This window comes from Myotis yumanensis, unplaced genomic scaffold (genome assembly GCF_028538775.1).
Source record: "Myotis yumanensis isolate MYYU_CA2020_CCGP unplaced genomic scaffold, mMyoYum1.0.hap1 SCAF_8, whole genome shotgun sequence".
NCBI lineage: Eukaryota > Metazoa > Chordata > Mammalia > Chiroptera > Vespertilionidae > Myotis > Myotis yumanensis.
Window position 1 is genome coordinate 50,429,900 of NW_027223759.1, and position 144,179 is coordinate 50,574,078.

The 144,179-nt window shown below is 37.0% G+C and overlaps 1 protein-coding gene across 4 annotated transcripts; it reads left to right on the forward strand.

Moving 5' to 3' along the window:
* Positions 1 to 1,779: 1,779 nt before the first annotated feature.
* Positions 1,780 to 109,692, forward strand: LOC139015274 (sodium channel protein type 3 subunit alpha). 4 transcript variants are annotated; one of them, XM_070422845.1, is made up of 28 exons: positions 1,780 to 1,976; positions 20,941 to 21,116; positions 32,949 to 33,262; positions 37,765 to 37,883; positions 39,770 to 39,859; positions 43,820 to 43,948; positions 44,439 to 44,530; positions 45,503 to 45,775; positions 45,974 to 46,037; positions 48,307 to 48,448; positions 49,128 to 49,334; positions 56,146 to 56,436; positions 62,953 to 63,249; positions 64,306 to 64,438; positions 65,793 to 66,031; positions 71,572 to 71,745; positions 72,712 to 73,068; positions 75,065 to 75,532; positions 85,763 to 85,883; positions 87,258 to 87,412; positions 88,394 to 88,567; positions 97,779 to 97,901; positions 100,469 to 100,741; positions 101,611 to 101,664; positions 102,658 to 102,795; positions 104,038 to 104,142; positions 105,695 to 105,965; positions 106,477 to 109,692. In XM_070422845.1, the coding sequence occupies exons 3-28, from the start codon at positions 32,999 to 33,001 to the stop codon at positions 107,670 to 107,672; spliced, it is 5,949 nt and encodes a 1,982-aa protein (XP_070278946.1). In that variant the 5' UTR covers positions 1,780 to 1,976; positions 20,941 to 21,116; positions 32,949 to 32,998; the 3' UTR covers positions 107,673 to 109,692. The 4 variants fall into 4 exon arrangements, with proteins under 4 accessions (XP_070278946.1, XP_070278941.1, XP_070278942.1 ...); XM_070422840.1 differs by lacking the exons at positions 1,780 to 1,976; positions 20,941 to 21,116; positions 32,949 to 33,262; positions 37,765 to 37,883 and having other exon boundaries at positions 39,775 to 39,859; XM_070422841.1 differs by lacking the exons at positions 1,780 to 1,976; positions 20,941 to 21,116; positions 32,949 to 33,262; positions 37,765 to 37,883 and having other exon boundaries at positions 39,775 to 39,859; positions 62,953 to 63,153.
* The last annotated feature ends 34,487 nt before the right edge of the window (positions 109,693 to 144,179 follow it).

Sequence of the window (144,179 nt, forward strand, 5' to 3'; positions counted from 1 at the left end):
AATGGATGGGGTGTTTGGGGCTGAACAGGAATGTGGGCACACTGGCAGATGTTTGTGTGGAGGAATGATGATGCCTGAGGATCACACAGGATTTTACACCTCATTGGGTGCCCACATACAAAAGTCCAGATATGTAAATGTTCCTGGACTTACCTGGTAGATGAGTCCACATGAGAAGAGATGAAAGAGGAAAACCATGCATTAGTTTAGTGTAAACCCAAAATCACAGGGGAAAGCCTCAAGTGACTCAATCTACCCAGAACTGACTACATTTATTTTTCTGCATTAGGCAAAATGGGGATGGAAATGGAAAACTAAGTAATTAACACTCCTTTAGCACATGGCTTCAAAATATCATTATATTTGTCTCTCTTTATTATACATCCCCTTGGTGATAGAAACTGTGTGTTTTTATCTTTGTCTCTTTGAAGCTAATACAGTGCCTGACATCAATTTAAGGTGCTCCATCAATATGAATGCATTTCATTAATCTACATATATAAAAGGCTAATATGCAAATTGTCCCCTCAAGAATTCAACCAGGAGACCTGGAGTTTGATTGCTCGCTCTGATGTGCGCTGACCACCAGGGGGAAGCGCGGATTGGAGAAAGGCTCTGGCCGGCAGCCGGAAGGCCCTGATAGGCCCTGATTGCCCACCAGGCCTAGGGAACCTACCTGTGCATGAATTTCATGCACCGGGCCTCTAGTTAACAATAAGCTAATAAATTATAGTTGTTTGCTAAGTAAATATGAAAAGTCAAATGAAAGGAAAGCACTTGATTAGCTGAGAAATGTCTTTTTAATAAACTGACAAAAAATCATTTCCATTTTGCTTATGTATTGTGTGCTTCAATATTCTCATAAATATTTTCTGAAGTATTTTAAAGATATAGATATATTACATAACTGCTGAGTTGTCTCATGTAACATAAATTTCAACTGTTCCTTGTATCAATATACACACCAAGGTAATCCACAGATCTAAAGCAACTAGGCCCCACTGAAGTTTACAATACTTTTCTACATTCAGATGTTATTTCTTGTAAATGTTTTACCAAAAAGTAATTCAAAAAGACTACCAGTGAAAGTGCATGATACTGTTCTTTTTTTTTTTTATCCTCATTCAAGGATATGGTTTTATTGATTTTTAGAGAAAGAGAGGAACGTCGATGTGAGAAACATATGCTCCTTGACTGGGGATTGAACCCACAACCTACATATGTGCCCTGACCAGGAATTGAACTCACAACCTTTTGTTGCATGGGGCTGTGCTTCAACCAACTGAGAACCTGGCCAGGGCTACGCTGTTCTTTATGGAGTCAGATTACTTACTTAGAATTCATTCTATGACAAGCAAAAGTTTTCAGGCCACAAGAGTCATGATTTTGCAAAACTTTACATGTAGAGTATATGGAAATCTAAAAAACTAATTTTCAAACAGATATTTGTAGGACCTTTTGTTGTTGTTGTTGTTTATTGTGCTACTTTATGGCTGAATCAACTTTTTAAATTTATGAATATTTGAAAACATATTATGAGGTGCAAATAATTGAGTATGCAAAAGAGTCTCTTTGTACATACTCATATGTTGTTTTACTTTACGATAAAGAATAATGGGGTTGTTTTTCCTTTTATTCAATTCTATGTGTCTACCAGTAGATGGCGGTACCACGCTGGTTTCTGTCAGCCTTTTCTTTTTTTTTTTTTTTTTCCCTCAAAGCTGTTTTCTGATATATGTTGGGTACCATAGAGTGAATCTCAGAACAGGAAGCGGAGGCATTGCAGAGAGGATTCTGGAAAGGTCCCTTTGTGTTCTTGTCCACAGAGAGAGCAAAGAAAAAAAAAACATTGTAATTAATTTGTAAACCTCTGTGGCCAAAAATGTGAACAACTGCAAAAGAAGGCACACTGCACTCTAACCATCTTGGATGCGGGGCTTTGTTATGCTGTGATCCCTAAGGCTCTCTTTCATCAGGTAAGCTGGCAAAACCTTTCATTATCTGCACCATAGAATCTGCTACCACATCATTTTTCTCATTTTAAAATCATCTTCATACTATTTTAACCTAATATTGTTTGAATGTAAATTACAGAAACCAAAGACATCATTTGATGTGTAAACTGCTTACTATTCCTTTCTCTCTCAATAGAAACAGAGCCTCTGTCTAGAAATGGTGACTTATGGTACAGACTAGGCATCACTGGTCCTGTGGTTCAGAAACATGCAGATGTTTGATTCACTGTATTCAGAGACAGTATTTTTTATTACACGAAGCTAACCTAATGGATTTTATGGCTGTACATCTCTGTTTAAATATCTAGTGTGTCTAGTATTTTTAAACATAAGTGTACAGTGAAACTGGAACTATCACTGTGCCTTAGTCTTTCATTTAACAGCTTTAAAGGGGCCGTGAGTATAGGGAGTGACAATAAGATAGAGGTGTTTGGCTGTTTGAAACACATTCTCTTTTTTTCTAAAAATCTATTCTCACTGATGGAAGAAGATCACCAACACTAACCGTTAAAAAAGATATTTAACTTTATAATAATAAAATCATCTCTCTATGCTCCATAATGTGCAATTTCTTTTATGTTTTGATATGTTTATTTCTATATTAGTTACCTTTTAAATTTATTGACTTAAAGGGTATTATATCTTCTTGATGCATTGTCTCATAAGCTTGAAACATTTCAGGTTTTTTTTCCTGTATAGATTTAATAATTGGTTATTATTATTACTGTTATTAATTACCAGGGAGAGCTGCATGAGCCAAAAAAATAATTATTTATTTTATCTATATTTTTTATAGTTTTCTCTAAAATATTGTATAGAGTAACTACAAATGCATCATTCAATTAGCTATCACATACTTAGAATAAGAAATTATTGGCAGAAAATCTATAGGTAGTAATTGAAAGAAGGGGCTTAGAAATCGTAAAGTTGTTGTTTTTTAATATAGCAGGTGGTGTAGTGTAGCATATGAGGACAAAGATGAAGCATAAGTGACTGTAGGGATTTGCATGGAAATATTTCATCACTGTCACTTGAGTAGTAAGTGCCCTGTGTGAAATAAAGACCTCTGATTTCAACCTGGCTTCCCAGTCAGTAATGGTCAAGAGGGCCTAAAAATAGAACTCAAGGCCTCTGCTCTAAAAGCAACGGTCATTTTCAATGATGTAGCAAAAACACTGATTTTTCACTTAATGTTTTAAAATGAGTAACAATAATACTCTTCCTTAAAAAATTACAAACTAGTGGATGCCTCTGAGAAAGCCCTGGGTCTTGTATATTTCAGAACTTCTACCATAGGATATAAACAAAACTGCCTCTATGAAAAGGCTTCCCAGAAATGGATGTTAATTGACTCGTGTGTACTGTACGTGCAGCGCCTCTCTACAGGTGACCAAATGTAACTTTGTTCTGTGTAAACACAAGAGCTGGTCTTGATGGAACTGTTTTACATTTATGAATGGATGTTTACATTTGGCCCTGAGTGTTAGCAGTTTGGGGGGTTTAGTTTCAATAATCTCTTAGTTATTTGTCTATCTATGAAGTCACAATGTAAAGAGGTGACGTAGACAAAGTTAGTCACAAAATGTTTTGATTAAATGTATATCACATAAGCTTGTATATCTTATTCTTTAGAAAAAGCTAATAGTAACTGCATAATACTGTAATTTATTGACGCAGTAGAGAAAATAGGTTGAGTACTGAGATGGAAGTCTTAGGTTTTGGTTCAAGTTCTGCCCCTAAGGAGATTTGTCACCTCAGAAAATTTGACACCAAGTGTCACTGAAGCATGTTTTCCTTGCCTGTAAAAGATGGGAATTTGAATCAAGGATATATAAGATATATAAGGACACTTTTCAGTTTTAAAATTCTATGATTCTAATTTATCTGGATTTTCACCAATTGATTTCTCAGCTTAACTGGTACATCTTTGACTCTTACTGTGTTGTATATCACCACTAATGGTGGGCTAAACATGGGGATAGAGAAGTCGAGGGAGAGAGATGTTTTAAAGGTCCTTGGCCTGTTCCTTCTGTGGTGCCAACACCTAGGAAGCAATGTGGAGAAGTGGTTAAGAGCTAGGGCTGGCAGATTGAATCCTAGCTCCACTATTACTTGACAAAGTATTTAAACTTTCTGAATCTTTATTACATCTTCTATCAAATAGGCATGACTATGCCTCTGATGCAGGAATGTGTAAACAAAATAATGTCTGTTCAGTGCTTATTCTGTATCCGGAGACATGATTAAGTGCCCACTCTCTTGCCGTCCAACCCCCACCAAACAGAACAGGTTTTCTTGTTATTATCGGTGATGATGGTATAATATCTTCCACCACAACAGGAAGATATTATACCATCTGCCAAGGAATTCTGCAGTTGAAAAGTGAATAATTCTCATCTTGGAAGAGTGCCCTTGCTAAAACAACAGCAAGATATGTTCCCTGTAATGATGTCAATTAGTGCTAACATTGTGGACATTTCCTGGAGAGTTTATAGAACTCTCATGATATCTTCTGGAAGAATGTTCTTGCCCAATGGTATACATAGACTCCACTTAAAAGGGTTTATTTTTTCTTCTTTTTAACAAAATGGGGGCAAGGGACTTTATTTCACTTGTGCCTTAATAGTATAGACCGATTAGGCAAAAGTCTGAAGATTCACAAAGAAAATCTAGGTTTCACTAAGAATCACATTTAAATGCCAAATAATTTCTATGATCATCAAATTATAGAGCTTAAATCCCCCAAATAAGTGCATGTGTTGGCTATGCGATCAACTCACACCCTCTCTACTGCTTAAATCCTATTAATGGTAAAAGAGAAGGTGGAAGGGCCCACTGTGCCTGATGAAATTGTTGACATACTGCAAATCCCTGTTTCCCTCCAAAGGTTTTCTCTGTGTCCAGCTTTGTGCTCTTGACAGCTGTGTGCTCCTGGGATCTTCGGGAGCTAGAGCTGGGATGTCCTCTTAGCACCCCAGGCCTCCCAGGTCTTCCCTTCAACCACCCTGGGCCTCTTTAAACTGACTCAAGTAACGGCGCTGTCAGTTTCATCTTCATGGCAGACTTAATGGGCTCGTGATTAGACAGATCTGAGATGGCGGAAAGTTTGGAAGGCTTAAAGAATGAGGGTGAGGTTTCTCAAATAGACAATGCTTTGCTTGGAATTTGTTGCTAGTTCATTTTTCCTGATACTAGGTCACTCCTAGCCCTTGTGATTCCTTAATTTTAGGGTTGAAGTTAACGGAAAGCACTCATAACTATAAGCATATTAAGACAAATGTGTTTTTTCCCCCCACCAAAGAAGGAACATGTGACTAGATGGTGAAATTTCTTTGCATGGGTAACTGGGCAGGTTACTTTTTTCTCACTACCATTCATGTATAGAAACATTGTGAACTACCTGAAGGTTGGAAAGTAATGTTTCATTTGTCATCTAAAAATATATTATTCAATCTTCCTAATATTGATGGATGTTTCACCAGTTTTTCCAAATGATGGGAATGAATTACCCACCTACCCCTGAAATATAATTCAGGATATTAACAGTATACTTCTGTACTTTAAAGACCTAGTTTTTAAATTTAGATTCATTTTAATTGTAAATCATCTTTGCTTCCACTTGAACTTTGCCCGTTAACAATTTTAATGGCAATCGTTAGAGAATCTGTATCTGAACTACTACTTCGTGAGGTAGATTGTTCTTGGGAATACTTATAAAGTTTGAGAAGGACAAAAGCCAATTCTATTGTTGCTTTAGGTTGCAAGTTCACACATTTATCTTCGATTGGGAAACTGCCTTTTAGTTCGGCTTTACCTAATATTTTTCACTCTGGGATAAAGTTAACCCATTCTTTGGATACATTTTAATAGGACATATCAAGTGTACTAGTAGATACATATTTCAGAGCAGAATATTGTTAATTGTGGTCTACTTGATAAAACAGTAATAAATAAAATTTTGCTCTCTTGCTAAGTAAGCAAAGACATGCATTGTCCTCTCAACTGCCTGAGTGGCACCAGCTCTTTAGGATCTGAAATCTGAATCTACACCCAGACACATAACTCTTTACAATTTATATAAATACCCACTCAACTGGCTACCGTGCGTTTTAATGTGCCAAGCAAGTGATTGATTTTTTTATAGTCTACCTCTTTTCTCCAGAATGTCAAGCGATAAAAGATCGATGGAAAGTATTTTAGAGAAGTTTCTGCCCAAGATAATATGAACAGAGAGCAACTGCAAAGTAACTTATAAGCAGTGCACATAAACATATGCTAGGTGGTGGTTGTATAAGGGAATTCTCAGGGGTTGTTTTAGTTCAGAGGAATCTTTTGAAAGTCTGGAGTTATTTCTGTAATAAGTGAATTAGGTTTTCATCCTTTGGAGACTGCCTGTGGGGAGCTCTGCATGTGATTAAGCTCTGTGCTGGAGCAAAGTGAAGGAAGTGACGGGCCTTGAATTATTAAGCAGCGGTTTAATATTGTTTTATTCAATGGGTGAATTTAAAGATGGGAAGTCACTCTTTAAATAACTCTGGCCATTTTCTGCCAAGAAGCTCACTTTTGGGAATTTTAATATCCTGATATTCAGAATATACTTCATTCTTACTTGAGTTGTACAGAACACTTTGTCCGTTTCCTTTCCCAAGAATTCAGGCTGGAATAATTCACTGACTCCCAGTTCTCATTGCTAAGTGACATTGTGCTTCTGCACAAGAACCTCAAATATTCTTGCATAGGGTTAATGAGACATATTATGGGTTTAAGCCTGTATTTGTGAACCTGTCACCTGTTGGTTAGTTTCTCTGTCTCCTTGGTGTGTTTGCTTGTGACATTTATATTTGTTCTCTTTGTAAGTTATTTTTGTTCTACAAAGTATTCTGGGCATTTTCTTTTCAAGGAACTTACTATATTGTGATTGGAAATGACCCTAAGAATAAATTTTCCAGGAAAACAACTCAAATTTCTACATGAGCAGAGAAGATAGGAAAAATAAGTGAAGCCAGTCAAAGTGGGACTAAGGAACTCAACAGCCCTTGCTAAGAGGAGGAGCTCCTTAGGGCCAGAGAGATGTCAAATCAAACCCTTTCTCCAAAGAAGCTTAAACTTCGGATTTTCATTAGGAATCTCCCTCTTGTTAATTGTTGTCATCTATTTCAAATTACTTACAACACTGGATAAATCCAACATTTCCAATCCAACCAGTACTTTTACCAATGAGGGAAAATAAACCTCATGAAAAGGAAATGGCTTAACAATTTTTAGAGGCATAGCCACTGGGACTAAAGATTTTTTTTTCTATTACTCCAGGCTCCCCCAGCTGCCCACCATTTGTCCATCTCTTTCATTTCAAGTCCTTGAATATTCTACATACTTCTTTTTCCCCCACTGATATTTACATCTCCAAACTTCAGGGGATGTTCCCTAAAGGAATAGTTACCCACACCTTTGATTGCTTTTAATGCTTCCCTTGCTGTGGGTATCTTGTTACTGATATGTTAGTTGGTGCAATATATAATATTCTCCCTTCTGCCCTATTCTGAAACCATTGAAATTTGTCTTTAAAGCTTAAAATTTAGGCCAAAACCGGTTTGGCTCAGTGGATAGAGCGTCGGCCTGCGGACTGAAAGGTCCCAGGTTCGATTCCGGTCAAGGGCATGTACCTGGGTTGCGGGCACATCCCCACTGGGAGGTGTGCAGGAGGCAGCTGATCGATGTTTCTCTCTCATCGATGTTTCTAACTCTCTATCTCTCTCCCTTCCTCTCTGTAAAAAATCAATAAAATATTTTAAAAAAAAAGCTTAAAATTTAGAGAAAACATATGTCCTTTAGCTGTGAAATGGTATAACTTTTACTAATAGGATATTTACATGTCCTTGAATCCCACAGGATCTCCAAATCCTAAAATATCTTTAATCATACCCAATAATGATTACAACTCAAGTAAATCCATTCTTAAATATTAGTTTTCAACAACTGTATAGGGCTTTACTATCAATCTTTATATATTTATGGCAGTAATTGAATTATATTATTACATTAGCATTGGAAGAACAGACAAAAGTATAATTCACAATCACATTGCATTCTATTTCTTTTTTTAAATTTTATCTTCATTATTGAAAGTATTACAGATGTCCCCTTTTACCCCGTATTAACCCCTCCAGTTTGTCCATGCCCCCCACACCCGCAAGGCCTTCATCGCACTATTGTCTGTGCCCATGGGTTATGTGTATATGCATATAAGTTCTTTGGTTAATATGTCCCCCCTCCACCTTTCCTCTGAGATTCCTCAGTCTGTTCCATGCTTCTATGCCTCTACATTTTCTTTCATTGTATAAAAAATTGGTAGTATTAGATAAAAATATATATCAAATACATATATCTGGAATGAGAAATTCTTGGACAGTAAGTGGAAAAACAATAAAAAGCAAAATGAGAGTAAAAAAAAATTAGATTTTTAAAACCTCAATAAAAGTGACAGGAGGAACAAATAGACATGCAAACATTCTGAGAGAAGAAGAAAGAGCTAAACCATGATAAGTTTATTCAGTGAGCGGCCCACAGCTCTGGCTGCATGTTGCTATTGCCTGCAAAGCTAAAAAAGAGCAATGCTTGGCTCCACCTTTCACCAATTGAATTAGATCCTCTGGGCTGGTTTGTGTATCAGTGTTTGTTTAAAAGCTCTGCAAGTATAGTTCAAACATGCAGCCAGGTTTGAGAACCAAGTGACTAGAGCAGCGGTTCTCAACCTGTGGGTCGAGACTCCTTTGGGAATCGAACGAACCTTTCACAGGGGTCGCCTAAGACCATCGGAAAACACATATATAATTACATATTGTTTTTGTGATTAATCACTATGCTTTAATTATGTTCAATTTGTAACAATGAAAATACATCCTGCATATCAGATATTTACATTATGGTTTATAACAGTAGCAAAATTACAATTATGAAGTAGCAACAAAAATAATTTTATGGTTGGGGGTCACCACAACATGAGGAACTGTATTAAAGGGTCGCGGCATTAGGAAGGTTGAGACCCACTGGACTAGAGGAAGGCAGAAAAAAATAAGAGAACTTAATGGGACCTTATCTAGAGAAGTGAAAATTGGCTGAGAAATGACGTCCAAAGTAATTTCTTTATATGCTAATGAGTGAGCCCATGTTAACTAAAGAGACTATGCAAATACTTAAGAAAATAAAAAATACATTCATGTCCATTTCTTTCTTGTTTGAACAAGCTGGTGTTTATTCTATATGTGTGAGCAGTTTTATATTTCAAATTGTTAATTCCCTACCCTTAACTCTATCTGAAAGTTGATTCAGCTGCTTATGATACATTTTGCAAACTAACAATACAAACAATTGTGCACACTTGGAAATAAGCATCCACAAACTTCAATTTGTAAAATCAGAGATACGCCCTTTTTTCATTCTGTGCCTTATGAATTGCTTCTTTGAAACTTGTTCTCAATAATCAAATAAGAGTGTCTATTGAAAAATAATCTTTGGCTGTCCAGGTCAGCCAGCTGGAAACAAAACATTGATTTCTAATTTTCAAAACTGCAATTGTGGAATATTCAGAGAAAAGGCAGCTCTGTAAACCAACACATTTTAAAAAGCCAAAATGCATTTAAAATGTATTTTCAGAAAGTGGTATTTCTCAAAAAAAAAAAAAAAAGAAATGAATTAATCTAGTGGAATTAATAATAAATTTCATTTCTTAAAAGGAATTCCTTTACCAAGGTGACTCAGCTTTTTCAACTCTTTAAGGAGACATTCACTGGGTTAACACCCCAGTTGTTTCCATGTTGGTTTCCCCACAGTCCTTCCCACAGCTGAGGATGACACAGTGGTAGCCTTTAATAAAATAATCTTCTTTGTCCTTCAGAGCAGATTATATCCTAAAGTCTTTCCTCTAGAGAAATATCCTTTAATATTTCCACTTAACTATGCTTTCTTCACGACCTCTACCATTCTGTCCACCTGGTCAGTAAAATGATCACTGTGTAAAAAGACCTATTAAATCTCAGGATGAGAATATCCACATTCTGAAGCTGGAGGCTGGCACATCTGTGGTAAACATTAGCAATGCAATGGTATGTCTGAGGCTAGATTCATGACGGATGTCTGTGAAGCAGTGCTTGGATTCTCAAAGTGGGATTGCATTATTTACTTACATCTTACCTTTTTACACACAGCACTTAGGTAGTCTGCAATGAAAATATAAGTAACAAACCAGTAAAATATTAATAAGAATGCTTTTTGACATTCTTTTGACAGAGAAGGTATGCTTTTTTGAAGAAGGGTCACCTTAAATTATTCAGTCAATGTAGAGAACAGAAATTTATTGTGCTATAACCATTCCCTCCACCAACATGGTGACAACTGTGAGAACTGACTTGATTCTTAGGGGAAAAGCATTCCAACTTGTTATTCAAAGCATTTAGTACATTTTGAAAAGGAAAAGAGTGATGCCTGGGAGTAAATAAAAAGTGGCAGAGCACATCCGAACCATGATGCAGATCTCTATACAAATTAACACGAGAGTTAAGATGCACCACCAAAGCCACAATAATGACCTCTCTCTTAGACATTTGTTAGACATGTTGTTTACTTGGTGCCTTAAAATTACCCTGAATCACTGTAAGACACATTTCTTTAAAATACCCATCAAATGCAGTCTAGTGGTGCCACGTGTCAGACAACAGTCTGTGAGATCAAATGAATCACAAAATAATACATGTTTTTCCCACCAATCCATATCCCTCCGAAAAGCTAAATTTGAGGAATTTTATGCATGACAATATACTTTCTACTTATTTACTTAATTTCTTCCTGAGTAAAAAATTTGAAGACTAAGTATTGAAGACAAAAAAGGGAACTTGATGTGGGAACTATTTGTACTTTCCAATTTAATTTTAGTTTTTGTAAACCTAGAACTGCTCTAAAAAGAAAGTCTTTTAATTGTATTTAAAGATGGGACACTTAGTCATAAAAACTTAAGACACTTGTCAAACGGTACCAGGAATGTGAACAGAGCCAGCTTGCCCTGAGGAGACCCAACAGGGACAAGTCCAATACATCTTTGTCAGTCCAGGCCTCGGCTTGAAGACCACCATTTGCAGAGCTCAACTCTGCATGAGGGTATGCTTGCTAATGCCAAATGAATGCAAGGCAGCCACTCCTGAGGGATTAGAGATACTTTCAATCTTGGGATGTGCCCCAAAGCCTATACCTCACACCCATTTTTTTTTTTAGAGCACACCTAAAAAAAGAGATCTCATTGAGTGCATAAAATTGCATACCAGAACCCTATCCATATGGACAGGAACATTTCTAGTAGAAAAAGGATAAACCAAAACAACCAAAATACATACATACATACATACATAAATGTGGGACACTTAAAAAATGAGTGGATCGAATGTCCTTGTGTTGGACAGGCAATTTTACCAAAATCCTGAATTATCCATGTCCCTGAGGAGATATTTTAGGTGGCACACCTGGAACACTGTAGGAACGTCAGAAGTTCCAGTTCCGTCTTCTCTAGCATCTCCTCCCTTCAGCTCTTCTTATGCTTCTCCTCATGACTGTGTCCTCCCCAGCAGGGTCTTATTTGCTAGTCCTCAGTCCTGGGAAGCACGGGAAAGACAAGCGCGGTCTTGGCTCTCATTAGCAGTTTGGTTGCTGCCATCCCTGTCTTGGGGAAAAATTACATCATGTGATTTCCTTTTACCTATAGCATCCGGCCCTCCTTTAGCCTTCGAAGAATTGATCTCTGAACAGGGCCCCTCCTGCCTTTACATGCGGAGACCTCCCCCCTTGCATTCCTGCTGCAGTAGTGGCATGCTGGGCGCCTAGATCAGGGCAATGCACACAGAGCCTTGCTCCAAGGTTGGTGCCAATGATGCGCTCAGCTGCTGAAGGAAAACACAGACCCTCTGGGTACTGAATTCCAGTCCCAGAAATAGATATTTTCATCTATTCTTTCCTTTAAAAGGTCCTATTTCGGGGGGGGGGGGGGGGAGATTAACCAGCTGACTTGTCATCTTTCACTGAAAACTAGACAAAGTTTTGTCAGTGTTTTTCTTTTTAACTGCTATTTGGATAGAATTTCCCAGGTGAGAAGGTTTCTCATACTATAATTTCATGCAGAAATCGTGCATCAGAATTGAATATCTAGAGTTAGAAAGAATTCGAGGAATCGTTCTTTTCAGTAACCAATTTTCCAGCTATGCTCTATTCAAGGCATTCCTATTGACTCATCATAAACATGGTTTACATTTAAAACTAGCAAGTCCCTAGTGCACTACCTCTAGTATAGGAAGACAGCCTCTGGTAGGTATAGCACAGCCTAGCTCAGTCACATGATTAGTCAGTATTCAAGTACCCTTGTTGTTCAGAGCATAAGGTTATTGCCCTGCCTCAAGTAATTCCCATAAGGGATCAATGTTGGAGTCTACCTCATACAGAGAGCTAGAGCCTGGGCACTGGACTAGAGTTTGAGAGATAAAGGACACACTACAAAAGAACTAGTCAATTTCCCTCCTCACTTTTACAAATGCGGACACTGATCATCAGAGAGGTGCTGAGTGTTCAATATGTCACAGCAAGTGTGGGCAAAGACAAATCTAACATACATTTTACCTGAAGTGCAAGTCTCATTCCTTTTCTTCTGTTTTTCTTCCTTTCTTCCCTATATTTTCACTGAAACTTGTTTCAAAAAAGATGGGGCAGGGGATGTTACACTGTCACCACCTCACAGTAATCTGATACCCCAGCACTATCACCATCTCCTGTGGGGCGTGCTCGGTAGAGAAGGCCCCTCAGGGGCTGGGTTCTGGCTGGTGAAGAATCATGTGAGGGCTGAACATCTGCCCCACCTGAAGCCACCTGTGTTCCAGTTGCGTTTACCACTAGCCCTGATGTGAAGGCAGTGAATACAGCCACTCAGCTCCGGGCTAGATCCCACTCAATTCTTCGTATTTTAAACCCCAAAGGAGTGCAGGAAACTTGTCAAGTAAGCACCACCATCTTGAAGTAGCAAGTTGTACCTCAAGCTCCCTGTTCTCAAGTTCCCTCAGGTTGCCAAGCGAAAAAGGCGATCGACTCAACACTCGGTTGTGTAAACAGTGCGCTGTCATTTTGATTACAGTCAGTAAACAGTCTGTGGTTGCCTGGAAAGAAATTGCCTAAAGCACAAGCACCAGCAAGCAGTAGGAGAAACACGGCCCAGGGCAACTCAGAGGGCTATTATGGCTGAAGCAAAACGGATGTGAGGGTAGGAATGCAGATCAAGAATTGATTATTGGGCTGAGAATGCTGTTTGCTTTCTATTTGTCATGATGCCAACTTATTTCAAAATAGAAAGCTTCCTATAAGTCTGTTGTATTCTGGCTTAAATGCCCTTTCTGCTCCATATGCTCATGCATGCATGCACACAGATGTTTGCTCATGGACAAAGTAGCATTTTCACTGTAGTGTTTCTTTGTCCAAAATCCTATTACTTAAGGACAAGAACAATAACCTGACCAAATAATATCGAGAATCAATCAATCTAGAGAGTGCTGCAGTGTTTTCTAAGAGCATTTCAGACTAGGGGATCACCTCCTTCCTTAATTCATGAATTTGTTTATGGGTTTGATCCCTTGGAGGAGGGTGAAGGAGTAGGAGAAAGGTGTAGAGTAGACCAGCACTCTTCAATAGAAATATGAGGCCAACATAGGTACTTAAAATTTCTAGATGCCAACTTGAAAAAAAGACAAAAGAAACGACATGCCCAAAACATTATCATTTCAAAATTTGGCAATAGCAACATTTCAAGCTTTCAGCTACTGCACATGCCGATAGCTGCCAGGTTGAACTGTGCTGTTGTAGAATTCATTTTAACTAGTTGTATTCAAGAGATACTTAATAATGCCTGCTTACTTCTAGGCTTATAGTCTACCCAGGAGAGACAGAAAATGAATAATCAACATAAATAAGCAAATTATCCTATATAATAAAGAGTTAATATGAAAATGGTCGTCACACCCTCACTCCTCACACTGAAACGGATCAGACACTCAACACAGGGAGAAAGGAATGGGGACCAGCCAGGCATAAATGAGCTCGCAAGAGAGGAATGGGGACCAGCGAGGCTGCCACCCGGGAGAGGGACCACCATGGTCCTGGGTGCCAGCAGCTGGGGCTGCGGTCCGGGGGAGGGACAAGCCACCCACCCCACAGTCCTGGGCGCCTGCGGCTGTGGCCTGGGTGAAGCCGCCCACCCACGGTCCCCTGCGGCTGCAGCTGCGGCCAGCCCGGGCGAAGCCGGCCCAGGTCCTGGATGCCTGTGGCCAGCCAGAGAGAGGGAAGCCTGGGTCCTGGGTGCCTGCGACAGGCCAGAGAAGAGAGTCCTGGGTCCCAGGTGTGGGGTGAGGCAGAGGCAGTTAGGGGCAATCAGGACAGCAGGGGAGCAATTAGGGGCTATCAGGCCAGTAGGGGAGCAGTTAAGTGTGATCAGGCAGGCAGAGGTGGTTAGGGGCAATCAGTAAGGCAGGCAGGGAGCGGTTAGGAGCCAGCGGTCCCAGATTGCGAGGGGCAGTTGGACATCTCCCAAGGGGTTCCGGATTGGAGAGGGTGCAGGCCGGGCTAAGGGACCACACCCCCCCTGCACAAATTTCATGCACTTGGCCTCTAGTATACTACATAATAAGGTGATAAGTGCTTTGGAAACAATAGAGTAGGATAAGCAGCTGAAAGAAAAGCACAGCATGTGTCTTTGAGAAGATAAACTTTTGCCAAGACTTGAAAGAGGTCAGGGAGTTAGGCATTCAGCTGTCTAGAGGAAGAGTGTTCCTGAGAGCTGGAACAGTGTATGTGTATTTGGCTAGTGCAGAGTACAGCCAGAAGCCAATTGGGCTAGAGAGGAGTGAGAGAGGTGGGGAGCAGGAAGAGATGAATTTAGCTAGGGAACTGGAAGGCTGTATCATAAAGCCTTATAGGCAATTGGAAGGAGTTTGGCCTTTTCACTGGGTAGCCTCTGGGCTTCTGAGCAGCAAAAGAACATGATTTGATTTCTGTTTTCCCCAAATCACTCTAACTACTGGGTGAAATGAGGCTATATGGGAGTCAGGCTGGAAGGGAGACAGTGACGAAGCTATTGCATGCTTCTGTGAAATACTGCCATAAATCATTCCAAAGTTCCAGGTTTGGAGGAATTATACTACAGGACATTAAATAAATGAACAAATGAGGCAGGAGAAGCTATGATTGTCATCTTTGAGAATTCATAAAAATGAGAGCAATATACCCAGCTGGTGTGGCTGGGTGGTTGAGCATTAATCTCTGACCAAGAAGTTGAGTTTTGATTCCCGGTCAGGGCACATGATGAGGATGAGGGCTCGATCCTGAGTGGGGGTCACGTAGGAGGCAGCCAATTGATGATTCTCTCTCACTGATGTTTCTATCTCACTCTGCCTCCTCTCTGAAATCAATAAAATAATATATATGCTAGAGGCCCGGTGCATGAAAATTCATGCACTGGAGGGGGGTCCCTCAGCCTGGCCTGCCTCCTCTCACAGTCCGGGAGCCCTCAGAGGCAGGAGGCAACCCAGTGATCAGGGGAAGGCGATGCCCCCATCACACCTCTGCTGCTGCCACTGCCGGCAGTGCAATCCTCGGCCAGCCCTGGTTACCTGCGCCTCAGGTGGCCCTGGGTTGCTGGCCATCTGAGGCTTGGCTGCTCTTTGGGCCAGCCCTGGGCAGCTGGGGGGCTGAGGGGACTGGGGGACTCTGGAGGCAGGTGCTGAGGAGACTGGGCACCACCATCTTGTGGCTGTGGGTGCTGTCATCTTTGAGGGCATGGCAGTCAATTAGCATATTCCCTCCTTATTGGCTGTGGGTGCTGCCATCTTTGCAATGGTGTGAGGGTCAATTAGCATATTCTCTCTTTATTAGGTAATATATATATATTGTTAAAATGAGAGCAATATGACTACCACATATGTTTCTAACTTCAGAAAACCTTTAATTCTGAACTCAATAAGCCAGTCATTGTCAAAGTGTGGTCCCGGGCCAGTGGCAACAGCAGCATCTGTGTGCTTGTAGAAATGCAGAATTTGGGACCTCTCCCATATCTGCAGAATCAGCAACTCTGGGGTGAGACCTGACAAGCAGTGTTTTAACAAAAAGTCCTCCAGGTGATTCTGATGTTCAGTTTTAGGGACCACTGCTTAAAAATGCGAATGGTGAAACTAGATGACCTGAAAGATTGATTTCAATGTTAAAACACTGGGCTTTCAAGTTCAAATTTTAACATTTATATTCCTTATAGAATTAAGATATGAGAAAAATGATTTATGTATAAGAAGCATAGACTCCTGCTTAAGAACAAATAAAATCTTTTAAATCACATATTTAGAGAATTTTGATTTTTAGTCATTATATCCTACCTTTTTAAATAAAAAACTAGAGGCCTGGTGCACAAAATTCATGCATGGTAGGGTCCCTAGTGGCTGCTGGCTGTGACCTTCCTTCATTCCACACCGCCCCCTGGTAGTCAGCGCATGTCATAGTGAGTGATCAAACTCCCAGTTGGTAGAACTCCTGAGGGGACACTTTGCATATTAGGCTTTTATGTATATAGATAATATAAAGTGGTGCATTATTTTTAAAAAATTAATGCACAGTAGGAAGTCGAAGAGAAAGGAAATGTAGAAAAGTGTAGATGATAAACCCATTAAAGACTGTGGTTCATGAAGTTACTCTTCCAGAATGTACATTTTGCTCAGAGACTCCGGGGTGCAACATTTTTAGAGTGAAGGCAGGAATGAATTTTATACAATGCAAAGAAAGGAGTCCCAGATTTTCAGTTAACATGAACACCATGAAGCCTTTGGAGGATTAAACTGATTCAGGAGAACATCTGGAGCACCCGGAGCAGTGGACGGACGGTTTGGTTCCTAGACAAACTTGCAGTGTTTCAATGCATAACATCTTGGTGGTTTAGCCATTTGAAGTTATCTCCTTGATAAGGGCCTCAATCCAGATGAGCAGCTGGTAAGGTAAGACTATTTCAGACATTGCAACACCAACCGGCATTCCCACCCAGATGGAAGGCTGCCTTTTCCCCAGGGGCAACGCTGTGGGGACCTGCTGGGAAAGTCTGGGAGTTCCTCGGCCACAGCTGTGGATCTGCTGCAGCCCTTGCACAGAGCCGAGTCCCCCGGGGTTTTACAGCCGAGTGCATGACAGAAATGGTTTTGAACTGGAAAATTCTGAAGCAGGTACATCATGCTATCAACATAAAAAAAGATAAAATGGAATGAAAGGGAAAGAAAATAGCATAAATGGCCCCAAATAGTTAAAGGATAAACTAGAAAGACAAAATGATGGTTAAAAACAATGGAGCTGGAGTAAGACAAAAATTTAAGACCCTCTAGGGCAGTGGTTCTCAACCTTCTGGCCCTTTAAATACAGTTCCTCATGTTGTGACCCAACCATAAAATTATTTTCGTTGCAACTTCATAACTGTAATGTTGCTACTGTTATGAGTCGTAACGTAAATATCTGATATGCAGGATGGTCTTAGGCGACCCCTGTGAAAGGGTCGTTTGACTGCCAAAGGGATCGAGACCCACAGGTTGAGAACGGCTGGAACATTTGAAAGGATAAACTGTCAGGATAAAATAAAGTAACACAAAATATAAAGTTACATTCATCTCTTAAAAGTTCAATTGTTGATATTAGTATTACAGTTAGCAGCATCAATAGTAAAAATAAAAATGGGTGAAGAAAAATAAACTTAAAACATTTTGTCCAAGGTTCTCTAGTGACACCCACCCTTTTCAGAGCAGCCTCTGTCATGCTCTTTGAGCTGTCACTTCCTCACTTGTGGCATGAACTTCCCCATGATTTCCGAATGCTGAAATTCCCGGAAGGTAATTTTAGAGGCTCCCTCTCCATTTTGGGGGAATTCTCTAATTCCAACGCTTGTATTAGATAATCTGAAAGTAAAGTTTCTGAACCATTTTATCTCACCACTTTTTAAATGGGATTGACTGAGTTTGATTTTAACCATCAGGAAAAGATTTATTAGATTAAACCTTGTATGTTGTTTTTTTTTTGGTAAAATTAAATTTAAGACATCTGTTAAGCAATGTTATGTAGTGTCCCTAATGCTATGTCCTAAGCAAAATTTCTTTCTTCAGTTTAGTTCTCAGAGAAAGTATGTCTTTTTATATACAGCCTTTAGGAATTGTTTGTTTGTTTGTTTTAATTGTGATGCTTTTTAAAAACATGTTTTTATTGATTTGTAGAGAGAGGAAGGTAAAGGGATAGAGAGATGGAAACATCAATGAGAGAATATGATCATTGATTGGCTGCCTCCTGCACGCCCCTACTGGGGATTGAGCCCCCAACCCAGGCATGTGCCCTCACCAGGAATGGAGCCTGTGGCTTCTTGGTTCCTGGGTTGTTGCTTAACCACTGAGCCACATAAGCAGGGCAGGAATCATTTTTGTTTTGTTTTTCTAAAATAGAAGAGAAAATATAATAAAAACAAAAGCCTTGTGATCTGGCGCGCTTCCACTTGTTCTTACTTACTGGGAACATTAGAGCTGAATCCCAGCCTTGATTGTACAAAGCACCCATCTCATATTTCCAGGAATCTCTACTCTTTTCCTTCAGAGCAGTCTTCTCAAATTGTAACCCATGTGCCACCTGCACCAGATTCACTGAGGAAGTTTTGTTTAAAATGCAAATTCTTGGGTCTTGCCCCACACCAACTTTCTTGGAGTCTCCAGAGATTGAACCCAAAAATCTGATTTTTTAACAAATAGCCCAAGTGTAGCTCAGAACTGCTTTTAAGAATCCCGATTGTTAACTCAAGACATGCAGTTTTATATGATGGTTAATCTGTAAGCCATGGGCTGCTTTTAAAGAGCTAGAAATCTTACTGAGACATATGCAACTTGAAATAGGAGGCCTAAAGTGGATCATGAGGCCATACACAGAACTCACAGCTATTTCCCATGGATTCTTGGAATTGGAAAAAAAAAATTTCTCCCAATTGGAGCCCAGGCCATAAGCTATATTTTTCTGATCTGCGAATCAGTGATTTTCAATGAGCTCACTGATGCTCAGTTTTAGGGACCGCTGCCTGAAAACGAGAATGGTGAAACTAGATGACGTGAAAGATTCATTTCAATGTTGAAACACTGGGCTTCCAAGTGTTTTCATTGTCGGAATAAGTGTGAGGACACAGGCAGAGGAGAACAAGAGCTGGGATGCTTTCTCCAACTGTACTCTCCTGCTCTCCCTTCTCTTAGTCCCTCTTTGATGTTCAGCCTTCCTTACCTCATCCCCCTCCATGTCCCCGTATTTTGGTTATTTAACATTATGCTCATTACATATGTCAGGCTGGAGACCAAGCTATTTAAAACCCAGTTACTTGTGTGTTGTGAAGAGAAGGGAAGTAACATTTACTAACCTGTGGCTGTAAAGGAGAGGGAACTAACATTTATTGAAAGGCTATACATTTATTTAATAATTTAATGCTTTATACTCTAATGCATGGGTCTGTTTGATGGGTATTATTAGAATTATTATCATTTTATAGAAAATGATAACTATAATACTATTGTTACTATTATTTTCACCTCCAATATTATTAAAACCTCCAGCTTTTATGGAAAACTTACTTTATACCAGATACTATGCAAGTATCTTTACATATGCATGTATAATCTCATTTAATTCTAACACCAGCCCTATTTTGCTGGGTATTATAATCCCCATTAACAGGTGGGAAACTAAAATGTAGATTGGTTAGGTAACATGTTCAATGTCACGCAGCTAGTGAATGGCAGAGCCAGGTCTGTGTTACTACAAAGTGAAAGTTAAGGGAGGAGAGGCAGGCCCAGATCTTAAAGGCACTTGCACACTTTGCTACACTGACTATAAATCACTGATGGACAGATTTTTAATAGTGGTAGGATACATGTTTTAGAAAAATCACTCTGATGACAGATTCAAGAAATGATTGGTGGCTTAGGAGTGAGTTCTCATCAGGAGTCAAAGATTTTTTAAAAAATATGTATAAAATAAAAAAAAGTGAGATTTAATGTAATTTTTTTTTCCATAGTAAATTATAAAAGAAAATTTATTGGTGAGAATCCATAACCAGTTAGGGTTATGGGCATTGTATAAGTGAATTAAATAATATTGTTTTACACATCAATTGCTGATTTTAAAATTACTTATATTCTCCTTTGAAATAGTCACCAGTTTAACTGGGCTGAGCCATTGCCAATGGTTATATCTGATAGGAATATAACTTCAGATGGTTATACTGAAATGAATATTACGCCTCGGTTTAGTATGCTGGTTTTTTCACCTTTGCTTGTACAAAGCTTACTCTTAGAAGCCACTGAAGACAGTTTATTGGTCTTACTTTACTCATATTATCATATAGGGTTTTAGGTAGAGAAGAAGAGGAGCTGAAAAGGAACTAAAACACTATAACCGCATACTTCACTGGTCTGCTTCTTTGGTCTTTCTGGCATTTGAAGAAAAGAAACCAAGGGGAAGTAAAGAGGGGAGATGGGGGGGGCGGGTGCGGGGAAGTAGGAAGTGACGAACAGGAGGATACTCTGGACTCCAGCGTGCCTTCAGAAAGAGTTCCTGCATCAGGGCCAGAGGAAGAAGGAGAGCCCACCGACCCAGAACTCTGGCGCTGGTTCCTGGCCCCATCCTTCCTTGAGCAGCCCAGGGTGCACTGCTTACAAGGGTCAAACAACCTGCTTGGCCTCAGTCCTACTTTCTCAATCTAGGGCTATGAGTAAACAAAGTATGAAAGCCCAGAGCCAGAGCACGCAATTCAGTCCGAATGCCCAAGATGCTGGACTAACTTCACCTGTGCTCCTTTTCTACACAGATCCTGGAACAAGAAAGCTGACACCAAGCCTCATCAGAGTTCCTCGGAGACAAGATATCTGTCAAGGAGTATTGGCAGAGTGGCTTACTGGGGTACAAACGCAGAATCTCTTCTAGGGATAGTACACGACAAATGAGATAATTCCCAGAAGTGGCCTGGAGCTCTTCCGGAAACAGGTACTGTGAAGGCGCTTAACTACCGGTGGGTATAAATTTGTGTTTGTGGAAAGTAAACTAAAATCTCTATTAGCGAACAAGGACAGTTAGAGCAGAGCAAAAAAGCAAGCGTAGAGAGGGACATGGCAGAGATGATCTCAGGGAATGGAACGAAGCCAAAGGCTCCTGATGGGAGAAAGAGACAAATCTAACTTTTTACTTTGTTTTCTTTTTAAGAAAGACATCATCCTGTATACTTAGTAAATAACCCAAGATTGTACTTACTTGCATTTTATTATATTTATTTGGCAACTGGATCCATAGCTCACCATTTTGCATGGAGTGAAAGATATCCAAATATATGGTTAGTATTTGGTTGTAAGCTGGCTTCTGAACTGGCCAAGTTTTTGAACCAACAAGGAGTATTATTTGTTTGGTGTATCAGCTGCTGCTCACTCGAAAAGCTGTCTAAAATGGTCTTAGTCAAGAAGAATGTTTATTGAATGTAACAAGCAGTGCAGAGGTGGTTTGGGTCCAAGAGCTGAATGACCCATCCAGAGCCCATGGGTAGAGCTGTCTCTGTGATCTGCCGCCCTCAGTGTGTCAGCTTTGCCCTCAGAATGTCATCCCTTCTGATTGTAAGTTGGAGTAATGCCACGTATCATATCCCAGAGAATTCCGTCTCCGTGGTCTCTTTCTTAGCAGTGAAGAAGCCTTTCACAGACACCCGCATGGTGGACTTCTCACCTTTTGTTGGCCAGAATTGGACCACATGCCTATTCCTTAACCAATAATTAGCACAGAGCTTGGAGGAGGTATCTGAAGTGGAATGAATATTGGGGAGTTGAACAGACAATTTCATTTTGCAAACATACAGGAGAAAAAATCAGAACCAGTAGTTCTGACTTGTCTATAATTATGTTGGCTTAATTGTTGTTACTAGTTAGCAGTTGTCTCTCTAAGCTCGTAGCTGTCTGGTAAGAACAAAGTCACGAGGAACTTCATCTCCTGGAAGCTAATTATTTCCGAGGTAAAAATTGTTCAGAAGATGGAGATGAGCTCATGATTTCATACAGCTATTTCTTTCCAGGGGCATGACACTGAGTCCAGGTAGAGAAAAGCAGATGTAGATTCACTTATTAAACACCGCTGCCACAGCCGCCCCCATGGGCTGCCAGCACCGGCGCCACTCTCACCCGCTGCTGACCCGGAGCGATTGGGGCTGGCTCCATCAGTGGGTGCAAGCAGAAGCTGATGCCCCAATCGCCCCTCAGGAGCAGGGGCAGGTGGAGAAGCCCTCAGGGGCGATCATGGCCAGCAGCTTCTGCTCGCAATGACTGCTCCGAGTGATCAGGACCTGCGTTGGGCGCCAGCAGTGGGAGCGAGTGCCAGGCGGGACTGCAGCCCCTGGGAGCAAAGAACTTTGAGTAACCACCAGAGGCTCATTCCATGACAACAACTGGCACCCTGCCTTAGTCTGGTGCCCCTGCTCACCTGCTCCATCATCCCGCTGCAGCCAATGCCCACCATGTTCCGTGCATGTCCTCTAGTGGTCAGCGCACATCATAGCGACCGGTTGTTCGGTTGTTCTGTTGTTCAGTCTATTTGCATATTAGGGTTTTATATAGAGAGATTAGCAAGTCAATAAATAATATTTATGTCTGGACAGACATATGTTTAGCTACTAGGAAAAGAACAAGGGTAGTGAAAGTCTAGATTGAATTTGAATTTGGCCATGGAATAGTGCTTTCTTTGCTATACTTACTTTCTCAATAGTTTATTCAGACTAGGATGAATGCTGAATTCTTTGACACCACACTGACAATAAGAGGTACATGATATAGGAGAAAGTGGCCTAGGCTTTTAATTTACCTCTAGATAACTCCAATGTGCTGAACATACATATGAACATGAATATATTAGAAGTGGATTTTATTTTTGTTATTAATTCATTCATGTTTGTTTTATCTTCTATATTAAAACAAAGATGAGGATTATATTGCTATATTTCTTAGGTTGCACCACCCCATTCATAACATGGGGCTCTATACATAGCAACCACCCAATAAAGTAGCTGACTTATCCTAATTCAATATCAGAAAAGATAAACTAAACATATCATTTTGTAGGCTATTTCCTGAACCAACTGGGTTTAAATCCTGGCTCCTTGACTTATTACTTTTGTGACATTGATAAGTTATCTAACCTACCTGCATCTCTATTTTTTGATCTGTAAAATGAGAATAATAATACCAACCTCATAAGTTTATAAGGGTGATTAAGTAAGTTAATATTCATAAATTATATAACAGAATGTCTGAGACATAGTAATTATTCAATGGTTTTATCTATAATTATTTAATCTTCAAAGCCACCTCGTTAGCTAGGTACACCAACCCGGCATTATTTCAAAACTTTTGAAATATTAAAAATAATATTAAATTTTGCTTTGGAAGAATGATCAATGGTTATCATAATGTGCTGAGTGCTCTCTGTATGCCTGCAATAATATATGATGCTCTTGGCCACATGCTGCCTGAGAACATATGCTAAATACTAATACCTGATAATCATGAACCCAAAATGAAAATTACTTTTGAAAAAATTAATAACTTTTTTCTATAGGAGGGTGATTAATTAGTTCATCCTTTTAGATTATGTCCTTCCTATAATAGTCTCTTTTGTTGATACCAAGAAAACACAGCATCCTTGCCCCAGTAATTGACCGAGACTTTTCCTGACAACTCACCCTCTCTCCATCAAGAACACTAGATATTTTTCCCTAATCTTTCAAGTTGTATGACACAGAGCAACTTTCCATTCTTGAAGATGGCAAATTTACAGCCTGTGACATAAATCTGTTTCCATGGCAACAGACCAGAAGTAATTGATTTTGTCTGTAACATAATCATCAAAACCGAGAGAGAGAGAGAGAGAGAGAGAGAGAGAGAGAGAGAGAGAGACTGTTGATACTATCAGGTTATAGGACAATACAATTCATCAAACTGACATTATGGAAAATTCAGCAAGATGAGAACTCATGGTCAATATAACCAATAATAAATAAATAAATAAATAAACTTTCATTTTTGCCCCAGTAATGCCACAGACTATCCAAATGTTTACTGTGCCATTTTGTTTTGTTTTTCCAGATTCTGATTCATTAACAAATATGACTTCATATAGTTTCAGAAGCTTATGTTAGCATCATAGCATACAGATATGTGAGCCTGGAAAACAGAATTGAACTATACATAACTATTTTTCTGTAGTTATTCATATACAGCTTAGATCTTTACAATCAAATCACACAATTGTAAGATTCAAGATAAAAGTGTCAAGTATAATAGTAAAAGTCAGTCAAGAATAGAACGTGTGGAAAATATTTTACCTCAGAGCAATAATTTTTATTTGTCAGTAGACATTTCAGTGAAGATTACTTAGCTTCTCTGTGCCTGCACCTCATTTACTTTAAAGTCAGGGAGTTGGACTAACTATCAAATCCAGTGTATGCCTCTTCATTAGCATCTCGGAAATTCCTCCTTTGGCATCCATATAACTGCTCTGACTTCCTTGTCTAATATCCTGTGTTCCCTCTCCTTAAAAATTGGTAGTCACAGGAGTCCTGCCTCTTCATCTTTCCAATTTTTATCCTAGACAATGTAATGTATATTCTTAACTTCAGTTTCAACCATTGATTCTTAATCAATATTTTCCCAGCCCAGATGGCTTTCCTGAGTCTCAGACCCCTATTTTAATTAGACACCCAGTTGTCTCACAGGCATCTCAAGTTAAATAAATCCTAAACAGAATTTATTATCATGCCCTACAAACCTCCACTTCTCTGTTGGGTTAATGACAATCTGGGAATGAGCTTGTAGTTCTTCCTCCTCCCTCTCTCAGATCAAGTCATCACAAAATCTCAATGGTTTTCTCTCTCCTTCTTGTGCCTTGAAAACAGTTCCCTGGTCGTGGTTTGTTTTCTCTCTGACTTATTGATGACCTACTATCTTCTAGGCACTGTGCTCACCCTCTAGGTGCATTTTGTCATTTATATACATTAACTCTAAAGTATGCGCTATTAATATCTCCAGATAACGCAGATAGTGTGCAGATAGGCAACCTAAAGAGTAAAGGATAAAAACAGTTGTCCGAGATCACACCACTAAAGCGCAGCAGAACCAGGGCTTGAATACCGTTCTGATCGCCAAGGCTCTGTCCTTAGAGATTTGGTCAAAATTTCTTGCCCTATTCTTTAGAATACTGGTGTCCATCGGCTTCCTTCCTGGGCAGCTGTTCTCAAAAGGTGGTTTGCAGGCAACTGGGGCGGGGGTGAGGGATGGTTCCTGAATCCCTTTTGGGGGGACTATGAGGTCCAACTTATTTTCTTAATAATACCAAGATGCATGTGCCTTTTCCCACTGCTTTGGTATTTGCGCTTTATTGCCAAAGTCCTGGGGTTAAAACTGCTAAAGGCTTAGCAAGAATCAAGGCAGCAGCATTGAACTGAAGTAGTCCACGTGCCAGTTCATGTAAGAACATCTTTGATGAAGCAGTAAATATTACTAATTTTATTAATAACATCGAGCCAAAGAACACATAGTTTTAATATTCTGTATAATGAAATGGGAAGAATACAGAAAGCATTTCTGCTGCATACAGAAGCACATGATTGCCTCAAGGAAAAGCATTTGTCTGATTGTGAGTCAGGAGCTGAATGAGCCACTCCTATCTTTTCATGGAACACCATTTTCACTGAAAGAAGAGCTGACAAACTATGGTTATTCAGACTCAGGTATGAGGCAGATATTTTCTCAGAAAATGAACAAAGAATAAGCCTTTCACTTCAGGAAAAGCAAATGACAGCATTTATTGACAGTGAAAACTGGAGCTTTCAAATGGAAATTGGAATTTTGGAAAACTTTTACTTGCCCCCAGGAGCTTGACAGCCTCCCAATGCATTATCACTTTTCTCATGAGTTCAGTGATATTAACAAATGTGAGTTTTTGAATGTTATATAATGAAATTTGTCAAAATATAGAAAATATGCATAATAATGTGCCAATATTTTCTAAATTACTCATGCATGATGGGATAAAATCCATGCAAAGGGCAAAATCAATTAAAGTTCATTAATATAGTTTCAGGTTCTATTTTTTATTAATTGTATTTTTTCTATATTAAGGTATTACATATGTGTCCTTATCCCCCCATTGCCCTCCACCCCCTGCTCGTGCCCTCACCCCACCCCCCTAGTGTCTGTGTCCATTGGTTAGGCTTATATGCATGCATACAAGTCCTTTGGTTGATCTCTCCTCCTCCCCTCCACCCTCTCCTGCCTTCCCTCTGAGGTTTGATTGTCTGATAGATGCCTCTCTGTCTCTGTTTTTGTTTTTGTTCATCAGTTTGTGTTGTTCGTTATAATCCACAAATGAGTGATATTTACCTTTCTCCAACTGACTTATTTTGCTTAGCATAATAAGTCAGTTGCAGTTGCAGATAATAGGAATTCCTTCCTTTTTTATAACAGCATAGTATTCCATTGTGTAGATGTACCACAGTTTTCTAATCCACTCATCTGCTGATGGGCACTTAGGCTGTTTCCAAATCTTAGCTATTGCAAATTGTAATATATCCTTTCTGATTGGTGTTTCTAGTTTCTTGGGATATATTCTTAGAAGTGGAATCACTGGGTCAAATGGGAGTTCCATTTTTAGTTTTTTGAGGAAACTCCATACTGTTCTCCACAGTGGCTGCACCAGTCTGCATTCCCACCAGCAGTGCATGAGGGTTCCTTTTTCTCCGCATCCTCTCCAGCACTTGTCATTTGCTGATTTGTTGATGATAGCCATTCTGACAGGTGTGAGATGGTACCTCATTGTTGTTTTAATTTGCATCTCTCAGATGATTAGTGACTTTGAGCATGTTTTCATAAGTCTCTTGGCCTTCTGTATGTCCTCTTTTGAAAAGTATCTATTTAGATCCGTTGCCCATTTTTTAATTGGGTTGTTTATCTTCCTTGTTAAGTTGTATGAGTTCCCTGTAAATGTTGGAGATTAAACCCTTATCAGAGATAACATTGGCAAATATGTTCTCCCACGCAGTGGGCTTTCTTGTTGTTTTGTTGATGATTTCTTTTGCTGTGCAGAAGCTTTTTATTTTGATGTAGTCCCATTTGTTTATCTTCTCTTTAGTTTCCATTGCCTTAGAAGCTGTATTGGTGAAGAAATTGCTTCGGCATATGTCTGAGATTTTGCTGCCTGTGGATTCCTCTAATATTTTTATGCTTTCCCGTCTTACGTTTAAGTCTTTTATCCATTTTGAGTTTATTTTTGTGTATGGTGTAATTTGGTGGTGTACTTTCTTTTTTTTGCATGTATCTGTCCAGGTTCTATTTTGAAACTAATTTAAAAACTGCCATTTGTTGTTTTAGTGTTTATCCAAAAAGAATATCACAATTTTCTGAAAAAGCAATTAACTTAAAATTCTCCTTTTCCAGATACATATATATGGGAATTTATATGTGAGAATTTTCTTAATTTGCAATAGATTGAACTCAAAAAACAGATATAAGAATCTAGCTGTAGCCCTACCTGGTTTGGCTCAGTGGATAGAGTGTTGGCCTGTGGACTGAAGGATCCCAGGTTCCATTCCGGTCAAGGGCACATGCCTGGGTTGCAGGCTCGGTCCCTAGTGCAGGGCCTGCAGGAGGCAGCCGATAAATGATCCTGTCTCATCACTGATGTTTTCATCTCTCTCTGCCTTCCTCTCTGAAATAAATAAGAATATATTTTTTAAAAAAGAATCTAGCTGTGTTTCATCAAGCCAGACAATGAGGAGATTTAACCAAATGTAAAACAAATTCATTCTCACTCAATTCTTTTCATTTGGGCTAATATAGTTATTGTCACTAAACATTTGTTTTACTAGTATATGTAAACATACAATAGTTTACTATTAAGTTAATTAATTTAAATTTTTCTTTTAATTTTGAATGTGGTAAACATGGGGAGATAAGTCCCCCCATAAACAAAAGCTCTTTGAGGTCACTGATGATTTTAAGAGTATAAAGGGATCCTGAAACCAAAGTTTTGAAACCCTTTGTTCTAAGGTTACTTCCTACTTGTCTACACTTCAAAATGCCACCATCTTTCTAATCTTTAAATTGATCATGTCAGTCCCCATCCCTGGCTTACCTTAGTATTCTGTACAAGACCTTTAGTAATCTATGTCCTGCCTAACTTTCTAGTCCTTCCTCTTTCTACTCCCTTTTGGGCAGGTTAGTTTCCACGCATAATAAACTCCTTATAGTACCTCCCAGACTCTCCATGCTCTTTGTTATTTCTAGATCCCTGTACATGCTGTCTCCCTGCTTAGATGTCTCTACAGATAGGTCTTTCTACTAGCCCTCCCCCAACTACCACCACCACATCTAATTGGTCAAATCCCAAATAGTCTACAAAACCTACCTCAGGGAAACTTGCATGAACCACACCCCTCCCTCCCTTCCTTCCCTTGGCAGAAGAAATTGTTCCCTTTTATGGGGCCAGCTACATATAATTGCATTATAATCATTTGCATAAATATCTGTCTCTCCCAAGAGATGGTCAGCTCCCTAAAGGCAGGGACCACAGGTGTGTACTCCAAGCACAGTACTGATACATGATAGTCTCCCAATAAGTATTTCCTGAATTATCCTAATTCCCTTCCAGGTTTGAAATTCTGTGGTCCATCCCTATAACAGGATAATTTGAACCACAATCTTTTTGTTGATTAACAGAGGGATGCTTTTGCTTGACTCACACACATTCACACATAGAGATACAAGTGTTAATCTAAGAGATCATTTCAGATCTTTTTTATTCTTATCTTTTTTTGTCCTTGCAAGGACAGTTCTGGAGAAAATTTGGCATATTAAATTTGATGTATTTTAATAAATTATAATGCACATATATTCATTAATAATCTATATTCCACACCAAGACATCAGCAGGAATTAATTTTTAAAAGTCTGCTCTATTAGAAATATAAAATTATGTAAGAGTTTTGTATAATAAGATCACAAGGAACAAAAGAGAAGAAAAATTTTAAAGTGGGATTAAAATTAAAATAGAACTTCCAAAGAACTAGGAGAGGTTTCTAAACAGCAAAGCTGCAGGTGGGGCCACCGGAAACTCTACTCCCTGTAATCTTTAATGTCTCAGCCTATCCAAATAGTTCCCCTTGCAGAGGAAAAGCTGAGTTGGGGACTGGCCTGGCTTCTCAGGATATAAGAGATAAGATTATAGGAATTTTAAAAAGACTTCATTACTTTCTTTCTACCAAGACTCAAATTCTTTATTCTAGTCTTGATAAGTGAACATGAAGGTACAGAACTATTTATTTTTAAATAAATATTCATGATTTTGTGATGGTCGTTGTTCTATGATATTTCAAAGAAATCAGGATCATCTCCAAAGATTATTGAAAGATTTCCACATTAAATGCTTTTAGCCTAATTTCATTTTAAAACTTAGCAACCAGGAGAGTCCAATTAAATGAGTATAATTAGTTATTTCTTTGTGGCAAAGTGCTGCCACATACATGATAAGGCACTTCAATGGCACTGGGGTTGAGGAAGGTTAAATGACACAGGCAAACGGTTAGTGACAGACTCAGTGCTAACCCAGCTCTCCCATTCCGATTGCTACATGTTTTCCATTCCATTGTGAATAAAGAAACCAAAATCATTGCTCAAATACAAAAGCAACCTTTATTTTCCCCTAAGAAAGCAACCATGTTTTATAGAAACTTCTTAAGACAGGTTTGCCATGCTGTTCCATTTTCATTGAACACTTGAGAAGAAACTTACCCACTCAGTTCATGACAGGCGATGAGAGAATCACGCATCTCTGGGTATTTAAGACTTATAGTTAAGGGCAAACTCCTTCCATACTCGAAAGTATAAAGGCTGTGATTATTCCACACAGCCTCGAGCTGGATCAATTATGTGCCCATCAAAACTGACATGATATAGAAGAAAACACTGATTCTGTTGTAAATTAATAGTTGACTGTTTTTGAGTAAAACAGAATAACTATCCTCAAACCTTCTGATTTACATTCACATCCCACTTAATGAAGTACAAAAAAAAAAAAATAAAGCTTTACCATGCCTCAAATCAGAAGGTCTTTTTTAGAACTAGTGGGGAAATGACACAATTTTTGACAAATCTAATACTTTATAACTTATCCTTCATAGTGGCAGAGCATATAAGAGAATATAATAATGTCATGTTATAAATACAAATTCCATGGGAAAAAACAGCTATTAAAATCATTTTTTGTCATTAGAACAGACTCGGGAACCAGTAATCCAGATTTAAACTCAAAAATGATATAAACCTATACATTTTTTCTTATGTTCTTATAAGATCCAGGGTTTCTCACTATCTATAAATTCAGTATATGCAACAAACTGCTAAGAATTAGAAAGCCACTGAGGGATAAACGACTATGGAGACTAGACCAGTTCGGGGACAAGGGCTGGGTGGGCGGATGGGGGCAGGGAAAATGTGACAGACGACTTTGATCACTACTTTGAGGCCATGGTTTTAGATCATTCTACAAGATGACTGATGCACTCATATTTTGTTGTCATTGTCTCTGTTTTCTATCTTGACTTTTAAAATGTGATTTTTTTTTGGCACAATGCAAAATAACTATTAATGTACGTTTCAAAATTTATGTCTCTGATTTCCTGTATTTTGGACAGTTGTGTCACATTTCCAGCAGACACAATGCTTCCTCCTTCCCCAGGAAACTGAGCAAGGCGACTCCACATGTCTGCCTTCTCTCCTTCCCTCTCCCAGCCAGGTGGCAGGCATGTGTGAATGCCCCCCCCTCCACCCTGTGCTCTTCACTTTCCAGCCCATTCCTGGAGCTCTGTGGTCAGCTGTGGTTCCAGCAAATCAAGTCCTTACTTAAATGAGAGTGACTTGAATCATAAAAATGCTTGAAACCGCAACAGGAGTAATGGCTGGAGAGACTGAGGATAAGTAGATTATGATCGCTGACACTAAAATAGTGTTACTAATTCCAGAAACTGTTCTAAACACTTCATGTAAATTCATTCATTTATTCCTTACAATAACCTGGGAGGTCAGTTCTCTTATTCCTTTTTATGGATGAAGGCTGAAGCACTGAGGGGTTACATTTTACAAAGTCATGTATCTCACAAGTGGTAGAGCCAGGATTTAGAACAAAGGGTTCTAGCTCCATATTCCATGCTTTTTAATTTTTTTAAATTGATTTCAGAGAGGACGGGAAAGGGAGAGAGAGATGTAAACATCAATTATGAGAGAGAATCATTGATCAACTGCCTCCTGCATGCTCCACACTGGGGATCAAGCCCACAACCGGGCATGTGTTCAGACAGGGAATCAAATCATGACCTCCTGGTTCATAGGTCGATGCTCAACCATTGAGCCATGCCAGCCAGGCCATATTCCATGCTTTTAACCACTATACCAAATGAAAGATTCAGGAAGCATCTGAAAATTGTCTTAGAATAGTTAAAGAGCAGCAGATTAGAAAATGAAATAAACATACAGGGTTGGACAAAAGTAGGATCACAGTTCTGAGTACGAAAAACGCAGTGTTATTATTTATTAATTAGAGGCCCGGTGCACAAAAATTTGTGCACTGGGGGGGGGGGGGGGGGGGGGTGGAGGTTGTCCCTCAGCCTGGCCTGTGTCCTCTTGCAGCCTGGGAGCCCTCGGGGGATGTCCACCTGCCAGCTTAGGCCTGTTCCCTGGAGGATAGGACCTAAGCTGGCAGTCAGACACCTTAGCGCTGCCGAGAAGGCGGGAGAGGCTCCAGCCACACTGCTGTGTTTGCAGCCCTCAGCCTGGCTTATGGCTGAGCAGAGCTCCCCCTGTGGGAGCACACTGACCACCAGGGGGCAGCTCCTGCATTGAGCATCTGCCCCCTGGTGGTCGTTCCAGGTTGTAATGCCGTTAGGGTCAATTTGCATATTACCCTTTTATTATATAGTATTACTAGAGGCCAAATGTATGAAATTTGTGCACTCAGGTGGGTCCCTCAGCCCGGCCTGCACCCTCTTGCAGTCCAAGACCCCTCGGGGGATGTCTGCCTGCTGGCTTAGGCCCAATACCCCCCAAGGGGCAGCTCCTGTGTTGAGCATCTGCCCCCTGATGGTCACATCATAGCGACCAGTTGTTCCACCATTTGGTCAATTTGCATAAAGGGGTTTTATTATATAGGATTGTATTCTTTTCCATAAGAACAACTGTAAACCTACCTTCCCCCCCTTCCCCTGCCGTATTCTGCATTGCCTCAGAAGATGCCCCAGAAGGATCCAAAAGAAAAAGCTAAAAGGAAACAAAGTCTTGACTTCCCTGTACTTGCTGTTGGTCAGACCTTCCCTGGAGAACCAGTGATCAAGGATGCTGATGACTAGAACAAGGGTTGGGTTACACAAAACTTCTTTCCTATCCTGAGATTCTATGAGTCAGTCTATAATATTGTCTTTTCTTCAATATGTCTTTATTTGGAGAGTAAGATCTGCTAAAAGGAGAGGTGAGAGAAATATGAGTCCTTAAGAATTTTATTAACAAGCATTACTTTTTACCAAAAGTATACTATATTTTGGCTCAGAACAGTTTCGATAGACTTCTAAAGTTGGCTGATTAAAAATTTTAGATTGAATTATGATGTGTCCAAGTTAAAATTTGTAGTGCGGTACTTTTAAAAAATTACTAGAAGGAACATTAAATAACATCTTGGATGATTTTCTTAATCCCTCTCATTCATTTGCTTCCCTAACTCTCACTCATTTTTGTTTGTTTACAGGCAATTCTTATGCAAGAAGCTACACGTGATTAAATGTGCAGGATGAAAAGATGGCACAGGCACTGCTGGTACCCCCGGGACCTGAGAGCTTCCGCCTTTTCACTAGAGATTCCCTTGCTGCTATCGAAAAACGTGCTGCAGAAGAGAAAGCCAAGAACCCCAAGAGAGAACAAGACAATGATGATGAGAACAAACCAAAGCCAAATGGTGACTTGGAAGCTGGAAAAAACCTTCCATTTATTTATGGAGACATCCCTCCTGGGATGGTGTCAGAGCCCCTGGAGGACCTGGACCCGTACTACATCAGTAAGAAAGTGAGTGCTGATTCTATGCTTCTGAAAGTTCAGTTATGCTTCCAAAGTTAAGTCTTTTATTAAACACTCAACATTAGTAGACTTTTCTCAGGCTCATATACATGCCGCACCACATACTGTTCAAATTTGATTCTGTAAGAAGCAGAAATGCTCATAAGAAATGAAGTCAAGATTTGGCTCCAGTGGAGAGAAGTCAAGAGATGGACCATGTCTGCAATGTCCCAGCAATTGAGATAGAATTAAATTGGCATTAGCAAAGCAAAGTATCTGTTATTGTCAACCTACTTAAGCAGATGGCACACTAGTACTTATCACCCGGGGATCTTGTTAAATACAGATTCTGATTCTATAGACCTGGGGTGGGGCCAGAGATCCCACATTTCTAAGGTGCCACCGAGTGAGACTCATGCGGCTCGTACATGGGACACATTTTGAGCAGCAAGCTTTAGAACGCTTTATTTAAAGCCACCACACAAAATTAAATACTTAAACAATTCTTTTCTTCTTCCTTTTAAACTAGTTTCATAGAAGGTGGCAATGAGAATATATTCCTAGATTCCTAAAAGTAATTTATTCCAGCATGTTTCTATAGAAATTTTGAAATTTAGTTGCTGGATTATTACACACGATGATGAGAGTAAGACATCCCCCAAGGAACCAGAAGACAGTTCTCCTATGAAAAGAATATATTTGCAAAGATACCTTCAAGAGATGGGGTATCACTTACTTTGACATGATTCAATGCATTTGCAACTTAAAGACAGGAAGTATCTTTAAGCAAGGGAAATGGTAAGATAAATAAGGGAGGGGGGAGAATACTAGAGATTGACATTAGCATTTTCTAAGGGAGACAGATATTTAGTAGTATCCTGAAAGCATTTTTCTCCTCAAATGAAGGCCATTTCATTGTAGGGAAGGTACAGTGGGTTACCTAACAGAGATGTTAAGCATTCTGAATCATTTGATTAAGAAGATTTTTTAAGGCTCCAACCTCAGCAAAAAAAAAAAAAAACTTCTTATAATTTGTCTTCCCATAGATCTGCTTAAAAGGAAAGATTGTGCTAGCTATGCTATTGCAATTATTTCAGTCCATGTGAAAGTAATATATCTCATTGTAAATAAACGGGTTGGCATTATGATTTCGTATGTTAGGCTTTAAAACTTGGTTAATGTGAGTCTGCCGCTTGGAAACGGAATTGTTCTCTGTGTGCGAACAAAGTCAGCTTTATTGCCTCCTGTCTGAGAACCAGATTTGGACCTTGATTTGTTCATAGTGGCCATGACCCATCTTGAGAGACATCTAGTCTGTTTTCTCATCACTGTTGGCTGCACTGCTTTCCTTTTTAAATATCTATAAAGATGAAGTTCGAGGTGCTATTGAAGAAAAAGTAGTTTATGATCTCTTAAGGTGAAAGTAATGTAAGAAGTTAATGGAGAAGTTCTGGAATTTTAAGATATGCTATGAAACTTACGTTAATTAGTAAATAATGCAGGTGAAAGGCTTTTTAAAGTTGTAAAACATTATGTAACTGTTTGCTGCCATTAAAGATATATTTATACACCTAATCTAACCAAGTGAGCACCATCACAATGTCTTTAATGGCATTTACGTGGACAAGGAAATAACTTAAGGACAGTGACAGTGATAATAATAATAGCTAACATTTGTTGTGCACATACTTTGTCAGGCACTGTGAGTAGAACTCAAACGTAACTCATTTGATAGTGAAAGAGCCAGTGGGGTAGGTCCTACGTTAGTGTCATTTTACAGATGGAAAGAGAAGCGCAGAGCAGTTAAGTAACTTACCCAAGATCTCACATGATAAGTGTTGAATTCAAGATTTGAACCCAGGCAGTGAGGCTCCAGGCTGGAGCTCTTAACCATTAAGCAGAACTCTACATGTTGTTTATTAATGTAACACAAGAAAATGTTTTAAAATTGGTTGTATAGTTTTTTTTAATTCTCTGATTAATGTGAACCTTCCTACTCAGAGATGGAAAGCTTATTCTTGCGCCAAGTAGTCAAAATGTTAGTAAAGCTAATTAACATGTGTGTTTACCTGGAAAAACAGAAGCACTCAGCATTCCAGAGTGGACGAGGACCAGTTTAACATACCTCCACTTACAACAATCGTCACCTAGTAGGAATGGGCTATTATTGTATTTTTAAAGTCACCTCAATGCTTATCATTACTTGAAGACCAGCTTTTGGAATTGACACTATTCACTCCTCCTCCAATTATCTGTCATCTTCTCAAGTCTTTTCAGTTTTCACATCTTTCAGTAACATCAGAGGCCACATTTCAAATGTCTTTCTTGTCTCCTATACAGGATGCTAGTATCTCACTTCTCAGAAATCAAGGTTTATTTTGTGATAGGTGTTGTTTTGCAGAAATAAACTGGCCTTTTTACACATACTTTTTGTTCTGAAGGCCTGCTTTGTTCTAGAACCTGCAAATTCAATGAAGACGCCCTTGGCATGTCTGCTTTAATCCCATTAGTGTCACACAAGTGAATCTCGCAGGAGGAGTGTAGGAGTCCATGTGTAAATGAACAGTTTGCTTTCATCGCTTTGCCTTTGGATATTTTTTCAAAACAAAATCTCCTCCTAATGTTACAAGTGGCAATTGCTTTTCAGGGAAATTGTTTCAAAAAAGCATAATCAAATGCATCTTGAATTATGGTGGACTTTATATGTTATTGCTGTCATCGACTGCTTAAATGGATCCAGACTATTTGACTATAATATTAGATGATCTAATCCTGTGAATTCAAGAAAATCTTTTAATGCATTTGTGCTTCAAGGGCAGTCTTCCCATGTCCACAGTTCCTTCTGGATAATCTCAATGCTAATACAGAACAACTTACTTGCTCTCTTCATAGAATTGTTCACATTTATAGAATGCCATTCAGAAAAAAAATATGGTTGGTTAGGTAATGGTTGGCTCCATGGTCTTAAATACAAAATGGCAATGTATAGAGAAATGGTGTTCTCTGCCCTTTATACTCACAATATGTTTCTGACTACCTATTCAAATGAGGCGTGTTGTCAGTGAACATGATTATATAGGATATAGATGTTGGTTAAAGGGTAAAAACATATTATTAAGTAAATGGGTATATATATGTCCTAAGGGTAAATGGCATGTTAAAGGTATACCCACATTTAATTAAACAAGTATTTATTTACAAATAGCACTATTAAATACTGTGAAAAGTGTGGAGGAAAAGAAGATTGCATACTTTTTATGCTTAGTGGTTTATAACGTCTGACCTAGCCCTCAGTGGAATGAACCCTACATGTAAATTACTACTTAACTATAATTACAAGCAACATGTCAAAGTGTGCAAATTAACATACAAAGATTTCACTGGTGAAGAAAACAATTAGGGAGTGATCAGAAGACATCGCAATTTATTTGGAAAGACATGATGGAAGAGGTGACTGATAACTGAGGACATTCACAAAGATTTTCAAACCTGGCTGAATTTTAGAATCATCTGAGGAAATTTTTAAACATGTCTGTGCCCATCCTTCAGCATATTGGCAATTTTAAAGTCACCCCAGGAGATTCTAATATGAGACAAGACTAAGAACTTTGATAAAATAGTGGGGCATTGTAGGTGGGATCTTATTGCCAAGTCTGCTATGGACATGAAATGGGAGGGAGTTTGCGGAGATGACGTATCAGGGTCCTCTTTCCTCTAGGATCCTGTGACATCCTTTTTCAGAGTCAGAGGGAGAAGCTGACAGGTTGTGAGTGGGATTGACAAGTGAGTTGAATTGGCTGAAGCAGAGTTGCCTTGAAGGAAAAAAATAAAAGATGATCTTAGAGGTTCTCAACCTGTGGGTCGCCAGAGAGATGTGGTAGGTAATCTCTGGTAGCGTAGCTTCAATGCTAAATTGATGATTAGAGGTTTCAGATTATAGGCTTTTAGCTATAAATTCCCTTCAAAATGATATATTTTACCCTAATTTTCAATGTAGTTGTCTCTTCTGTTACCAGCAGATCTATGGAATCATCAAAACCAGGTTTTGACATTTTAAAGTAGGACAACTACCACAGGGAAAATAAAGAGTCCTCATAAACATTGGAGGTAGATGACTTGATGTAATTAAAATATTTATAAAAGATTATTTTAATAGCAACATGTACAGAATAAACTGAAAAGTTCCCAAAGCTGTGACAGATGGGAAGCTTTAAATAGAATTGGAGTCTGCTAAGTTACCTTATAACTCGGTAAACATTTTGTGTTGGATATTAATTTGTATCATAAAGTTAGAACCTTAGAGACAGATTAGATAATGTTAAGTCATATTTTTATTTGTAGCTGTAAGTTATTTTAGGGGACAGACATTTACCATGTTTTTTTGTTATGCTATACCAACTGGTTTAAACAAACAAGTTTGAAGAAATCAGGTAAAAAGTTCTCATGTGTGTAAGCTCTTCAAATAAGCCACATGTCTAATCTATTATTTTTTCTCATATTTTCTTTTTCAGACTTTTATAGTATTGAATAAAGGGAAGGCAATTTTCCGATTCAGTGCCACCTCTGCCTTGTATATTTTAACTCCACTAAACCCTGTTAGAAAAATTGCTATTAAGATTTTGGTACATTCATATCCTTTTCATGTGAATTGTCTAAATGATACTTCTAGTGGTTAATTTTTTACATTGTTCTTTAATCTGTTGTTCTCATTAATTTTCTGCTACTTAAAAGAGTATAGAATGACTGTTCTATTTATAGAATATTATATTATAGAATGACTACTGTATTATATAATGATTATTGTATTATAGATGACTTCTATTTATAGAATATTATATTATAGAATGACTAGTGAATTATAGAATGATAATAGAGGTAAAATTGCAACTATCATAGCGGATGTGTAAATGAATTACATTGTGCAGTAGAAACAACAGCAAAGCTTCTTCACACTTTTATTAACCTCAATTAGACCATATATAACCATTGCTAAAGAAACACAGTCTATTGTATTATAACCTATTTTACTAAATGTTCAAACTTCTTTTGCCTTAATTGGCTCTGTATCTTTACCATCTGGGTCTGGCTGTCCCTGCTCCTTCCTTTTTTTTTTTTTTTTTTAAATGTTTTGTATGGATTTTAGAGAGAGAGGGACAGAGAGAGGGGAAACATCAATGAGAGAGAAACATCTATTGGCTACCTCCTGCAAGCCCCCTACTGGGGATTGAGCCTGAAACCTGGAATGTGCCCTGACCAGGAATTGAACCAGGGACAATGCTGGTTGGGCTTCCCTCTCCTCCCCTCCCCTCCCCTCCCCTTTCCTCCCCTCCCCTCTCCTCCCCTCCCCTCCCCTCCCTTCCCTTCCATTCTGATTGATACATATTTTTAAATCATTGAACTTAGTTACAATGATAGTCAAAAAGTATGTGTAGCCCTAGCTGGTTTGGCTCAGGGGATAGAACATCAGCCTGTGGAATGAAGGGTCCCAGGTTTGATTCCAATCAAGGGTACATGCTGGGTTGTGGGCTTGATCCCCAGTAGGGGGCATGCAGGGGGCAGCCAATCAATGATTTTCTCTCATCATTGATGTTTCTATCTCCTCTCCCTCTCCCTTCTTCTCTGAAATCAATAAAAATATGTTTTTAAAAAAGTATGTGTAAAATGACAGAAAAGTGGATTTCAATAAAATTTTCAAGCAAATAATGATAAAATAGAAATGTGCTCTTCTGAGGCAGTTTCAAGAATAGGCATTTCATATAGGCAGATTCAAAGTAGATTTATATAAAATCAGAGAGACAAAAGACTGGTTACCCTAGAGATAGGACAAATAGAACTGGTAACCTTTTGAGGTACATTTAAATTCTCTCATTCTATGATATAATATTGGAAAGTATTTATATTAAAAAATAAAGATTCACTTAAAAATAATCATAAGCTTCCTTAGAGTGAAATCTGGATTGAGATCTTAAGAGAAATTATCACACTAATTTCCAGGAAGCTCTCAAAATAGTGTTTATCTGTTTAGTCACTATAAGACTACTAGCGTACCTCATTACAGTAGAATTCTCAGTCAATGTAATCCTTGACTGTACTGGCCTATCCATTTTTAGGGTTTTTATATTTATTAACATTTTGTCTGTCAGTGGATATTTTTAATTATATCTGAACTACAACTTTTACACTTGTGTTATACTGTAAACTCACTAAATAAGAGTCATTTCCTCTTACAGTGCAATTTCACATAACTGACTGGAATGCAGATTTCCCACTTACTTCAAATGGAGATCTCTTTCTATAAAATTCAGTTTTGTGAGGAAATGATATAAAATTTACAAAAGGGTGGACCAAGAATATACAACAGGCTTTGAAGTTTCTTATTATTTTTTTCATTGTTTTAAAACTAATAATAAGTAAGTTTAATTTCACAGGTAAATTGTGTTTGTGATAGTTGCCTGATTTGGATCATTTGTAAAGGCTCATGATAATATACTAGCATTGACTCCTTAACTAACCTACTTTATTCAGCATGCTTATCATGTGCACTATTTTGACCAACTGTGTATTTATGACCTTGAGTAACCCTCCAGACTGGACAAAGAATGTAGAGTAAGTAGGAATGACTTCTTGCAATTAGAAATGCACACTCACATCCTCTAGCAATTTCCTTATGGTTATGGTCTGACTGATGGAAGTCAGGCTAAACACTTCTAAGAAAAAAAAAATATTTCTGTAATATGAAAGAAGATAAGGGAAGTTTTGAGGGGAGTTTTTCTTCAATTAGGTATTTTTTCCCCAACAAACGGAAGATAGTATCTGTTTAAGAAAGATTATAAATAGCACATAATAGCTAGTGAACAAAACCAATCATTTCATATAAGTTAATACTCAATCATATTTATGTATTTTAGATAAAATACAATGACCATTTGAAAGATTTGAGGGATAAAATAATTACATTCTAGTCTATTACTATAGGTGTTTAGCTCTATATTATTATATTGGGCATTTGATTATATGTTATATTTAGGAAAGTTACATTTAGATAACTAAGTTACTTAGATACTCGGATATATTGTTTACTTTAGCATGTGTGCTAAAACATCAGAAATGTGTTTCATAAAAGAAATAAAATGCCTCCACAAAAGTATGCTCAAAAAATAAAAGGGCTTAAGGGTAAAAGATGATAAAGGAAAGGTCACTCAAAACTTATGAAACTGTAATTATTACACTAATGAAAACAATAACAATCCCAATGAAAAGATACTGGCCCAGTTAACTCTCTATGGACATCTGTACCTAAAATCACAGCCAGCAACTACTTTGCAGACTCAGACCCTGGGTCCTGTCCTTTTTCCCTTGAGATGGAGACCCTGAGGACATTTGAAAGATATTATCAAAATAAAACATTTGATTCAATATTGTAGGAGGCACAGTAGCTCTTGGGCATGTTAAATGAGACCCTGCTTGCACTAAATAAGGCACTTCTGACAATTTTCCGCTTTAGTATTAAGTTCTTTTATTGCTCAGGATGTTCTATTTAAGTGTGGGGAAAAGATGCCCCTGATTGTTTCAAAACATCAATAGGCTAGGGAACATTGTGCATTAAATAACACAATTTCTGCACTGGAACAACATTATCCCCACAGACGTGGTTATAAATCACATATGAGGTTATTCATGATAAAGAAACATGTTTTGTTTTTCAGTGATGCATAAGGTGTTTAGGTTATATAAGCTATTTATGTATGGTATAATACAATAATTAGGTATTTGGTTTAGTAAAGAAAAATTAGTATAATATTTTTATTGTTATAGTTTTAAAATAATTTCCAATAGGAGATGGGTTATTATAATGAAAACTGTAGTTTTATTTCTAACTATTTTTATAGATTTCCATGAAGATTTATTGTACCATCCTAAGCCATCATTTGCCAGTGGTTTAACACATTAAAGAGTTTTTGTAGTAGCTTGGAAATGCTCCCTAGAAATTATTTTAGTAAGTAGAAAATCCAGTTTTTATATTTGAAGCAGGCCATTTAACAACATTCTCAGTTACCACTTATGATATGGAGGTTAACAAATGAACGTATATCTATACAACTATTCTGTATGTACTTTTCCCACCAGAAGTTATTCAAGCATTTAAACATGGTTACATGACACCTGAATATTATCACCTGAATATGCAGGTCTCTCTTTTAAAGTCATTTTTAGAGTTGACTATATCCATTATGAAAAAAAGCTTAGCCTTACAATTGTTTTTGAATTACATCTTTCATTTGGAAAAGTTTATACAGGTTTCCTGATCAATTATATCTAGCAAAAAAAACAAGCAAAATATTAGCGGTTACAGAAAAGAACACCTCCAAACCCTAGAATCCAATGAAAAGAGAAGACAACTCAGTTCTGACATGAAAACAGAAGTCGTCAGAGCAGAAACAGTCCCTGTCCAAAGAGGACAAAGAGGTGGCATGCACAGATATGGCCTGAGGACCACACTGTACAGTGAGGGTCATATGATGTAAAACAAGGCACTTTAATAGACATATAGACATAATTACTGGGGGTGGGGGAAGCAACCTGGACAGAATCAACAGGATGAGTAGGAGCCTAGTGGGCACAGAGCCAAGAAAGATCAAGGTTTCCTTGATTCTCACTTACCTGTTCAATCTAGTTTGGTAATAGGTACTTCTCAACACCTGTTCTGTGCAATCTGTCTCCTATGTTAAGCTCTAGGACTCTTCCTTCCATAGCTATCAACACTCACCATATACTCCAAGTATCCCAACAAAATTTTGACTTAACTTTTCTTTTTTAAAAATATATTTTTATTGATTTGGAAAGGAGAGGGAGAGAAACATCAATGATGAGAGAGAATCATTGATTGGCTGCCTCCTGAACACCCCACACTGGGGATGCGCCCTGACTGGGAATTAAACTGTGACCTCCTGGTTCAAAGGTCGATGCTCAACCACTAAGCCATGTCGGTCGGGCAAAATTTTTTACTTAAAAAAAAAAAAGGAATAGAAGTAGGGAATTTAATCTTACTTCTAGTAATTGTAGATTACTCAGAATTGTGTAAGTATAGGCCATAAGGCACTAACCATTAGTATGATAAATAGAACATACACGTGAATTGTCTCTTATGGCCTTTTACAAGGCCGGCTTTCTCTCCAAACAGTAATATCTTGATGATTATGTGTAATACACAAATAATCAAACTAAAACACAAGTAAACATAATCTTGACATTGCAAATTATACCTCTTCCTAATAAAGTCAACTACTTCATAATAAGTAAAGGTAGCAATTAAATATATTCCTTTTCAAATCAACTGAATTGGTTAAAAAAGGAGGAAAAATTTTAGATGTGGAGATTTCTGCACACATTTTCTTCTGATTTCTTTGTTCCTCATATAAGAAAATTTCAACAGGAAACAGTGCAAAATAACGCTCATTTTTTCACATTTAAATTCTAGTAGGCTTGAAAATATAATGATTTTTAATAAGAGTAAATCAAATATTTGTGACTTGGGTGAAATAATCTGAGGAATAAACTTAAATTGCACTTTAAAAAAGAACACAATGTTGACAAGCAAGCATTTCAATTACTTTTGGAAGAAATAGAAATAAGTTATATTGTCAACACTCAAAGAAGAAAGGGCTAGAAATTCACTATGTAAACAGGAAATGGAAAAGTCTTTCACCATTTTAGGAGCTGAAATTTGAATCTGAGCATGTTTACGTGATTTGGCCCAATTCCATAGAGATAGTAGCTGGTGCAAGGTTAGATTCGGGAATTTTATCTCTGAAATTTGGTAATTGTATACACTTACATACTAATGAATTAAAAAGTTTCTTATGATAATATTTCTACAAAACATATGTGAAGAGAGAGAGAAGCAGTTGTATAACTCTATGCCTGACTCTTAAGTCTATTTTTTAGATTCAAGATGTAAAATATCCCCCAAAATAATTCTAATCATTATGAAATTTGAATGAAATATTTTATTATAAATATACCAACCCAAGAAATATTACCTCTAGAGCTGTCCAATGAGGGAGACACCGGCATCTGAGGCCATTGAAACTTGAAATTTGGCTAGTCTTAATGATTAAAATGATAATAATTTAGGTGTATTGGTTTAAATAAAATATAATATAAAAATTAGACTCACTGGTTCCTTCTTTATTATTTGGCTACAAGAAAATTGAAAACTGCATATATAGCTTATTTTATATTTTAATCAGATAATGTTGCTTGAGTCAAGTTTGATTATTCATAACATAGGAAACTTATTCTAAAACTTAAGTAGTAAATAAGATAATATTCTTTGGGGAAAATATTATCTCTTCAGTTTAACCCTTTACTCAAAGATTAATTAAACTAGATTTTAATTAATTTTGTAAGATTAATTAAGCTAGATTTTTTTTTTGGTAAGTGAAAATAGGAACAAAATTTTAGTCAATTGAAAACCCAAAGAAGAAAAAGATTTGCTATATTTGAAAACATCTACTTCAACAGTTCAAACAAAATTGTTAATTTTTACTTGGATGGTTTTCCTAGGTACACATTCACTGGGATCTATACCTTTGAGTCTCTAATAAAAATCTTGGCAAGAGGATTTTGCCTAGAAAATTTTACATTCCTTCGTGATCCATGGAACTGGTTGGATTTCAGTGTCATTGTGATGGCGTGAGTATTTCTGAAAAATTGATAAACTCAAAGGAATGAAAATAGTTGCAGCATAAATCATGTTGTGGCATATTTTAAATATAGAGTATGCTTATTAATCAAATTAACTATATGCTCCATATATTTTGAGAATACATATTAGAATACATATTACAAGGTATATTTATCTGGTAAATGAGCTAAAAATGGTATTACTTTCATGTCATACAGTCTTCCACTTCATCAAAATGAAGTTATTCATTGACTATAATTTAATACCACCAACTGTACTTTGATTCATTTTGCAAACACATTTGTTTACATTAGTGAAAATTATATTGAAATAAAGTGACACAATTTTAATCCTTAGAAGCAGCTTTTATCATATGGCACCTTGAACTCTATAACAATTCCACTTGTTTAACTCAAGGACTTAATATGTCAAACCTAGCTTGCATTCTTTAATATAAACTTTGCCAAAACTATCAGTAACTCGGATTTTATTCTACAGGTATATAACAGAATTTGTAAACCTAGGCAATGTTTCAGCTCTTCGAACTTTCAGAGTCTTGAGAGCTTTGAAAACGATTTCTGTAATCCCAGGTAAGAAGAAACTGGTATATGAGGATAAGACCCTTATATCTTCAACTGTTCTTGTGCGTTGCTGTGTTTGTGTGAACTCCCTATTGCAGATACGTGACAGAGTTTGTGGAACTGGGTAATGTCTCAGCATTGAGAGCATTCAGATTTCTCCAAGCGTTAAAAACAATTTCAGTCACTCCAGGTGAGAGCTGGGTTAAACACTGAGGCTGTCTGAATATACGGTAGTAATAGTGAAGTTGAAATCACACTTATAGCATTAGCCAAGTTGCTTATTATTCTTGTTACCTCTGAGAATGCTAACTGATTTTTCAATGCATCCCAGTTCTTAGAATTTTAAAAGTCATATGCTTATTTATGAAATCAGCCTTTGAGTTTAATAGAGAATTGCATGGGATGCCTATAAAAATACTACTTTTGCTCTCTTCCTCTATTTTTTTCTTTGCATTGATAATGTAAAGTTTTCTCTTTTACAGTCTTAAAATAGCTTTGCTACCATGGCTTTACTAACTGATTTGGATTTTATCACTGCAGATCTATTTCAACAGGGGATCTTCTTTTAAGAGAAAATATTATTAAACAGCATGCATGTGGCTGTTTTTATCATTTTAAAATTCTTTACTCCTCTAAATCATTGCTACTTGGAAGCTAGTATAAAGAATGTCTTGGAGGGAAATAGCCTCATGAAACACAAAATGAGAAATGAAAAATAATTGGACCTGTGTCTTTTCATGTTGGTGGCAGCATGTAAAGCCACACACACACACACACACACACAAAACTTCCTGCCTAGACATTTACACTTTCATTTTTAACCTCCAGAAAGCACATTGTTCACAAATGAAATCTGCTCGTCACCCATTTCTCAAACCATCTGGCTGTCCACAAAGCTGGGATTGAGAATGTGTGTGACTATTAAGGGGACATGTGGGTATGGCACTCTTCCTCAGTTGACCTAGCATTCTCCCTTCTCAGGCCTGAAGACCATCGTGGGGGCCCTGATCCAGTCGGTGAAGAAGCTCTCTGACGTCATGATCCTGACGGTGTTCTGTCTGAGTGTGTTTGCTCTAATTGGTCTGCAGCTGTTCATGGGCAACCTGCGGAATAAATGCTTGCAATGGCCCCCAAGCGATTCTGCTTTTGAAAGCAACACCACTTCCTTCTTTAATGGCACAATGGATTCAAACGGGACATTTGTTAATGTAACAACGAGCACATTTAACTGGAAGGATTACATTGAAGATGACAGTAAGAAATTGCTACATTGCTAACCTTCGCTCTTGCTGAACGAATTTTCAATAGTTGAGGCTGTGGGTGTGAAGCTATCTTTGTAAATATACTTTATTGGTGTCCATTTTGGAAATAACTGAGGTAGTCAAACTCTCATTTTTCTTAATGTCAATAGGACTGACATGAACTAAACTAGTTTATTTTTCATATTAACAGGTCACTTTTATGTTTTGGCTGAAAGTAACGATCCTTTACTCTGTGGAAATGGCTCAGATGCAGGGTAAGGAACAATATTTTTTAAAGATATAGAGCACTTGGGGAAAAAGCAGGTAAGAAAAAACATAAGGATAGCATCACATGCATACAATAAAGGGTGGCGCTGCCTACCCAGGAAGTACCTTCTCTGTCTTATTGGATTGCTATCAGTTCTAAACTCATAGGCTCTAACGCCATCCCTTTGGGTGAAGATCTCTGCAAAGTTTCACAATTAAGATGCACTTGTACTATTGCTCCAAAGTGCGAATGTCCATAGTCTGTCCTTCCTGTGAATGCTTCAGAGCCATTTAGGAAATACAGGGAAGGAAACACAAGATGGGAGGCTTGGGGTGAAGATGTGCAGTTGGATAAGTTTTGATGTGGCGGGAAAGAATCCAGAATATAGCATGGTCTTCAGGGTGCAAGCCCATTGGGAAACAGCTTTGAGAGACTTCATAATCTTGAAATAACATGAAACCCTGTGTGTAATGAAGCCAAGAGGCAGATGAATGTCAAGGGCATGTTCAAGTGTGAGTTTGTATATTAACAGTTCTTTTTGGTCACATTCTACAGGAACAGATGCTGCAATATCTTAGCCATCCTGCTAGTCTCTCACACCCAACATATTTTTGAAAGAATATTTTAAATTAATTTTAAATCAGGATAGAGAGTAAATTTTTTAGAATCCAAGAGATAGCAATAGTAAGTGACTCTTAGATCACAGAACTTACAGAACATACTTTGAGTCATCCTAGAAAACTGAAAACTGGTTTAGCCATGGAAGTCTAAGTGAGCTATTAAAAACATATACCAATCTTAGAGATGGAGTTTAGGGGAGATTTTTTTTTTTTCCTGATAGTTTTCCCAACCTTTGCTGTTAGACTATAGTAAATAAGAGCATAACTTCTAGTTCATATATGCCTACATTCAAATTCTAACTCCACCATTTATAAACTCTTTGCCCTTGGAAAAGTGTCCTAAGCTCTTTCTAGCTGAATTTACTTATTTCTAAAATGGGGAGAGTGATATCACCTCTCTCTTATGGTTGTTACGGTGATTAATTACTAGCATCTGGTCCATCATAAGCATTTATTGCATGTTACCTATTATTTTTTATTATTATTTTTAATGTAAAAGATTAGATAAGATTTTGGATAAAGCTGGTTAATGCCTACTTTATTCTTATTAAATAATAGCAATCACTTCCTTTTATTGAGTACATACTATGGGTTGGTTCATTTATTTACTAAAATTGATAACTGCTCTATTGTTAAATGTCAAATAAAATCCTTAATGAAGTATGGACTTTGGTTAATAATAATGTATCGATATTTATTGAAATGTACCAGAAGATGTTAATAATATGCAAAAGCTGGGTATGGGACATATGGGAAGTCTCTTACACTCTGCAAATTTTCTGTAAGTCTAAAATTGTTCTAAAATATAAATGTTATCTTAGAAAATTCTACCAAAGTGGTTGACAAATAAGCTCATTAAGTTGAGCTTAATTAACCTTTGGTTGTTTTCTGACTTTTTATTGTTTTATTATTTATTTATTTAAAAATATTTTTATTGATTTCAGAGAGGAAGTGAGAGGGAGAGAGAGATAAAACATCAATGATGACAGAGAAGCATTGATTGGCTGCCTCCTGCACACCCCTACTGGGATTGAGCCCACAACCGGGGCATGTTCCTGACCTGGAATTGAACCATGACCTCCTGGTTCATCGGTCAATGCTCAACCACTGAGCCATGCCAACCAGGCTTATTTTTATTTTTATTTTTTTAAAATATATTTTATTGATTTTTTACAGAGAGGAAGGGAGAGAGATAGAGAGTTAAAAAGATCGATGAGAGGAAACATCGATCAGCTGCCTCCTGCACATCTCCCACTGGGGATGTGCCCGCAACCCAGGTACATGCCCTTGACCGGAATCGAACCTGGGACCTTTCAGTCCGCAGGCCGATGCTCTATCCACTGAGCCAAACCAGTTTCGGCCAGGCTTATTTTTAATTATTGACCCTTGCCACTTTGTAAAGAGCAGGATATTGATGGTGACAGAGACAATAGTGTGTGATTGCTGCCTCTCTGCCATTCTGTCTATAAACCTGACTTTTTGAACCTAAATTTTCTATTGGTTTCCCTAATAAATTTCATCTAATAAGAGTTTCACTGTGAGCAATTATCTGAAATGTTCTAGAAATGAAAGGCAAGAAAATTAATCACAGACAACAATGTTGATTGAGATTGCAGTAATTGCCATACTGACCTTAGCTCCATTTCTCTCTTACAGCCAGTGCCCAGAGGGATACATCTGTGTGAAGGCTGGTCGAAACCCCAACTATGGCTACACAAGCTTTGACACCTTTAGCTGGGCTTTCTTGTCTCTATTTCGACTGATGACTCAAGACTACTGGGAAAACCTTTACCAGTTGGTAAGTGTTTTCGTCCATTTGGCCTGTCATAACAAAATACCACACCTGGGTAGCTTACAAATAATAGAAATTTATTGCTTACAGTTCTAGAGTCTAGGAAGTGCAAAATCAAGACACCAGCATGGTCTCACCTTGGCCAGAGCCTTCTTTCTGGTTCAGAACTTATCACCTTATCACTGTGTCATCACCTGGTGTAAGGAGCGAGGGAGCTCTCTGGAAACTCTTTTTATAAGACACTAATCTCATTCATGAGGGCTCCAACTCACGATCTAAGCACCTCCCAAAAATATCATCACATTGGGCATTAGGATTTCAACATGTGAATTTTGGGGGCATTTAGGCCATCACAGTGATGTTAAATTAACATGCCTAGAATTTAATTTTATGAACATACATGAAATGACAAATATGGATACTTGTTTATAACACTCTGGAATACAGAGGAAGGTCCTGTTTAAAGTCAGGGTGCTGAGGACCCCAATTGTTCATTCAGTTAGTACATATATATTGAGAGTTTCTTGTATGAAAGGCATCATAGAGGGTGCCTTTCAGATGTGGTTAAAATACATTGGATGCTAAAAAGCATTCACCTTCTGGTTATCTAAGTATGGTAATCAGGTATTTATTGACATGATATGAAATACTCATGAAATTATTCCTCCCCCCCCGCCCCCCTTAGACATTACGTGCTGCTGGAAAAACATATATGATATTTTTTGTCCTGGTGATTTTTCTGGGCTCTTTTTACTTGGTGAATTTGATCCTGGCTGTGGTGGCCATGGCCTATGAAGAACAGAATCAGGCCACCTTGGAAGAAGCAGAGCAGAAAGAGGCTGAATTTCAGCAGATGCTCGAACAGCTTAAAAAGCAACAGGAAGAAGCTCAGGTACTGAGGGATGAACAAAGCTTTATTATTATTATTAAAATTTTAAGTAGAAATATTTCTGTCAAATTGGAACTGGGTTTTCATTTGGTATACAGGCATTCTCATTCGAAAAGAGAAATACAAAATTGTTGCTGAAGTTAGGAAGTCAAGGAAACTTTTTAGATATATATAAGAAAATTAGCAGGTGGTAGAAAATACATTTGGGATGACGTTAACTACTATACAATTGTCTCAAGAAAGCTGAGAGGGAATCTGATTGTCAGTTTAATGTGAAATAGAGACATCACTGATATTTCCAACCACTGTATTTTACTACTTATAATATTTGAGGTTTTATTCTGAAGTTAAGTAGTCTAAAATGTTAAGAAGAAAACCTTAGGTATACCCACTCCTAACCATTCTTTTGGGTTTCTGTAGCACAAAAGGTGTTTCCTGCAGCTCCTCTCATGATATCAGGAAGGCATCTTCTATTAGATTCTAACTTTACATTCTCATTAATATTATGGCCTATTTTGGTTAGAGGCATGTTAAATGGGCACTTATGTCTTGAGGAGAAGAGAAAGGATAACAGCGTTTTATTAAAAGGAAAATGTAAGTTGAAAGGTAAATATCATGGAAAGCTATAGTAAGATCTAATTCATGTCAGAGTTACAGTGCCTCACATACATCTGCCAGCATTGGGTACTGTAAGGCTTATTATCCATTATATTAAATATCTCATTGCTGTTTTGTTTTGCATTTTCTTAATGACTAATGATGTTGAGTGTCTTTTCATGTCCTTGCTCTCTGTATGTATAGCTTCTATTGAGAAATGGATGTTCAGATCTTTTGCCATTATATTAACTGAGCGGTTTGTTTTCTTATTAAGTTTTGAGTAGTTTTTATATGTTCTAGGAATAAGTCAGTCCTTTATAACATGTATGCTTTGCAAATATTTTTCCCAGTCTGTAACTTGTCTTTTCATTCTCCTAATAGTATTTTTTTAAATAAAAGTTTTTAATTTTTATAAATTAATTTATCAAACTTTTTTGTGTGATTGTGCTTTTGGTGTTGTATCTAATTCTTTTTTTTTTCTCTTTTTTGTCAAACTAGCATTATGAAGATTTTCTCCTATTTTTTTCTTCTACAAGTTTTATATTTAGATCAATGTTATTTTTTTGTGTGTAAAATGTGTTTTATGGGTTGGTATTGTTTTATATATAGACTAGAGGCCCAGTGGATGATTCATGCGCTGGTGGGGTCCCTCAGCCTGGCCTGCACCCTCTCGCAATCCGGGACCCCTCGAGGGAAGTCAGACTGCTGGTTTTGGCCCGATCCCCACAGGCCAGGGGATCAAAACCAGCAGTCCGACATCCCTCGAGGGATGTAGTAGTGAGAGAAGTAGCAGGCAGTCAGGGAGAAGCCCGAACTTGGGTTGGGCACCGCACTGCTCCTGCCACCGCCACTCGGTAATGCTGCCACAGAGGCTTGCGCCGCTGCAGCTGCGCTTGCCAGGTGAGCCCTGAGTCTGGTGTCTGTTGGTTAGCTGAGCACCGCTCCTGCTGTGGGAGTGCACTGACCATCAGGGGGCAGCTCCTGCACTGAGCGCCTGCCCCCTGGTGGTCAGTGCAGGTCATAGCTACTGGCCAGGCTTTTATATATATCCTATCTAATAATAGAGAAACATGCTAATTAACCATAACTTTGCGACCCTTCCCATTGGCTAATCAGCGAGATATGCAAATTAACTGCCAACCAAGATGGCAGCCGGCAGCCAGGCAGCTGAAGCGAACATGAGGGCTTGCTTGCTCCAGTGATGGAGGAAGCCAAGGTTCCCCGCCAGCTGCGGCACAGCTGAGCTCCGGAAACAACAATGTTGCAATTATAGAAGCTAAACAAACCCCAGGTACCTGCTTTCAGCCACCAGCGGGCTCAGAGCTTAGAGCACCAGTGATGGCAACAGAGTTTCAATTATAGAAGCTAAACAAACCCAGATACCTGCTTTCAGCCAGCCACGGCCTCAGAGCTGGAGTTGGCTCTCAGCTCCAGTGACAGCTATAGAAGGTAAATAAATCCCAGAATAAAAAAAAAAGAAAAAAAGGAGAGTTTGGGAGCTTCAGTCACCCACTAGCCTGAAAACGGCCCTCAGCCCCTCACCCAGACTGGCCAGGCACCCCAGTGGGGACCCCCACACTGAAGGGGGTGTTACCAGCTGCAAACAGCCATCATCCCCTCATCCAGGCTGGCCAGGCACCCCAGCAGGACCCCCACCCTGATCCAGATCACCCTTCAGGGCAAACCAGCCGGCCCCCACCCATGTACCAGCCCTCTATCCTATATAGTAAAAGGGTAAAATGCAAATTGACCCTAACAGCAGAAGGACTGGGAATGACTGGTCACTATGACACACACTGACCACCAGGGGGCAGACGCTCAATGCAGGAGCTGCCCTCTGGTGGTCAGGGTGCTCTCACATGGGAGGAGCTCTGCTCAGCCACAAGTCAGGCTGATGGCTGCCAGTACAGCGGTGGTGGTGGGAGCCTCTCCTGCCTCCTCAACAGCGCTAAGGATGTCCAACTGCAGTTTAGGCCTGCTCCCCGCTGGCAAGTGGACATCCCCCGAGGGCTGCCGGGCTGCCAGAGGGATGTCTGATTGCCATCTTAGGCCCAATCTCCCAGGGAGCGGGCCTAAGCCAGCAGGTGGTCATTCCCTGAGGGGTCCCAGACTGCGAGAGGGCACAGGCCGGGCTGAGGGACCCCTCTCTCCCCCTCCGAGTGCACAAATTTTTGTGCACCAGGCCTCTGGTATATATATAGATATCTAATTGTTCCAGCACTATTTACTGAACAAAATATTCTTCCTCCTCTAATTGCCTTTGAACCTTTGTCAAAAATCAGTTCTCCATATGTGAGTGAGTTTATTTCTGAATTCTATTCTGTTAAATTGATTTATTTGTCTGTCTTTGCACCAATACCACACTCTTAATTACTGTAGCTGGTTAATAAGTCTTACAATCAGATAGTGATAATTCTCCAACTTTATTTTTATCTTTTTCAAAGCTGTTTTGACTATTCTAGGTCCTTTGTAGTTTCATTTGAGCTTTAGAATCATCTTTTTTTTTTGGCTTGGATAGTTTCTATTGCTATGTCTTTATCATCTTTTCCCCTTCAGTGTCATGTCTTCTATTAATCCCATTCAGGGTATTTTCCATCTCAGACATTATAGTTTTCATCTCTAAAAGCTCAATCTGCATCTCTTTTATATCTCCCTTGTTTCTAATGTTTTGAATATATATAATACAGTTGTAATAACTGTTTAAAGTCCTTATCTAGTAATTCTAACATCTATGATGTATATGGTTTTAATTAATTATTTTATTCATGAATGGTCATCTACTCCTGTGTGTATTTTGTTTTGTTGGTTGTTTTTGTTGTTTTTTTTTTACACTGCCGAAAATCTTCAGTTGAATTACAGACGCTGTTCATTTTACCTTTTTGTTGCTCAATATTTTTGTATTTCTATAAAAATTATCGATCCTTTTTTAGGAGTCATAGTTACATTACTTATAAACAGTTTGATCCTTTCACATCTTCAAACCTTTGAAATTCGTTAGGTAGAATTAGGGCAGCACTTAGTTTAGGGTTAATTATTCCCTACTGTTAATTATTCTCTACTGTTTAGTGAGAATCCTTCTGAATACTCTACCCAATGTCTCATTCATTCAGTCTTCAAAACCATTATTACATGCATTCTGTCCATTTTATTGATTGTTTCAGGAAGGAGAGTAAATCTGATCCCTGTTACTATTTCTTGGCCAGAAATAGAAGTGCAAAAAAACTTTTGTACATAGTGACTTTTTGAAATATAGGGATTCTTTTTTTTTTTTTTTCAGATAGATGGCTCCAGATATTTGAAACTTTATTTGAAAGACAGTATATCCTTGGAATTTGTAGTTTCAAAATTGAAGTTTTTAATAATACTTAGTTACTTTGAAGATGCATAGCATATAATATTAGGTCTTTATTTTAGGCTTTTTTGTGTGTATGTGTGTGTGAGAAATGGGGATTTAACAATGAATTGGTTAGTTGGTTACGCAGTTCAACCATATATTTAGAATTTGCTGATCATGGGGATCAAGCCCACAACCTGGGCTTGTGCCCTGACTAGGAATCGAACCGGCGACTTCTTGATGCATGGGACAGCGCTCAGCTAACTGAGCATACTGGCCAGGACAGTGTCTTGTAGTTTTGAGTAGGGTTTTAAAACTGGATTTTATGTTTAAAATGCAGTATAATCACTGGCAGTAATGTGGTTTTATATTTTAAAGACACAGATACTGAGTTACAGAGCCTATTTTGAATCACACAGATATTTTAAAAGAAGAAAATGTTATTCTCCTGTAATTATTAAGGACTTATTAATTATTTGCTATAAGAGGAATTCAGCAAGCCATTTTCAAATAAAGAGGACATTGGCCATGTCACAGAGCTAGGTATAAACAGGTACACAGACATGAGAGGTGACAGGAAACATCTGCCTTTGAGGGATCATCAAATCACTGGAAGTGGAACAAGTGACAGATTTGAGTTGGTGAGTGACACAGAAAATGTGTTGTGTCGGGAGGTTACCATTGTTGCCTTAGAAATATGTTTTGGTTTTGAGTTATTTGCCAACTGTTACCCAGAATAGGTAGGGAAATCATGTCTTATGCAAAACAAATTCCGGAAGTGATTTAAATGAACACGAGTTTCAGGATTATGGCAAAGGAATATTACCACCACTTCCTTTGTTTCTAACAACAAGTGAGACAATAAATGATTAGCACTGTGTGTTGCATGTTTCTGTCTATTCAAAGTGGAAAGGTGCATTAAGGACTTTATTTGGATAAAGAGGAATACATGTATATTCCATCCTTTCAATGGTATGTATTATATATATTCTGTGTATCAGGCATAATCAACTATATTTAACTTGCTACAGAAATGTGCTTCTTTTTTTCATTTATTTTACAAATATTTATATTTAACATATTCATATTTTAAAATATCTCATAATATTTCTAATCTTTCATCATTGATGATGTTAGAAGTAATACTGATGACCAAGAATTCAATAAAAGTCTGGCTATCTGACTATATGCAATTCTATAAATACCCAAATTCTGAATTAATGTTTCATCTGAATGCTAGGCATTGTCTTATACCAAATTTTAGACCTGGGTTTCCATAATTAATATAGTATTCAATATTAACAAATATCTGTCTTACATTTTATCTGTTGCTTAGCTCAACACAAGTATTTAGTACTATACGTAGTACCAGGGATTCCATCACTGGAATCATGTTAGTCCTAGAGAATTTGTATTTCTCTACATATGGTATATTTTAAGTTGAGATGAGATTCAGAATGGAAGCTACTTAGGAGAGTTTGTTTCTCCCTGGGAAGGAGGGAACATAAAACACAACATGATGTCAAAGCATTATAACTTTTATCTTCATTCTTTCCTAAAATACATTTCTGTTATACATTCTGACAGTCTTCTATGAGATCTGGAAAAGTCAAAGCTAAGTATGCCTTATATTCTCCCCCCAACCCCACATCAGTGTCTAAAAAAACCTGACAACATTATGCCTTTTTTCATCTTTATTTACTAAATAGTAACTGAGCCCCCGTTTTTTTTTATGTCAGGTGACATACTAGGCAATGCGCACCAAAACGTGAGAAAAGTCCTGTCTAACTTACAGTCTAGTGGAAAAGATAGGACAAAATGGTAGATAAGTTAGAGTTACTTATACTTACGAATGACATATGTACAGAGTTGAACCAGTATCCTCATAATGTAATCATTGCCACTTCCTTGATGATGTTTAAAAACAGGAATATACTTAATGAGAACTCAGCTTTGATATGCACTATATTGCTGTTTCATATCCTCTCTAGTCATGTTTATATCATTTCCAGTCTAAAAATACTATTCATATAAATAAAAATACAAAATGTTTGCCATACTTTATCTCAGAGCTGGCTGTGTTTCTTCAGCATGTACAGAAATTTGAAATGCTTAACTATGTACCTAGTGCTAAAATATGGAAAAATATTGAGAAATTATCATAAATCCTTGAATGATAATTTTAGGTACTTATTGACTGATATGTTAGCATGTGTTATTATTTATTATAATAATTTATAACATTGAAGAATTTAAAATTAAAAGTGCTATGCAGTAAATTAATCATTGATCTCTGGGATTAACATGACCCTAAAGATGTGAACTATAGTAATAAATGTAATTCAAATGAAGTAAGAGGATAAACTAGCCAATACATTCCCACAACTTCTATCCAGAGGTAAACAGTAAACACTTTAAATGCTTTGAGTTCACACAAACACACAAATATTTTGTCCTAGATTTAGAAAGAAAAAAAAATGCCACGCAGTTGTTCACAATCACATGTTTCAGAAGAAACACGCTTATGAATGGAGTTGGAATAGTAACCAGACCAGTAATCATGAAAAGAAACATTTGCTTTTAAAATGTAAAAGATATTTTTTAAGAGAATAACTGTCTCCTGAAATGAAGCTAATCTCCACAGAGTTGGCACATCTTTTCAGGAGATGTGCCAAACAGGGCTTTTCTTGCCCTAATGCATATTGCTTTATGGTATGTAAAACTGTGTCATTAGTAATGGAACTCTTGTAGTAAACGCACAATGAAATGACCAGAAGACATCATGTTCACATATAGTTAATAGCCATAAGTGGCAACATTTGTACCACTGAACTGTTTTCAAAGTCATATGTTCTAACCAGTGCCTCGCTCTGTTTTAAACAGGCAGTTGCAGCAGCATCAGCTGCTTCAAGAGATTTTAGTGGAATAGGTGGCCTGGGAGAGCTCTTGGAAAGTTCCTCAGAAGCCTCAAAGTTAAGCTCCAAAAGTGCTAAGGAGTGGAGGAACAGAAGGAAGAAGAGAAGACAGAGGGAGCATCTTGAAGGAAACAACAAAGGCGAGGGAGACAGGTTTCCCAAATCTGAATCTGAAGACAGTGTCAAGAGAAGAAGCTTCCTTTATTCCATGGATGGAAACCGCCTGACTAGTGACAAGAAATTCTACTCCCCTCATCAGGTATGGCTTTCTACCAAGTGCTCCAATTTACTTTGTCATTGCTGTTACTTGTTAATTGCTGTGTTTTGTTTTATATATCTGATTTAAATGAAAGGCGGGTAACTAATATTTACTATAGTTATTTATATTTGTATTATAAATTACTTTTAAACAAGGCTTTTGTTAACCCACTAGTGGCCCAGTGCATGAATTCGTGCACATTGAAAGGAAATTAATTAGAATAAATATTTTAATATTGGTATTCGCCCTTTCCCTATAATGATAGATCAAAACACATGCATGCAATTGGTGCCACTGAGAGTTTTATATGTATTGTGCCTGCGTGAGTCAATGTAGCCTCTTATAGATATAGAATAAACTTGCTTAATTAGACCTGCTTTCTGATTTCGTTAAACTTTTTCCAGCCCAGTGAAGCACCCCAACTTCTCTTTCAGGTAACTGTCAGCAACACAGCAGTAAATATCAACACGAAGCAGATTATTATTGTAGAGCATGCAGGGAGAACAAAGGGTAAAATATTTAACGGCAGCAGTGTTTGACTATATTCTGCACAGTGAGAAAACCTGAAGTTGTTTTCAAGGTCCACCATTTACTTCTTTCCAATTTGATCAAGTTTCTAAACTTTCTAAATCTCTGTTTTCCGGCTAATGAAAAGAAAATAGGATTCTACCGAGTCTCCTATTTACCTGCTCCAGGACTTCTGTGAGGATCAAATGAGATGAGGCATGAAAAATATTTGGTTACAGTGTGAAATGTTGCCAACTAGCTATGAAGCAAGTCATGTTCCTGGGCTGAAGAAACTGTAAGGAGGCTAATCGCTAGGGAGAGGAAGCTGGGCATTACTATGTGATGTCATTACCCAGTGCCCACAGCCACCGTTTCTGGGCTGGGCTGGACTGTGGGCCGCATTTTGCACCATGGGGTCTTGGCAGCATCAGCTGTGACTTGGTGGGCTGTCGCTCTGGGGTGGTGGCAGGACCTGTGTCTTACTTGGGGGAAGCCGAGTGTTGCTTTGTGGGCGCCAGGTCCACGGTGCCATTTCTCTATAAATGGCAAGTGGGCATCATAGCAGCTCCTGCGTTGAGCATCTGCCACCTGGTGGTCAGTGTGCATCATAGTGACTGGTCAGACAGTGGGAGGGACACTTAACACATTAGCCTTTTATATAGATTAACTTTTAACTTAAGGTAATCAGCTTTAAATGTTGCATTATTTTGAGACCATGTTTCTTCATCTGCTTTTTTTTTTGAGGAGGGGATTGCTGTGGGGAATAAAACCTCTCTATCATACTTTTCAGGGAGATAGTTTTGCAATCTTTTGCTTACCTTTTCCTTTCTGAGACCTCAGATGAATTTATCTTCTTTACATCTGGGTTTCTGCCTTTATTATCTGTGGTTCTGATTGCAACATATGTTATGAATCTTGAAAAGAAATGTCTCTGGACTTGGCCTTTATCTTCTGACTAGAGGCCCAGTACATAAAAATTCATGCACTGGAGGGGGTGTCCCTCAGTCCAGCCTGCCCTCTCTCACAGACTGGGAGCCCTCAGGGGCGGGAGGGGACCCAGTGATAAGGGGAAGGTGATGCCCCCATCACACCTCTGCTGCTGCCACTGCTGGCAGCGCAAGCCTCAGCCGGCCCTGAGTACCTGAGCCTTGGGTGGCCCTGGGAGGCTGGGCAGCTGCCATCTGAGGCTTGCCTGTGCCTTGGGCCAGCCCTGGGGGGCTGGGGGGCTGAGGGGACTGGGGGACTCCGAAGGCAGGTGTGTGGCAAGGCCGGGCCCCGGCAGGGCTAAGGGGACTGGGCACCGCCATCTTGTGGCTGTGGGCTCCGCCATCTTTGAGGGCAGGGAAGTCAATTAGCATATTTCCTCCTTATTGGCTGTAGGCACCACCATCTTTGAGGGCGGGGCATTTAATTAGCATATTCCCTCCTTATTGGCTATGGGCGCCACTCTCTTTGTGACAGCATGAGGGTCAATTAGCATATTCCCTCTTTATAAGATAGGATAGGAGAACTGTACTGCTGTGAGCCTCCATTATCCTGATCTGGTATCATGCTATAATTCATTAGAATGAAATTATGACCTAATTGCTCTTGAAGAGAACTAAATTGAAGATGGTCTTTTTTTGTTCTGATTTAATGCCAACTAATCAATTCTTTAGCATATGTCAAGTCAGAGAGAAAAATCGTTTTAACTTTCTGTCTGTCAATAAGTTTTATCTGTTACATAATGTAAAGAGTAAATAGTTATGAAATTGGTGATTAAGTACTTATGACTTTGAACACTGGTTCCATTAAATGCTCATGTACAATGAATTATTAACTCTTCTAATCATATTAATCTGGGTCATAATTATACCCTAAAGGTAATATTTTGAGGAACACTCTACATAATTAAAATTAAGTTAGAGCAAAAAATATATATATATCAAACGAGGGCTATATGTCCTTATAAAGAACAAACTTCTTATAAAACTTCTTTAAAAAGTGGAATAAGTACAAAATTCATTGTTTAGTTCTTGGTTGGGAGCAAAAGGCATATACAAGTTATCAATGGGTATTTATTTTATAATTTACATTTAATGTGTAAATAAAAATTAACTCTGTTAATAATTTATAGCTTGACTTTTCATATTCGGACAAAATAGTTATGTACACACAAAAAGTTATAAGATGAACACTGTTTCCTACAGATAATGCTGGTATCAAGAGATCCAACAACTATCTGGCATAATACAAATATAAAGTATGACAGTACATCAGTATAACACTTTTGAGTTTAACTTGAACCTCTATAGAACCAGATTCTTTTTTGGCTTAAACTATCATCTCTGATATAGTTTAGCATTATTAAGATGAGTAGAAGTTGTTAGGATTAGTAGTATTTGACACCACAGCTTAATGATTGATGTTACAAAGCCTGTGTTCATATTTCAACTCCAAATTAGTTCTGTGACCATGGTCGAGTCACTTTTACTTTGTAAAATAGGGTGATAATGTCTACCTTAAACAGTTGTGTGGAATTAAACAATATGGAATACCTATGTGACAAATAGTAAAGCTCTTGTTAAATTAAAATAGGTAAAATGAATTCTAAATGAGAAACTAGAAATTTGAGTAGTTTCAATTACTCATAAATGTATATGCATAGAAGCAACATTTACATGAACATATATCTATGTGTTTTTGAAAATCAGCATTTGTCCACCATTGTTTCATCATGGTGCTCAAAAAAAAAAAAAAAAAAAAACTTGTGGATTAGTTCATTTGTCCAATCAACAAGTATTTATTAATAACCTACTGTGTGGCAGAAACACTTCGAGATGCTGAAAATATCTCACTGAACAAAAGCAATACAACTCACTGACCTCAGGGAACTTTATATTAAAGGAGGAGACAGACAATTAATAAGTTATAGACTGTGTTAGAAGGTGATAAGTGCTATAGGAATAAATAAAGTTGAAAAGGGGAATCAGGATCACTCACTGGAGATAAACATTTTAAATAGGGTTGGTCTGGAAAACCTCACTGTAAAAGAGACATTTAGCAAACATTTAGAGATGACAAGCGAAGAAGCTACCTCACAGAAGAGCATCGTGGGCTCTTCCAGCAAGTGTAAGTCGGTCCCTGGTGCGGTAATGTGCCTGGGATGCCCAACAGGCAGCTGGGAGGCCTGTGCTGAGGAGCCATGGAGAGGCCTAGCAGAGGGAAATTAGCTGACAGCCAGAGTTAAATTCCCTGCACCGCCTTCCACCTTGACTTTTACAAAACTACTTGAGTCCAGCCCTGCATTGTGTTTTACAGACCTGATTTCTTCTATTCTCCCTTCTGTTGTTGAAAATTAAGAAAAAGAGTTCAGATTTACCTTCTGGGCCCATGGTAACATGAAACCCTGGGATGGACGCTGGGGCATGCCTGAGGCAAAGAAAGAGGATCTTTCGCTCCTAGAGCACAAAAGCTTGTTTTCCCTGGAGAAAGGCCTGGCGCAGCTGTGGGCATTCCCTGCACTCTGCTGCATCTTTGAGTGTGTTATTTTTGGTTCCTTTTCTCTGAATACTATTTTTGTCATCGCCTTTTTCAGTCTCCATTGCCTTGAAAGCTGTGCTCACACCCATTATTATACTTTCCAAAGAGTGAATAGAAGTTTCAAATAAACTCAAAGATCTGGACCGCCTTTGAAAACACCCTGACATGAAAACATGCAAATTAAAGGCACGTGCAGGATACATTATGAATGTACCACATACTCCCAACCTTTGCATACAGAATTTCAGTTTCCCAAGATAGCCTCTGAACATGCGTATATTAAGATGATTACACTGACCCGTCCTAGGGATTAATGTAAGCGTGTAGAGTGAGGCCCACCTGCACAGAACCACCTGGTGAATATTCAGATTCCAGAGTCCGACCCTCTCTCACTGAATCCAAATTCCAGAAGGCAAGGACCTAAAAATCCACACTAAAGTTTCAAAAACCAGTCTGGACATCACCAAGGTACTGATCATTTAAATTGAATCTGAGGAGATTTAAAACATTAACATTCTTTATAATGAGGGACTGAATTAATTTCTCCTTAATGTCTAATTTCTTGATCAGTTTGAAGAGTGGAAATCCGCCTAAGTGCTGTCCATAGTGAGTAGACAAGCCTGCTGCACAAACGTGTGTCATGCAGGCACAGCCGCAGGTTGGACAAATAGGCAGTCGGTATTTCCTGTGGCGATCCTAACCAAATCCAAAGCAATGACACCTTTTTATTTTATTTATTTTATTTTAATATATTTTTATTTATTCAGAGAGGAAAGGAGAGGGAGAGAGAAATAGAAACATCAATGATGAGAGAGAACCATTGATTGGATGCCTCCTGCACTCCCACACTGGGGACTGAGCTCGCAACCCGGGCATGTGCCCTGACCAGGAATTGAACCGTGACTTCTTGGTTCAACAGTCAATGCTCAATCACTGATCTATGCCGGCCGGGCCAATGGCATCTTTTTAAATGCATAGGATCTTCTCAGAGCATCCCCGTTATAAAGGGCAACAAAGATTATCCTAGTGCTTTGTAGTCTGGGAAAAGTCATAAAAATAAAGCTATGAATGAGGCCTAAGAAAATCAGCATTATCTAATTAGGCAGAGGGACCAAAATAAATTTGATGGAGTTTGCCTTTCCAATGTTTTTCCCCACTAAAATTTTATTTGGTTTTACACTGAAGCTTGGGGAAAGAAAGGGAAGATCCGGGCATATTTATGCTGACATGTGACTACGTGTGCACATGTGTCTGTATGTACAAATACATTATTACCCTGGCTATGCAGAGAGATAGGAGAGGTCATGAGAGATGAACTGGAGAGTGGGGGGGAGGGGGAGCAACAGGGAGTGTCACAGTCAGTGAGAAAGGGAGTAAACAAAGGTTCTGCAGACTGAATAAAGATGTCTTTGAAAACTGCCATCAAGGCTAGAATAAACGTAGAAGTATTCGGTGCTGCGAGTTTAAAATCTATCCAAAAAGTGAAAGAAGAGACTTCAGGCTAAATCCTCATTTTCCTGTACCAGAAACTATTAACTTGATTTATTTGTGAACATGTGTAATGTTCAAAATGGTTTTGAATCATCCAGTTCCTTTTAATAAAATTAAAGTGAGATCAGAAGGATAAGCTGTGTTTTATATCACCCTCTTTAGCAAAGTCAAGTATATATATCTTGCTTTTTAAAGCACTTAGCGTTAAATGTTAAATAAGAAAATGATTTATAAAGCAGTTTAGAAATACTCTCTGTTGTCATTACTCTGATATATATTCTCTCAAATAGCGTGAATCATGATTAGCCATTTGGGAAACTGCTAGCAAATTTGGCAGTCAAGGTCATAGATTAACTTTATGACTTTTATTCCCAGGTGGATAGAGACAAACAGGTCCAGAAAAAGAATAATTTCCTGTCAGAATCCAAAAGAAGTGACTGAAGAAAAAATAGTTTTGTTTTTTAAACCATTACATCCAGAAGTAAAATATTTTCTACAAATATTTGAAATCTGAGCCAACAGTCTCACTTGAGCCATAACTTATTTTCCAAGTTGTATGTCCTTTCAGATCACAGTATTTGGCAGAGAAAGCAACCTACTACTTGTTTAACTATCACTCCCACCAAAACAAACAAAAAACCCACTTGTCCTCTTCAACATGAAGTTCCAGCCCTATAACATTGTGATTAAAAAATACACCTCACAGTACTAGATGAAGATTAAATGAAATGGTCGTGGACTTAATAACTTGCAAATCAAGATTCTTAGTAAAGAAATGAACACTTTATACTTAAATTTGCATTGTGACCTATAATAAAAATATCAAAACATATGTGTTCTCTATAAATTTGATTACCTGTGTTTAAGAGCAAGACTATTCTACACCCAAAAGAAAATAGATTCTGCAATATTAGGACTTTTATTAAATAATTGTGTGTATGCCCCCCCCCCCCCCCCCCCCCGTCCCCATTCCTTTCTTCCTTGCTCTCTCCTCAGTCTCTGCTAAGTATCCGTGGCTCCCTGTTTTCCCCACGACGCAACAGCAAAACAAGTATTTTCAGCTTCAGAGGCCGGGCCAAGGATGTCGGTTCTGAAAATGACTTTGCTGATGATGAGCACAGTACATTTGAAGACAGCGAGAGCAGGAGAGACTCACTGTTTGTGCCCCACAGACATGGAGAGCGACGCAACAGTAACGTTAGTCAGGCCAGTATGTCATCCAGGATGGTGCCAGGGCTTCCAGCAAATGGGAAGATGCACAGCACTGTGGATTGCAATGGTGTGGTTTCCTTGGTGGGTGGACCATCAGCTTTAACCTCACCTACTGGACAACTGCCAGAGGTGATAATAGATAATAAGTTAGCTTCTACTGACATTATATACCAATTTGAAATAGTCAAGGCCTAGTAATGAAATAATACATTATTTTTAAGGACTGTCATTTTGGAAGCAGTCCTTAAATATTATGTATTATTCACTGAACGCAAAACAACAAACTTTTTAGAATCAATTGAATTGTATGGGACCATAGCTTTCAAATGCTTAAGTTAAAAGAGCCCAGTTTTTAGAATCTGGGATGAAATAATATCTGCAAATTCAGTAGACCTGCCAACACAAAATAATGAGCACTTTAAAAACCAAATCATTATTATAGATATATGATCACCCAGAATTTTTCATATTCTGGAAATTTCATATATTTAAAATTAAATATTATAGTGAGCAATATAGATAAGGGGCAGTTTTTACACAACTGTCAATATTACAGTGAGTCAAATATTTTGATATCTATTAAAATGGCTCTAAAATGTTATTTCTTATAAAATGGCATATAGAAATAATTAAGAAAATCTCAGGAAAGCACACACATTTCATTGTACATCTGTGTTTGTGCATGAAAAAATTGGCCCATATATGTCAATATTGTCAATATAGCCTCAAGTAAAATAACTTACCCTTGGGACTATATAATCTTATTATTTATTGGGAGGGAAGATTGATCTGATTATAAGTTATCAAAATAAGCAGAAAAACAATTTGAATGTGAACAAGATGAAACAATACTTGACATTAGCATGCTTATGAAAATTTCCCTGAAAAATCCAGCAGGTTCTGCAATATAATTGCCCTGTACAATTGCATTCTAACTGGTGAATTCTTGGTAAAGGCTATCACCTATGGTAATTTTTTAAGAAACTGTTTATAACTCAAGAACAAATTTAATATTTTATTACTTGAAAATTGTGACTTGGAAAAATTGCATGTAGCATGGTTTTCCAAAAAAATACTATGTGGTGTTGTATTAGTCATTGAAAAGGGTGGTTTGAGCCATCAGTATTTGGTTTGCAGGGCACCACCACTGAAACAGAAGTCAGAAAGAGAAGGCTAAGTTCTTACCAGATTTCGATGGAAATGCTAGAGGATTCCTCTGGAAGGCAGAGAGCCATGAGCATAGCCAGCATCCTGACCAACACAATGGAGGGTAAGAAGCAGGCCATGAGGCAGGCCGCTTTCTATGATCATATGCTTTGTGGAACCTAGGTCTTCTCTTTAAATTACCACAGTTAATTACCCAGGATCAGAACTATGTATTAGACCTAAGTAGATGATATATGGAACATATTACGTTCCCATTGGTTATAGAAACTAATATTGTTCTTATTTCTTTTTTACTTCGGTCCTTAACATCTCTGCAGAGTGACATTTCCCCACTTGGTACTCTATCAGTGATTATTTACCCTGATATTACATTATCCTTAAGTAATTAGAGTAAATGCTTCCCTTTTTAAGTGTTGGTATGAAGAAGCACAAAGAAACGTCTCTTTCAACCTTTAACCTGTTTTCCAGGCAAGGAGGTGGTAATGGGGTTCAGAGAAGCATATGAGTGAGTTGGACAAATCAAAACACGTGCTCCACTTCAACAAGGGCCCTAAAGATCTCCCCCATCTTCCACATTCCCAGAAACCATTACATCCTCTTAAAGGAGAGCTGACACAATGCTTACTAATTTTGACACAGGGGAATGGGCAGTAATTATTAATCCTTTATTCGTTCATTAAATGAGTCATTACTTCTTGAAGCTTAGAAGGGTATTTAATTAGCACTGCAGTGTATGTTGTTACATAAGTCATACCTAACATACGTTCTTTAGAAAGCATCAGTTACATTTTGTATCTTCTTCTATTAGTGTATTGGATATCTAAGCAGTCACATCATTATTTTTTAACAGGCTTCACCCATTAAAATTACTAGTAATTTTTTATATAGTAGGCTAAACTTCTGAAACATATAAAGAAATATGAATAACAGAAGTAGATTTGGGTTTCAATCTATACTAAAAATATATATACTATATTCTCATTGTGTGCAAGATCAGTGCTGTTGTGGAAACAGAGGAAAGAATAAGTCACATGTATTGATAAAGATCACATCTTTAAACAGTGTTTTTAAAAAACGTACTTTCAAATTAAACAATAATTATTTGATACATTTAATATTCCTATAAAGCTGATACAAAAACTTGTTTTGATGAGAGAATATAGCAATTAATCAACTATTACCTAAGTTATTAGGTAATAAAGTTAATTTGAAGCAAAATATTAACTCAAAGTGTTTATTTTTTGTATTTAATTAAAGGAAAAATACAGTTTATTTCATGACATTTTTAATGAATATTTTATGAAAAATATTTAATGGGATTGTCTTCTCAAGTTTGTTAAGCTGTTTTATCAACTTCTATTCCCCAAGTAGAAATGTCCATTTTAAAAATAATGTATAATCTAGAGCAACGATTCATTTTCAATGTTTTTACTAACTCTTCTTTATTCTTCTTCTAGAACTTGAAGAATCTAGGCAGAAATGTCCACCCTGCTGGTATAGATTTGCCAATGTGTTCTTGATCTGGGACTGCTGTGATGCATGGTTAAAAGTGAAGCATCTTGTGAATTTAATTGTGATGGACCCATTTGTTGATCTTGCCATCACTATTTGCATTGTCTTAAACACCCTCTTTATGGCCATGGAGCACTATCCAATGACTGGTCAATTCAGTAGTGTGTTGACTATAGGAAACCTGGTAAGTTTATTTGAAGTTTACTTAATTCCTTGGGCAGGAGTGGGGGATATAGACCAAAAAAAGATATCCATCTGTGCTGCATTGAAACAAAAAAATATAGTCTTTTTTTTTTCCGCAGAAAAAAATAATCTAAGGAAATATTATAAAGAATCTCAGTGATAAGGTCTAAAATTCAACTATTTTGACTGCTGATTGTTTAGATCAACGTCAGTCTGATGGATAATGGTCTCACCAGTTGTAAACTTGTTCAGATTTTTACTGTCATTCTTGCTGGAGATAGCGGTCTAGCGAAACCATCAGATCTAAATCTAGCTACATAAGCATGAATTTTAGCACACATAGCCTCTTAAGAAATCATGTCCAATTAAAGGAACACACAGATTAATTTCTGTACAATACAGGGCATAGTTATTTCAAATTGAATTACCTAAAACAGCAATTTTCAACCCTTTTCATCTCATGACACACAAACTAATTACAAAAATTCTGTGGCACACCAAAAAAATTATTTTTGACTATCTGACAAAAAAATAAGTATAATTTTGATTCATTCACACCAATGGCTATTGTTGAGTTGGCTCCTGATATTTTTTAATTTGGCAATCTAAGGGAAAAGGGGTAGTATCCTGACTAAATAGTCAGGTATTGCATGTTTACAAAATTCTTGCCACACACCAGTGTGCCTCTGGCAGCACACCAGCTGAAAATTGCTGATCTAATAAAATGTTTCAGTAGTATTCACACAGAGAAGAAATAGTTGGTAAAATGCATTCGTAATTTAGCCAGTTTTGGTTCAAATTACTAGAGCAGTCACCTATGTATGTGTGTTGACATGTACGTTTCCTCCTAAATTATATAAAGAAATTGGACTGAATAAACAAGTAAGAAAAGTATTTTATTTAGTTTGTTAATCAAGATCTTCCTTTTGGCACAAAACAGAAAAAACCCTTCAAACTAGCTTAAAGTGGGAAGGGGATGACTTGTGGAATGGAAAGGAAAGATAGACTACCAAACCACAGAAAGGGTAATTTTGTAGTTGGGCTCCAAGAAATTGCTTTAACCAAGGGCTTTGATGTAGCCCAAATAATCATTGCGTCTTTTGTCTCTAGTTCAGGAAATATGCTTATCCATAGATCACTGGTTTTACCTCTTGTAAACTCTGCACTGAAAAAGGACTGGCTCTCTTTTCAGTTTCAGTTCAACTACTCTCGTGACAGGGGAACTCTTTGGCATAGCATGGATTAGATGCTCACTTCTGGTTTAATCAGTCTGGCAGAGGGTGGAGCCATATGAAAACATGGCAGACTAATATAATCATACACGTGGAGGAGCAATCTCTAACAGAAGGTAGAAAATACTGGGCAGACAGTTGCATAAAATTGCATAAACATCTATTCCCCCAAAATGGTTTTAATTTCACTGCCTTATTTGTTTCAATAGACCCCCACCAGATCCTTGAGCAATTCTCCATCTTTGGCGCATGTAATATTGATTTTTTTTCTCTGATTGTTCTTTGATTTTTCTAATCAGTCCAACCCTACTTCTTTGCTTATGCTTATTACAGCTATGTCTTTCACTCAATATTTTTATGTACTCAATAACTCTAGTAATTATTTACTCTTGTGATATAAGCTGTGATCAAGTAAGTGCTATATTTCCAACTGCTGCAGACCATTGGTCAAGGACAACTTTAAATATAATAGATGACAGCTGAAAAATAATCTTTCTCTCAGTTTATTGAGAGTCCTAACAAATATCACTTCACTTTTGTGTTACCTCTAGTAGTGGCCAACCTCAAAGATAGGAATCTTACAGCCATTCTAACTTCCTTTCCCCTATTTCTTAGTTGAAATGAAGACCCATTACTTCTTCATTCAAGGTATGTCTTTTTTAATCCTATAACTATTATCAAAATAACATTTTTAGTACTCGGTACTCAAGTGCTATTACCTTGCTAAAGTATCTATTATCTGTAGTTGTGGGCCAACACTCTTTTCTGGTTTTTAAGACTCCCCCAATCCCACCTGAGCCCATCCTTCCTATACCATCTTGTTCTGCAGTGTTTCCTGATCAATCACCATCAGTCCCATCAGTATAGCCTTACCACTCTACCACACAAACACCACACACATTTTTATATAGTGACATAGAGGAAAATATCTCACCGCTGTCTACATTCACATTTAGAGTATTCTGACTCAAATCACCTCATCTTAATTCTGCATATTTTTAATGTTCAATTCCAGTCTTATCTCCTCTAATGATACTCAGTGCAATTAAACACTCTTTTCTTAACTCCAAATGCATTTGCAAATAAAACATGGTTGAATATTAAACACTTTCTTGCTGTATCATAATTCTTGATTTTCAAACCTATTATAAATTAGCTCAATGGCTAAAGTCATGCTCCACTTTTCTTTTGAATCTCCAACAGTGTTTACATGATTGTTGCTCAATAAACAACCAACTCATTGTTTCCTATCCAAAAGGGCTGATTCAGGTAGCAGTTTTTGTGGAATAATGTGGGCTTTACAGTCTGGTGGAACTGGGTTTGACCTCATTGCCAGTGCTTACTAATAATGTAGCATCTGGACACGTATGATAAAACATCTGAGTCTTTGTTTTCTATTATTGAAACGGATATAATACCCAGCTTCCAGAGCTGTTGTGAAGGTCAAGTGAGGTACTGTGAAAACATTTAGCACTATGTCTGGCATCTAGCATGTGCTCAATAAACAATTTCCTTCCTCTAATATCTGCTATTAACCTTTCTTTGAAATACTGATGGAAATTAGCTCTTGTATTTTCCCCAGGATATCGGGATGTTAGGGAAGTTGAACAAATGAAGGAAGAAATTTGTCAGAGTGAGGCAGGAAGTTGAGATTTTATAGAATTCCAATGTTGAAGCAATTGAATATGGAAGCAAATGATAAGAGAGGCTTTATGATAGTATTAGCAAATGGAAAAGCACTAGACTAAAGCACCAAATCTGAGTCCAAGTCCAAGTGGTCATGCTTACTATCTGGGAGTTCCTGAAAAAGTTGCGTAGATCTTTGGGCCTATTTTTCTCATGAGTACAATGTTTTGACTAGATAACTGTTCATGCCCCACTTAGTTCTAAATTCTATGACTTTAGGAGTAGCAATGAGGATAATGAGGCAGGGAAGTGAGGTAGAAGACTGATGACTGGTAAAACCATTGATAAACTGATGTTAATGATGGGGAAACAAGGCTCATCAAGATGGAGAGTGTGGATGACAGGAAACAGACTTGAATTAACTATTCAAGAACAGGGGAATGTGTAAACTGACAGTTTCTTCTGGTTGATAGTTCCTTGTTATTATTAATAACATAATATTCATAAATAATTTTATAGTTTAATTCCTTATATATCTTATTTTATTCCAAGAATTTTATACTAAATGTTTATATATGAAAACTACTATGTATTTCACACACATATGTAATATAAATATATATTTAATATGTAAGTAGATAAATAAAATATTCTTTATATCATTGGCACTTAACTGGCTTTTGACGACATTATATACGTTGGATGGTTGCATTTCACATTTTGTGGGGTTTATAGTTTGCTCATTAAAATAAATTTAGAATTTCTATGGACTAGTTTATTACTGTTCAAATGACTGCACAGTGCCTTTTAAATAACAGCATAGAAGTTTGGGTTGAATTGGTTAACACAAGAATGTCTCATAAAATAATTGTACAACTTTCAGTCTTTACTTAGAAAGTATTTTCATCCTATTTCTGGGGCATATAAAATTATATCACTTCTCTGCTGGTTGGGTTGATTAAATTTGAGTATCAAGAGACCTCAAACTTCTATTGAGTTTCTCTAAGATGTTCTATTTTGGTTTTGGTTTTTATTGTGTTTTGATCATTACTCCAAGAAATCCTCCAATCATTCATAGTAGGTTAGACAACCTCTTCATCACACAAACATTTCCAACTAACTTGTAACTATTTTTTTCCAGGGAATATAGACAAAGTTTTGTAGTTCCTAACATTTCCAACTAACTTGTAACTATTTTCCCATGGAATATAGGCAAAGACTTGTAGTTCCTAATGATTTTTGATTACTTTTCTTGCTATAACTCTCATTGTAACCAGTGATTAAGGGTCTATGATATATCCGTATTCTGCTAAACCCAGAAGGGAACTCAGATCATGGTACCTGCTCTAAGGATCTTACAGGTTGTTTGAAAATATAAAAGCCTAAAGAAACACAATTAGCTAAAAAGATCACCTTATGATTTTCTTTAGGTAGAGATATTTGTAGTTCATTTACCTGGATAGCTTCTAACTCTTTCCTGGGTAGTTCAATATATTTCTATTAGTAAGCTGCCTATTTCAAATAGTAGCTGCGTCTGAAGCTTTACATAAGAAATGCTATATGTATAAATCAGAACTTATTTTAGATTCACCAGGGGGAAAATAATCATGGTGAGTCATTCCATAAAATGAAAAAATAATCACATTTCAATGTACACTCCACAATGTATCTGAATTTCCATGTACCAAGCTTGCTTGAAATACATTTGAGTGAATAAATGATGAAATGGAGATTTTTTTTTCTGGATGGGTATTTTCTTTAGGTCATACTGTGACTGGGAAAATGAGATATTTGCTCCACTGACATATTAGTAAGAGTAGATAAAGATTTTTAATTAATATGGTGTTTTAGGAAATAATTTTAGGAAATAATTAATATGATGTTTTAGAAAATAATTATGACTGTTATTTTGACAGAGTTTCTCCAAGGTAAAGGCTGACTTACCTTGGTAAATAGTAAGTTTTACTTTAAAGTCCTAAAATACAGCTTTTACTTATAGTTGTTTAAGAGAATTGCCTTAAAAGGTTTCTTATTTTGCAAGAGTAATTTCATAACTCTTGTGTCCTTGGGCCTCTTTGACTATGAAACAAATTTTGAGTTTGTTTTATTGTTTTTCTTTCTATTGTCAAATAGACATCATGCAACCACTCAGATAATTTATTAATCTTAATTATGGATGTGTGCATACTGAGGATGTTCTCTTACTGCTTTAATGAAATCTGCAGTTCCTTGTTCTATGAATCATTAACCTCAATTCTGAGGCATGCACCCAGAGATCATTATTATAAAACATTTGTGGCACACTCTTTCAGCAATTTTTCAGGAATTTTTATAAAATCATAGAAATAAGACATTGTCTCTTAAAAAACAAAAATCATGAACAAATTACTGTTTTTACTAAATTTAAAATATTTATGTGTAACTTCCAATAACATATAGATTTTTTCTTAATGTAAAAATACTAAAAAAAAATTGTAATTATAGAAGCATAGTGTACTAAAAATAGCTACAACTCCATAGCTGTTATTTAGTATCAAATTTAAAATGTGAACAATGAAATGTTTTAAAATCAGCATTTTCCTGAAAATCTATCAGATTTGTTAAATAAAACAAATCTGCTTAAAATACTCCCCTGAAATAAAATGCTAAGCTTGTATCAAGTTGTCACATTTCTTTACTGTAGGTCTTCACTGGGATCTTCACCGCAGAAATGGTTCTCAAGATCATTGCCATGGACCCCTATTATTATTTCCAGGAGGGCTGGAATATCTTTGATGGCATTATTGTCAGTCTCAGTTTGATGGAGCTTGGCCTGTCCAATGTGGAGGGATTGTCTGTACTAAGATCATTCAGACTGGTATCTGCACATAGACTGTTCATATTTTCTTTTTCATTAACAGAACATTTCTTCTGAAAGTGAATCAAAATGTATTTATAAAATATTTACTTTGAATTTTAAATTTATACCAATATGTGTGGTAGTCTATGAAAATATAGAAATGTTCTCTTTAAAATTAAGTGTGACTGTTTTCTAAGAATGATAAAAATGGTTGAAACACTTCATAATGATTAACTATGTAGGGCACATTTAAAAACACTTATGTGCTTCTAAAATTATGTTTTAAATTCCTTAACTTGTTTTTGCTTTAAAGTCTATACATAAATGCAAATAAAAACTTTAGGTCCCAATTAATCTTTGCTTTTTATCAACCTTATATTAGTGGGAGCTACATTAAAGGTACATGTAGGAAAATATTTGATAGCATCAGCACTTTAAACAATAGTAAAGCAAACTTTCTGAGGTCAGCTAAAGTTTTTTTTTAGAAAAATATGTAAAATTTTGTTGGAAATTAAGTAAAATGTGTATTTTTTCAAGTGGAAAGAGAGTTTTCTATAAGTTTTTTTTATCAAAGTAGTTTACTTTTATTTTATAAATGTACAGTAAGATATGTATTTCTTTTTACTCTCAGAAATATAGTATGAGGATGACATTAATTTGCTAAATTCATAATGTCTCTAATCAAAATATTAATTTGTTTTCATAGATGTATCTGTTGATGAATCAGAAATGTTTTATTTATCACATCTGAAATATTATATCTTTTTTATTTTTGCATTTAAATAATATTATGATTTGATTTGCAATTCCAATATTATCAACACCTTTTTCTGGATTTGAATTTGTTTCGTATGTTTTGAGATTTTTATATCCAAATTTTATCCCACAGAGTTGGTCTACAATATAGTACACTAATTAAATGATGTTTAACTTCAAAAATTATATTGTGATTACTGCTAAGAATAGCTTTTCACTTGATTGCAGCTTCGAGTTTTCAAGTTGGCAAAATCCTGGCCCACCCTGAACATGCTCATTAAGATCATCGGCAATTCAGTGGGGGCTCTGGGTAACCTCACCTTGGTGTTGGCCATCATCGTCTTCATTTTTGCCGTAGTCGGCATGCAGCTCTTTGGTAAGAGCTACAAAGAATGTGTCTGCAAGATCTCCAGTGACTGTAAGCTCCCACGCTGGCACATGAATGACTTCTTCCACTCCTTCCTGATTGTGTTTCGTGTACTATGTGGAGAGTGGATAGAGACCATGTGGGACTGCATGGAGGTCGCTGGCCAAACCATGTGCCTTATTGTTTTCATGTTGGTCATGGTCATTGGAAACCTCGTGGTACGTATGCATTGCAAATATTCATAATAAGAACAGACCAGCTGGCGTGGCTCAGTGGTTGAGCATCAACCTATGAACCAGGAGATCATGGTTCGATTCCCGGTCAGGGCACATACCTGGGTTGCAGGCTCCAACCCCAGTGTAGAGCATGCAGGAGGCAGCCAATCACTGATTCTTTTCTCATCATTGATGTTTCTATCTCTCTCTCCCTCACCCTTCCTCTCTGAAATCAATAAAAATATATTATTTAAAAAAAAAGAACAAGATCAGACAGTAGCTAGGAAGGTAGGCTGACACAATAGACATATCTTTGGTTTTTCATCAATGACTTAGACTCAGATCCCAGTGCTGACACTCTAAGCATGGGCCAGTTACTTAAATTCTCAAGTTTTCAAACCATGAAACTGGAATAACAAAACTGAAATATTGTGGTTGCTATGATGATGAGATCTACCTGAAGTTTTTTTGGGGGAAAAATATTAGTGTTTTTCTTCAAATAAATGTTTTTATAATCAAGATTAACTTTATCATAATATTTTATAACCTGAATTATTTTTATCCTAATATTATTTTGATAAAATAATAATCTCCAATATATCTTAAAATACAACTATCTACTCTATATTGAAATCGCTCTTTATAAGTTCAGAGTTCATATTGTTCACTTACTCAAGGGCATAAGTTACACAGTACCAAATTTTGAAGACAAATTTCAATGAAAGAGAGTATTATAGTAGTATTTTTAGCTATGTATTGTAATTATCCAAATGGCTTGGAAGGAACTAAATATATTCTTCCCTGTATATGCTTTCTAAAAGGAAAATAAATTATTATAGTTTAAGTTACTCATACAAATGGACATTGACTAGATGTAAAAGACCTACTTTCGGCTCTGGCTTAAAAGTACGGATGTAAAAACACAATTTGTATATTTAGTTTTAATGATTAAATTGCTCAATCATGTGTAGACAAAGCATTTCTTTATACTGTCACATTGGACTATGCCTTTGAGAGGTACATTTCAAATGAGAATGCTTAAAATAATGTTGTGGAATACCTTTGAATAAGCAATTTTTTTGAATAATAAATTAAGAAGCTCTATATTCTGAACAAAATTTGATAAAGAAACAAGGAAACAAACTGGGATTTTTTATTTTCATGTGATTTCCTATCATGTAACATTTTTATAACTCAGTAACTACATTTCAGGCTAAAAATATTCCTATAAATAAATTTCCTTTTGCATCAGCTATAATTAATTATTCTGTATTAGCCATATTTTATCTGATAATTAGATAATTTTCCCCATGTATCCCAGAGATACTCTCAGAGATAAGATTTCCTCATATTTTCTGTACAAAAAGAGGAAAGAGAAAAGTAATTTATGGGTCTAGCCTATGCCTTGGGATAATTTTAGATTTTTCTCCATCTGTTGAACTATTTGGACACAAATTTCAAAGCATATTTATGGGAAATGTATTATATAATTTGCATTTAGAAATTTCTGCTATTATAAAAGTTTGTGGCTATTGGACAAAGGAATGTACATTTCAAGCATATTGTTTTAACATATTGCTAGGTTATTAAATAAATAAATTCATTATTTAAACACAAAACTAGACATTCCCTATACAAACTGATAACATGAAGTAAAAATGACTAAGATGAAAATATCTACTTTTTTCTCATTGAGATAAAACATAAAAATGGGATTTATCTTTCATTGGCAACTCTGAGTAGACACAATTTAAATCTTAGAAGCTCTGCTTCCCCATTGTCCTCAGTAGGAAATAGATGGAGCTTGTTTTCCCATTCTGCCCTTACAGCAGATAGATGTCAGGTTCTTTCAAGTAGAATTAAGACATGGTGTCTGAAATACAGTAAGCAATGTAGAAGCATTTGATGAATTAATTTTAGCAAAGATCTATGAGTGTCTTATTTAAGTTATTATCATAATGCATATTTCAATATTAATGTAACAATTTTTTTCTTTTAGGTTCTGAACCTCTTTCTGGCCTTATTGTTGAGTTCATTTAGCTCTGAAAACCTTGCTGCTACTGATGATGATAACGAAATGAACAATCTCCAGATTGCAGTAGGAAGGATGCAAAAGGGAATTGATTATGTGAAAAGTAAGATACGGGACTGTTTCCGAATAACCTTTTTTAGAAAACCCAAAGTCCTAGAAATCCAGGAAGGCAACAAAATAGACAGCTGCATGTCCAATAATACTGGAATTGAAATAAGCAAAGAGCTTAATTATCTAAAAGATGGGAACGGAACCACCAGTGGTGTAGGTACTGGAAGCAGTGTTGAAAAATATGTACTCGATGAAAATGATATGTCCTTCATCAACAACCCCAGCCTCACTGTGACAGTGCCAATTGCTGTCGGAGAGTCTGACTTTGAAAACTTAAATACTGAAGAGTTCAGCAGTGAGTCTGAACTAGAAGAAAGCAAAGAGGTAAGAATGCTTTTAAACTTTGTGTTGTATTTCTTTGAATAACCAGGCAATATGATTACTTAGTATTCTTACGTGTTTATGTTATTTAAAAGTATATTGGACATTATCTATGGTAGTATTCAAAAAGTATAAAATATTCTTTATTGGGAAATTCAATCATAGGAATTCCAACTTTCCATAGGACATGTTCGTTTTGAATAATTAATATTCATTTTCCTGGTAGTTTGAAAGTCTAATTTAAAAATATGGCCTTCCAAAAAAGAGATGTTAACTAATACTTTCTATTCTGTACTAATTATGCTCTTTAGAAAAACCAAGGAACCATATTTTATTGATCATTGTGAAAGTGTCATCTCCTTACTTTCTATAATATATTAGGGTTTGCTACAGTTTGTTTTAATGTGAAAGTTTATGTAGTTTTTGTTCACCTCTGAAAGTTTTATTGCCTATGATACTGTGTTATTCATTTACGAAAGAGTTGTACATATTAGAAAACTACAAATAGCACTGATTATATTTTGCGCAGTCAGTGATGAGCAAATCTTCCAGATGAACTTGAAAATACTAAGAACTACTTACAAAAGCTCTACTTGAAGATTACAGTTAAATTATAGATTCAAAAGCTACTTTTACTGTCATAGCACTAGTTATTTAAAAGAAAAGATAGAAGGAAATTTTTCCCACTTTATGATAAGAATTCAAAGGATACCATATTAGTAGCTTAATGGTATTAATTCTGCAATATTGTGTTGTGGAGAACAGTACTGAAATTTTTACTATTACTTATTTGTGAACTTCTAATATGCCAGTAAGAAATAAGTCTAGCATGGAGTTATAAAAGAAAGTTTTAGTTTGAGGGCATAATATTGACACCCTAGGAATCATACTAGTGTTGTCTGATTTTGTGAGCATATTTTATAACTTTCTTTTTTAAATAACAGTAGCAACAGAATTTGTATAAGTAACAAGTAGTTGACAGTATTACAAGTGATAGCTTTTTTATCTTTTTTTAGGCATTTCATAACTGCTGATATATAATAGTAAGTTTGAAAATATTTTGGGAAAAGTAAAAATAGACATTAAATGATGCATAAGATTTTTTTCTCTGAATTCCACCCAAAGTCTACTTAGTGAATTGAATCCTAATCTATATGTTGCTCATTTTAGTAAAATAAGAAGTTAATTCTAATTTTCCATCTGTTATTGATTTATTTAAGAGGAGACACCAATTAATTAACAAACATTTATTGAATACTTTGATCAACTTAGCATTCTGCTAGATACCAAGAGTAAGAAAGAATTAAAAGAGCGCTCCATAACATAACCCCCTTCAGGGAAACCTCAGCATCTTTGAGAAAGCTAACACTAACTCACAAAGTAATTAAAGACATTAAAAAGATTAATCCTATAGCATTGAATAGAAGGGTGTGGGTATTGAGAACAGCAAGAACATAGTAAGTTGCTAAATGGAAGAGATAAAATTAAAACAGACCTCAAAGTCTGGGTCAAATATACAAAGAGAACGCAAAAAAGCAAAAACCTACTAAACTAAAGACACAATTGAGAGTGAGCTTAATATTAAGGTGAGACAGTGAAACAATCAACATAGATAAAGAATTGGTTGAGAAGATAGTGGAAAATATTTTGAATGAGTTAGTTTCAGATTGCTCAGTCTTTGAAGTAAGTTGATGAGTTTGGAATTGTCTGCAGAGTCAGTAAGAAGCTGTCTATATTGAAGCAGGGGAAAACCAAGAGAAAAATGATGTTTTAGGAAATTTTATTTTGTATCAATGAGTTGAACAGTTTAGAGTGAGGGATAAGTGGGGTTGTGGTGGGGAATGTAGTAGCAATCATTTGATAGCAAGGAGGTGAGGAAATCCTGGAGTAGGGGAGTAAGTGTGAGGGTTTGATAAACCCCATAAAAAATCTGGGAAATTGGAAAAATGATAATGCCAATGTCTAAAAATCTTTGTAGAAAAGATCACCAGGCTTATATGGGAAGAGAAGGAATTTCATTATGATATGCTGAAGTAGAAGTGACAATGTTTGGAACAAGAGACTAGGTGAAAGGTCAGGGTTTAAAAATAGCTTCAAAAATGCAGATTCATAATTATCTGATCCCTTGAAATTACAGGAGTTTACCAAAGAGGTAAGTACAAAGAAAAAATGAGGGAAGACAAGGGACAAGACTAGGTTGGGTTCAAAAAGAGCTAGAAAAGCCAAAGAGCTGGAGAAATGTTTGCTACATTAATGTCACAGGTTTCATCATCTTGGCACTGTGAAAACTAAATATCTTGAAACAGTTGCTTTCCATAATACTTCAAAAAACTCTGTAATGTCTGTAGATATCGCAAATGATTGCTTTGTAGACTACTACCTCACTGTCATGTCTTTTTAGTGGCTAAAAAAATCATAAACTTGGAATAATGGGATACAATGTCTTCATTATCAAGTCCTAGAAAACAGTTTGTTATCAGAACAAAAATTCCTTTATTGGGTGACTTTTTCAATAAGCATTCTCTCTTCTTTCAAGCTAATTTTAAAGTGTACAGAAAATAAGGTGGGAAAATGAATCAAAGTAAATATACAATTAAATACTTTTACAAAGTTAGGATAAAATGGCAAAGTATTTTGTGCAGTAAAATTAAATTCAACAGTAAATTTTATGTCAATGATTTTTAAAACTAGTACCAAATAAATTCCTGAAAACGTAACAGGGAAATCAATTTTCATATATGCTCACACAAAAATTAAAAGTACACTTTTTTAAAAGCAAAAATCAGCATGTTCTAACATTATAGAGAAGATTTAAATAAATTTCAGCAACGTTCAGTTTTGATTTTCTGAAAACTGCTGACATTGAACACATTTCAGGAGCACATTAATGTTAGCTGTGTTCTTTTTTAGTAATTATTGTGCACACGCATGCACACACACACACACACAACATATTCTTATAAGTGACATTTTGGCTCAAGTTTCTTAGTTGTTGTTGTTTTTTGTTTGTTTGTTTGTTTTGTTTGTTTTTTTACCACAAGTAGGAAAAGAACATTGAGCTGTGCTTTGGAGAGCACAGTATCGTATCTCTTCGCTGACAAAGTGAGAAAACAAGCTAAACCCAGCAAAGTGATACATTTATCACAGAAAAAAAAAAGGAAGAGAAAAAATTTTACAATTCATTTCTGCTTTAGGAAGAGGCAGTAAATTAATCATTAATGTAGATGGTGTATGAAACCTATCTAATCAACTCCTTTTATTGATTTTCATAATAAACTCTATCCAGCTGTAACACAGTTGGGGAGAAATTTTTAGATAAAAGTTTTTAGAGGTAAAAAAATGAATTGCTGTTATTATATAGTATATGACATATGATATATATGGACCACTAACAAACAGTCTGGTATGAAAATAAATATAAAGCTTTGCATGAAAATATGTAAGAAAATTTAAGGTACAGATTTCAAAATAGTGATCTTTTTCTTTTTGAATAGTCTGGAATTACACAAATATTGTGACAAGATATAACATATAATTTTGTTCATTTTTATCTTTTTTAAAGTTTCCATAATCACGATTTCTTTGAATTTTTATATAATTATCAATTTTGACAATTTAGTCCTTAAAAGGTTTCATTGTCTTCCTAGATAAAGGATATAGAATAAATGCTCTTAAGAATCGTATTTGAAGTTGAATTCCAAAGCACAATCTAGCATTATCCTGCTGTGACCTTCACTGCTTGCCATTCTTACTTCTCACAGGGGTAAAATCGAGCGGGAGCCATCAAGAATGCAGCTCTGGGGGTTTTTAACCAGCCAGAAACTCGTGCCACCACTTTTACCCAGGTTACCCAAGCAAGTGTACAAGTACAATTACTTTCTAAATGAATCTTGACTGGCCTGCATGCTACTCAGCTATGTTCCTTCCCCTGCCGTGGCAAGGAACTGCTAGACATGCTCAGCTGCTCTCTGCTGAATCGTGTGACACATCACAGCATGGTCAGCTACTTGGGCAGCCCCAACATCGTATCTGGTTCTGCTAATGAGTTTTCCAGTTTAGTCTTTTTACACTTTTAAAAGCAATAATTGCATGATCATAGGATTTATATCTATTTTAAAACATGATAGGAATGTTTAAAGTTCAAGATAGTCAAGAACTTGAGGGCATGCATTTTTATTTATTTATCTGCTTTTATTTCGTTAAAATAAGACCACAACTTTTTGTTGTTGATTCAGCCCTTATAAGTCAATTGTATTACCAAAATGAGACTCACATAGATGTTTAAATAGTGCTTCCATTCTCAGATCTGTAAATATAATTTTCAATCCGTCCAACCCATGTGCTCCAAATGGAAATGTTTGTTTTCATGTGTTTTGGGATAAGCTCTTTTAAAAGAAGAGTAGGGTGACTGTAAGTTTTTGGATATGCAGGGCCGTAGTCTGTATGCATTTGGGCACTACATATCTTGGATTTCATGTAGTTTAGAAAAGTTGTTAAATCATATGTCTACAAAACCCTAAGTGATCACTGTAAAGTAATTAAAAGGAGGAAAGCATCATTATATGGGGTAGGAAAAGTTCCTTGTGTCTTGATCATTAAGTAATTGGTCCAGTGTACCCATTTTTAAAAATTTCCCTGATCTACATTAATTTCTCCCTAAAATGTTCTACCCAAAACTGAGCAGGCAAAAAAAGAGGTGGAAAATTTCCTACTTTTGAATATTAATTATAGTTTTATGAAGAGTAAAGGGCATCTCCCAAATTTACTGTAGGTTTGTGGATTAACTAAATGTCTAGCTTATTCTCTTGACTCAACTTTTTCCTGTTGATATCATTGCTTATTGGAGCCTGAGTGAGGGTTTGGGGAAAGATATTATAAAGCAAAAGTGAAAGGTTTATGAATATTGGCAATTTTCAAGGCTCTTGGTGAAAAATGATATTTAAGTAGAGTTTAGGGTTGTTTCTAGGTTTAATTTATAAATACTTTCTTATTCTTTAGAGATAACTGATAATTAGCTGTAGACTGGAACAAATTCAGAAATAAGATTATTAGTGAAAAATAGAAAAAAATGCAGTCCCAGGTGATTTATGCATTTTTTTTTATTTAAAAATGACCGAATGTGAGGTGTCTCTTACAAAGCACAGATGGGTGTGTGAATAGCCATTTTAGAGAACTGTTCTGGTGCTTTAGTATATTTCTGCTGAAATTACTCAATGAAGGCTGGTTTAGATGATGTTTTTGTGTATCTTCTCAAGATAAACCAGCCTTTTCTTCTGCCTTCTTGATGTCCCTTTACCTTATTCTTTAATTACCACATAATTATTTTTAGTTTCATATATTCTGTCCTTATTAAGGCTACTTTAAAAGGAGTACAGGGGGGATTGCACATTTTAAATGTTGAGGCCAAACCAAATACAGGTGATTTATATTTTTAACCATTCAAAAAGTGGTCCATCAAAGAGAACTATTGGTTCTAGTTGTGTACTTCCTGCCTTGGATAAGCAACCCAATGGTCTCAACTATGTGGCTACCTGTTCAAGTGAAATGTCTTCATTCAAGATATGGATATGCATATCCAAAAGATCAGACTAAGGCCCGATAGTATGTCTGACCAAAAAATTTTCCTCTTCTACTTACAAGACAAAACCCAGAAGGGGTTTTGAGATCAATGGCTAGATTTTAAAGGCAATCTGTAATGGCTGAATCTTTTATTTTTGCCTCTTGAATCATACAGCAGTTTGTGAGAGTCAAACATTTGATAGCTGATTGAAAACAAATGAAATGTGAGCGCATTTCAGTGGAAGTAGGCCAGTTGCTAACATTCTCTTCTATCTCTGAAAGTTAAATTTCATTATTTAATTGGATAAAAATCAAGAGGAACATTCATCATAAGGGGAGGATTTCTATATAAGTTCATGCTATCAGGGGAAAACATGGTCTCATGGCTTTCCTGGGTGCTGATTCTGGTATTTCTGATGAGCGGTACTTGTAATTAATCTTCTTGAAAACTTCATGTTCAGGTACCATGTCTTTGAGCGCATGGTTCTTGGATCAGCGTGCAGCTTCCACAGCATTGCGCCAGGCTTCTGCTACAGCCAGGCATGTGTTCTGCGGCTGAATTAGGCCTGGAGAATGTTGCATCTTAAAACCTGCTTTCCAGTGTGCATTTGTACAGCATAAGCCATCATCCCTCTGTAGACTCAGTGATTTCTACAAGGGATGGGAGAGTCTAATCTTAAGTGCCATCCAATATGGGAGGAGCAGGAAGAAAATAGTACAAGAAAACAAGTCTCAGCTTGTACTATGTGGCTTTATATGAAAGCATAAGCATTGCATCGTGATGCCTATAGAGCTAATCATGTTTTTCAAACTACTTCAGAACAAGTATTAATTTTAGTTATTTAGTACAGTCATTAAGCTCCTTAATATGAAAAAATTCATTTCAGGTTTTCTTTGCTTTTTTTTATATCGTTGTAGTATCACAGCTATGGCAATATAGAGAAAGTAAGTTCTTTTTTGTATTTATCACCATTCACTTGCTTTTAAATCAGTTACATGTGTTTAAATAGCCATCCTGGAAGTCATTTGGGTTTGGCCAAGATAAAATGTATTACAAACTACCCTCTACCAGAGTATGAATGTCAAAGTGTTGAACTTAGAAAATGTTTAGATTATGTAGATAGTATTTTCTCAATGTATAGAATTTTAAATGCTTAACTAGTTTCCTGGGGTATAAAAATCATGATTTAAAACCACAGCAATAAAATTTTTTATGGATCCGGTGAATAGAGCATATAAGGAAGTATATCATAATCGGTAAGTTGTTATAATGTAATGACAATCTAAGCTTTAATTATAAATGCAGGTAAATTTACAACTTTTATGTAGTTGATATAATATTTTTATAACTTTCCTATGACAAAATTGTGGCCTATGAAGGTTATAATATGAAAAAGCCTGATTCTTCAATTTAAGAAGAATTAATCTTGTATCAACCTCAATAGGGAAAGGAGCTTCCCACAGAACACTTTTTAGTGAAACGAACAGTAACCTACCAACTATGTTTGAAGCTTTGGTGCATGAGGGTCTACAGATCTCTGAACATTCCTTAAGGAGCTTTACAGATTGTAAGTTTAAAGAACTTATCCTTAGAATCAGACAATTCCTGGATAACAGTGAAGCGATTCTCGTTGTAAAATAGGTTTGAGAAGAGAAGGCATGCAGAATTTTTTCCTTTTCTGTTTTCAAAAAACATGTTATGTTTCACAATACCAAGCAGATAGAGGTGAACTAACTCACTACTGAACCTCTTTACATTATGATTTTGAATGCATAGTCTCTAGAGCCATTTAGAAAATTAAAATTATATGTATCCAAACATGTTATCACATTCACCAATGTTTATAATCCAAAGACAGTACCATAACAAAAATATGTATTGAGGTCAAAACTTAGTAAACAGTAGATCCAGTTGTCATTCAGATTAGCAGCTACTATTACTGGTGCTGTGAAGAGTTTGCTTTAAATAAGTATTTGTATTTAAATATAAGACATAATATATAGCAGACAAATATTATGAAAAACAATAAACATCTTAGAGTCATATTAACAGTGCTAAAATGAGAAGTGAAGGGTGAGTATATTTTCAAAAGTTTTCAAATAGGAAAGTACATGTGTATCTATGTGGGTATATACATATACACTATTAATTTCTTCTCTCAGATTTCTTTATTGAGTGTCTGCCAATATTTTAGAGAAACATTTTTGAAATATGTTTTTATCACTAAAATATTAATTAAATAATTCCTATTTATGCAGAAAAATGTGTTTCCTAATACAATTAAATAAGCTCTGTTAAGACAATAATTATTTATCAAAATGGAGAGATGAAATTATCTAAATACTATAATTCTGTCTGTAAGAGTAACACAGCCCAGCTGGTGCAGCTCAGTGGTTGAGTGTTAAACTGTGATCCAGGAGGTCACAGTTTGGTTCCTAATCAGGTCACATGCCCAATTGTGGGCTTGATCCCTAGTAGGGGGTGTGCAAGGGGCAGCCAATTGATGATTCTCTCTCATCACTGCTGTTTCTATCTCTCTCTCTCCCTCTCCCTTCCTCTCTGAAATCAATAAAAATATATTTCAAAAAAAATAGAGTAACATAGAAATATAATTATTCATTTATTCACTCTTCATAAACTCAACAACGGTATTGTCTATTTTGTGCTTGGATTGTCTGGTGTGTGTGTGTGTGTGTGTGTGTGTGTATGTGTGTGTGTGTGTATACATTTTGGTATATATGTTTTTGTATATGTACAAAAATTATAATTTTATCTGTGGTAATTTATATATATATATATATATATATATATACATACATATGTATATATATATATATAAACATATTTGGTGAAAACAAACAAGTAAAATGGACTAACCATTCTATGAAATTTAGTGTGGAGAAATAATGCAAGAAATAAAGGCTTCATGGGAGATGGACCATGACCAGGCTCAAAATAAATCATTGAGCTTGGACTGGCCAAGAGGAAGAAGCATGAAACTTTTTATAAGTAATCTCAAAAAATATTTGTTTTTTTACTGGTTTTTGTATGAAGTTGTGATGTTATCATATTATGCAACTATGATATTCTTGCTAACACTCATTAAACATTATAGTGTCCAACCCATAAAACAGTGAAATTAGAAGGGGAGAGTTGTTGCCAAGTCTAAATAATTATCCAGCATTTTCTTCATAATACCAGAATCGGCCGCAATTCTATCCAGCAATAGCTTTCCTGGGATTCTCTTAAAAGAATAATGATATTAAAAGAAAAGTCCTTGAAGAAAATATGACCACCTCTCAAAAAAATAGAGAATTTTAATGGTAAAATTCTTGTACTATAATGATCCTATGAACCATCAGCCCAAAATGATGGCCTCGCTTCTCTCTGTAGCATAATCCAGGATAGGAGGTATTTCATTAGAGAATTATATTTTGACTTAATTTTCATAATCTATTTAGTTGCACCTGGTTAACTTCACCCTCAAAGTAACATCACAAAAAGTATCATCTGGATACTAACTACTCTTCAATTGGGTCGCATTATAACATATCTAACTATATTTGCATTATGATTTCAGTAAATCAAGAATTTTGAATCAAATTTTCTCCTGCGCTTAGGAAGACATTTAGGCATATTTTAGTAACACATCAACTCTTTCAGAAGGCTAGGGCAGAGTGACCCTTCCATTCAGCTACTAAAGCTAATGGAGGCTTTGAAACCATTAAGATGACCATGCACCATTCTTTCATTCTGAAAGCTTTACATTGCCTAGGTTTTGCTGTATGTCATGTCTTTGCATCAGTTTTCATAAAATGTTGCACATCCATAATGTCTTCCTAAGTGACCTCAGAGTACTTATTAGATATTTATTATTGTAACATTAAAGTGGTTCTTGCTAGCCACGTAGCATGTCACAGTGATTTATTTAATGGAAAGATCCACAGCCTGATCACATGTTGAATTAAGAATGTGCTCCTAATAAGTCAAAACAAATTCTGAACAATGTCATTTATGAAGAAATTCCCATTTAGAAATCTTTAGCAAATATTAAACAGGAGAGAGAGAAAGAGAGATCATTTTTCTGCTAGTAAAGAAGTAAAGTAAGGAGAAGATTATGTAAGTCAGAGAAAAATATAGCTCAAAATTGAAGTATAATGACTTTGACTAATGTTAATGAGCCATTCTTCCTTTCTAAAATTACAGAAACATGGACAGTAGTACAGACAACTGGTAATGTTCTTTGCCCTCTGAAAATTTCCATTGGAAGAGGTGGAAATTAGAATTTGACTTGATACATTTTAATTAATATAATCAGTAGTGGATGCCAGCATACCAAACTTTTATCAAACTATTCTTGAGTTGGCCTGCGTATTGATGAATTAAATGCTTTTCATGTGGCATTCCTATGTAGAGATCATAAAACTAGTTAACCGGTATAATCTATCTTTCCCAGTCACCCACATTGAATGCTGTCTAAACTTTATTTTCTCTGAAGTCAGTAGTTACGTTGTTTTGAATAGGACTTTAATTATGTTAAATTATTAGTACATAATTATCATTAATGTTAATGGAGTCAAATACCATTTTTTTCACACTATGACAGAGCATTTCCAAATTAACTAATAAAAGGGGAGAGAAATCACATCTTTGCAATGGGGTTTTGTTTCCAGAAATTAAATGGAACCAGCTCCTCTGAAGGAAGCACCGTTGATGTTGCTCCGCCCCGAGAAGGTGAACAAGCTGAGGTTGAACCAGAAGAAGACCTTAAACCAGAAGCTTGTTTTACTGAAGGTAAACTAGCTCTAATGCGATTAAATGTAATCTCCCTTCTTTCCTTACAGAGACCGAATATACCTCATTTGACAGAAATATTTCAAAGAAATGGTGAAGGCATGTTTATTCTTGTTTTCCTCTTTTCTTCCAAAAAGTTAATTTATCTATATTTCCGGATTGTATTATAGCAATGGCCACGCCTGTGCAATTAAGATGATTTGACATGTCTTTTTTTTTTCCCTCCAGAATATGGAAAAGTTAACCTTATGAGATAAATGGCATTCTGGAATGTCATCTCATTGATACAGCAATGCCTTCAGACTCCATTGTTAGTGTGGTGATTTGATTTATAGCTGCCGCTGTAATTACACCCCATTCCGCCCTGGCCGGGTTAGCTCAGTAGATAGAGCAACCCGGGTTTGATTCCAGTCAAGGGCATGTATCTTGGTTGCAGGCTCCTCCCCAGCCTGGGCCATGGTAGGGGCTCATGCAAGAGGCAACCAATTGATGAGTTTCTCTCACATCGATGTTTCTCTCTGTCTTTCCCTCTCTCTCCCACTCTCCCTAAAAATCAATGGAAAAATGTCCTTGGGTGAGGATTAACAAAAGAAATAAATAAATTTAATTACACCCCATCCTTTACAGTTTCAAATGTGCTTAATTTGTGCTGTGACCAGAGCTGTTCGGGGCTGTAGCTGTGTTGTAGAGCTTTGTCAGGGAGAACAGTAGTTGTTCTCACAGCAACCACTACAGCATCTTGCTTGTAAATCAATAGAGATTTGCTGATTCAGTGTGATTGGATTAAATCTGATGAGGAGAAGCTCACAGAGTTAGAGCAGAAGAGTAGATGGAAGTTAGAAATACAGTAACATGAAAGCAAAGAGGGGGAAGACAAAGGAATAGAGAGATACTGACTGACAAGATGAGTCATAGGTGTGACTAAGAAAAGCACTGAGGCTGAAAATAAATCAGCTCGGAAAAACTGACAGTGGCCGATACTGGGGAACACAGAGGGATTTTCTGTGCATGAAAAGAGGGAAATGAAAATCCAGGATCACATTAAAAAAAGAATAAGCAATTTGAACATGTAGTTTTTCCCTAATCCTGACAAGTGCTATTTTCATCAATGGCCTTGAGGCAGAGAGATCCTAACTAGTGTTAAAGAACGAACCCATTTATACTTACGCAACTTTTGGTAAAGTAATTCCTTGAATTCTAGGAATTGATGATTCCTTATACTGGAGGGGTGCTGAAGATAACTAGGTAATGAAGTAACCAGTTACCCTATAAAATGATGATTTAAGACTGAGATGGGAGTAACAAAATTTATTTTTTCCTAATTAAGAGTAAAATTTATTTTCCTAACTTATTTCATTTACTCTTATCTTTTAGGATGTATTAAAAAGTTTCCATTCTGTCAAGTAAGTACAGAAGAAGGCAAAGGAAAGGTCTGGTGGAATCTTCGGAAAACCTGCTACAGCATTGTTGAACACAACTGGTTTGAGACTTTCATTGTCTTCATGATCCTCCTTAGTAGTGGTGCTTTGGTAAGTCAAATGCATGTTGGCAAGAATCAGGTCTTAGTAACATAGCCTATTCTCCGAAAATACCAAAAGCATACACTGAGTTTAAAAAACAAATGAGGCCTAGCCGGAGTGGCTCAGTGATTGAGCGTCTACCTATGAACCAGGAAGTCACTGTTCAATTCCTTATCAGGGCACGTGACTGGGTTAAGAACTCAGTCCCCCAATGGGGGGCGTGCAAGAGGTAGCCAATCTATGATTCTCTCTCATCATTGATGTTTCTATCTCTCTCTCCCTCTCCCTTTCTCTCTGAAGTCAATAAAAATTTTAAAAATTTTTCGAAAAGCAAATGAGATATACCTGTGCCTTGCAGAGCTTAGCATCTAGGGATTAACTATGCAAAATTCAGTACAAAATAAATCAGGACCATGATGAGCCAGATGGACTTTCTCGTCTGGTGTTTATCTAACAGATGTTCTCCTCACTGAGAAAACCATTTCCAGAGACATTCTGTAACTATGTTACCTTCCATATCAAATACCATCCACTTGTCCCTAAAAATCATATTAACACTTAGGGAATAAAAAATGTATCTTGATTTATTTATGTCTAATCAATTTATTCTTTCAAAATAAACCAGGTCCTTCAGGAAAACATTCAAGGTCATGTTGGAATAAGTCAAGTCTTTCCCTCATTAACAAAACTTCTAATTATTTTTCTCAGTGTATGTTACTTCTCTAAAAGCATGTCTTTGTAGCAGTAATTTTAATAGAGATTTGGTGTGAAAGCAAGGAAGAAAGCACATACTAAATCAGTAAAGATATTGACATTTACTTGACCACATTTTCCATTAGTTTTAGTTTTTAAATTTTGCCTGATGTCCAATGTTTGTCTGATATTAGCTAATACTTATCAAATTATTGCTGTGTGACCAGTATTATACTAAGCGATTTTATCAAATATATGGGGAAGGCAAGCCATTCAAATAAAATTCTTCATTCACAGGCTTTTGAAGATATATACATTGAACAACGAAAGACTATCAAAACCATGCTTGAATATGCTGACAAAGTCTTCACTTACATATTCATCCTGGAGATGCTTCTCAAATGGGTAGCTTATGGATTTCAAACATATTTCACAAATGCCTGGTGCTGGCTAGATTTCTTAATCGTTGATGTAAGTATACTGATTAATTTTTAGAAAGTGATTTCTTAAATCGCAAGTTTGACATTTCATATATATCTATTAACTAAAACCTTGACTTTTGAGAACTTAGTTTCACTAATCCTGACACAATTATGCAGTTACCTTTTAAAATATGTATAATAGATACAAAAATTAGAAAAGTCTCATGGAAAACAGAAGTCCTAGAAATGTGGACAGTGGTAACAGAAAATACAGACATATGTTCCATGCCACAAGAAGACAGCTCTTCTTTTTCTGAAAGTTTAGGACCTCAAATTCAGGAATAGCTAAAAAAATTTCTGCTAATTGACAGACCTAAGCATTTATCTTATTAACAGTTAAATTAAAGTAAGTTCAAGGAAGTAAAACCAAGACAAGCTTTGGGGCCAGGCATTGTGAGAACTACCTCTTACACTTACTAGGGAACGTGTTATTAAATAATGTTAAAATAAACTATACTGTATTCATTCAGTCACATACACACAGAGACAGTGAAATGCATTTCTAGTCTTACACCAGTAGTTATATAGCCCAGTAGTAATCAAATATTTAGCACGCAAAGAGTTAGGTGTAGGAGTCCTGCTCTAAACTGATTGTCCTGGGGTGAGTAGTCATAGGAATGTTGGCAGTAGTGGAATCTGTTTAACTTGCAGTTTATTTTTTTATTTTTATTTTAAGCAATGTAGTGGCACTGGGGCAACATGATAGTTACCTGGTTCTTTGTAGTCTGTGATATTCCATTGCACAAGGCTTCACAGCCTCCCAGCAAGTACCTCTAGCTGTTTCATAGCAATCATAAAGCACTTTATTTTTAGCTCTCACACTTGGCACTATAAATCAATGATTGTCATATGTGTGCATTCATTCTTTTTATCATTTTTGACAAGTATGGGCTTATCTAAATTCTACTTTCCTTTCTCTCACACATACATACTCATAATTCTATAACCAAAATGTGTTTAACCCTTTGAGTTGAAAAGAAATCTGCTGCTGAGTCACTTTTAATAGACCAGAAATAACTTCCAATTTCCATGGCTGGTCTTTAATGATTAATAGAGATGAGTCTCAATATTGTCCTGAAAAGCTATTCATCAAAGTTAAGTTTAATATTCTCATATTCTGCAGCTGGAATGGATCTTAAAGAATATCTAGCCTTTATTCTAGATAGTTTTCTGAAGAGTTTATTCTAAACTGAAGCCTCAGTTTAAAGAATTTTCCTAAAATAACACAACTTAGTAACAAAGCTGAGATTAGTGTCCAAATTTCCTAATTCTAAATTCAGTGTTCCTTACCCGCCTCCACTCCCAGATTTCATATTTAACTGGTACAAATGTAATATTTTTTTCAGACTGGCCTTGGGATTTAGCATTTATAATCTCTAGCTTCTCCCTGAAATGATTGAACACTAAATATATTTAAGAATCTTCTCTGGTTCGAAAAGATTTTGCCATGTATTAAGATAATCCACAAATGTGATAGAACTCCAGAAAACTCTGAAGTTTACTGAATATTTACATTTACTGAAAAAATGTACATTCACTGAAATACTTATTACATTGCATTTTTAGTATTTCCATGTATTTTCCTCATGCAGAAGACATGAATACCATGCAAAAATCTCTCAAGAGCAGGGGTATTGTATCATCTTTGTATCCTTAACCACCTTATGTAAATGGTTATTCAGGTGTCTATTAAATAATGTCAAAAATGAATAAATTAATGAAAAAGAATGGTTCCCAAAAAATTACTTTCCTTTTAGTGGGACTGAATTAGTAGATTAGAACTGGGTACTTAAAGCCTTCTGTTATTGGGTAAATTATATTATCTTAAATGGGTCTATTTTCTTCTTTCTCCTAAAGCAGGAACTGAAATATATGAATTACTGTAATCTCAGATAACAATTTTTTCTCAGACCACTAGGCTAATGTAAATGTAGAGTTAAAACAGTTTTTGAAAGTATAAGCCAGTCAGAGAAAGATAAATACCACATGATCTCACTCATTTGTGGAATATAGAGAACAACATAGACTGATGAACAGGGACAGATCCAAAGACAGAGAAACAGCAATCAGACTATTAATCCCCAGAGGGAAAGCAGGGGAGGGTGGGGGTAAGGGGAAGAGATCAAACAAAGGACTTGTATGCATGCATATAAGCCAAACCAATGGACATGAACAACAGGGGGATGAGAGCATGAGTGGGGGGGGGATGGCGGTTAATGGGGGGGATGAGGACACATTTGTAATTCCTTAACTAATAAAGAATTTAAAGATTAAAAAAAAGTATAAGTAAAATATATGTAAAAGGGGTTAACAATCCATCAGGTATTTTTGCAGTAACAAAACTAAACAGCTATAGAATTTTTTTTAAAAAAATCTGAGGTATAAATGAAGTATGTCATACCTGAAGAAATATACTTTCAAAAGTTGAAAAATTTATTTATGTAAAAAATGTACTCTATTTTATTCTCTACCTAAAAGTAAAAGTAAATTTTAGTGAGCTACCTGTCCATCCTCAAAACATTCATTCAAATATTCTGAGCACTTTGTTATTGTAGAGAAAGGAGAGATAGATTAAGCTTGAGCTTACACTCTAATATATTTTTTGCTGATCTGACAGGTATAATTTTTTTTAAGTATATTTTATTGATTTTTTACAGAGAGGAAGGGAGAGAGATAGAGAGTTAGAAACATCGATGAGAGAGAAACATCGATCAGCTGCCTCCTGCACATCTCCTACTGGGGATGTGCCCACAACCCAGGTACATGCCCTTGACCGGAATCGAACCTGGGACCTTTCAGTCCACAGGCCGATGCTCTATCCACTGAGCCAAACCGGTTTTGGCTGACAGGTATAATTTTGATTCATTCACAATGGATGGCTATTTTTGTGTTGGCTGTTGTCGTTATTTTGACAACTTGTGGGAAAAGAAGTCAGTGCCCATAAATAGTCAGGCATTACTTTTTAAAAATTCTTGTGGCACCTTGGTTGAAAGTCACTGTTCTATGGGAGTATAGAACAGGTAGTAGAGATATAAACAAATAAACTCTAAAAATAAGTTAATAGATTGTGATTGCTGCTATTAAATTAAAAAGGATAATAGGATAGAGAATTACTACAAAGTGGAGAACAGGAGGAGGGTATTAGCTAGACTGTCTAGGGAAGGTGTCTTTGCAAAGGTAAATGATGAGGCAGGGTATCTTAGGCCACTTGGGCTGCTGTAACAGAATACGATAGGCTAAGTGACTTAGAAACAACATAAACTTCTCAGTCCCAGATCCAGGCACTGGCAGATTCAGTCACTGGGGTGAGTCTGCTTCATGGCTCCTAGAAGGCTTTCTTCTTGCTGTGACCTCTCATGGCTGAAGGAACAAAGGAGCTCTCTGAGGTCTTCTTTGTGAGGGGACTAATCCCCTTCATGAGGGCTCTGCCTTATGACCTGATCACTTTCCAAGGGTTCCCACCTCCAAATATTATTACATTGGGGATTAGGTTTCAACATATCAATTTGGGGGTAGACATAAACATTCAGTCTATAACAACGGGCCAGTCATTCAAAGGCCAATCTGAAGGTCCTGGAATAAGTGTGAGCAGAGGACACTCAAGAAACAGAAAGAAAACTACTGTGCTTGTGTGCGAGGGAACATGGGTAAGAATGACAGAAACTGACTTAAGAAAGGTACCTGAAGGCCATGCAAGAAGTTGTGTGTTTTTATTGTAATTTATTATATATTGTGTATATTAAGTAATTTCGTATGTATTAATTCTAGTTACAATAGGAAGCTCAGGAAGGGGTGTGTGCAGGGATCTGATCTATAGTTTCAAAATGATCATATCTTGATGGGGAAAGAATGGCAGAGTCAAAACAGGGAGACCAACTAGAGAATTGTATTGATAACCTAGGAAAGAAGATTGTGTCAGACTGAGGTGATGAGACTGAATGGTGGACTGGATGTGTGGTGTGATGAAAAGGGAGGCTTCTACAAATAGATTTTCTTTCAACCCGTGGTTGAACAAACAGGTAGAGAATGAGGAAGATCAAAACACATTTGACCAGGCGAGCAAATGGTAGGTGGAAGAGGAATGCACTAAGTTTGAGATGCCAATTAGACATTTAAGAATATATGTGGACTTTTCTATAAGTCTTGAACTCTAGAGAGGAGCCAGGACCTGATTATGAATTTAGGAGTCATTAGGTTATAAATGACATTTGAAGCCCTGAACCTGGATTAGACAGAGAATGTACTAATTAAGAGCCTTTCCTAATAGTAATCAAAATTAATAACCCTAGTTTAATGCTTACTGTGTACAGTTGCTACTAAAAGCACTTTATATATGTACTTATTTAATCTTCAAAACTGGATGAGTTAGAAACCATAATCACTCTCTTTTTTCAGATGGGGAAACTGAGACAAAGAAAAGTTGTTGTTGCTTGCCTAAGTAAATATAGCTAATAAGAGGCTAAGATGAATTTTGTACTCAAATAGTCTGACTGTGCTCCCAACCCCTACATTATAAAACTTATTATCAATATCTCTTTTGTGTTATAAATTATTTATTAATCCTCTTAACACTCATGTGATGTAAGCCTTATTATCACTATTTTGCTACTGAGAAAATGAGGTTTGGAGAGGTCATACATCCAGTAAGTGGCAGAGCAACCTCTCTCTAGCACTGTGCTCTTTGCCACATATTTGCAGTAGGGCACACACCTGTTTGAAATGTTGTGTTGCACTAGTCAAAGAGTCCCCACATTGTACTCCATGGTGGAATGGAAACAATTGTTAATATGAACACACCTGCCTTGTTTAGCTGGAGCTTTTGTGAAGAGAATTAGGTTAAATTAAAAGAACTTCCAAAGGAACTGAATAACATAACATTGTCATTTCATGTCAATTTCTGATCTCTCTGCAGACATACGTTCATGTAAACAGTTTAGTATGTGCTTTAGCTTTTTCTATAAATGTCTCCTAGTAGGGATGATTCGCTTTGTTCCTTTTTTTGGGGAAGGATGCAATTCTCTTTTAGCATCATTGATTTGTTAATAAGAAAACTTTCTCACTGCCCATGGTTAATCAATTATCCTATTAACAGTATAAAATTCTGTATTTCATTCTTTAAAATATCATGACTTTTAGCACAAAGAGAGTTTAAGTCTTTCCTGAAACCACAACGCACCTTTCTAAATGCTTCCTAGATAGTACCTACTTTTACTCCTCCTGTATGAGTACATTCATTTTCTTTTCCCTCTAATCATGTATTTCTTCCTGAATTCCAGTTTAGTCTGATGGTGGTATATCTATAAAACTATACCAAATGTCATCTTCAACCTACCCTTCTCTATCACTCCTCACAACCAGATGATCAGCAAATTTTTCATGTTACCAAATAAAAAATAAATTGGGGACCTGGGTCCTCCCCTTTAGCACTAACACCATATGACTAACTGGACCAAGAAATGGCTTACCTAATGTCCTCTGAACCTCCAGTCATAAACTCATAAAGTCTCTCTCATAGAAAGGTCCCTCTTTCTAAGGGATATTATATCAGCTCATCATCTAAGATTCTAAATAGTGACAGAAAAGGCAGATAAGAGTTCCTTTACATAATATTAATAACAGCTAACCTTTGCCATAAATCATTTAATCTTCACAACAACCACTGAGGCATCTACTGTTATGATCCCAATTTTGTAGATGAGGAAAATCATTATGTAAAATGTCAAAAACAATTCCTATTTTCCCAGAAAAAAAAGGGTTAAACCCAAGGATAGATACATAGTTACATATCCCATAAACAGAAGTATTTTTCCAGTAGTATACTGATTAAGGATAATGTATCTGTAAATAAAAATACTGTGATTTATCTTTCAGCATGAATACAGTATTATTTTGCTTTAACCATCTTGAAATTATTGAATTATAGAATTTCAGACAAGGAAGTAAACTTAGAAATGACCTGGTTCAAGGTGCTTGTTTTCTTTGTGTTTGTTTTTTTTTTTTAAAAAAGTGTTAGTAATATTTAAATGAAATCCCTGTGGAACCCATGGCTCCGTGTGCCATACAGCAGCCCACAGTAAAGCACCACCAGAATTTGCTCATCTGTTCCCCAGGGATGAACACTTATAGATTATCTCCAGCTTCCCATTGCCAAAAAAAATTATAATTAAAAATAAATGGTATAATGACCAAAATATTTGCTTCTTATAGCTTGTGAGCATTGTGGATTTTCTAATCATGTACAAAGTTAAAGACAAATAAACTGTAAAAGCCTAAGATAGAAGTAGAGAGATGTCAAAGGCAAAGAGGCAACTCCTGGCTTATAAACTCCCCTTACATAAAAATGAGCTCTCCTTCCTGACTGGTATTGCATAGGAACTGTTCTTTACTTCTCACAGACACTGGATATCCTTCACTCCATTCTTGCCGTAAACCTTACCCATCCCAGTTGATCAAATCCCACCAGCTCCAACATCCCTCACCTCCCTTCTTCATCAACAACCCTTTGCCAGCACCCCCATGGCAGCTTTGTACCTGACCCTCACCAGTATCTGAGCCCCGTTTTAGCAGCTGCCTAGCATAAAGGACACAGGACTGTCCTGGGGTGGAAGAGAGGAGGTGTACACTAAGTGTCCTGAAGTTCCAGGTGCCCTTGCTCTAAGAAATATTGATTTAGTCCACATGCTAGTTGAACCCGATGGTGCTATTAATGAAAAACCCTCCATTTCATGATGTGCTGAAGAGGCCTTTTGTGGTCTCACGGGTCTCACAGTGTAGATTATTGTTTCTATGTTCTGACTTCTATTGCAGATATAGACGTTACTCTGTAAATTGTGAAGGTGCATTATTCCCGTCTGTTCTTCTGCAGAGCTGTAGAGAGGTGGATGAAGGGACTCAGCCTTCCTGTGGAGACTTTCAACCACTTCTGTTTTCAGTGCCATCCATTACCTCCCTATTTGAGAGGAACTTGGTGCCTCCAGGTTCAGCTCCTTTTGAGAGTTCATTGAAACAACTTGACTTCTGCAGGCACTTGGGTTTCTGCTTGGCTGAGAAAGTAATCATTCTTGTGCTCTCCATAGTCCAGAATTTATTTGTATTGTATTAAATTTATTGTGGTGACATTGGTTAATAAGATTATATATGTTTCAAGTGCAAAAATCTATATACGTAAACTGTATACTGCATTATGTGCCCACCACCCAGAGTCACATCTTCTGTCACCATATATTTGGTCCCCTTTACCCTTTATTATTTTCCCAGTCTCCTTCCCTCTGGTAACCACCATTTTGTTGTCTGTGTCTATGAGTTTCAGTTTTATATCCCACGTATGAGTGGAATCATATGGTTCTTAGCTTTTTCTGAATGACTTACTTTACTTAGCATGGTATTCTCAAGGTCCATCGGTGTTGCAAATGGCAGTACTTCATTATTTCTTATCCAATTATTTATTGATGGATATATGTTAAAATTGTATAGCACAAGCCCGGCTGGTGTGGCGCAGTGGTTGAGCATTGACCTATGAACCAGGAGGTCACAGTTTAATTACCAGTCAGGACACATGCCCGGGGTGTCGGCTCGATCTCCAGTAGGGGGCATGCAGGGGGCAGCCGATTGGTGATTCTCTCTCATCATTGATGTGTTTTTTTTAAATATATTTTATTGATTTTTTACAGAGAGGAAGGGAGAGAGATAGAGAGTTAGAAACATCGATGAGAGAGAGAAACATCAATCAGCTGCCTCCTGCACATCTCCTACCGGGGATGTGCCCGCAACCCAGGTACATGCCCTTGACCAGAATCGAACCTGGGACCCTTCAGTCCGCAGGCCAACGCTCTATCCACTGAGCCAAACCGGTTTCGGCTCATCATTGATGTTTTTATCTCTCTCTCCCTCTCCCTTCCTCTCTGAAATCAATCAAAAATACATACATTTTTAAAAAATACATATTTCAAAAATACCTTAAAGAATATTAAGGTTTTCACAATAGTTAACTCAATAAAGTGAGTTTTTGCGTTACACAAAATGACATGAGGCCCATTAAAATAAAGGCAATTCAATAATTCCCAGCTTCCCCAGCAACACACCGAGCCACTCAGTCCAGTGTTGGGTGGTTATATGTCAGTGGTGCCTCCTAGCCTTTGAACCCACAACTTCCTAACCTGCCAGTACCTTTGGGTTCTGGCTATTACCATTTTCTTTTCCATTCAATGCATGAACCTCCTTATTTTAGGGTCTTGAAAAATCTGCAGCCATTTATCTTTAAATAAAAGACTAAGTTGGGAGGGTAGAGGAAGTCTTCAGTAAGAAGCTCCAGAAATAAAAAGAGGTTGCTAAAGCCTCCTGAGGCAAAGGAACCCAGAATATAGAAGGCTGTGTGTTCTCTAATAACTTTCCCACCTTTCCAGTCTTCCGCAGCAGCAAACACTAGACAGAAATGAATAGCTCAATAAATTATCCTGCCACTAGTCAATTTTAATTTCAAGTCATTTATTTTCTGTTCAATTTTGTGAGATGTATGCTAAATTAAACAATGAGGGGACAGTGGCTCTGATTGTATCTTCCCTCAAAAGATTGTTGGTAGGTTCACTTATTATCCATTTCCAATAGCATCTTTCACAAGAAATTAAACCCTAACGCCCTTATGCCATCCAATGGATGCACTGACTTGATTACATGGCAAATGCCTCCACTATGCATAACCAAGATACTACATAAATTCAGGAGAGAAACATGGTTCCTAATCAATGTTATTAGCACAGATCTATGAAGGATATGGCTTTTATACCAAACCCTGAATTATTAATGGTATACAGGGTGTCCTAAAAATGTATAGCTCAATTTTGAAAATGAAATATATTTTAATAAACACTACCTTTATAAGTATTCAAAGTGTGTGTATACATTTTAGAAGAATACCCTATATATGCAGAAGGGAAAAAAAAGGGCTCCATGGGCGAAATATCTAACCAGAGGAGTTTCCAAATGTTTATAAAAATGAGCAAGGACTCCGGTTTCACTGGTAAGGAAAGCAATAGTATGAGATGAGGCTGGCCATGTAAGATGATCCCACTATGTGGAAGATGAAAGCTGCCAAGATATGTCTGAAGTTTTATATGGTTGCCACTGAAGATTAGGCCATATTCGATGCCTTCAGCCAGCAGTTTATTTCTTGGTGGACTGATGAATAATTTTTCCTTTTGTAGGTTTCTTTGGTTAGCTTGGTCGCCACTGCACTCGGCTACTCAGAACTTGGTGCCATCAAATCCCTCCGGACACTAAGAGCTTTAAGACCTCTAAGAGCTTTATCCCGGTTTGAAGGCATGAGGGTAAGAAGGCCAAGAGCTCTCTGATGATTCATGTCAGAATTAAATGTAGGTTATGATTTAGTTACAGAGTGGGGTCATATTGTCTTGAAATTTATTTAATAGAATTACAAAGTTTCAGAGCAGGAATCTTAGACATCACGAAGCCTAGCCTGAAACTGAAACAAGCCTTCAAAAAATTGTCTGTGGCAGAAGGAGGACTAGAGTCCAGGTCTTCTGACAAAAGTTCAAGGATGTTTCCAAAAACCATTTATTTCTTTTCTTTGCTTATACACATGGAAATGACTATTTACTACTGACATTCATCCTAGGAGGGTTTGTGGGGTTTTTTTCTTCAATAGGTAGTTTGATTTCTCAAAAATTACAGGTGATGAATGAAAGGTAAAATGGTTTTTGTGTGCTTTTACTTTTTCAATTAACATCAGTAATAAAAATAGTTGTTAAACAAGAAAACAACACTAAATTGTAGCCTCTGACAAAATCTATATATCCAGAGAAAACAAAGTAGGGGGTTAGGATAATTAAAGATCGCAGGCAACCCCTGGGGTTTGCTTATAGATCTCCCTTTTAAGTGAGCATTCTGAATGAGGTTCACTTTTTCTATAGCACTTGTATTTTCCTCTCCTGCTCTCCTCCTTAGTGTATATTTTATGCATCTAAACATACCGTACACACTTGTATACACCCCCACTTGCAACAAACTCAAAATACTATTTAGCACAGGGGCCAGCTTTGTTTAATCCAGCTTACAAAAGCGCATGGATATTGAATTTCTTCTAGGCCATAGGGCTTTTATGTTAGGAGGAAGTTTGGATACTAAAAGCACCTCAGCCTTGACTTTGAGATTCACTCTTGAGGGTGAATTAAACCACTCTCCAGGCTTTTCAGCTCATTGCACGGAAAGAAATACTCGGTTTGCACATTAAAATTTTATTATACTGATAGTTGATAATGGAAGTCACAAGATACTATTAATAAAATTACACAATTTCAGGTTCTTTTCACACCAATTTTTTTTTACCATTACTGACATTACATAAGCCCTCATCTGGTTGTATGACTTCATATTAATAATTCATTTTTGAGGGGACATAGCAATTAAATGAAACAAAAAAACATATATTTGCTCTAATCTGAGAAAAATATTCTGTCATTTTTAACTCAGTCATATGGCAAAATTAACATTCCAGCTATAAAATATGGTAAAATATATAATGCATTTATTTAATGACAAGAGAATTTATGGAGGTAATTTTACACAAATTTTAGTAACATAAAACCTGATTTCAGTATAATATATTTGACTTAATTTCTAAAGGAAATCAAATTCAAGTAGCATATAACAGTTTTGGATTCCAGGTTTTGATGTCAATTTAAAATTCTTTGGTGGTGATTTCTAAGATAATATTCATAATATCTTACATAATAAAAGGCTAATATGCAAATTAACCAAACAGCAGAATGACTGGTCTGCTCACTGACTACCAGGGAGCAGATTCTCAACGCAGGAGCTGCCCCCTGGTGGTAAATGCGATCCTACAGGGGGAGCGCTGCTCAGCCAGAAGCCTTGCTCATGGCTGGCCAGCACAGCAGTGATGGTGGGAGCCTCTCTCACATCCGCAGCAACGCTAAGGATGTCCCACTGACAGCTTAGGCCCGACATCCCCCGAGGGCTCCCGGACTGTGAGAGGGTGCAGACTGGATGAGGGGACTCCCTCCTCCAGTGCATGAATTTTGTGCACCAGGCCTCTCGTTTTTAAATAAAACAATAGTTTCACTTAGTATAAATGCTTAAAAAATAGTCCATTATAAACCAGATTATATTAGTTAAGAAAAGATACTGTTGATAGCCCTAGAGATTTCAAAATACATCTTAATCTCTTCTGAATTTAGTTAAAGGAAAGATGACTATGACTGAATTTCTCCTTAATGAAATAGGTCAGCCTGGTTAAGTGACATGTGCCACAAAGTGAACATTTAAGAGAGTTGGAATAATAATGATGGGGACAGATTCAGTACTTTCATGTCTCATTTCCTAATATATTTTTTAAATAGAATTTATCAATAGGAGAAAAAAAATTTGCAAATTCCTAATCCTGTTTTTACATCCATGACAAGTTAACTTGTGCTGTGGATACAGATTTAATGCATCACTAATACTTTGCTTATTTGTAAAAGGTTTAATCACATTTTCCAGTAATCAATCATCTATTAACACTCTTGAAAATTAAAATATATTGCTGAATGATGACTATTTATTTTGTTGGTACTTAATATGTCTTTTCCCCCCTCTTTTTCCCCAGCATGCAAACATTTTCTGACTCCATCTGACTATATTAGGTTTTGTTTATTTCTTTTCATGCTTTGACATATTGTTTTCCTTAAGTCCTTTAGCTCTTTAGTTATGTTCGTTTTCCTTCATCAAATATGTCCTAGAAAATACTAGAAGAAACAACTTGTCCATCTAGATTTTTATTTTATTTTCACACCATTTTAGTACTAAATAAATGAAAGGAATGGTTTCCATTTTAACGATTTGTAAGCTGCCTTGTCCTCATTTCTTCTTCTAGGTGGTTGTGAATGCTCTTATTGGAGCAATTCCCTCTATCATGAACGTGCTCTTGGTTTGTCTCATCTTCTGGCTGATCTTTAGCATCATGGGTGTGAATTTGTTTGCTGGCAAGTTCTACCATTGTGTTAACACAACAACGGGTAACAAGTTTGAAGTTAGTGAAGTCAACAACTTTAGCGATTGTCAGGCTCTTGGCAAGCAAGCTCGGTGGAAAAACGTGAAAGTAAACTTTGACAATGTTGGTGCTGGATATCTCGCATTGCTGCAAGTGGTAAGTGGCTGCTGTGTGAGTTTTGAAAACATTTTCAAAATGTTTCCGTTAAGATCATTTCTCTGATGCTCTTTGTTTGAATGATTAATATCTAACAGTACAAAAGCAGTTGATGATAACACCTATACTACAAGCTTGACTTGACTATGAAGAAGATGTTTTGCAATTATTTTATCATGTATTTTCCCCAGAGTTCAGCTTTTAGTGTGTTTTAATGTGATTTTACATTTCTGCTTCCTGTATTTCCTTATAATATTATCGAGCACTACTGTGCCATTAGCATTTCTAAGTTTTTTGTAGCAATCATTACCAAAGGAGCAATCTTATGTATTAAAATAACAATGTATACTAGTGTATTGAGTAATGAATTAAATGGATTATTAGCCATATGGTTAATTATTCCAACATATAAAGAGTATGGTTCTAATATATGTGAAAATGCAAACTTATGGAGTGAATTTAAAAATGAGTAATGTTTAATAATTTTGACTTAATTGACAGTATATTAACTAATAGATAATTACTTAATGAAAATGACTGAATTGTGTTTAAACACGTCACAGGTTTGAATCACAGAGCACACCTTAAGTATGAAAAAGATTTGAGATGGAGATGGGGTTTTATGAATCAAGCGTCTAGTTAAATTTTAGCTTAAAAAAAGAAAAAAAGAAAAACCTTCCAAGAGAAACAAAGAAAACAAGTCCCAGACTCAAAATAAAATCTTGTTCTACTTCAATTTCATTTCTTCATTCAACTCGATAACACTGTACAAAAATTTATTTGTAATAACACTATCATGTTTTCATAAGGTAAAATGTATATTCTTGGATTAGGTTTTTATGCAGAATTTAAATATATGTTGTTTACAGGCCACATTTAAAGGCTGGATGGACATAATGTATGCAGCTGTTGATTCACGAGATGTAAGTGTCGCTTAAAAACTATTTATAGCTACTAGATATTTCATAGTGAACATCTGTGATAATTTAACTGAAAGGCCCAGAATTTTATATTAGACTAGAGGCCTGCTGCATGAATTCATGCATGGGTGGGGTCCGGCCGGCCCTGATCGGAGCCCATTGGGCTGGGCTGGCAGGGTGTGGGGGACTGTGGGCAGTTGGCCGGCGTCCCCGCCCCCTGGTCAAACTCCTGGTCGATGGGACAATTTGCATATTAGCCTTTTATTATGTAGGATATTATCAGATCATTTACAATCGTATGTAGAAATGACCTTTTTAAGACCATACACTTCAATGTAAATAATTTTTGGTTAATATATGTCTATTTTATGTATCTAAAATGAAAAGATATCTAACTTCTTGGATCAGAAGGTGTAAAATTGATCCAGCAAATGAAACTGTTAAGATTAGGAAAGGTCTCTCCCTCTCCCTGGTAAGTATGATAAACAACCCGGGTCTGGGAAACAACTTCCAAAAATACCATGATAAAAGCAAGCAAGTTTCAAGGAAATTCAATTTTAAAAATAGGAATAAAAATAATTCCTCAGAGCATATCGTTTATGCTGAATTTTCCTCTGAGAAGTTGATGCTCTGTTATTAAAGCCGTATCTCCAAGAGCCAGCATTTCCATTTCCAAACCCAAATTGAAAATACTGCAAAAATATATATGACTAATAATAGGCTCAAAATGTTTGCCCTGTTTTTACCACTGTTACTTACTCTAAATAATATGTACAGATACGCCACAATGGGAAAACAGATGCAAGAACACTCATAAAAATTACAAGCTTTCCTTATACTTCATCACAATAATTTGAAAAAGAATTGTTTTTGCAAACTACTGTTTCAGGGAAAGGCAAAAGTAGCTCTATATTAAGTAACAACACTCATCAAATTGTTATTCGGTTTAAGTATTTACTGTGTTTTTAAATATTTTATATTTTTAATATTATTTAGGTTAAACTGCAGCCTGTTTATGAAGAAAATCTGTACATGTACTTATACTTTGTCATCTTTATCATCTTCGGGTCATTCTTCACTCTGAATCTGTTCATTGGTGTCATCATAGATAACTTCAACCAACAGAAAAAGAAGATAAGTATTCCTCAGCTCTCACCTCTCTCCATTCTGAGCTTTTCTCTGTTATATATGAACACTCGCAGTTATGACAGACTTAGATCATTTTTATATTCTTTTCCATTCACTATCTGGTCAATTCAGCTGCAGAGGAGTCCAGCTGTAGTCACTGGCTCCTCTCCAGGGGCATCCTCTGCAGATCTGCTAATAGGGTCTTTCTGACCCAAAATTACGGCCACTGCCTCAAAACATCCAGTGGGCCTCCAGTGTTTTATCCTTGCTTACGAAGCATTTCAGGGATGATCTCAACCCAGCTTTCCAGCCTCATTTTCTCCATAACATATTTTCTATATCCACTTCCCTAGTCCTCAGTCACTGCCCACCCACCATCAACACTACTATCATTTTCTACACTCACGGCTGCATGGATTTTCTGTCCTTTTTCTGAACAAGCCATATTCTTCTACCTTCATAACTTTATGTAGAATATGTTCTCTGCCTGGACTTCTTTGCTTAGCAAACCCTGAACCACCCTTTAAGGCAGTGGTTCTCAACCTTCTGGCCCTTTAAATACAGTTCCTCATGTGACCCAATCATAAAATTATTTTTGTTGCTACTTCACAACTATAATGTTGCTACTGTTATGAATCCTAATGTAAATATCTGATATGCAGGATGGTCTTAGGCAACCCCTGTGAAAGGGTCGTTCGACCGCCAAAGGGGTCGCGACCCCATAGGTTGAGAACCTATGCTAGGGTCTCTAGCTTAAGGGTACTCTCCTATACAAAGCCCATTTCCGAGTCTTGGAATTTATTGTTATCCCTGCAGTGCCTGCAGTGCTTGTTTGTTGACACTGTATCTTATATCTATGAAAGTCTGATACCAGATACATTGTTTAGCACCCAGGAGGTGCTCAAAAATTGTTGAATATAGAAGTAAAACTGTCAACAGTGAAATAGTTTAAGAAAACATTTTTTTCTTTCACGAAAATATATGAGACCGCTGATCCTCCTTCTAAACATATTATAATCAAATTAAGATCCTGTACTAATCAGAGTTTTATGTGATTACAGGGTTTGCATAATATTTAAGTACTCAGAATTTCATATAAATGGGAAAAGCAGAAAAATCTGTATGAAGCAGGGTAATAATCCATTTAAAAACGGAGAGAGGATTAAAGGAAAGACCCAGAAATATTTTTGTAAAAGTGCTGTTGTAACACGTGTTGGGATTGTAACCAATTTTATTCTGTGTCTTTACTTTGGAGGTCAGGACATCTTTATGACAGAGGAACAAAAGAAATATTACAATGCAATGAAGAAACTTGGGTCCAAGAAACCTCAGAAACCCATACCTCGGCCTGCAGTAAGAATGACTCATCTTTAAAATTCCAAAGCCTGATTTCCATAGGATGACACTGGGCGGTGCTCTGGGTCAGAGCACATTGTGTGATATCACCAATACATAACATGACCTGATTGTGAGGTCCATGTTGTGTAACACAATTCACAACTGCTACACTCGATAAGACACTCAATAAGAATTACTAAGTTCATTAAAAAGGGGAAATGTTCTTTACAGTCGGTCAATTGAAAGCCTCCAACTAAAGGGTTCCAGGTAACTGCTTCCCACACAGGCTCAATGCTCCCACTGCTGCCAGCAATGAATGCGCTGGGATCCTGCTCCTCTGATCTTGTTAAGGGTACCCTCTTGGCCTTTTAAGTAGATGGAGTTTTTCAGATTTCCCATCCCACACCCATGGCCTCCCTCTGTGCTGCTTGTTCTCTTTATTCATATGACTAAAAATATTCTTAACCTTTTTAGCAAGGAAAAGGATGTCATCAAAATAGTTTGTTTCATAAAATACCCACAACAAAAACATACTGGGAATGCATACTCTGTAGAGCTCCCTAGTGATAGGAAGGCATGATAATGGGGTATTATGCTCACAGAGCTGTACTCTAACCCATCTATCCTCTCAGATGTGTAAGTAATAAGGAAACTGAGGCCCACAGAAGGTAAATATCACACCCCAAGTCATAAAGCCTGTAATTGCTAGAACTGGGACTAGACAGGGTCTCCTGAATCCTATAAATGGCTTCACTTCACCATATGTTTAAGAGTAGTTAGAGCTGGGTAGGAGATGGGAGGAGGAGGTGCAGGGTACACAAAAGGGCATGACCTGCTTTACGGAAGGTCATTTAAATATTTCAGTTAGAAGAGGTAGAATTAAATAGAAAATGACTGACATATTTTGTGGGAGAGAGAGATAGAAAAAAGATACTATCAGTCCTAAAGTATTGATAAATGAATTGGAGTATTGTACAAGTCTGTCTACATTAACCTCCTTTGTAAATATTTATTACTAGTTGCCATTATTTTTTTATAAAAATAATCATAGTTATCAGCCAACCGCCACCAATTTATGCCTTATTCAGCTTTATCTTTCCATAGAACCTAAATAAACCAAATATGTTTTGCTCTTGTCAAATGACTTTTTCTTTTTTCTTTTTCTTTTTTAATATGTTTTATTGATTTCAGAGAGGAAGGGAGAGGGAGAGAGAGAGATAGAAACATCAATGATAACAGAGAATCATTGATCGGCTGCCTCCTGCATGCCCCACACTGGGGATCGACCCCACAACCTGGGCAGGTGCCCTGACCAGGAATTGAGCCATGACCTCCTGGTTCATGGGTCAATGCTCAACCACCGAGCAACACTGGCTGGGCACAAATCACTTTTTTCATTTCTTTCTCTTTTTTTAACATAAGAAAAATGAAGCATTCATAATTGTCTGGGGTTATATGAGAAGGGTGTACATCTCATGGCCACTGGTGGAACTTTGACTGTAATTTTATTGGATCATTATTTATGAAATATGCATATTAACTTTCTCTATCCTCTCTCTTCTTCTAGAACAAATTTCAAGGAATGGTCTTTGATTTTGTAACCAGACAGGTCTTTGATATCAGCATCATGATCCTCATCTGCCTGAACATGGTCACCATGATGGTGGAAACTGATGACCAGAGCAAATACATGACTCTAGTTTTATCCCGGATCAACCTTGTGTTCATTATCCTATTCACTGGAGAATTTGTGCTAAAGCTTATCTCCCTCAGATACTACTACTTCACCATAGGCTGGAATATTTTTGACTTTGTGGTGGTGATTCTCTCCATTGTAGGTAAGGATGCTTTCATTACAGGGAGGTCTATTATAGGAAGGTCCCTCAAGGCCTGACAGCTGTGTAACATGGAAATAAGGTCTGAGAATTATAATGTGTGTAGATCTGAAGTTTAACAGTCTTGTTCATTTCCCTCTAACTGAAAAATGTTGGTATTAAAAAATAAAAAATAATATATTTCTAAATTTCAGAAAAAAATCTTTGTAATTAGCACATTTCATATATGAGGATACCTGTTCACCGAAAATGGTGTGTATAAACTTAAATTGCTATATCACTATGAGATTATTTACTTTGTTGGATTTTGCAAAAATCCATATAAGTTTATAACATTACATAATAATTGTATAAAACTGTAATCTTTAATTGCTAAATTAGGAAGTGGATCTAAATATTTAGCAAAGGTTTATATTCATAACGAATTTGTTGTTTTCATAGAACTTGCAAAGATAACGTATTCATGTAAGCATAAGATATTCACTGTTAGTGGTTTTCTGTATTTTTTCCACAGGCATGTTTCTGGCTGAGATGATAGAAAAATATTTTGTGTCCCCTACCCTGTTCCGAGTGATCCGTCTTGCCAGGATTGGCCGAATCCTACGTCTGATCAAAGGGGCGAAGGGGATCCGCACGCTGCTCTTTGCTCTGATGATGTCCCTCCCTGCGTTGTTTAACATCGGCCTCCTGCTCTTCTTGGTCATGTTCATCTATGCCATCTTTGGAATGTCCAACTTTGCCTATGTTAAAAAGGAAGCTGGAATTGATGACATGTTCAACTTTGAAACTTTTGGCAACAGCATGCTCTGCCTGTTCCAGATTACCACCTCTGCTGGCTGGGATGGTTTGTTAGCACCTATTCTCAACAGTGCCCCACCTGACTGTGACCCTGATACAATTCACCCTGGAAGCTCAGTTAAGGGAGACTGTGGGAACCCATCGGTGGGGATTTTCTTTTTCGTCAGTTACATCATCATATCCTTTCTGGTTGTGGTGAACATGTACATCGCTGTCATCCTGGAGAACTTCAGTGTTGCTACTGAAGAAAGTGCAGAGCCCCTGAGTGAGGATGACTTTGAGATGTTCTACGAGGTTTGGGAGAAGTTTGACCCCGATGCTACCCAGTTTATAGAGTTCTCCAAGCTCTCAGATTTTGCAGCTGCCCTGGATCCTCCTCTTCTGGTAGCAAAACCAAACAAAGTTCAGCTCATTGCCATGGACCTGCCCATGGTCAGTGGGGACCGGATCCACTGCCTCGACATTTTATTTGCCTTTACAAAGCGTGTTTTGGGTGAGAGTGGAGAGATGGATGCCCTTCGAATACAGATGGAAGACCGGTTCATGGCATCGAACCCATCCAAAGTCTCCTATGAACCCATCACCACCACTTTGAAACGCAAACAAGAGGAGGTGTCTGCTGCTATTATTCAGCGTAATTTCAGATGTTATCTTTTAAAGCAAAGGTTAAAAAAGGTATCAAGTAAATATAATAAAGAGGCAATCAAAGGGAGGGTTGACTTACCTATAAAAGAAGACATGATTATTGACAAATTAAATGGGAACTCCACCCCAGAAAAAACAGATGCAAGTTCCTCTACCACCTCTCCTCCTTCCTATGATAGTGTAACAAAGCCAGACAAAGAAAAGTTTGAGAGAGACAAACCAGAAAAAGAAAGCAAAGGGAAAGAGGTCAGGGAAAATCAGAAGTAAAAACAAAGAATTATCTTTGTAATCAATTGTTTACAGCCTATGAAGGTAAAGTCTATGTGTCAACAGGACTCCCAGAGGAGGTCTATGCCAAACTGACTGTTTTAACAAATACTCATGGTCAGTGCCTATAACAAGACAGTGGCCTCTCTGTCACTACAACTCTGTGAGTCAGGGTATCAACATTGACAAAAAGTTGCTGTTCTCATTACCAGCTGACACTGCTGAGGAGGAACTCAACAGCTACCTAGACTGTAGGGATAGTTGTGCAGTGATCATTGTAACTACACCAAACACCTTTAGTACAGTACTAGCATCCACTCTATTTTTAACTTCCATATCTGCCATATTTTTACAAAATCTGTTCTAGTGGATTCCCTGGTCCCTAATTCATAGTTTATTCATAATACTATGTCACTATTTTTGTAAATGAGGTTTAAGTTGAGAAAAAAGTATATGATCCCTGTGTTCCTATTCCAAAAGTTTCTCAAATAATCAGACAACAGTGTTTTGTCTGAGAGATGAAATTCTAGCTCAGAACCAGAAACAAAATTGTAATATCAACAATTTCAGGTACTTCCATTTTCTAGATGATTTTAATTTTGAAAGTGTTTGTCTATGTTTGTTTATATCTGAACAGTTATGTGCCTGTAAAGTCTCCTCTAATTTTAAAGGATTATTTTTATGCAAAGTGTTCTGTTTCAGCAAGTGCAAATTTTATTCCAAGTTCCAGAGTTCTATATTTAATTTTGGTTAAATGCTTTTAAAAAAAAAGTAATTTAATAATCTGTTCTAGAAAAGTATAGTCTATCTAAAGTATCACTTTAGAATAGTTGTTCCACTTTCTGCTGCAGTATTGTTTTGCCATCTTTTGCTCTTAGCAAAGCTGACATTTTATTAAACACCCTGTTATGTAAATAGTTATTTTTTCCTGTGGTGCATGTTTGGGCAAATATATATATATATAAGTATATATACAGCCTGATAAACAAGTTCTATTAAATCAAATATGTACCACAGTGTATGTGTCTTTTGCGAGCTTCCAACAGGGATATATCCTGTACCATTCATTAAACATAAATAGTTCGAAGACTATCACTAATGCATGTTAATATTGCCTATGCTGCTCTATTTTACTCAACCCATTCTTCATAAGTCTTGGTTAGAAGAAGTGACATGTTGGTGGTAGAGTGAATTCAACCAGCTCTCCGTCTAGTATGTCAAGCAGAATAGCTTGCAGTTATTTAAAAGCACTTTTACTTTTGCATTTTTAATTTAACTTGAGTGTTGTGTGGTGCCTCTCTAGATCTCAAGGAAACACACTGCATACTGCCTGTTGTCAAAACCTGTATACTTCATATTTTGCTATAAATATGTCCAACACTTGTTGAAATATAATGTAAAAATATGATCAATTTTATTTGTCGCATTTGTACATAAGAAAATTATTTTCAGGTTGATGACATGGCAACTTATTTTGCTTTCTACTTTTGCTTCTTAATTTTAATCACAACTCCAAACTTTTGAATTCATAAGACTTTTCAAAGGATAATCTCCTAAAATAAAAGTTAGACACTGGGTTTTGTGAATTTCTTTGTTATATTTTCTACCATACCAATAGTAGATACATTGGTCAAAAACTCAAACCTAGATCATTTTTACCAATTCTGGTTGCCTCAATATAACCCTTTATTCATGGAAGGTTTTTTTTTTTAACTCAACTTTTGTAGTATTTGCTTATGCAGACTAGTCTTATTTTTTTAATTCTTGCTACACTAAAGCTATTAGAGATATAACTTGGGCTGTGTCCTTTCCAGCCATGAACAAAGTGGCAAAGTTGTGCAATGATCTGAAATGATATAATTTCTTGCACAAACCAAAAATTTAATGTTAATTCATTTTACAAAACTATTTATTTGTAGTGTATTGATGAACTGCATGCAGGGAATTGCTATTACTAAAAGAGAATGGTGAGCTACGTCATTATTGAGCCAAAAGAATAAATATTTCATTTTTTATTGTATTTAATTTCTTGGCCTCTGTTTTTTTATTGTTCGAAGTTTAAAATATATATAATTAGTAAAAGCTATACTTGATCTGACATCTGTATACATAAAAGTTCACATGAATTACATAACAACCTAGTGCATGATCCACCAAGCAGTACTACAGAATAAAGCACTTTTGTGAACTTTTGTGTATGCAAAGGATCAAACCCGCATGTTCGTTTGTAGGTATCCTAACAATAACAGTAGCTCTCTACAATGATCATTAACTCAAAATTAATTCCTTTGGCTGTAATCATTTTAATCTCAACTCCTCTCTGTGTAACTGTTACCATCTCCAAATTTCTTAGTAGTTAATAATTCTTATATACTTCATATTTAAATGGATTTTATGAACTCCTATTTACAGATAAAATATTAATGATGTAGTGATTGAGGATTTATATTAACTTTTTTCAGGGTTCCTTGGATTGATGTCATGTCAAAACCAAATATTTATTATCAGTGGTAAACTCCAGTTATAATGCATGTGTTTTGAAGATGAATTGGGTCTAAATATGCATTTCAGATTTAACCCTAACCCCAACATAAATGATATAAGGTGACTTAATTGAAATTCATTGACTTCTTTCTGCTCAAATAAATTTTCATATCTTGCCAACATCACAGAGAAGTATTGCTTTGCAAAATCCTTAGCCTTTTTATGTATCCTACTATGTAACTACTAGAGGCCCAATGCATGAAATTTGTGCAAGAGTAGGCCTGCCTTTCCCCGGCTGCCAGCACCGGCTTTCCTCTGGCACCCAGGACCTGCGCTTCCCTTGCAGCCCCGGCTTCATCTGGAAGGTCATCCAGAAGGACATCTGGTCTAATTAGCATATTACGCTTTTTTATTATAGATTAGCCAAGCAATCTATCAATTGATATGAATTGTATCTAAATAACCATCTTCTAAAATAGTCAGAAGAGTCAATATACCTTTTAAAAAATTACTCAGATAACTTTAAATAGACAGAAACACATTTGGCCTTGACTTTAATCCCATTAAAAGTCTTCTTGACCTCAAAGATTTTATACTACAAGGTTGAAGGATGTTTAAAATAATTGAAAAAAAATAGCTATTTTTTCTTCTTTGTGATATTACAGATTTCTAAAAGATAACATCTGATATATAACCAAAGAGATTAAAGCAAATAAATAATTAGTCATTTGTGAAACTGTCTGAAAACAAAAATTACTTATTTCTTGATCATTAACATTTGCCACAAAACATGAAAAAGTTGGGCTTAAGTTTTGCATTCCCTAGAGTACTTTTTTTAATCACAAAAGAAAGAAGCACATCATTTTCTTACCTTATAACATCAAAAATGTTTTATTCTTTTTACAGAGAAAAGAATTAATGATTTGATGCATCCAAACATTTGTTGTTACTCACTCCTAGAGATCCTTTTGTTGGCAGCAACTCCCTTCCCCTCCCCTCCTCTCCTCTTCAGAATCTCTCTGTCCTCTGGAATTCTGCCAGTTGACATACAGAAATGCATATCGGAAACCTTCTAAACTAGACAGCACCCCATTACTGAGAGATCAATTTTATCTTAGTATGGAGTAAAAAAAATACTCTGGATAACCTGCCCTTCACATATCCCACTACTATCATCTGTCATGGCCACTACTCCACAACCCCTGTTCTCTCCTCCATAGAATCACATTACACAATGTTTTGATATCTCTCCTGTCTCTACACATGCTATTCTCTTTGCCTGAAGTGTCCTTCCCTCTCCCTTCCCCCCCTGGTAAAGCACTGCTCACCTTTTAAGAATTGGCTCAAATATCATCATATTTTAGGAACCGTCCTCAGATTTCCCCAAGTAGAATATATCATTTCTTCTTAGACTTCTTAAGTGTATCAATGATGGTGTGTATCATAATGTGCTATATTACCTCCTTTTCATTTATCTCTTCTAGTAGATTGTATATATCCAAAGTATGGGGCACATCTCATTAATTTTTTTTACTCTTCTTTCCTATCAGCAGTGACTACCACAGCATCAGTGACTATCAGTATTCAGATATATTACTAGTACAATTGATTCTTGCAGGAGTACACAAAAATATTTAAGTGCCAAACAATAATACTAGTACTATACATTTTTTCAGTCCCAATTGAGAATAACTCTCAAATTTATTAGCATCTAATTCACCACCTTTATAATCAGTTAAAAATATACACATATCTTGGAAATACTGTATACCTTTTAGCTGTGGCTTTCAAGTAATATATATTACCTAACAGAAACTACTAAAACAAAAACTTCATTTCATTAATTGTATCAATGGAAGAATAGTTTTACTTAGTTGTCTTCAATCAGACATATGTTGCATGGATAAAAACATAGGTTTTATTTTGGTACCTTAATCATGAAAATATTCTTCACATTTGATAATTCATGAGTGCACTTTAGTGTGATGTTAGGATTTTGCTTAACGAATATATAATTCCATCATATAATGAGACTACTATCCTAAAATCTTCCTATCATAAAATACCTAAAAACAAAATAATGTATTTTTAAAGACCATTTTACTGTATGGTTGGGCTTACAGGAAAGCAGGGGAAATTCCATAGGGCTGATAGAGAAAGGTAAGCAAGCACTGAACTTAGAGGCTGCTCTGGGGGCTTCTGTGGACCCCAGTAACCTATAGCTTGGTCTTAATGACTTGGGAATAAGGAATAGAAGACAAATATTTTGATCCAATTCGAGTGAGAGATCCTGAATAAATTCAAGACCACAAAAAGCTACTCACTTAATGAAAACATTTTTTTAAAAACCAACCTTGCAAAGGCAGATAGAAAGGCAATTTGGTAAGCAAATTTTTGTCTTGTCTTAGTTCTGGGTTTATGGGGAAAAATCTCTCTTGAAATTCATAACCCAGAATTCACCCAGATTTGACCCGTATTTATACTACCAGCCTTGTACAAAATACTGCCAGGCAAAAATTCAATTTAAAGCAGACACAAGTTGCTAGTGGCTCCAGGCTCCTGGTAGAAATGAACAGAAATCCTTTCTGAAAGACCACAGCTCAGCCCAGGCTTCAAAGATACCCCACAAATAAAGTTCAAGAAACCTGAATTCATAATTAAAGAAATGACGAACTAAACAATGAGAAAACTGCAGAGTGGGAGCAGAAGGACACATCCACTGTCTCCAGATATAGGATGTAAGTATGCTTAAGAGTATTAAAAAATAAAAATATGAATAGTGAGGGAGAGAGAAAAAATTATGAGGCACACTTGAAGAATATTACGCCATTTCTGGAAACAAAGAATACAATAAGTGAAATTAAAACAAAATGGAAGGCTTATATAGCAACTTACATGAAAGAGAGAAATCGTGAATTAAAATCTGAAAAAAATTACAAACTAAACAGCAGAGGCAAAAATAGAAAATATATGAAAAACCTTAAGAGAAATTAAGGGAGTTGTGTGAAGATATAACAGAATTGGAATTCCAAACGAGAAATTATAATATAAGGGAATCCAATATGTGATTACGTAATGACTAAGAATTTTTCATTATTGATGATGAACAAAAATTCTAACATTAGGAATCACAAAAATCCTAATCAAGATAAACAAAAGAGAGCCATAATCAGGCACATCTTAATAAGTTTCACAACAAAGCAAATGACGAAATCTTACAAGTAAAAGAAAGACAAAGTAAACAGAACAATTTTATTATAACAGCATGAAATGTTACAAGAAAATGTATGTTAAACAGGTATTTTATACACAGGAAAACTATCATTAAGAATAGAGAGGAAATTCAAACATTTTCAGATAAACAAAAATGGAGATATTTTATTACCAATATATTCTCACAAAGAAATGTCTAAAAGATATACTTCAAGTAGAAGAAAAATCATTTCATCAGAAAGTTCTAAGATGCAGAAAGGAATGTTGAGACAAAAACAAAACAAAACTGTAAATGTATGATTAACAGATAAAATTAAAAAACAGTGATGGCAAGAAGCAATAATAATTTTTACTTCAGTTGTTAAAACAAAAAAAATAGAGCTAAAAGAATAAAATATTTTCATGCAAGCTGGGAGAGATGTTGGAGTTCAAAAATTCTAAGTCTTTGTATTATTCAGGAGGATGATAAAAATATTAACTTTATTATTTTTTACTAAATTTATTGGGGTGACAATTGGTCAACATGATCATCTGGTTTCAGGTGTGGGCTTCTATGTTACAAGACCTGTATATTGCACTGTGTGCCCAGCACCCAAGTCACATCTTCTCCTGTCACCATAAGGTAGGACCATGAACTTTAAACTTTGCTTAAAACTCTTACTAAAATTTCAAAGATATACAAAGAAAAATGAATGTTAAGATCAGAGCAGAAATAAAGTGAAATAACCTGATATTCAATGAATTTAAAAGCACAAGAAGGAAAAGAAAAATAGAAATATAAGATAAATAAAAAGTAAAAAATAATCTGGTGGAAATTAACAATAGTCAAAATGTAATGAGTGAACAAAAAACCTAAAAGCACATGTATTCTTTGGTGATAAATAAAAGCTTCAAATACTAGACACACAAAGAACTCTTCAGTAGCATTTGAAAAAGTACCATGATTTTTTCAATTGCATAGTCACATTTATTAAAACACATTAAATGACAAACCAAAAAGCAAGTGTCAAAAAATTTCAAAGAACTGATATCATATGGACCACACCAGGTTTAAATGTAATTAAATTAGAAATCTAACTTTTGGGAATGTATTTGGAGTCTTAGCTCAAATTGTGGTTAAGGACAAAGAGCTTTGGAGCAGTTCCTGAGGGACTGACTTTATTTGGAATAGAGAGTGCAGAACTCCATGTCTAAGGGTATTACTAAAACAACAAGATCTTGGTGGACATTATGAGGCTAGTAGCCCCATGATTCAAGCAAAACAATAGAGCAGCCAGAAGTTTAATGGAGTGAACCAAGGAAAAAGAAAGCTAAAAAGAACCGTGTTAAGGTCACAGCCAATTATGTGGGTCAAAAAGACTGTACAGGGACTAGGCTTCATTCACTTAGGAGAAATTAGAACAAGATATGGGCATACATGAAAGCACTCCCCCAAATTCACACAAAGCCATCATATAAGATGGCATGAGGCTCACTTGTATAAGAGGCTTAAATACAACCTCTGCCAAACACTGACTGAAGAACACACTATTCTAATTCAGGGGTGACTCTTAGGAGGCAGGATTAAAAATAAATTCAGGCTCTTGTCTGGCCATGTGAAAGATTGTGTGCATGTCCAAGGTTGTACCCGCTAAGGAGCAGAGAGAAGAATTCAAAGCGACTAGTCCCTGAATGACATAGGGCCCCAAACACAAACACCCTGAACCATGATATCAACCTCCAAGCCACACATACATCCAATGGCAAAAAGTAAAACTCTAACTGGATAAGGGGGCTTAAGCACAACCTTTGACCAATAAATGGCTAATGCCAACCCAAGGGCAACACCTAAGATAAAAAAATAAAGGAAGGCAATCTGAGCAGGAAAATTAGTGGTTACACACTTTAGAGTAAGTAGACTTTACAAAATTAGTCCAGTCAAATCACTAAACAATTAAAAAATAAAAAAAGCAAGCAAACAATAACAACAGTCTTAGAAACTGTAGGGTTGAAAAACAATAATTTCACTAGAGGGATTCAACAGTGAATTTGAGCTGGCAGAACAAAAAATCAGCAAAATTGAGAAGAGACTGATAGAGTTTACATAATCTGAAGAAGAGAGAGGGGGGAAAAAAAGACAAACAGCCTTAGAAAAAAATATGACACACCATTAAGCATTCCAACATACATATAATGGCAATGCCAAAACAAGAGAACAGAAAGAAAAATGAAGAACATCTGAAGAAATAATAGTTGAAAACTTCCTGAATTTAATGAAATACATTAATCTGCATATCCAAGAAGACAAGTGCTGGTGAGCATATGGAGACAATTGAAATTCCTGCACATTGTTGGTGTGAGTGCAAAATAATGTAGCTGCTACAGAAAACTGTATGAAGATTATTCAAAAAAAATTTTTAAATAACTAAAATAAGATCCATCAATCTCACTTCTGGTTATTTATCCAAAAGACTGAAATCAAGATCTGAAAGAGATATTATCACTTGCATTTTTATCACAGCACTATTCAAAATAATCAAGATGTGGAAACAACCTAAATGTCCATCTATGATGAATGGGTTAAAAAAAAAAATGTAGCATATACATACTAAGGAATACTATTTAGGAAGGAAGTTCTGCAGTTTGAGACAACATGGATGAACCCCAAGGACACTATGCTAAGTGGAATCAGCCAATCACAGGAAGACGTATAATTCCATTTATACCAGATACCTAAAATAGTCAAAATCATAGATTCAAAGATTGAAATGGTAGTTGTCAGGGGCTGGGGGAAGAAGGAGAGGGCGGTTATTAATCAACAAGCATAAAGTTTCCTTAAGCAAGATAAATAAGCTCTAAAGAGCTGCTTTGCAGAATTATATCCACGGGCAACAATATTGTATTACACACTTAAAATTTTGTTAAGAGAGTAAATCTTATGTTAAGTGTTCTTACTACAATAAAACAAAAATTTTAAAATAAATACAATAAAACCTTGTTGGGATGTACTTCATAGATGACATGTTTTTTGGGGGGTGTTATTTTCAGTAAATGTTCTATAATGTCTATTCTGCAATTGTGAGATACAGTGATCTACATATTTAACGCTTCATCATCTCTGCACTTACTGAGTTTTTGTGTGCTTATTCTATTAGTCACTGAGAAAAGTATGTTAAAATCTCCTATATAATTGTGAATTTGTCTATGTCTCCTTTAAATTTAGTCAAGTTTCGGCTACAAACGCACCTGGCCCAGGATTCAGAGAAACCCAAAGAGAAGATCAAGAGGGTGGGTGACCTGCCTTAGAAGCTGTTGCCGGGTAATGCGGAGCTGCACACCAACTGGTCCAGGACCCAGAGAAGGTGAAGGAGATGAACTATGGCGCCAGAGGAGTTGCAAACCCAATGCTGCCAGGGCTGCTCCCACAAGATGAAAAGCAGCAGGCACAATTTAGCATACTGCTGGGGGCCATGTGCATCCCTCAGAGCATAAATAGCATGGCGGCTGCTTCTGGTGTGCCTATTGGCAACTCTAAACCAAAGCCATGGGGAAAGGGAATTCTGGGAAATGTAGTTCCAGCTTATCTAAATTCATTCCACATGGGCCAACCCCCCAGGTTGAGCAAGGGTCCGGGGCCCAAGACAGCCTTGACACAAATTGTAATTCATTTGATTCAGGATGCTAGTTGAAACCACAAGTCTGGAAGAAATGGCCTTGAGATAAAGAATAACGGGAAAATTACTGTACCAACCCACTACCATTACCAGGTATAGCCACAAGGCAAAAATATACCTATTTTCTAATAAAAGTTCACTTACTTAAAGGGATATATATATATATATATATATATATATATAATATTGCTAAGAATTTGTGACAAAGGTTAAGTCAGATGCTCATCCCCAAATAAATTAACTTGGGATATTTAGGTTTGTATAAAGTATATGGCACACATCTGTGGAGCCTAATGATAAAACAATGTTTTGTTTGGGGTTTTGTTTTTTTGGTAGGGGGGTACAACTTTAAATTATAATAATAATGATACCATTGTAACTAACCTAATTATTAATAACAGGAAAGGAGCAAAGGGAAGGGCAAATAGTATAGGCATGTCTTTCGAACTGCTTCATCAGGAAGCTAAAGCTTACACTCCCTAGGGAGCCACCTGTCTCTTCCCTGAAGATTGCTGGGGGGCGGGACTGGACAAAGAGAAGAATAGCCACATGCCCAGCTAAATTGGGGGGAATTGGCAAAGGTACTTGCATGTTAGTCACACCTGGGGACAGGTCATTGACCAGAATGGGTGTGGTCACTGCAAAGGCTCGACAATTGGGGTATTTAATCCCCTAAACAAAGGAGTGTGCCCTCTTGTGCTCTTGGTTTCCCGTGTGCTCTTGGCTCTTGGTTCTTGGAGTGTTGCTCTTGACTCCTGGCTTGCGGGGCTGCTTGCTCCTGCTTCCTGTTTTTGCCCACATTGGCCCACGGCCATGTGGATTCTCACACACAATGGACTAGTGGGCTGCACCTAGCCTGATGCTGAACTGGACCCAGCTGCAACATGCAACAGAAAGTCTAGACACTGCCTTTGCTTTTAGCTCTACTGAAACCCCAACTATACTTTTTCTATAACTGGACTAAGGGAAATGGGACTTTGGAAACCCAGGGATGCAATTCCACACAAATAAAAATCACTCATCCTCCTGCGTGAGTCTCAGAAAATTATTTTTCTTGAGATATCATAAGGACTCCATCCCAGCACTCAGAAGGGAAAGGAATACCTCAATTTCCCCAATAACAGTAAGTCTGATTAAACAAAAAGCAAAGGAAATAATTTTTATTCCTTTCAAATATTCATAATGTATAGCAACAATATTCCCAGGCTAAGACAGGGTTTAACTTTCCAGTGATCATTAATATTTAAATCATTTCATGAATTGGAGAACTAGAGACAAAGTTAAAATTAACATAAAAGGAAAGTGAATGAGAAACTGTACCAGCTGTTGAAAAAACCCTTGTGATGTGGATTTTTTGTAACAAAACAAGGTTGTGAGCGAGAGGATTTTGGGTAACACCATCATGTACAAACAATAAGAGAGAGATACAATTAAGCAAATTTCTCCGGAAAGGGGAAATGAGGTGAGATTTTCCTCAGAAACGGCCCCTCCCCCTGCTCTCAGAAGGCCTTTAGCTACAAGCAGGTTCCCAGAGGACACAAGGTTGTCATGGAGACGGGAGAGGCCTCCTCCTCTGCCCTGAGCAGAAGCAGCAGGGCTGGTTGGAGCCAGCATGAGAACACAGTGGTGAAGCCTTTTGCTGTGACATGAAGCAATGACTAGGACGTTGAAAGAGAAAAGGAAAAGCATACAAACAATCTCCCCTCATTCCCTCCCCACACACAATACAACATTAAGGACAATAAGGGATACTCTGATCATTAGCTAAAATTTAAATAAATCAAAGAGCTGTTTTTTAAAAATATATTTTTATTGATTTCAGAGAGGAAAGGAAAGGGAGAGATAGAAACATCAATGGTGAAAGAGAATCATTGATCAGCTGCCTCCTGAAGGCCTCCATTGAGGATCAAGCCCCCAACCCAGGCATGTGCCCTGACAGGGAATCCAATCATGACCTCCTGGTTCATAGATAGCCGTTCAACCACTGAGCTACATGGACTGGGTTCAAAGAGCTGTTTTTAGGAAAGCCATTTATTTCTTCTAGGGTTCAATAAAGACAAAGGTCTTACTGTTCCAATATAATTGTATTCCTATGTAATAGTAAAAAGAATAAATAATATTATAATAAGAATATATACATTCCTTAAGAAAGCTATAGATCAGTTTAGTAATTGTCATCTTTCATTAAAGGCCAGTAATATGTACAAAAAGATAAGCACAAACTACCAAATTTCCTCAAATTAAAAGTGGCTAAAACAAGCATAAATATAAATATGGAATCTATTACCACTTATAAAGAACCTCTCCTCCTAGTTTATAAAAATGCCTTATTTATATTATAAAACAGAGCAAATTAATTCAACTGGAATTTAAAATAGAAAAAAAGTGAATCAGTGATATTTAATCGTATTCTTTATATTTCAATTGTATGGACAAACATAAATAGCATTTCTTCCTTTATTCTGTAGTCTTATAAATTCAAAGCACAGATAGTTTGTCTAGAAAATCTATGGTCACATCTTTAATTTATGTTGACATCCTGTATCCTTTAGGAGAAAATGCAAACAGGAAAAGCAGTATGTAAATGAAAAAAGTTATAAATTAAATAATAAATTTACATGCAAACTACTTTTATTATTTAATTACTGCAAGCTACCTCCCTTGAAAAAAAAATTCCAAAAGAAAATTATCACAAGTACATTCTTGGATTTTTTTATGACCTTATGTAAAAATGCTGTGAAGGTCTTGGTTTATACATTATTCATGAACTGTATATCAACACTAAAGTTCCCAATGTGTGTGGTGTGTTATTTTTAATTTAGATGATGGATAATATGGATGGAATTTTTGACCTTCAAATAAGGAAGCATATTTATTCATGAAGACTTTATCCTTCTGGATTCTGAGAGCACAATCAAACAAATGAATACAGGAATTTATAACATAATGCAACTCCAATCCTTTTGGAATAAAACTTGGAAAACAAACCACAAATGAAGAAATGTTACATGAAAATGGATATTAAGCTATAATGAAAAGGCAAAATGCACTTCTTAAGGGTTACCCACACTTGCTTAACATACTAAAAAGTGATGTCATGATCAATATTTAAGTTCTTAATGACTTTGGGGACATAACATATTATGACAGTAATGTTAACTATAATAATAAAAGAACAAAGATTAGAAATGGTGATGGCAGTTTATCTTCAGTAAGTTAGGAAGTGTTCCTGGACTCTTATAACTACTCTGACTTTTCACTTTGAAATGAAACAATTGAAAAATTTCCTTCTACTTCCTGGTTATTTTCTTTCTCCCCATTTTTCTCTCTCTCATAAGGAGTGTGAGGTGGAGTGTATAATACACATACCTATATATTTATACAAACATTAAAGAGAAAATACATGTGTATATGTACACACCACACATACACACACAGAGACACATATGCATCTCATGTTTTCATAGAGGAAATTTCCAACTCAATATCCCAGAAGGAAAAGTGTGGAAAGAAAATTTCTAGGCTCTGTTCACCTTAATCCTCCCAGGGATTTAGTAGAAGAAACCAGGAAAACTTGGATTTCACCTTCTGAGTTCTATTTTGGGGTCTTCCTGCCTGCAGAAAGACATAGTAACCCTTGTGGGCTAGCTTTACTCCAGCCAAGAAAACACAATTGTCTAGCTTGGTTTGAGATTGAGGGGAGTATATTTGGCCACCTCCAAATCTTAAATATATACATATGTGTATGTGTAGTTTTCCTTCTCTTAATTTTCAAATTTTACCTCAAGAAGTTAATCTAGCTTCAATTATTTAATTTCTCAATTTGTATCTATCATACAGGGAATAAAACAGCAGAATTCAAACTTTAAAGTGAATTCAAGGGCCAAATATTAAGGTCAATCATTTCTAAGTCTAGTCTCCAACAATATGATTTCAATACTGCTTCTAAAATATAAAAATGCATATTTTATAAGGTTTAATTTTCCATTTTAATAATGTACTCTTAAAAGCATATTATAGGAGCAATCATTTCATTTAAAATAATAACACTAGAGGTCCAGTGCATGAATTTGTGCACGGGTGGGGTCCAGCCAGCCTGGCCCCAATTGGGGCAGATAAGGGCCGGGCCTGTCAGGAGGAGGAGACGGCAGGAGGTTGGGGTGGGAGGGCCGATTGGGAGAGGGGCCAGCCATGGGGTGGGGCTGTGGGCAGTGGGCTGGCTGGCTACACCCCCTGATTGGGCCTGTTCGCTGGCCACAGTGGGCATCATAGCGACCGGTCATTCCAGTTGTTACAGCGTTCTGGTTGCTGGCTTTTTTTTTTTTTTTTGTATATATGTATGCAAACATTAAAGAGAAAAATACATCTAGAGATTTCTCCATCTCTAGAAGCTACAACACAACATTCTTTTGTTTACTGCATGCGTTCCTATGTGCCCAAAATTATAAAGACCCAGAGGTTTTTAAATTTATTTTAAAAGATCTTTTTTTTGTAGAAGAAAATAAGGCAATACATATGTATTTATAAATAAATGTAAAGAATTTATAAATAAATGTAAAGGCATTATATATAAATGTAAAGAATCTCCTATTGGTCAGAAAGAAAATAGCAAAATGATAATTATAGACCACTGTACTATGTATCCAGTGTTTATAAAATTTTATCCTATTTATACCTCATAAGACCCTAATGAGGTAAATTTTACTAATTCTATTTTAAAGATAAGGAAACTGAGGCTCCAGGACCACTAAGTCAGTGGCAGAGCCAACATTATAACCTGAATCTAGCTGGTACCAAACCTGCTGAAATGCAATCCCTATGTAGCATACCGACTCTCTAAATAATAGCTATTTCACTGTTGTCTTTAGTCAATATTTTCCCTGAAACCACATTTGATATTACTTTATACTCATTGATTATCACTTTATGTGGAGAATCAGCAGGTGTGAGAGAATAGAAAAGAAAACTGAGTTCCTGCCCTTGAGCTTAAAATAATTTAATTTCAAAACAAGTTGTTCTGAGTTTAAAGCCTTGATCATATGAACTATTTTGTTCTGGATGTGGAAAAAAATTGGTTAAATAGATAGTGTCTCACCCAATTAGGGTCAGGCAGCACTGACATACACACAGAGAAGAAATAATTAAACACAAGCACTAAGAAATGAAGCAAGGGATATAAACAGAGATAGTGGAGAGGTCAAAGCAAAATTCATGCAAGATGATCATTGATTCAGTTAACATATTAATTGAGCACCTACTGTGCCTGGCACTGTACTAAATGCTGAGGAAACAACGTTGGCCAAGAATGTACAGTACACTCCCTGCTCTCACGGAATTTACCAACTAATAAGGGGCACTGAGAAGCTGTGAATAAGGCTAAAAAGCGGGGGCACATACAGGCTGCTATGGGGACAGAAAAGTGGGTACTTAATCCAGTCCTCACTAGTTCGTTCTACAAAGGGATGTCTAAGTGAACCTGAGAGGTCAAAAGGAGTTAACTAGCTGGAAAGGCTACAATCCACTTGAGGGAACAGAGCATATAATACCATGAGCCCTGGCATGAATTCCTGGCAAAGGGTGTACAATAAATATTTTGTGACTCACCAAACTGTCCAAGTAAATGGATTAAGAGGAAGATAAGCTTGAATCCAGCCAAGGGAAGAATGATATGCCTGTGTAAGAGCTTCTTTTGAGGAGAGGCTGCTATAAGATTTTTTTTTAATTTTTATTTAATTTATTGGGGTGACATTGGTTAATGAAATTATATAGGTTTCAGGTGTACTATTCTATAATACATCATCTGTATATTGTATTGTGTATTTTTAACTCTACTTTTGATATTGCCAGTTGGCAAGAATTCAAACATCTTAGCCTTGGGAGTAAGTATTTAATGAGACCTGAAGAGGATGGTGCATGTTAAGCCACACTAGTCTCTGCCATTTAAACAAAGGTTAGTGGAGCTACAGTGAAGCATATTTTTGAAAGGGTAGCAATATACTTCTACACGGTTCTTAAGTGCTTATGAATTACAAATTTTATTTTAAATGTTTTGTCAGCATTTGCATCCACCTCTGTCTTTTTATGAAAGAAAATGTAAGTTTACTATACTTAGAAATGAAGTATTCAAATCTACCAGCTAAAGTTATAAAAATGACTTCTTTAGGGAGGAAATGTAAATGGGTTGTTTCCAATGTTTGTCAGTTTTGGAAAGAAGTTTTATCAGTCTGACTGTCACTGACATATGGTGCAAGACTTTTTCACATTTGATTTTGGAGCTCCGTAGTAAATTTAAAGAGCAGAAAGGGGCTGCTGAAGGTCATATGTTAACAAAATATTGTGAAATGACATACTAATAAGTGAAGTAAAAATTAGGGTTAAATATATATATATGATAAAGGCATTCTTGTGAAAGTTATCCCAGGAGAGCAAAGGGCATTGTACATAAGCTTTAGCCATCTAGTCTACCAACATACACTGAGTTTGTTACTTGAGACCTGATGCAAGCATCACATCCAGATCTATGAGCAGCTTCTATTAGTAGCAAGTAGAAACCCACTTGCTACTAAATATTAACACAAGGTTACCAACAGTGAAGTGCAGCCAAGATCACACTGTTTGTGCAGATTAAAGATAGTGACAAATTCTTTTCACTTCTCCCATTGAGAATTGGGTCTGTATTCTGTCCCCTTGAATCTGGATGGATTCTGTGACTACCTTGACCAATAGATTACAGCAGAAGTAATATGCCAATTTTTGAACCGGGGGTCTCATGTCTGTCCCTTAGAAAACTCTGTGTGGAGAAAACTAGCTGCGTTGTAAGAAAACAAACTACCCTAAGACCATCATGCTGCAAAGCAGCTCTAAGCCAGCAAAGTGGAAAGGCCACAATGAAAGTGAGATGCCCCCTCATCCCCTCAGCTCTTACAGGCCTATCATCCCAGGCAGACATATGAGGCAGTGTGGGGGCTAATTTTATGTATCAGCTTGAGTGGGCTATGGGAAGCCTAAATAGCTGGTAAAAACATTATTTCTCAATGTCTCTGTGCTTTGTGTGTCTCTGGAAGAGATTAGCATTTGAAGCAGTATATTGAATACAGTAATGAAGATCCCCTCACCAATCTGAGTGGGCATCATCCAATCCATTCAGGGCTTGAACAGAGCAACGGGTACAGGAAAGGTGCATTCTCTCTCTTTGCTTGAGCTGAGACATCCATCTACTCCTGCCCTCAGACACCCATGCTCTAGGTTCTCAGCCTATCAGACTAAGACCAGGACTTATATCACCCCACCCCCACCCGCCCACTCATCTCCTTTGATTTTCATGCACTCCAACTGAATTATGATACTGGTTTCCTGGTTTTCCAGTTTGCAGATAGCAGATCATGGGACTTCTCAGCCTCCATAACCATAGGAGCCAATTCCTACAATAAATATATTATTTATATCTATACATATGCCATTGGTTTCTCTGGGGAACCCTAATACAGGGAGGAAGCCTTTAGATGACTCTGTCTCAGTTGACCTCAACTACATTAGAAACCTTAAGTAAAATGCTAAACTGAACCAATTCACAGAATTATGAGAGGAAATAATAATTTGTTTAATTTTAGATCGGGTTTGTCACGTGGCAGCACATGGCAGCAGATAAGGAAAAGAATGTTATGAAGTGGTAGAGTCAGGATTTAGACAGTAGGACACGATCTCTGCAGGAGGTCTCTATTTTCATAATAATACCAAGTCGCACCTAATGCAAGATGATATTTGCTTTCTTCGCTGTGTTAACATTTGCACTGATTGGTAGATAAAATTAGGAATGTCTTAGACTGATTCAAGGCAGTGATATGAATAGGCTCTATACTCTCATTGCCACACACACAATTAAGAAAAAAACAACAACAAAAAACAGCAACAACATTTTACTTTAAAATGTGCTAGATGAAGCAGTAAAAAAAATAATGACTTTATAAAATTTTGACCATGTGTTCTCATATTTTGAGGATTGTATAACAAAAAGGGAATATACAATAAACCCTTCTGCTTTATACCTGTCATTTTGAGGAAAAGCAATTGGTTGTTGAACTTGGAGATAAGCTAGCTGCATTTTTCATGGAACACCATTTTTATTTGAAAGAACCACTGACAGACAAGTTATGGTTATTCAGACTTGGGTATTTGACAGGCATTTTCTTGGAAATAAATGAAATGAGCCTGTCACTTCAAGGTAAAAAACACACTATTTTTGCCAGTGATAAAATTCAAACTTCCAAGCAAAAATAAAAAATTTGGAAAACTTGTAACTGCCTCAGTGAACTTGACAGCTTCCCAATACATAAAAACTTCTCTGATGGCCGAAACCGGTTTGGCTCAGTGGATAGAGCGTCGGCCTGGGGACTGAAGGGTCCCAGGTTCGATTCCGGTCAAGGGCATGTAACTGGGTTTCGGGCACATCCCCAGTGGGAGATGTGCAGGAGGCAGCTGATTGATGTTTCTCTCTCATCGATGTTTCTAACTCTCTATCTCTCTCCCTTCCTCTCTGTAAAAAATCAATAAAATATATTTTTAAAAAAACTTCTCTGATGATATTAACAAATCAGAAAATAATTTTTGTATTGTATAATGAATTGTGTTAACATTGGGAAGATCTATATAACTTAATGAAGCAATATTTTCCAATTGTCCAATCCATGATAGTAAAAAAATCACATCAGAGTTAAGATCCATTCAAAGTGTAAGATAGGTCAATAAATTTTAAATGTCACAGAGTATCCAAAATTTACTTATTTGATTTCAGATTCCACATTGCCACTAACTTTTAAGAAATACCAACTTGTTGAGTTTCAGTGTGGTACAAAAGAACAATATCCACAATTATCTGAAAAGCTATTAAAATGCTTCTCTTTTCCCCAATTGCATATCTAGGTGAGGCCATATCCTCTTCATACACTTCATCCAAAACAACATATTGCTATAGATTGAGTGCAGAAATAGGAACGGCAATCTACTTGTCTTCTATTAATCAGGCATTAAAGAGATTTGCAAAAACTTAAAACAGTACCATTCTTTTCACTAAATTTCCTTCATTTTGGAAATTAGAGTTGTTTTCACGTATAAATATATTATTTCACTATGTAATTGTTTTATTACTGTTATTTTAAAATAAATCAATAAATACATATTTTAAAAAATTGTTAGTTTTAATTTCAATACAGTAAATAGCATTCATATAACCCACATAAACAAAAAAACATTGGGGTTCTCAATAATTTTTAAAAGTATAAGGTGTCTTGAGATCAGAAAGTGTGAGAGCCACGGTATTAAAATAAAATATCACTTCACGCGCCATACACACAAACAGCGATCTGATCATACATTTATTATCCGGTAAGAGTTCATATAGCCCAGGCAGCAAAGAAGTAGGCCCAGAATCAGAAACAGGCCTATCAAAAATGATCTGCAGATGGCATCAGAAGACGAATTACAAGCATATTCAATGTTGAAGGTCAACAGTCACACATTAGAGGCACATGTGTAGTAGTGCTTTTTATTGTTGCATTTAAAAAAATATTTTTATTGATTTCAGAGAGGAAGGGAGCATGAGAGATAGAAACATCAATGATGAGAGAGAATCATTGACTGGCTGCCTCCGGTATGCCCCTACTGGGGCTCGAGCCGGCAACCTGGACATGTGCCCTGACCAGGAATTGAACTGTGACCTCCTGGTTCATAGGCTACTGAATTTAGCCAGGCTATTGTTGCATTTAACAATACTATTTATGGATGACAGTCTCTTAATACTAATTATACACAAGAACTTCACAATTAAATTTATACACAGAAATACAGTCTTATGTCATGGATTTATTACCAGATGTTAACATGCAAATTTTATCTGTTGTGTTGCCCTATTGTTACTAAGCAAGAAAGCTAGATAATCAAAATTTGTTTCACATTTACACCGAAGTCATTCTTGGGTTGACAGCATGTCTCCTAAAAAAAAAAGTGTCAGTTAGTTCCTGGCTGGAGAGTGGATTTACTGTTCCCTGAGTTCAGACACTTAATGTTCCATAACAACATCCTTAGGACATTTTTACAATCTTATTAAATGAAAGGCAAGAATAAGTCTATCAGTATAGCCTGAATGGAATTAAAAAAAAAAAAAACTCAAGTAATTAGAGAAAGATATTAGAAAAGGTGCTCTTCTGTGTTATGCTTAGATTTTTCTTTAACAATTTTTCAAACACAAATTTTTCATCTGAAGCTTTTCTGGAGCAGGGCCCTTGGTGAGAATGTTGTTGCTAACTCTGCGATTTATTTTTAGTCTGAATTACAGATAACCCTTTTGTTCTGTTTACAACCCACACACTCATGAAACATTCCCTCTTCCTACCACAGAAATCAGTTGCTTCAGCTTTGGGAAGAGAGTCATATTGTCACTACATGACTCATTTCGATAAGGACCCTGAAGCATTTCATCAAGATAGTGCTGCCATGGCAAACAGATATAGTAGCTAGTTCTGTGTACATCAGGGGGAACAGTATATGCAGTTATATTAATATAGATGCATACATGCATGCTAATTCAAATGCTACTACAGTTGTCTTCCTTCTCTAAGGAGCTTATAGAAAATACTTTAAAATTATTTTTTTTCCTGGTTAAATAAAGAGTATCAACTGGTTTCCAAAAAATACAAAATACAATATTTTAAATATGTGTTTTCCTAACTCCTTCTGGCAAGTAAAGGATATTTCTCACTAATGGCACTATCACAGATATGGGGACTAACATACCTTTACATATTTCATGTTTCTTAAAATTCCCATGACTACACCATCAACTGGGTTTCAAATGTGTATGTGCATTTACATAAAGAACATAAGGCTTTAGACAAAGAGCTATACTATTTTAAAAAGTGTTTTCCATTTTTTCATGGAAGAATGTTGTTTGTGAGTAAGTACTGAGTAGATTTGTGCTCAGTAAGAACTGGATATTGATTTTTTTAAGGTTACCTTAAACATTAATGTTTCTCTGAGTTCATGGTGTTAGTCTCTCCTCCCTTCACATCTACTCTCCCTACACATATATACATGGACATTAGAAATTAAATTTGTCTCCCTAAGCACTTTAAGTAACTCCAACAGTGACATGACTCAGATTATATAAGGAGGTAACACCTGAAATTATAAAGTCCCAAAGAGTGCCTTTCCTCATTAAAAATATTAATTTTAATGTAAGTAAACTTTATATACATTTAACTTTATCAAACACTAGAAAAGTGACATAACTTTTGATTCACTGGGGCAATGGATGTGAGAGAGAGGTTGGATAAGAAAATGTATATAAGAGCTAAAATTAAGATAGATTTGATGTAAATGTATTTGGTGAAAATGACATATAACATTTCAGAATGCTTTCACAGCTCTATAACCATAACACCAAAAAGTAAAAATGCCATAGTAGTTTAAGAACACTGCATATTATATAAGTTACTTCAAAAATTACATGGCCCAAAATTTAATAGCTGTCAAAAATATTCTGTCACTGTGTGGCTGTTTTTTGTTTTTTTTAAATATATTTTATTGATTTTTTACAGAGAGGAAGGGAGAAGGATAGAGAGTTAGAAACATCGATCAGCTGCCTCCTGCACACTCCCTACTGGGGATGTGCCCACAACCAAGGTACACGCCCTTGACCAGAATCGAACCTGGGACCCTTGAGTCCGCAGGCTGACGCTCTATCCACTGAGCCAAACCGGTTAGGGCTGTATGGTTGTTTTATTTTTTCTTCATGAGTCCCACTTTAGTCCCAAGTAAACTACCTTTCACAAATTCTTTCTCCAGAGCCTAAACCCTCTGCCTAACTTTGCAGTGTTTGCATTCACAATAGCACAAGCCCACATTTGCTTTCACCATGCAGTCAGTCCAAGGCCAGCTCAAAGAGAATCCTAGTGGGGCGCAGGAGTTACTGAGGTGCTACTCATTTGACCTGCCAGAAAGTGACAAGTCTGTGTTGCAACAGACATAATATGGCAGCCATTGACCACTTATAATTTCAAGTAATAAATACATTTTAATCCACTGATGATTTTTGTTTTAATTTTAAATTGCATATCCCCAGATACCTGGAGTTGAGCCAAAAATAGTCCATTCCAGTTCATCTAGCATTTATTGAGGGCCTATTACATGCCAATCACCGGCTTCAGTAAATTCATAGGTGACTAAGGGACCCATACAAGAAAATCAATGATTTTAGGTTGTGTAGTTTGTGTCATAGTTAAGTGTTTTATTTTTGGTTGTGAAAAATGGTAATCAAATTCAGATAGGTTACCGGTCAGGTTGAAACAGCCCCAGTGTGGTAGGGACAACCCCGGTGAGGTTGAAACGGCCCCCATGAGGTAGGGACGACCCCGGTGAGGTTGAAACGGCCCCCGTGAGGTAGGGATGACCCCGGTGAGGTTGAAACGGCCCCCGTGAGGTAGGGACGACCCCGGTCAGGTCGAAACGGCCCCGGTGTGGTAGGGACGACCCCGGTGAGGTTGAAACGGCCCCCGTGAGGTAGGGACGACCCTGGTCAGGTCGTAACGGCCCCGGTGTGGTAGGGACAACCCCGGTCAGGTTGAAACAGCCCCGGTGTGGTAGGGACAACCCCGGTGAGGTTGAAACGGCCCCCGTGAGGTAGGGACGACCCCGGTGAGGTTGAAACGGCCCCCGTGAGGTAGGGACGACCCTGGTGAGGTTGAAACGGCCCCCGTGAGGTAGGGACGACCCTGGTCAGGTCGTAACGGCCCCGGTGTGGTAGGGACAACCCCGGTCAGGTTGAAACAGCCCCGGTGTGGTAGGGACAACCCCGGTGAGGTTGAAACGGCCCCCGTGAGGTAGGGACGACCCCGGTGAGGTTGAAACGGCCCCCGTGAGGTAGGGACGACCCCGGTGAGGTTGAAACGGCCCCCGTGAGGTAGGGACGGCCCCGGTGAGGTTGAAACGGCCCTGGTGAGGCTCAGACGGCCCTGGTGAGGTTGAGACTACTTCAGTGAGGTTGGGACAAATAAAGGGGACCAGTATGGACTGATGTACAGGGGTAGATACAGAAGCAGAGCAACATTGAACAGAATGTTAAACTACAGTGGGAAGCCTGGGGAGGGTTGGGGGGGGGATTAAGAGACCAACTGAAGGACTTATATGCATGCATATAAGATTAACCAATGGACACAAGACACGGGGCGGGGGGGGGCGGGGGGTAGGGTCGGGGGGAATGTCAAGGGGGGGAAAAAAGGAGACATATGTAATACTCTTTGTAATACTTTAAGAAATAAAAATTATTAAAATTCAGATAGGTTAAGCAAAAAAAAAAAAAGGATATTGATTAGGAGCATGGTGAAGTACCTTATACTAGTAAAATTCAAAAGTGTTGAACAAGAAAACTTCAAAAAGTAGAGAAACCAAGACATCAGAATAACCTCCTCAGCAGAAATTTGCTGATCTCCCTTTCAATTGGCTGCCTCTTAGTCGACACTATGCCATTTCCAAAAGAGAGATGCTGATTATCTTATTTGAGTGGACAGGGTCAAGTTGTATAAGCACAGCTCTTGAAGGATCATTTGGAGGACCTGTTTGTATCTGGGCACAATACCCAAAGTAGTGTAGCTTCTTTAAGATCATAAGAGCTAGTTCTAGGACAAAAAGCAAAATACAGAGAGGAAACACAAATAACTCATTCTGGTGGGTGGGGGGCAAAGTGGTAAAACAACTAAAGTTTAAAAATGTCACTGGTTGAGTAGTCGTTAGCCAGGTGGTTCATGATATAGGAAAAGAACATTGAGAATATGGAAAATAGAGCATGTCAGGGAAAACCTAGTTCATTCTGTTCACATGCAAGAGTAAATATTGAATAAGGAGATCATTAAAAGCAAGAATTTGGAATGCTGGAAAGGGAGTCTAAATTTTGTTTGCACATCCTGGTGCATTGCCTGGCATATATTTGAGGCCCCTGACTCCATCCTTTCGGCGAACTCTAACTATTCTTTGAAGACCCAGCTCAAAATCCACCCACAGTATAATGTCTTCAAAGATAAGAAATATGCTACCTTGGTATATTATTTATACTGCTGATTGCACTTATCATATTACATTGTTATAATTTTGCTTATGTTTCTATCATAGTAAATTCTGGATGCGTGAATGGATCAGTACCTAACTCAATCTGGGACACAGAGGACCTTACCTAAAGTTTTAATAAATGAATAGAAGGCAAAGGGGAAACTAAAAAATTTTGAGCTAAGTCTTGAGTCTGACATAATTACATTTGTGGGATGGTTCTGTAGTCATAGACTGGAGTTGGACAAGACTGAAGACAAGGGACAAGGTTAATGGAAGCACCCACATAAAAGTGCTACAAGCTGCAATGAATGCAATGGTGGGGTGGGGTGGGCGGGGGGGGGGGGAGCGGGATTGATTGTGAATAAATAGTATTAAAGATTGGGAGATACAGAAACAGAGGCTTAAAGATGAATTGCAGATTGCAGAGTTCACTGGATAAAAATGACAGTACCAATCTCTAATAGAGCAAATATGGATAATGGGGCATGTTGTGGGCAAAAGCAATAGATTCCATTTAGGAAATGTTGTATATGGGATATTACTGGGATATCTTGGTAGATTCAAACACAGACTAACTAGCTCCACAGGGTATACCCATGACACCTAAACTCTGCCACACATCCTAGGGGTGGTGTGAGGCATAAATGTGCTACTGAATTTAGTACAGGGTTAGGAAGAGCTTGTTGAAAGTTTGCTGTAATTGTCCTCAAAAGTAAGAGTCTATGCAGTGGTTGAGCATTGACCTAGGAGGTCATGGTTCAATTCCTGCTTGGGGCATATGCCTGGGTTGTGGGCTCGATCCCCAGTGTGGGGCATGCAGGAGGCAGCCGATCAATGATTCTCTTTCATCACTGATGTTTCTATCTCTTTCTCCCTCTTCCTTCCTCTCTGAAATCAATAAAAATATATTTTTTTAAAAAGTAAGAGGCTATGAATCTTCAAAACATCAAGGTTGTTGTTGCCTTTTGCTCAAAGCCAGCTTTTATGACTGTGATCAACAGAGGTATAATGGGCTTTCTTTAACATCTGGCCCCAGCAGAGAGCTCAAAAATATTTTTCTCTTTTACCTTAAGGTAGGTCCACCTTCAAGAACAATGAAAAGCTTATCAGGACAGAAGGTGTGACAAAAGAAAAAAAAAGTCTAGAAATGATGTCTTTTTTACAAAACTTTTCCTTACAGGATGTATTTCTATTATCTAGAAATAGAAGCATTAGGTAGTTAAGCATTCAAATATAAAATATAGAAATGTGGCTCAACAGAAAGTTTCAAACTTTCATAATCATTAGTTTTTAGAGAGCTCATATTTCACATTTATAAAATTCAATAACTAAAAATAAAATTAATGACTCAATCTTTCCTTGGAAACAAAGCATATGTGTTATTCATATTAGTAAGCTCAGTGTTGACACATGGTTGTAACATAGTAAGTGCTCAATATATTATTTTTGAATTAAATTCCCAGTATAAATTATAAAGATTTCTAAAAAATTATTTTAAAAATATATTTAGCTAGCCAATTATGCCCTGATCTTTACTGAAATTCTCTATGAGAGAAAGTATAAAAGTTCAAATTATTTAAATAAACAAGAGTGCAACTTTGTCTAGCTACCTGCTAAAAAGTTCTTAACTCAGGCTAATTCACACCTGCCTACCATTATTGTGGCATTCACATGAGATTAAATAAAAACAAGTAAAGAAATATTAGAAACCAATAAATAATAAAAATATAGGCCATGCCAGTTTAGTTTAACATAGATCACAAAAAATAAAGAAACTAGCCCAGCTGGTGTGGCTCAGGGTTTGAGTATCAACCTATGAACCAGGAGGTCATGGTTTGATTCCTGGTCGGGGCACATGCCTAGGTTGCACCTTGATCCCCTGTAAGGAAATGCAGAAGGCAGCTGATCAATGATTCTCTCTCACCATCGATGTTTCTATTTCTCTTTCTCTATGAATATATATATATATATATATATATATATATATATATATGTATGTGTGTGTGTTTTAAAAGAAACCTTGATTTTTTTTCTCTCTTCTTGCCCCATAGATATTTATAAAATATGATGGTCAGTCAAGTTGGGTTGGCTTGATATAAAGCAGGAAGCTGGAAACTATAGCCTTCTGCAGGGTAATATTAAGAAATGATTCCAAAGTCCACATTTTCAATTAATAGTTGTAGCAATTATTCATGAAACCAGCTTTTTAAACCACCTAGACCAAAGCAGACACCAAAAAGACATACTTCATAGAATATGATGAACAGGATGAATCCATTTTATCTAGCATAATAATTATCTGAAATATTTTTATTGACTTGGCAAGCAATAGGAAAAATTATTTAAATTATTTCTGTAAACATTGTTGCACAGTCCCAGAAGTAGAGTTTGACCTAGATTCTGATGACCTAGACTCTCATAGCTGCAAATCTTGGCTACAGGCTTTTGGGGTTTTTCAAAATGCAATTAAAATTTAAACAAATATGTGGAAATGTGCCCTTTTGCTTTTCTCTTTCTGCACAAGACTGTGGCATGAACAGTCTAATATTCAAGGCGCATTCATTTTACAATCTAAAATAGCTAAATGCAATTACCTCTAGTGTGCTTGGCGAAGTGTTCTCCCAGGAGAACCAAAGCTCATCCTACAGATCAAGGGATGTAAAATGAACCACCAAGCTTTCACAGGAATATGCTGACTTGAGATTTTAAAAAAGTTTAATGGCATTTTATTGCAATAATAACCCTTGCTTCTTTTATTACCGTTAAATATTTAACTGTCTCCCATCATGATCATTCTGAGTTTTTTGAGGTTGGCCGCAGCACAGCTGGGCCACTTGATCTGTTAGCTCCCAGCTGTATAGCTGCTGAATAAAGACCATGGAAACAATGATCTGGGGAGTATGCTGGGTGCTAAATAACCAACATGCAATCAGGAGGCAGTCTCGGCCTCTCTAAGTGCCTATTTCATTCTGATAACACTTTCTGAGCTATTATATAAAAAAGAAATTTGGTTTTAGAACACAGAGTTAAGTAGGAACAATCCAAGCCAGGTACTGTCTTCAAAAACCCTGCACTTCATATGTATTTCTGTATGTATATCTTTCATCATGTCATCGTCTATCTACCCATATAACTACCACCAGAGCATCAATATTTAACACATTCTGGTACAATTCCTATTCTATGAAAAATATTGGGCAGATATTAAGGTGAATAAAATAGGTTCTGACATACATGGCCAGTGTCTAATGTGGAAAACTCATATAAAAAAAAGCCATAATACAATGAAGTATTTTAGAAGATGTAAATTTAGCCTTTATTATGTCCAGAAGACATCCATCTTTCTTCTCACCCAAAACAAACAAATGAACAGACACACAAAAAACATAATTTATGGCAATAAATTTATGGTTGGCCTTTGTCCTATGTACCAAAAGGTTGCCACTTTGATTCTGGTCAGGTCACATGCCTAGGTTGCAGCCTTGATCCTTGGTATTGGGCATGCAGGAGGCAGCCAATCAATGTTGCACTCTCACAACGATGTTTCTCTCTCCCTCTCCTTTCCTCTCTCTATCTAAAAATTAATTTTTAAAATCTTTTAAAAAATAATAATTAGTTGGCCATACAAAGAGAAAGAGGGAATGAACAGTTTAGGCAGGAGACACTAGATGTGTAAAATCTCTGAGATAGGAAGGATTAGTAAATTGGAAGGAAGACCAGCATGCTGAGTGTGGTGGGGACTCCGAAGATTGGTGTGGGTCAAGCCTTGAACAGCAGGCAGGGGCCAGATCATGACAAACCTTAGAAGCTGTCTTAAGGAACTGGGACGATGTATAAGTAAAATGGACCAGTGGGAAAAGAATAAGAAAGAGGGAAGTAAATAAGGGGGAGCAGGGGGCCCCTGAGCAGTGCCTCATTCCTTAAATCTCCCAGCTTAAGCTCTCTGCAGCCTGCAGTCTATCTCTCCTCTCCAATCTCCCCTCCAAGCTGCCACTAGTGTTATTTTTGGAAATACAGATCTTATTCTACCACTTCCCTGTTTCAAAACTTCTGATACTATCCATGTTTTAAGGATACAGTCCCCTTATCTTAAGGAATATATTCCTGGTATACAGTATACTTTTCTAGAATTATCTGCCACTTCATCTCATATACCCTGTACTTTAGTCATACCAAGCTGTTCATGGTTCCTTAAGAATGGCACATAGCATTGTGTCTCCTTGCTTTTGCTTATGCCCTTTCTCTGTAATGTCTTACCTTCCTTAAAGATTCTGTACAACCTTCAAATATCCTCTCCTCCATGAAGTCTTCCTGGACTATATTTTCTGTGCTCCAGTGGCATTTTATCCATGTTATTTATGTAAAATATACCATTTTAAAGTTGTACTTGTGCATTTTTACACTCAAAATATGAGTTCTTTATGGGCATCTCATGATTACTTTTTTGCTCATCCTCATATATAGTACATAGTGCTCAAAAAGTTTCGTGAATGAATAAATATGTTATCTTTTGGCTAAAATCAACACATTTATGGCATTCCCAAAACTAAGTTTTACATAAAATTTGATTACTGTTGTACAGAATCTTTAAGGAAGGTAAGACAAACATGCCAGTGCTTCCAGTATGCTCAGGCAAGCAGCTCCCCTAGGAAGACCCCCGAGAGCATCTGTACCAGGAGTCTAACTTTTGTTGCAGAATTCCAATAGCAGAATTTTCCTTTCGGCTCAGCATCTCGCTGACCCAGTTTTTCACTGCCTGCAGCTCCAGACTGGTCTGCTGAAATAATGACTGCACCTCTATCACCTTTGCCTTACAAGGCAAGGTGCGCCCTGTCTGTGAAGATTGCTGTTAATGAGAGGTAAGGGTGTGCATATGTGCTCCCCCCTTCCCACGGCCATTGCTGATATCTTTGGTTCATCTTTTACAGAGAACTGTACTGGACCACACAGTCCTCCTTAGCAGATCCTTTCATACAGCCACTAATAACCAATTAAGGCTAGCATCTGAGATGTAACTTGTCACCCTGGCCAAAATGGTTTCAATGTCAACCTCCTAGCTTTTATCTAAAATAACCAGAGAATAAATTTTGGATTATAATATAATACTAGTTTTTACTGTGTGTGTCCAGAAATATTATGTAGAAAAGACTAAGTCTAGTTTGAGCTAGTTCTCCTGGTTTTATTAAATGGGTGTACTTAGAGGTTACAGTATATTACAAATTTTTTTAAAAGGCTATCTTATTTTTGTTTTCTAACCAGGACTCAGAACTAAAAGAAGATCCAATTGCTTTCATTTCATTCTTTAGCCCCTCACCTCAGCCCCTCACCCAGACTGGCCAGTCACCCCAGTGGGGACCCCCACCCTGAAAGGGCTGTGGCCAGCCTGCAAACAGCCATCAGCCCCTCATCCAGGCTGGCCAGGCACCCCAGTGGGGACCCCCACCCTGAAGGGGGTGTGACCAGCTGAAAACAGCCATCAGCCCCTCACTCAGGATGGCCAGCACCCAAGCGGGACCCCCACCCTAATCTGGGACACCATTCAGGGCAAACCAGCCGGCCCCCACCCGTGCACCAGCCCTCTATCCTATATAGTAAAAGGGTAATATGCAAACTGACCCTAACAGCAGAAAGACTGGGAATGACTGGTCACTATGACACACACTGACCACCAGGGGGCATATGCTCAATGCAGGAGCTGCCCTCTGGTGGTCAGTGCGCTCCCACATGGGGGAGCTCTGCTCAGCCACTTGCCAGGCTGATGGCTGCCAGTACAGCGGTGGTGGTGGGACCCTCTCCTGCCTCCTCAGCAGCACTAAGGATGTCTGACTGCAGCTTAGGTCTGCTCCCCACTGGCAAGTGGACATCCCCCGAGGGCTGCCAGGCTGCCAGAGGGATGTCTGATTGCCATCTTAGGCCCAATCCCTCAGGGAGCAGGCCTAAGCCAGCAGGTGGTCATCCCCCGAGGGGTCCCAGACTGCGAGAGGGCACAGGCTGGGCTGAGGGCCCCCCCCCCCCCCGAGATTAACTATATAATCTATGTGGAGTCCATAAGTATTAAGTAGAATGTCTAAAATTTAGCAATGGCTAAGAAAAAGTTTGACAAATTTCTGATATCCATTAAGATCACAAAACAACTATCTCTTTTGATCTACTCATAGTCATTTGGGTTAAAACAATTGATATAAAAATTTGGAAACATTAAACTTTAGCTACCACCATTTTGTATTTCATGCTATGATTAATAATCTCCTGGGAAAACATTATTTTTAGACAAAAAAAAGAATGACCAAAGATTTAAGGTTCTTCTCTAGCCCAAGTTATTTGTAAATGTAGACTGTCTATACCATTTAAAAGTCAGTGAGAGGAAAAAAATGAGCAGCCATGGCTGGGTGGCTCAGTTGGTTGGAGTGTCATCCCATACACTGAAGAGTTGTGGGTTTGATTCCTGGTCAGGGCACATACCTAAGTTTCAGGTTCAATTCCTGGTTAGGGCCTGTACAGAAAGTAACCGATCAATGTTTCTCACTCACATAGATTTTTCTCTCTCCCCCCCTCTCTCTCAAATCAATAAAAACATATCCTGGGATGAGGATTAAAAATAATAATAAATGAGCTATAAAATGAAATCAGCCATAGGCTTTCTGAGCCTATGCCTTTTGGCCTGGTTGCTCTGAATGAATAAAACCTTACACATATATCAAGTTGTTGATCAGTGCTGTGGATAATCACAAATATGCGCTATATATCCTTTTACTTCATCATCTAGCTACAATATCTGACTTCACAAAAGAACTCACGGACTTGGACATTTTGAATGTGTATGTGAAATAAGATGAAAAAAATATCCTCTTCTTGGTAGAGAGAAAAAGAACCAGTTTGGGGGAGGTACTTATCTCTTATTCAAATTATTTCAGCATCTAAAGTTGTGCTGTCCAACATGGTAGCCACTAGCCATGTGTGGCTACTGTGTTCTTGAAATGTGGTGAAGTATAAATTATGTGCTATAAGTGTAAGATACACATTAGATTTTGAATGCATTACAAGAAACAATGTAAATAATGGAAAACATTTATTGAACACTTATGTTTTAAGATTATATGTAAAGCAGTTGATCTTTTTAACAACCCTGTAATAGAATGACCAGTTTTTCTGAACTGAGAGGTTTTTAGAATGTGGAACTTTAGGCCCCAAATTTGAAAACATCCAGAGTGAACCTTGATGAACTAGTCACCATACCTATTCATTATATATTATTTGCCTCATTCTACAAGCATAAAAAAATTGAGGTTCATGGAGATTCAGTAACTTGTGCAAATTCCCACTGGCAAAAAGGGATTCAGTTGTGTGGCTCTGTATTATACAGTATAACATACTCTCTTCCAATCAGAGAAGATTATGTTGTTCTTTATTCATTTCTCCAATTTACACTTGTAAAATATATACTGTGAAGTGGTATTTCAAAATCTGAAATAACAACAGCTAACATCAATGTTACGTTGATTTTTTTTAAAAAATTCTTATAATTCTATAAGATAGGTGCTATTAATATCCCCATTCTACAGATAAGGAAACTAAGGTACAGATAAGTTAAGTAACTTTCCTATAGAAAGAAATTTTCAGCACCGAACTTAACCAAGACAATAGAGCTTTGGTTTTGTTAAGCTGTGATGTTAAAATAGCCCTTTAGAACTACTTGTCAATAATTATTGCAAGCACTTCAGATTTCCTGGTTCTGTGGAAGGATTGGCAAGAGCTGAGGGAAGTATAAAAAAGGTAAGGTGGTAACCTAGACTCCAAATTCATATGAAATTACTAAATTTGGGGTCCACAAAAAGTAAGTGCAGGACCGTAAATACTTTTTATGACAAAAGTATTTTTGAATTATTAATTTTGATTTGTCTTTTGTTTCACTGATGTATATTTTTCATGTTACTTTTAAAAATGGATGGGTAATGTATTTTCAGAGAATTTGCTTTTGTATAAATTACCTTTGCTGTTTTACTCATGAAAGATTGGTTGTATATAAAATCCTTGAGTTAAAACTTTTTCTTTAAATTATATAGTTCTATTATCTTCCTACATTTATATAGCAGAGAAGTCATCTGATGTCATCATAATTTTTATTTTGTTACAAAGAAACTGCTTTTATTGACCTCAATGCTTTTGAAATATTTTGTAACTCTTTTGAAAACTCTTTTTAAATTACCTAGAGGTGCCTTCCTATAGATTTCTTTGTATTGATTTTTGCTGGAACATAGAGAATCCTTTCAACAAGCATTATCCACCCAGGACATGTTCCACCAATTATCTTTGGTGACTCTGAGGCAATTATTCTAGTCTCTTTCTCAGATCATATGTAATTTTGAGGTTGACTTAACATTTTTGGCTTTTCATGTTTATGACTATCCACATCTTTTTCATTATTTTCTGTTTTTCCATACATCTTGAGACAGGTACTCACTGTTTTTCACATTATTGATTTTCCACAGTGTCAAATCTGTCTTTTACTGTCTCCAATTTGAATTTTAATTCAGATATTAAATTATCATCTCATAGACTATCAAAAATTTTATATATAACTATATACTAGTATGTCTTTAGGATATCAGAAATGCCAATCATTTTTCTAAAATCTAATTTACAAGACTACTTCTCTACCCCCAGGTCTTTCTTTCCTAGGGAATTTTTATAGTCTTCAAGGCAGATTTTTTTTTCACTTACTCAAAACTGAATACATCATGCCTAGACCCTTAACATTTATTGCGAGAAAAAAAAAATCAGTGATAACAAATGAGCAAATTAACCTTTGCACGCCTTGTCCTAATACAATATTTCTCTATGATCTATGACAGTGGTTCTCAACCTTCCTAATGCCGCGACCCTTTAATACAGTTCCTCATGTTGTGGTGACCCCCAACCATAAAATTATTTTCATTGCTACTTCATAACTGTAATTTTGCTACTGTTATGAATCATAATATAAATATCTGATATGCAGGATGTATTTTCATTGTTACAAATTGATCATAATTAAAGCATAGTGATTAATCACAAAAACAATATGTAATTATATATGTGTTTTCCAATGGTCTTAGGCGACCCCTGTGAAAGAGTCGTTCGACCCCCAAAGGGGTTGCGACCCACAGGTTGAGAACCGCTGCTCTATGATGTTATGTCAAATAATAAACACATTCTTAGCCCCCCTCCAAATATACGTATTAGTGGCTTTTACTCTAGTGAGTTTCCACTGCACTGAAGTGAGACCTTTGACTATCTCCCATTCACTGACTCTCCGATGCTCTCACAGTAGAGTCAGGGACACAAGGCTGATACCATGGCTACAGGCATCCCCTCCACGGTACTGGGCTTGCGTGGAGCATGGTTTCCAAAATGTAACATGCTACTGCCAGTAAATACAACCCCCTCCTCCTTCTGCCTAATGTCCCTTCAACTGCCCCTACTGAGTGTGTATACGGCGGAGGGAGGGGTGGGGTGAGACACGAATAACAGTTTAGTTTTGCCCCAGGTTTTGTTGGTTCAGACCCTTTGAAGTGTGTGCATCTAGAGGGCAAGAGTGACAAGGTTACCTGAAGGACAAGAAATTATAATTTTTGAATTAGAGAAAATCATAATAAAACAGCATATGATTAGGAATCTAGTTCCTGCACTTAAAAGCCCTTTTTGTGGTTCTTGCAGTTACTGAAAGTTCCTTTCAGATTTCGGAAATAGGTTATGTTTCAGTTTCATATTGTGATTGCATTGTTAGAATTCCTCTTTATCTGTGTCTTCATAGGTTCTGAGGATTTGTGAGAGGCGGCAGTGAGAACTAGCTAGAGAACTTTTAAACAAGAACCCGCTAGAATATCTTCAGTTCAGCCAAGACTTTATGCCTTACATTTTTCAAGAGTTTCTGAAATTATGTATAAAATGCTTTTCCTTTAACTTACTTCATGATTTTCTATTAGTCTTTGAAGTTCAATAGAATAACAACGCATATTGCTTTTGATCTTGGATGTTGCTGCATGGTGAGTCTTTGAGCATGCTGGGCTCGATAATTTACGTACCAACCTAAATAGCATCAAAGATCCGCGAAGCACTCTGAGTGTTGTACAGGCAGGTTGTCAGGCATAGCAGGGCTGCTTTTGATTTCAACACCACTGCTGAGTCACCTGATATGTAACTGGGTTATATGAAAATCATAATGTGATATTGAACTCTATGGCTGTTTTTAATAGGACAGTCACATCTGAATAACTACCTTCTACATTAAAATAGATTTTCCCCCAAAACTATTAAGTTCGAGCCAACAATGTTAGAGCAGGTTCAATAAAGTCACCATACGCAGACCTCAGGAGTCTATTTTGCATTGGCAGGAGATGATTTAGCAGGACATTTTCATCTCTGCCATTACAAATAACACATTTGCATTAGTAACGTTATACATGCAGATTCTAAAACAAATTCAATTTAAATTTTCATCACAGTTGCGGGTACTGTGCTATTAACGACTGCAATTTCCTTTACATTCTCCACAATTCAGCCTAAAGGCTACTTTATATAGCATTGCCATCCTAATGATCCTCCGATAAAATTGCCCCTTCTTGGGAAATATGTTCTAATATCTAACTTTGAGTATTACAGTGCATTATTTAAAGACTTTTGCTTCCTAATACCATTCTCATGTGCAGACTCCTGGGGAAACTGGACAGCATTTTCTTCAACTTTTTATTTCACTAACATGAAGTTTCCATTAATTGAGTTCTAGGTACCTTAACCATGAATGTGACATAAATAATAAAAAGTCTATAATAAAAGCTTTAATTCTCCTTTCTCTTAATTAAATTGATTGGTATATAAGCAAATATCCTATATAATAAAAGGGTAATATGCAAATAGACCTAAAGGCAGAACAACCGAACAACCAATCAAAGTGTAACATGCTAATAATATGCTAAGGCTGCTCAACCGCTCACTATGACGTGCTCTGACCACCAGGGAGAAGACAGTCAACTGGTCAAACAGTCGCTATGGCATGCACTGACCACCAGGGGGCAGATGCTCCGACTGGTAAGTTAGCTTGCTGTTGGGGTCCAGCCAATCGATCAGAACTGAGTGAGATGGGCCGGACACATCCTGGAGCCCTCCTGCGGTCCCTCCCTGGCCCAATTGTGCACTGGTGGGGTCCCTCAGCCTGGCCTGTGCCCTCTCACAATCCAGGACCCCTCAGGGGATGTTGGAGAGCCAGTTTTAGCCCGAGCCCTCAGGCCACTCCCCTTGGGTGGGTGCCAGATGCAGGGCTTATGGCTGGTGAGTGCTACTTGTTTAGCGCAAGCCTCTCCCGACTGGGACTGATTGGGTGCGAGCCCATGGCAGGCACAGTGGGACCAGGATGAGCGGGAGCAGCAGGTAGGAACTGCAGGTAGCATTGGACTGTGGGTGTCACCCCAATCCCTGCAGGCCACCCAGAGGGACCCCACCCATGCATAAATTTGAACACTGGGCCTCTAATATTTTTAAAAAATGAAACAGCCCAGAGAAAGGCTCATAGGTTAATTGTGGTCAGTAGAACTATAACCTTTCTAATAAATAAATAGAACAAAAACTCAAATCATTTTTGTAATATGACTACACTACATATCTATTGTCATTAAAAGTATTATCAACATCATTTATTTAGAATTTTTCTAGCTAGACTTTAGAAAACTGTCAGATTTCTTATGCACATCATTACACTAAATAGCCTAGGAGACTGAATAAATACATGATTAAGCAGCATATTCAATGCAAATATCTGAGCTCAGTTCAAAGACCTGTTTGGAGCATTTCTCTGACTATATCTCTGTTTGAGGGTAAGATGTGTGTACTGTTTACATAATCAAAGTCACTAATTATCAGAGAGGTGCAAATTAAAACAACAATGAGGTACCACCTCATACCTGTCAGAATGGCTACCATCAACAAAACAAATGACAAGTGCTGGCCAGGATGTAGAGAAAAGGGAACCCTAGTACACTGCTGGTGGGAATGCAGACTGGTGCAGCTTCTGTGGAAAACAGTATGGAGTTTCCTCAAAAATTTATATATGGATCTCCCATTTGACCCAGTGATCCTACTTTGAAACCAGAAACACAAATCAGAAAGAATATATACACCCTATGTTCATAGAAGTGCAATTTACAATAACTAAAATCTGGAAGCAGCCCATATTCCCATCAGTAGATGAGTGGATAAAAAAGGTGTGGTACATTTATACCATGGAATACTATGCAGCAGTAAAAAAGAAGAATCTCTTACCCTTCGAGACAGCACAGAGAGACCTGGAGAGTATTATGCTAAGCAAAATAAGCCAGTCAGAGAAAGACAAGTATCACATGATCTCACTCATATGTGGAATCTAGAGAACAAAGAAAACTGATGAACAAAATAGATCCAGAGACACAGAAGCATGGAACAGACTGTCGAATCTCAGAGGGAGGGTGAGGGTGGGAAGGTGGGTGGGAAGAGATTAACCAAATAATTTATATACATCTATGCATAACCTATGGACACAGACAATAGTGTGGTGAAGGCCTGGGGCAAGGGGCAGGTGTGGGCTAGAAGAGGTCAATAGGGAAAAAAAAGGACACATGTAATACACTCAACAGTAAAGATAAATTTTTAAAAAATGGGAAAATGAAAAGGAAAATCACTGCAGGGAGATCATCATTAACTTACTTAAACTAGGAATGATAAAGAGTAAGGCAATGGAAAAAGTTTCCATTATAGTAATGGATTTGTATTAATCATATATTTTACTTCACTTTGTTTTGCACGTCTAGATCCCTGGCTTCCCCTAACAAAGCTGGAGCCCCCAGTTCAGGGTCTCCCCCTGGTTAGGGGTAACTATGACCAGTGTAGACTTTGGTGGTAGTGGAAAGCCACCAACCCCTGAGCATCAAGCTAGGGTTTCCTCAGTTGGAGCAGCCATGGGGCTGGGCAAGAGGGGTCCCACCATGGGAAGGAGAGTGGCCTGCGTCTTCACATCACTTCAGAATCAGAGCCTGGCCCAGCCCTTTCCCTGAAA

What these genes read in the sequence shown, in the direction of transcription:
- LOC139015274 (XM_070422845.1), top strand. Translation starts at nt 32,999, where the DNA reads ATGGCACAGGCACTGCTGGTACCCCCGGGACCTGAGAGCTTCCGCCTT. An exon ending in TAGATTTCTTAATCGTTGAT is followed by an intron (nt 88,568 to 97,778) that starts GTAAGTATACTG and finishes TTCCTTTTGTAG; the next exon opens with GTTTCTTTGGTTAGCTTGGT. An exon ending in AACCCATACCTCGGCCTGCA is followed by an intron (nt 104,143 to 105,694) that starts GTAAGAATGACT and finishes CTCTTCTTCTAG; the next exon opens with AACAAATTTCAAGGAATGGT.